This window comes from Falco cherrug, chromosome 13 (assembly GCF_023634085.1).
Source record: "Falco cherrug isolate bFalChe1 chromosome 13, bFalChe1.pri, whole genome shotgun sequence".
Lineage (NCBI taxonomy): Eukaryota > Metazoa > Chordata > Aves > Falconiformes > Falconidae > Falco > Falco cherrug.
In genome coordinates this window covers 22,683,718-22,797,636 of record NC_073709.1, presented here as the reverse complement: position 1 = coordinate 22,797,636, position 113,919 = coordinate 22,683,718, and the positions used below count along the sequence as shown (strand labels likewise).

The following is a 113,919-nucleotide window of genomic DNA, read 5'->3' as shown; positions in this document are numbered from 1 at the left end:
TGAGAAAGAGAAAGTTTCAGATTAGCAGGAATTTGTATCTTTATTGTGCTTTTAACTTCAGTTTCAAATCTTAAAACAGATTTTCACTGGTACATGAACTCAGTGAACTAATGTCCTATTGCATTTTAATTTCATCACTCTGACTCTCTGACTTCAAAGCCTGCTCCAGGTCTAGAGAAAAGTTCACAATCAGATCAATTTGGCTACAGAAATATGTGTTTGTTGTACATGGTCAGAAAACAGGGAGAGCTTTTAAAACAGATCAGCCAAGAACAAAGAAGGCTACTATATGTTTTGAAAGATCCATTGTATTTGTACCTGGATAACGAATAATCTGAACTAGCTCTTCACTGTTAAAGTAAGGGTGACTAATTTTTAAGGAAACAAACAGAAGAAGCCTCAGAGGTAGGTGTTTAACTGAAAATAAGTAAATCAGTAAAACAAGTATAAAACCCTGCAGGATATATTTCTTTTGTCTCCTCTCTCCCATAGCTGTGTTATTCTTTTGTTTTGTTCACCCAAAAAAGTTTTTAGGTTTGCAAATCTGTTCCACAAATTCAAGTTTTGGAGCTTTAAAATTGTGACCCGTCAAAGTTCATTCTAAGCCTGAGGGTTATATCACATTCCATAAAATTGTTAAGACTGTCCATCAGATCAGATGGAAATCTAGCAAGTGCAGTAGTATCTCACCACTTAGGAATCATGCTCAGCATTTTGTGTGGCCATCATTTGAGATAAAAGTCACTGGTGTCTGAATTCTATTATTTCACATACATCAAACTTTCCAAATCACTCCTGAGTTCCCATGTTTTAGGTTTACCCATATCTGTTATGTTACTTCGGGGAGTGTCAACTGTACTTTGACATCATGGGGAATGAGATAAAAAAGAAGTAAGATTTGGTTCATTGGAAAAGGACAGTTAGACAGTGGAACTGGTGAAAATTCAGGAGGGTAGATTTTAAGTTCTCTTTCTCTATGTTGTTGAAAGAATCCATGCAGACTGAGAAAATGATGTTATTACCACTGCACCATATAGAAACTGCAGAGCAGAAATCAGCAAGGATTATTAAGCAGAAGACCACAGGTTTTGGCCTGAACATTTTTCAGAAGTGATGCAGTCTTCTTCACTAGAAACTGCATGGGTCCAAATTTAGCACCTGATTCAGATAATAAGCCAGGTGCAAATACTGTTTTTCTGGTGGTCCATCAGATCTATCAGTCTATTCTCATTTACAGTGGAGCTCTCCGAACAGTAACAATCATTTGGCCTCTGGTGCATTGGGACAACTTCTACAATGAAGCAAGTGGTGCTCCTTACTGAACATACCTGAACTCTGGTTCTGGACCCATCTCCATCAAAATCTGCAAAGGCAGATGAGTGCTCCAGTGCTGACAAATGCCACTTCTCTTTGTGGTCCAGGGGAACTGCTGGGTACTCAAATGTTTTTCAGAGCAGGACATTTAGTAGTGTAAAAATAGATGCAGTGGCTAACTTTAGTGGCTTACTTCAAATGTCTTGATAGTCCTTATTTGGGCAAAGGAAATATTAACTTCTTTGGAGTTTTCGTGATGTGAAGGCTGCTGAATAGGCATGTAGCTATTCTTTTGTTTAATCAAGAGCAATTTGTTTATTTCTGCCATATCTTAGTGTATAATGTTATATATCCATCTGCCGCTGAATGATAGACAATCCTAAGTTGGTGTAAACCAGCAGCATCTATCAAGAATCTGGCCCTGTGCACTCACTCGCCTTATCTGAATTTCTCTAACTTTTCCTTTTCTGTGTACTACATGAAGTCTCTGCTCCTCTCGTATCTGTGCAAGAAGATTTATTTGGCAGTAAAAATGTCCACTTAAATTGAAATTTCAGTTATGTACTTTATAGAAGTGAATAGCTTTCAATAAATCAGTCTTCCTTTCTCTTTCCTATTATTATTTATTGTTTACATTACTGCAACAGACATAGCTCCTGTAAAGCCTTTCAGCTTTAATCCAGCAGTGGGGGGAACATGTGACGTTGAAGTACAACGGAAGCAAAGGAGCAGCCGTACCTCTGAATTTTATTCCCCACCAATGGGCGAGGGACTGCTCTCTGGGTTGTCAGTCAGTATCAGAAAAAAACAGTTTTCCCTTGCATTTTGAGGCAAGAATTATTGACTCTTTTAAAGGGGTGCTAAGGGCCTAGAACAGAAGGACAAGGGTCTCAGGGCTGTGTGTGGCTGCTGCTGCAGAGGGAATGGCAGAAAGTAGGTGGTGTGCTGCGGTAAAAGTGCTGTATAAACCTCCTAGACAGTTAGGAATATCTTGTGTAAAAATCCAGATGCCCATCTGTAATCCTAGACACTTAAGTGTTTTAAAAACATGACTCTAGAAGTGTCTTCTGGGAGGAGGATTTAGGTCCTTGGTCACAGCTGAATAACCCTGTCCCTCAGAGTGCTCTGGTGTGGTGTTGGGGATGGTAAATCCCGTGCACTCAGTAAGGAGGTGTTGCTCTTGGGTAGAAAGTAAATTACATTAGTTTTGTATGCTTTCTGGTTCCTACATTGGAGATGGTAACTGTGTGCCAACAAAGGCATTTATTAAATGATTTAAGTGCATTTTGATTTGACCCCATTGATGTCTTGGGTGACTTCATCCCTCCTGTATATGTTTCACCTCTTTGTCTACACTTATTTACTGCTTGTACTGCTGAAAATAATTCAAATGCACCAGTGATCGGAAGAGCCTGACTACATGTTTTCTAAAGAAAAGCAGGACAGGTCTGTAAGATTGGCTGCAAAATGTACTTATTGGCGTGTGCTGTGGTATGGTATATACTTCGTGTCATGTGGCAGGAATCCCTGGTCTGTCCCTGCAGCTCTTCCTTATGTTGAAATTCCTTTCAACCCTGATGTTATTTCTGTCTTTATTTTTGGCAGCAGGGTTAGCAAGTTTAAATTTTGAAAGGCGGGGAATGAGAGAGATATAGAACTGCTTGGTGAAGGGGTCAGAAAGGACAGGCTAGCTGAAAGCAGTTGGGACTGCTAATGCATTCCTCTTCCGTCTCCTCGTGGGGCAGAGGAAGGCAAAATCCTACACGCAGCCCAGAGGTCCCTTCCCCCCACTTTCATCTCACCCACCCTATAAGCTTCGTGTCAAAGCCAACCTCTTCCTGCTGGAGGATGACTGGATGCGATTCCTTTCAGAGGCTGTCAGCACTTCTCCTGTAACTGCCCTGTGGAGATGCTGTTGAGTGACACGAAACACTTTTTCTCCTGACAGGATTAGCGAGCCATCTCTCCACACTGCCCAGCTTCCCCTTCTGTCTCCACCAGCTCTCTCTATGTGGCCAGAGAGGCATGCTTGGGTCTTGGATAGCATTGAGTCACTTCTCCCGCATTTGCTACTGACAGAGCAACTCTGTTATTAGAGGAAACTTGCTCTTCACGCAGCAAATTAACCCATTTTTGAAGTGAGAACAGGAATTGTTAGTCTATGTCCATTTCTTTTGTGCCTCTCTATTTATATCTTGTGGAAACATAGGGTTTGTCCGGTGTTATGCCCAGTCCGTGGTCCTTCCAGATATGAGTTCCTGCTCTGACCACAGTCTCATCAAGCATTCCGTAGGAGGGAGAAGATGACAGTGATGGTTAGCCTGTCCCAGCAGAAATGGCATGACTAATCTCTGATAATGGAAAACTTCCCTCTTCTGGGAAGATGTATGATACAATCTTGCCAATGGGACTCCCAGAATCAGGATTTTTGTCCTGGGTGTTCATTTTCACTCCCCCAGTAACAGTGTAAGATGGGCAGAGGGATATTTTTTAGGCACTCTTGTGCATGATCAGTCTAGCAATTTGCTGGAGTGAGTCAAGAAGTTGGTACTAACTTGCCTCTCCCCTGTGCCATAGTTGAGTCTTGGTTATCCTGTCCCTCTCTCCATTATCCCCTTGACCAGTTTGTACTTTCCATTATTACTTGGCTGTATTGGGCTACTCAAGCAGGTCTTACCTTTCATATGACTACTTTCTCTTCATCCCAAAGTTAATGTGCCTTTTCTGAATGAATGCCTTGACTGTGCTTCTGTTAACTTATGCTAACCAGGGCATGCCTGCCAGGTCTTCAAAGACCAATTATCTTGCTTTGCATTTAAATATATACTTCTCTCGTTGCCAAAATACAGAATCATAGAATCGTTTAGGTTGGAAAAAGACCTTTAAGATCGTCAAGTCCAACCCTTAATGTAGCACTGCCAAGTCCACCAATTTATAGATGCGAATATGTATGAAAAAAATACAGTTATTACATGACTACATAAAATAACTAGAAAGAAGCAGCTCAATTTTTTTTCATTGCATATATAGTGGGGTTAGGATGTATTCAGCCAAGTATGTATTCAGATCATTCAGCTTGCAGTAAGCATGTGTATTGAAATCAATGTTGGGTCTCCTTACGGGCTGAACCTGGCTCTGCAAATTTACAGTACTATGTTACTACATTACAATATGCTGTCATGTTCAAACTTTTGAATTTATTAAGCAGGATGTAATATGCCAAATCTTTACAAATTACTCATTGTTTTGGTACTGGATTTTGGCAGTATTATCATTAACATAGCAAGCCAAATGACCCTTGCACTAAGTTTTCCAAGCGGATGTCAATGCAAGAAACTAATCTCAGTTTATCTCAAATTATTGTACTTTCAAATGGTTATTCCATCTATAAAGTATGGGACAGTCCATATTCATGTTATCCCAAGGGAAGCTCCTTGAAAGAACTGTGACCTCCTTGCTCTTGAAGGTTAGAGGAAAGTGTTTTCTTCCAGCTCTGCAACTCTGCTTCCATATGCTGCCAACTCTACTAATCTTGCCAAGGAAAAACAGACCTTTCCTTTCTTATTCCACCTTTAATTTGTCCTGTTCAGGTTTATTTCTGGAAAAGAGGACGTGTTTCTTCTCTAAAGCAATCTTCCCTTGCAACAACCACTCATCATGGTCTGACCATGGCTTGACCCTTTTGGAAACACTGAAATGTGAAAAAGGGCACTTGGATCCCATGGTGCTGAGCAGGCTTAAAAACACTTAGATAGATCAAAAAGGCTGAATTGCTGAGTTTTGTGGCTTCTGTTTGGATTTTTTGTTTCATTTAACCTGCAGTGTCAACGGATCCAGAGCTCTGAATGGCATACCAGACAGGAAAAGCCAGTTGGGAAATGACCTGAAACTGTTGTTGGCACCGTACTTTAAAAGTGAGCCTTTTTATTGTCTGCATAACAGTGGCTGCAGATCACTATCCCTGTGTTGCTATTAGCTGGTGCAATGCTGAGGATACTTCTGAATAATGGCATTTCATGTACAAAAAGAAAATCCAAGAAAACTCTCATTTCAGACCTGAAGTTTTGATTTTTGTATGGCAGGAATTTTTCTTCATCTGATTTTGAAGCCGAATAAAAATTGTGTCACAGGGCCCAACTTTTCATCAAACACTTGAAATCATTTATGAGGCATGGTGAAAGGACTTCAAGAGTGCTTCAGAGAATCCTGATTATTTTCCTGACACAAGCTTCTTATATTGTCTAACTAGCATTGCTAAGAAAGACAAAATGTTTGTCTGCTATGTAACAATTATGCCATAAAAAGAAAAAAAGGAATGAGAAAGGCAAAGGGATTATAAACCTGCAAAGGAAGCCAAGTATAGAGTGACCGTTTTTGATCTTTACTATCAAGGCACCAAGTATATGTTTTTTAATGTTCAGTTCTAGCTAAATTTAAGCTATATACTCTCCACCATATTCCCTCTAGGGAATGCAATGCCAAACGAGCACACAGTGTTCTCACATTAAAATCTTCCATCAGCATTGCTGTGGGCTGTGGGAGATATTAAGTCAGCCCGTCATCTTGCTGCTCTAGCCTGAAGAAGAGGCCAAAGTTCAACAGTTTCATTAATTCATTCAGGAAGAGAGGAAAGTAAAAACAAACCAAGTATTTGTTTTCATTGATTGTTCAGGTTTCATTGATTGTCCAGACGACCAATTCACTTCGTTGTCTTTTTCCCCTTTCCCCTTTCTCCCCTTCTAGAAATCAAGGGGTTATAGAATTTTAATGTCAGTGATGAAGATACTGAAGTACTTAAGTCGTTCCATCATAGTCAAGTTTTCCCTGAAAATTTTAGTGTTTGCTTTAGTCTTCCTTTGCTGCATTAGTTTAATTTTATCAGACATGATAGTAATTTTTAAGCATAAGCTCTTTATTTGGTTATAGTTCTTTATCCAATGAAACTTTACTACTTTTCTTTTCCTACTAGTCACTGAACAAAGACTGTGTTTCAAGAATGCTGGCTGGTTTGCAGACCTCTGGCTGTATGAGATAGCTCCTTCTCTCTGAAAATGCAACCTCACGTAGCACAGAGCAATTAAACTGTTGGGAAATCTGAGAAACCCTGTGGTCACAGGAGATGCAATCCTACATTGACGGCAAAACTCTCTGCCAGATGAAATAAAAATAGCTATTAATTTCACCATGTTAGGAGCTAAGAGCACATACAGGAGCCAAGCTCAGAAGTCATCCCTTTGTACAGGCTTTCCCCCAAACATAAATGCAATCATGCTGTCAAATAAAAAGAGAGGCAACAATCTTAACACAAGACACTGCTGTTGCACTTGTATAATCTGAAGAAATGCTTGGTCTGAGACTAATGTGTACCAGTTTGAGAACCCCACTGGTAACTCAGAGATCATATTCACTGTGTTAATACAGAGTTTGCCCTTACAAATTTACGAAAGTTACAGCAATGGGACCAAAGAAATGAAAGGAGGGCTGGACCAGAAATGTGGAGGATAGCAGTAGCTTACCTTGATTAACTTGGTAGTTCAGGAGTTCAAGCGAAGTTTGTGACTGCTGTTCTTTGTTTTTCTTCTACAGAGCAATTTCCCTTATCCTCTTCTTCCTCTTTCATGTTATTTATTTTCTAGTAACACTGACCTTCTGCATTGAAAAATAGTTTCCTCCTCAAAGAAAGACTTTTCCATGTGAAAAAGTTGTTCTTGTTATGCGAATTTACATTTTATAAATGTATTTTCTTGTCGGTTTTTCTGGCTTGTGCCTAAAACTGCATTTTAGATTTTAGGTAAATGCTTCAAAAGTGCGTGACTTGGAAGCCTGTGTTCCCTGGTTTTCATTAAGATCTGAATTAGTCTTTTAAGCCAGATTTGAAAATAAAGCTGAGTCTCATAAGTCACTTAGGTGCTCTTCAAATTTACTTTTAGGGTAAATCCTGAATGCAGTTTTTTTCCCTGTGTATTGTTTATAATGATAATCTAATGTTTAGCCAATGCTTGGCTGTGGAACAACAGAGAGTTGTGAGATGACCAAGCTCATTTCCTGAGTTGCATCTTTTTGTTTTCATAGCAAGTCTTTACTTAACATTTCATTTAACAAGCCTTGTGGACTATCTCTTGATTAAATTCTGCATGTTTCCTGCCACTTGCATGAACTGAGAAATGTAACCTTAAAGCCAGAGCCAATATAAATATTTTTTCATAGAGTGATGTAACAATCAGCATTTTGTTTCACAAAATTCAGACTTATTAGAAACTGTGAAACTTTCCTTCATTTTCAGTTTGTCCTGAAAAAGCATTTCAGGCACTTGCTTATATAAATGGGGAAGCTGGGAAGCATTGTGGGAAATTAATGTGGAGTCACTATTGGAAAAAAATGGTTAAACTTTCAGAAGGAAGATTGGGATATCAGTATTAAGATTAAGTTAAAGTCTGGCCTAGGATAACCTGTGTGCATTGCACTTAATGTGTGTGTAAAGTGAGACTCCCCTTGTATTATTTGTTTGCTGCTGGTATGGCCATTGCTATGGAGCCGAGTTATAAAAACCTTCATCTAATTTGCTTTGCAATTGAAATCAACTAATACTTTTTCCTCCCTGCATAGTTCCTGGATTTAATTACTAAATTTGTAGGGCACATACTCTTAGATTTCATAGTAGAAACCTGGAGTGACTTTTGCTGAGTGAAGTTACTCTGCAAATGTGCTTGTGTAGAGATCAGCAGCTAGTCCAGAAGAAGAGAGTCATAGTGGGTATTTCTAGAAATTGTGGTTGATGGTAATATCAAGACCAAGATAAAATGGAATTAGAGTTTAAGGGAGAAGTTTGCACTATAGGCATAGTTTTAGGGAAGAGGCCATCTGAGACAGTCAAGACTGAAGACTGTCACCATGGGATATGCCCCTGAGAGGTTCAGCCAAAGGACTTGAATGTTGGAAGTTTTTCAGTTTCTTGTTTTTTATTTTTTTCTTTTTCTTTTTCTTTTTTTTTCTCAAACAGTGTAAGATTAATTTATAGTGTTTGAGTAGGGGGGAAGTTGAGGGATGGGGTCAAATTGATGGCAAGCTGCCAAAATCTGCTTAACTTCTTTATCAAAAGAAAAATAAACTTTTATCTGCTTTTCTGATGTCTTTGAGTGTGAAAATGGGTGTGTTGCAAACTGAATGCAAAGCTGCCCAACAGCAATGAATTTCAAATTCTTAAAGTTTATGGGACATTATTAAACCTGTAGTTATGGTGGTATGTTAACAATTGCTGAGTTTTACTAGCTTTACTTGACTTCGCTTTAAAAAAAATGAAAAATCTTGGTGAATAGTTGCTGCTCTAAGTTTCCAGTGGTCAATGTTCAATTGCTGCTTGGATTTCTCTGCTGATTGTTTTGATTTGCTGCTCAAAGGCCAACATGTAATTCACTCAGTCTGGTTCCTGAGTCTGATTACAATTTTTATAGTGCCATCTCCCAGTCTCAGTCTTTATAGGTTTTTTTGATTGGTGTAGGGCCATTGCAGTTTGGTTTTCTATTGCAAACTTTCAGTGAGATGTGCCAGGTCTGCAAGATGGTCCCTATTTTTTCCCCTTCTATCTGGTTGTTGTAAAACTGCACTTCTTCAAGGACGCCAAAGCTCCCAAAATATTCTAATTTATTTTTTGATATCCCAGTTAATCATGGTCCTACTAAGTTCCCCAGTAACTGAATTTGCCTGACTCTTCTGTCCATTTTCATAAAAATATTCTTGTAAGACGCCATTAAATAAGACACTATTTTCAGTCACTTTAGCTTTGCCAGACTTCAACTGTTATGTTTAAATTTTTGTCAGGTATCTGCATCACCTAGGATGTGTTTGCTTGGACAAAAAATACACCAACATATTCCAGCATTTTTCAGAGTAATGCAAAGGAAAAAATACCCTTTTTAATTTATATTTTAACTGTTAGGTATTAAAAAGATTCTAAAAGTATTTGTAGCTACGTGCTTTGAATCTGAGACCTGACAAAGCCAGAGGTTTGAGTATTTGGGCCAGAAATATAACTTTTGACATCTACCCTAGAAAATCTTAGCTTATTTGATGGAATTACCACCTTTTTTTAGAAATCAGATCTCAAAACATTTTGGAAATGTTTTAGCTTGTGACGTCTGAATTATATGAAGCATTGACATTTCCTGAGTGTTGAAAATTTCAGTTTTGCTCAGCTATCATCAAGGTAATTTCTTCTTTGATACCAGTTTGTAGGAAAATGCCTTTGGATATCGTATTTTGAAGCTACTGGGAGCACCACTGAAAACACCAAGAAGTCAATTCCCAATTCTAATTTCTGGAAGATTTTATGTAAGCATGGTAAAAAGGAAAAAGAAGCCCATTGTCATATGAAGACACTTCCTCTTCCCTCATGGTTAAATTACTCATGGTGGATGCGGCAGGGTTTGGTGATGAAGGTGTGCTACAGCTGTGCAGTTGAAGATCCTGTCATGTAATGAATACACTGGAAAGGCTGAATGAAAACACTGGAAAGGGACAGATAAGGGTTTTCCTAAATGTTAGGTTTGTCACAGGCAAAATAGTCTTGGGAAAATTTACTTAATTTATTGCCAGTTAACATAAGCTTTTAATTGCTGATTCAAGTATTGAGAAAAAAAGGCAATTAAATGAACACTTGGGCAAACGCCTTTCCTCACCCTCCTGCAGGCTTGGCTGTGGTCCGACTCCTCTCCTCCTCCTTCCCAGTCTCAGCCTCCCCCGTCACCACACGCGTTTCCACAGTCTCCTGGTCCCCTCAGTGAGGTGACAGGTGGCACAACAGATTGGGGTCATTGGCCTAATGGCTTCCTGCCAGTCCTTGCTTTTCTTCTGCACCAGCGTGGGTCACCCATGGCTGCAGCCCCTCAAGGGTGTCCCTGTTTGGGTATGGGGTGCCCATGGGCCGTGGTCCTTCAGAGGTGTCCCTGGCCTGGTGTGGGGCCCACACCCTCAGGGGTGTACCTGCCCTACTCAGGGGTGACCTCCAGCCTTCTGGGGGTGTCCCTGCCCTGCTTGGGGATGACCTCATCCCTCTGGGGATCCCTCCTCTGTCAGGGAGCACCTCCTTCTGAAAGCGTGTCTCCGGCCATATCACCAGTGATGCTGCCTTACCCGTGTATCCTTCAGTTTGTTTCCTTTTCTTTCTCAAAACATGTCCCTTCCTCACATGTGTCCTGCTCCAGTGGCTACTTTCCTTAGCTATGGCTGGGCAGAGGTGTGAAGAGGTGTAGTTCTGAGGTGCTCACCATGATGTCGAAGCCAGCAAGACCTGGTGGCGACCAGCCGCGGGCCTCCTCCATACGGGGCCCTGCAGCCTCCGGGTACACCCAGCAGAACTTTAGGAAACATTTCCTAACTTACCAGTTCTTGGCTTTGCACCTTAAATATATTTTTTGTAAATACAGGGCTTGCTATAAATCTGTTTTCAGAGCATCTGAATATGAAGCCATGTAGACAGGTATGTTATTTGGAATTGGGTTCTGCTGAGCAGAAGTGCTTTCACACAGTGGCGCTTTGTGTTGTGGTGACGGGCCAAGACACCTCACGAGCAGGTGTGTGCTAATTAAGCTTGACGTGATTAAAAGTCCCTGAAAAATCTGAAGACGATTCATTACAAAAAAAAATCTGAAGACATTATGTTACAGGAATTTGAGTTGCTTTTTCCTGGTTGGGGTCTTTCTTGCTACCAATAACCTGTTGAATAACTTGAGCTGAGAGCAGTGTAAGTGAGCACACCCAGACACCTGAGTCCTGGAGAAGGCATTTGGGTTTGGTACGTTTGGTAGAGACCTAACTCTTTGATTCTCCTTGTGTTTTGCTACTGCATGGAATTTTGCTTTACCAGATTTTCTATGCTTTTTTGCAAAAATCACAGTTAAAGTTTTGAGAAGAAAAAGAGAAATGAAATATCCTTTCCAATATTTTCTGATTCTGGGACTGAAAAGCTGCTACAGCTTAATTTATCCCTTTAAACATTAGGCACTGTTATTTGAAAATGTGAGAAGTAGGATGGCAGTGTCCAACAAAAGCATGGGTTTTGCTAGGAATGTGAGAATACAGAACTGGCAGAAGCAGGGATGAATATTATAATATTTTTATCCTGCAACTTTATGTTGATTTTTAAACACAGTTCTAATGAAAATAGTATCCTCGCTTATAGCTGAACTGCCGTCCGCTCCCTTTGTGCAAAACACCAATTGATATAAGTGAGTTATGCCAGCAAGAAATAAAGATAGAATATGTTATTTGAAATCCATGCTTGTCAGATAAAAGGGGGAATAAATTATTATGTACCTTTGAAAAAAAAATACATTAAAAATACAAACAGTGAAGAGAAAAGCATTGGGTGAAGAAATACAGTTAAAAGAGCACATCTGTTTTAAATTCTTATTTGGGGCGAGAAAGTCCCCACATATGTTTTTATTTTAAATTTGCATGTGTGTTGTTATCCTTGTGTTAACTATTAGGTAAATAAAAGTATTGAGAATCCATTTTTCAGTGAAGTTTGGTTAGGAGTATTTGTACACATTGTGAGAGAGATAATTTGAAAGCTAATTGAAGCTTTGTGAGGAACCAATTCCCTGCAGGTCCCTTAGTTTAAAATACCTGTCTTTTGTGTACTAGTGTTGACCAAAGGCATTTATTTATTTTGGAAATGAAATAATTTTACCCTTCAGTTTGCATTTTTGACATGTCTTGCTGAAGTACAGCATAACACAGAACCATGTCACAGCTCCAGCTGTAACAAGAACTGAACTGTAGATGAAAACACATTTGGTTTTGGTTAATGAGGTACATATATTTAGTCTTGATTGGTTCAGATAGTGATTTTCAATATACTCTTTTAAATTTAATAAGTTTTCTACTGAATAGATAGGGGATCTCACGCTAATAAACCTAGCCATTTGAGCATAAGTAGGAGTGAAATTCCAGTGCCATTGAAATCTGTGCTAAAAAGTCTACCAGTTTCCTTCAGTGGAACTTGTGTTTTACCTCACAGCCATTGTAAGGGTCTCCCAATCTTGGTCTGCACTTTTATAAAGATATGTGGTGAAAAAGTATATACTATTTCATGTTGCATGATCCCTGACATTAGAAAAACTACTTGCATGAGGGTCTAGAACCATCCTGTTCTGATTTTGTCATCAAATAAAAGTGCGTAAATTCGAAGCCTTGACCTTTTCAAGGTCAGCAAGAGAGACTGGAGAATTTATCCCACCTGGGATCTGATTCATCCTCTGCAGGTGATGCTGGAGGAAGCTTCCTTGTACAACGTGCAGGTGGGAGAAGCCAGACCATGGAGCTGCCCATTACTTCTGTGCTTCTCTGGAGAGCTCAAGGGGGCATTGATCGGCTCTGTCTCAGGCACTCTGAGGAACAGTCACTGGAATATCACAGAACAGGAGTCAAGGTGGGACTTTTGAAATTACTCCCCAAGCAACTGGCCAGCATGAGCTCACCTCCTGATATAAACTAGGAGAGCACACAGGAGAGAAGGAATTTTAACTCTGTGTTTTGCAGAAGCTAGAATTGCATTGGGCACTGGGCTTTGAATGAAAATAACTCCATGGACTCATGCTCTCTTCTTCACTGTAGAAAAGTTAGTGATTCAGTATCATTACCTCTGCCACTTTATTACTCCAAGAAAGAGTTATAAAAAGAAGCTATAGAGTCATTAGAGAACTCTATTAAAACCATCGCTGTTCCTCGAACTGCTGCAGGAAAAAAAGAAGGCTTTTGGACCAAAGATTTCTCTCCAAGATTTTTACCCTCTGTAGAGACGAAGAAGGCTAAAAAAGAAATCCCTGTCTGTAGTTCTTGCCAAATAGGCATGGCTTCAGTGTTTGGAGAATCCCTCTTGGGAGATCAGTAATGGTTTGATGTAGAAAGATTTATGGGCACTTAAAACTTATAATGAAACTGTTATCTTTGCTCTCTCTCCTCTTTCTAAATCATATAAAGTCAGGTGGTATGTACTCACAGTAGTATTAATAACTGTCAAGTCAGATATAAAGCAAAAAATATTCCTGACCTGGGTAAAAATTAGAGCTGAGGATGAAAACTGTCAGTGAAGAAGTTTTTTTTGTGTTGTCTCCAATAGTAAGGTGCTGCTCTTGCAAGTAATTCTCTATAAGAAGATCTTGTGCCAAGTCTCATTAACTTCAGCAGGAGCTTCGTGAGAGCCTGGGGATCCTGCCTTTCAGAGCAATTATGTGACTGGAGGCTGAGATGGAGAAAGAGCATTGTATGTTGGAGGGCACGGTGGGGGAGCTGCTGGCAGAGGGAAGTAAGCAGGGAAGAAGTGAAGGGGGAGATAGAAAGGTAGTAATGCCATTACCATCAGAAGATCTTTCTTGGGTTAAAATCCCCCTGAAATGCTGTTATTTTTTTCTAAAATATAGCCTTAATAATCCTGGATTGCCAGGGATCAATCCTGTCTCCACTGAGGGCGCTGAAGCCTGATGGTTGGTTTTACAAACCAGGGGTTTCAGCCCCTATCAGGTCATTCACATATGTGCATTTCTGACTCGCACAAGGTTGCCAGAGTATTGCAGGGTTGGTTTATATCCTCCCTTATTTCTATGCTAAGATGGAAACATTTTGAAACCCAATTCAGAAAAGTGAAATTCTGAAAGAAAACACAGAAGTTCCTGTTAAATACTCTGGAGCTTGTGTAGGATTATAAAAAATCTCCAAGCTGGCTTGAAAAGTGTGGGAGACTGAGGATAGATCACCCTATCTGTTTTTAGACTTTTTCCACCATTAGCTATCAAAAATTGCTGCTGGTGGTAATCATTGCAACTGATGCTCTTAAGAGTGGAAATTCAGTTTGTCAGACTGAGGTATCCAGAGAGAGAAGATGAGAATATACATTGAAACCCACGGTTTCCCTTTTCTCCATGTATTTACTCATCAAGGCAAAATTGTTCTTCTTTACTTCATTTTCTCCTACCTTATTTAAGATCCTTAATTAGAAAGTTGGTTTGCTTAGTGTTGGGACTGCCCTGCTAGCCTCATCCTGAGCCCAGTCCTACATTCTGTTCCACAGAGGCCAGGACCATCCATGCCAGAGAAGGTTTCATGAATTGTTGAGATCGGTGTTGCTAAAAAAGCTGTCTTTAGCTATGTACATTTCTTCTTTCCTTTCACCCCTTTTTTATTAAGGTTTTGCTGATGTGGCATAGTTTGTGTGCTTGTCATTAGTAATAATTAAAAAATAGTATCTACAAGTTTGAAAAGGCTGACTGAAAACAGGAGTATATGGGGTTTTTGTGCATTCAGAGTTAATATGTATATTCCCCACCGCTCCCCCCCCCCCCCCCCCCCCCCCCCCCCGTGGCTAAACACTTTTAACCTTCTTTCCTAAATCTTATTCTGTGCTCCATATGTATGAGAACTCATTTTGAACACTTACTGTTAATTTTGATGATTGGTGTAAAAGAGGAGCATGGAATCCAGGTCAGTTGGATTGAATCCATGGGAAAATGCCCCTAAAAATTAATTTATGGTGGATGGGATTGATGCTGAAAAGGCTGACTTAATTTGTTTCATTATGTTTGGAGAATGAAGCTGAAGGCTTGACAGCACCAAACTGAGGTGGGCACAGCAAAGCCCAGTTCTTGGCAATCTTCACTCCCAGGTTTGGCCATGCATCTCTTTAATGATAGGTAATGTGCTGTTCTTTGGCAGCTCCTGAACAAAATCCTGAATTGATTTTGCACCCAGGGGAGAGTACAAATCATCAGCGCGATGCTGTTGATGGGTGTTTATTTTTCAGAAACTTCAGTAGTGCAAAGAAATAGTTCTGGAATGTAGGCTGAAGGGAGGGACAGGAGAAAAGGGGTAGCTGGAGTAGGAAAAGAGGCAGTTTCTTACCACTGTGTCCAAGGAAGAATGGAGACTGAGGGCTGAAGAGTGGGTACTACTTAACCTGTGGAAAGCGTGCGTCCTTAGCAGGGATTTGTCCTTCCACATACACTGTACCTGTTTAGTGCTTAGCGTGCGACTGTCTGCTGATAATAAAAGGATGTCAGCAAATTAATTTCTGTTTGAGATAATCTTTAAGCTTCTAAGTGGCATAATTTCTTTTTTTATGCCTTCATTAGATCAAGTACAAAGTACGTTTTTTTATTTAACTTTAATGTCAGAATAGCTCTCAAATACGTTATTGGGAGAACTTTTTTCATGAGCAGAAGCATTAAGTGCTGCCCCTTCTGATTTGGCTAATGAAGGGAATGACTAATGAAGTGAGAATGTGAGAGTTCACACATAATTTCATTCTATTTGAATTTGAAAATGCTGAGCTGCAAAAGTGCTAAGAATTTCCATTTGTGGAAGAAAGAGGAAGATGACTATTAGAACACAGCTCCTACTTCAAACCTATTGCAACGATTTTCATTAGCATTGCTACTTTTGTTGTAGGAAAGCGTAGAGCTGAAAATATTTTTCTATTTTAGACAAAGGCAGCTGTGTTTCTGACTCAGTGAATGCTGGTGCTGTCTATGTCTTCATATGTGATTTTGACACTCTAGATCTATCAAAAGAAAAACTGAGGGTTTGGCATCTAAATAACGATGGGAATCTACCTCCTTTGTCATCAAAACTCAATTTTGGGAAAAAGGAATTTTCTTTAAAAATAACATGTTTAAGTCTATTTATAGATTCAGCCAAATTTCAGAACTAAAGGCATGTGCAACTGCTAGCACCTTGTGGTACAGCAGACAGCAATGCTGTAAACTGCTATTACCCATGCAAATGGTGTTTCCATATCAAACATGGAGAAGTCTTTGGCCACTTAGGCGTTTACAAGCACACAACGTGTGCATGTTTATGACTATGCAACGGTAAATGGACTTTGGCCGCGGAAATGTTGTCAATAAAGTGCAAAACCATCGGTGTATACATAAGCGCATTCCCTGCTTATTAGCGACCTGCTATAAACCCCTGTTGACATAGCTATTGGTTGTGCGTAATCATCGTGCGCATTTTTAACTATCACATTAAGATTCCCAGGTTCTTGTAAAATCAGTCACTACAGTATTTTCTTTTTTTATTAATACCTGTGTGTATGAGGTGTCTGACAGAGTTATTATCCACTTTGGTGATGAAAAACTCCTGCCGAGGTCCAGGAGAACAGGATTGTAAAGACCAGCATGATGTCTGTCTTATAAAGCGCTCATTCTTCTGACTGACCATCTGTGTGTGAAAAAGGACTGCTATTACGCAGCAGTAGTTTTGTTGAGTTTGGCCTTGATTTCTTTTTTCCAGGCTCTGCCTAGCAGAAAGGGAGGGAGAGAAGGGAAAAAGTGAATTTCATTGGGGAATGGAGGAGGTGGGGGTGGAGGGAAGGAGGGCTGAAAGCTTAAAAAATGAGTGACTGGTAGAAGAGTACAGTAAAGTCAGTGAATAATTTTACTGTCCTGGTCTAGCAGCTTGGGAATGTGCCATGCTAAACAATAACATCTTCCAAGCGAGAAAGGCAGAGAGGGAGGGGAAACTTAGGGTGAAGCATGGGGAGGGGACTGGAGGCAAGAGGGGGATTGGATCCTTGAGTACAGTCATTGCCAGTCCTTGGATCAGCTACTTTTTATTTTTCTTAATTTTTTTTCGTTAAATATTTGACACTGAGTCAATGCCCAGGATATAAAAATCTGTACTAGCCTGTTACCATTGCCTGACAACTGACATTACAGGTAGGCTACTGGCTTCAGATTTTGCCCACATAAATTAAATCATTATTGTTTCTTTGGAGCCTTATGGACCTCACTTTTCTAAAATCATCATATGGCACACAAGATCTAGAGGCAGGGCTCCAGGAAAGATGTAGGGCTGCCATGTAACTTGGTCTGGATCTTTTTAAATTTTCTTACCATCTGCCTACTGAAAATGTTATCCAGGGCCTTTTGAAGGCTTCATAGATTTATCCATGTTTACCAAATGTCTAATAGGCACTAATAGCTTATCAACTGAGACACCTCCTGCCAGTTTCTCTTAGCCAGGACTACAGTGCACATCTGGGATTTCGGCACAGAGGGCATCTTGATCAGTGTGCTGAGCTGCTAGAAAAAATTAAAGTAACTATGCTTGCACTGTGCAGTTACTGGGTGCCTTGGCAAGAAGTATGCTGCTTTGGGAAGCTTTGGGTAAACCTTATGGAGCGTGTCCTGCTCTGTTCCAGGCCGTTTTCTATGCCCAGTTAGCAACAGTGGCATGCTGCAGGAGTTTTGGTTTCATGTGTGCCATGCAGGATAGAGGAGGCTTTCAGGGCACGGTGGCCCAGAACAAAGGGGCTGTCAGTTCGCTGTTGGAGAAGCCTTCTTGCCCTGACAGAGATGGTATATGAGGCTTGGGCAGTGGCCACCCACAGCCTGGGTTTGGGCTCACATGAATACAATTTTTGTGGTATCTTGCAGACATCTGGTTTGGAGGAAACTGATGCTGTGACTGAATGTGGCCCTCAGTTCTTAGTTTAATTAAAAGTTAAACTGCAACAGGTCTGATGCACCATCTGGTGAGAAGATGTACTGTGTGTGCCTGGTTATACATGTGTGGTGTGCCCCTCCTCTTCCCCCAGCGCCAACACACCGGGACAGCGACATCGAACTGCTGCTGGAGCCGCAGGGGGTTTCATGCTTAAGCCTGCCTTTCATCAGTGGCTGAACAGGCCCCATGAGACACATTTCTCTGGAAAAGGTGCAGCAAACATGAGTTTCAGCTGCCAGATTGACTAGCAGGTTTTTCTGGAGGATATGAAACTGTAGCAGGCTCTGGGTTTGGCATGCAGGAGGATGGATGGAACTAAAAACCTGAGAACATTGCTGGGATATTGGATAATTTCAGGCATTTGAGCCAACGGTGATAGGAGGCAAATCCTGGATCAACACTGAACTGGTGTGAAAAAAACCTGGAAATCAAAAAGCCAAACAAGAAAAATATAAAAGAGATAGGAAGCTAAGCTTCCTATGTCAGTTTTTTTCTTAAAGAGATAACATGTATCATAGCATTGATGGAGACCTAGCAAGGAGGTGAGAGAGAGACGTGTTGCTTTACTAACTCATAACCCATGTCAGTTAAGAGGTATTTCATGCTTTTATGAGGATGGATTTGGCAAGCCTCCAAGAAATGGGTGAAAGTCATGTAGAAAACACTTCCCCAATTAGCTAGAACATCACAATGATGTAATTGAAGGACTGGCAATCACAGGAGGGGGAAGTTACTGACAAAAATCTGTTCCATGTTACCTGATCCTGATCTAAAAATGGGGATAAGCAGTAAAAGGACAGGATTTGCTAATGACACAAAACTATTCAGGAACATCTGAACTCAAATCAATCCCGGGGAGCTGCAGATGCTATTAGGATGCTGAATGGCTGAATCTTGTTTCTCAGATTATTTTCTAACCTTAATAAATGAAGAGTGAAGAAACTAGCTAAAATTCTATATATGCCATGAGTAGCAGGAATATATAGCTATTAGTAAATTCTATATATGCCATGAGTAGCAGGAAACAGCTATTCCCATCTGGGGGAAGCACCTGAGGTGTCATTATGGCTAGCTCTGGCAACATCACTTCAAAACAATGGCAGAGCCAGCTAGAATGCTAGGAGTTGGTAGGAAGGGAATAGAAATCAAAGTATAGAGCATCATGCCACAGAGCATTCACACCTAGTCTTCTATGTGAAACTCTGGAAATACTGTAATTTAAAAATCCCAAAGATTTTAAGAAGAAACGGAGAAATAGATCATAAGGATGCTATGGAATGAATTCTACATGACAAAGAGCTTGATGGACTTCCTGTGCTGTAAAAAAGTGACTGTGGGGGAAAGACGATCATTATATTTAAAAGCAGCAAGGGTGAATGAAGGATAGAGGAAGTGAATAAGGAGCTATTTCTCTATTCATTTTCTAACTAAACAGAACTACAAACACTCACTGAAATTCTCATAGCTGATTTTAAACAAGCAAAAGGAAGGGCGATGAAGTCATGGACCTCATTGCCACAGGATGTTGTCTTGGACAAAAGCATAAGCAGGTTCAGAAAAGGATTAGGCAAATTAAATGAGGATGCGTTCATGAGTCTCTAATAAACATGGTGGTGCAGGTGAGAACTCTCAGTTCAGGTAGTCTCTAAGCTGGTAGCTGAATGGATACAGCAGGGAAAGGATTGCTCTGTATATACCCCTTTTCTTATAGCTGTTATTAGACCAGACTACATAGACCTTTGTTTGGCTCCGTATGGCAGTACCAGGTTATGAAATACACTTTTTTTCCTACTTTGTAGCATAAGAAGTGACTGCTTGTCAGCCCGGTACAAATGGCAGAACACATCGCCGGATGAATGGGGAGGGTGTTTCTGGAGGGTGTTTTGTGAGGAGGTGGGCCCTGCACAGTGTGCTAGGAGAACAGCACTTGTGGCAAGGGTGCCCATGTTCCTTTCTGGCTTTACAAGTGAAGGGGATGATGGAAAGTACTACAAGGCAATGTGCTCTTCATTTGGTACAGAGCATCTGTCTTCGTCCCAAAGGTGATTGAAAACACATTTTTACAACAGAGAAAATGAATGGCCACAGTTAATTTGGTAGACGTGAATCTGCTCTGGGAAAGTGAACAACTGCTGATCAGAGGGTCACGTTCTTGCTGATAGCGTGGCTGCTGATTTTTTTCCATATCGGTGTCAAAGAGGGAAAACAGCAGCTCCTATGCCAATGAGAGGTCTATCTGTTGTGAGTGTCAGCACTTTGTAAACTACTTCACTGTACTCCCTGCCTCTTCTCTTTACCTCTTAGCCACTGCTTTAATAAATATTTTAGATGAAGAGATATTCTCTGCAAGACCTAAATATGCTGTGTAGATGTACTGTAAATGTGTAGGAGAACAGAACCCCTTTTACCATCTGTTCTGGCTTCCACTCACAAAAATCTGCTGATAAAAATGAGTAGGATAGACTGAGAGAAGTCAGGTGAAAAAGTTAACGTGGTCTCATTCAGACATAAAAGCTGATATTAAAAAAAAATAATCACCAAAACACTTGATAAGAAATCTATGTGAGCAGACTGATTTTTAGAGTGTAACTTAAATGAGTTGTGCTGAGGGTCTGCAATACTTAATTTACGTTAAGAGTATTTTTACTTTTTTTTTTTTTCACTTCTCATTTTTGTCCAGAAGTGGAAGTGCAGGAAATCCCTCAAGAAAGGCAGTTCTGGAGGTTTCCAGCTCATTTTGGGGCTCTAGAGATTCAGATAGTTTGGGTAAACCTGTGAACTTTTGGATGTTTATCTGAACTGAACCTGAACTCTAAATCTTCTAGGGTTCATCCAGTTAAGTCAAAGGGAGGAAGGCCTGTAATGATAATTCTAATGTTCTTTTCTCATTCAGCCATGGATATGACCCTCCTCAGCCTCCTGAGAATTTCTATGTGCTGCATTAAACAAAGAGAAAGTTAAATAACGTGTATCATATATGCACAATTAAACATTGTACGCACCATTACAGTCAGCTGCTATACATCCCAGTTGGCAGTGGCTGCCTTTGTAGGAAGATTTAGCTAGAAAGCAGATGACTGTTTCCAACCTGACATTGTCTCTAATTACATCTTTCATGTCAGACAGAGATAACTTGCGAAAAAACACTAGAAACAAAATTACTGAGCTGTAGTAAGCAAAGCAATAAAAATAAAAGAAAGCTCATTAAATAAACACATACATGAATATGTAGTGTTCATTCTGTCAAGTTTTTAGACGTAAATGTAGTAACTTATTCCTTGTGTGACCTTGTAGTCACAGCATCTGAGTTCTTGATGTTTATCTATGGAGACCTCTGGGAAACAGGGGAGCAGTTTATAATCTCTATTCTATAGAAAAGAATTTTCTATACTACAAAGATAACATCACAGCCTTTCTGATGTCAAAGACAAAGCACTGGCTGATTTTTTCTTGCTGCAAGATTTTACTAGTAGAAGTTAATGTAAGAAATGCACAGCAGAGTGAAGAATGGCATCAAGATTTCCATCTACTTTGTCAAACTATCCACACATACCCCATCATCCACCACAGTTATCACTGGGTCAAATTTGTACTCATGTATTACATGTAAGGAAGCCGTGATTTGTTCCCTGGGGGTTCTTCAGCTTGAAAACACCCAGAAGTGCTACCCTGACCTAGCTCTCATACCTTCTCTCTTTTTGAGACTGCATCAGGGACGACAGTGCTCTTGCAGACATTAACAAACAGGTGTGGTGAAAACATAGGGCCTGTATTAACAGTATCTTTCCAGGTGCAAGAAAATTAATGGCTAGAAAAATGCATAACTAAATGCCCTTTGTTGAACCTGCAGATGAGTGATTTGGTAGCAAGTCTGAAGAAGCAGTGTGCTTCATTGTTGAGGTTTGGAAACGTGATGCCTTCTGTTCCTGTCACCTGCCTTTGGCACCTAGGTGAGCACCACCATTAGGAGCCTTTGGTGCCCTGTCCAGTTTGTGGAAGGAGGGCTAGTGACCGTGTTGGTAGATCTGGCTCACTTTCTGGTGGTGCTTAGAGTTACAAGGGATAAATCTAAAACTTACTTCCCAAATGTCTTCCCAAGGCATACTTCTAATGTTTATGGAATCACTATGACTGTGTTACCACAGCAGCAACCATTTATGCCTTTGGAGCTGCTGCCACTGCAGGGGAAAATCGGAAGAGCTCATTTTATTTTCAGAGGAATTTGAAAACCATCAGTGCTCAGTTTGAGCTCCTGGGTTTTCCACAGATCTTGGCATTCTGCAGGGGTATGCTGCTCTCATCAGCTTCTCTATGTGGGAGCAGCTGCATGTTGAGACCCCTTCAGAACCGTAAGGACTGCTCTCAGGTCCTTCAGTCACATGAGATCTGAGTTGCAAAGTTCAGACTGGGCTTGTTCACAGATTTTTGACAGGACTCTCAAACAAATTCTGGTTAATTTATACTTTTGAACAGGAACTCTGTGGGATTTAGTAATTTTGTGGGATTTAGTAATTTTGTGGGATTTAGTAATTTTGTGGGATTTCCAGATTTTTTGAAATTTGGCTAGCTTTCTGTTTTCTTTTTTTGTGTGGATCCATGCAGGCATGACGTTCATAGAAAGGAAGCTATGAAAGCTGTAGCTTAAGGAATGATTTTCATCAGTCCCTGTGAATGGGGTCTTCCAGTCTGACATATATTGCACACCTTACTTCACATTGCACTCAGTCTTTCTAAAATACCATCTCCTGGAGAGTATGCTTGAATAAAACAAATCTAAACTCATCCAGCTTCTAGGAACATCCTATTGGAAAAATTTGTTTGTTCCCCCGGCCTAATGAAACCAATGCAATGGAGTACTAAGCAGGAGAAAGATATTAATGAACAAATCCTCTAGAGGCTTAGGAGAAATGCCCATGCCAGCAGGATGCAGGAATGCCTCCTAGACATACTTAACCTGGTATGTGCAACTGTGTTTACACAGCAAATCAAAGATTAGTTTCTTTACACAAGGTCCAAGGAGATCTGAACCAGGGGAATTATACTTACTTGAAGGATACAGCATAGGGAACTTCTTATGATCAAAGATAGCTTTGGGGCCTTTCCCAGAGATCAAACTCTTAGCCTCAGCTTGAGATATAGGTATAAAATTGATTCAAATGCTCACTGTCTAAACCTTTTTAGTTTATTTAAATATACATTGTTCCTCTGTTTTTGTCCTAGTGTTGTTAATATTTATTTTGCCATCCAAGGAATGGTTATGACTTTCTTTTGAAACCAGAGTATTGGGTGCAAGCTTACAAAATTGAATACTTGCGGGAATATTTAGATGTGAGTCTTGCAATATCTTTTATTCTGAAAATGTTTTACAGAGAAGTCTCCCTGAAAGCAGGTCACCGTCAGCAGTAAGATTCTAGCACTGATGTAGCTTTATCTCAGACAGAGAGAGAAAAGCCAGGCAATAAAACAGGATTATCAGTGGAAATGAAAACATTCAAAGGAGTGAAGCATAAGTATAAACAGTCTCTCTCACATGCCCTCAAAAGAGGATCTTTCAACTGAGGCTTCAGATAAGGAAACGTTTCCACTAGAGATGCAATTAGGAGAAATAATTGGGCCAGTTGAACTCTGGGTCGTTGACCCTGGACCTCATTGTGACTTAGGTCTGATTCTGCCCTGAGCAGGAATAGGCCAGGGAACGTGACTATAACGCTATCTTTGTGGAGCTAAGATTCATCCCTTTCTGAGTCTGAATGCCACAAGTTAAAGCACTGACTCTTAATATTGCCAGACAGTGGGGAAATGAAGATCCAGATCTGGACGGGGATCTATGCAGCATGGTTTGGATCCCCATTATCCCTAGGGCACTGTAGCATGCTATAACACTTTTACTTTCCCTTGTTGCACTTACTTATTTGTGAGTCATGCAATTCTGTCAGCTCACAGCTCAGTTTCTTCTCTCCTGATGAAGTCTGAGAATGGTGATTAACGTCTTATGTTTTGTTGTGCCATGAGTTGCCATGGGAATGAGCACGAGGTTGCAAATCTAATGAAGTATCCTATCTTATGGAACAAAGAGCAGGAAGTGGTGACAATGTAGGCAAGAAGCCTTATGTGAAAGTCTCTTGTCTGAGATCAGTTTAGGTGAGCCTGGCTGTCCTGGTACTTCCTATCTTGTCTTTTAGCACATCAGGAAATCTTATTAGAACTTGCTTTTGTCAGGAATTACTTAAATATGGCATTTACAGCCTAATTTCCTATGTGCTTTTTAAAATAATGGCTGTGAAATTCTTGTTGTTTACTGACTGGAAGTTTTTTACTTGCAGAAAAAGGAAGAAAATATACCTAAAAGCAAAAATATATGGAGCAAAAATTCAAGAACTGCTGAGAAAAATGCCAACACCCTCCTTTCTAGCTGAGGATGCAGTGCTCTGCAGTGGGTGTACTGGGAGGAGTGTAAAACCACAGCAATATTAGAGGGATACTTTCATTGCTAAACTGTCGAAACAGCTGCTAATCTGCAGTGTAGGGACTTCCCAGGGCAGGGATTGTATCTTGACCTTTGTGTTTTATAGCCAGTGGTCCTCACTTCCTTCACCTCTAATACGCTTCAAAATTATACAGGATTTTGCAGACTGGAAGAAACATCTCACGCTGCACAAAGTTATTAGAAAGGGTGGTACAATCTCTGAACAGCTAGTATTATTGTTTCCTAGTCAGTGACACTGCCAAGTGTGAGGAAGCTGAAGTCTTCCTGTACAAGTATTTCCCATAATTTGCACCTTAATTTCCACCATGCTAAGTAAAATCACTTCCTGTCCAGGTGTGGGCTTTTTTTTTTTTCCCTCTTTGGGCATGTGAAAAGACTGGAAAATCATACGGATAATGCAGTTGCTCAGTGTTGTCCTTTTCCAGAACTCTGGTCCACACGGCGTGCAGGATTGTGCTGGGAATTCCCCCCTCGTGCTTGAGCCCTGCCTGCAATTTATAGGAGAGGGATGGAAGTCCTGACATTTGGAACACAGCAAGGCCTATTGCTTATTTCCCAGTAGAATTTTTGACTTAAAAGATTTAGTTGCTTTTCTATATTAAATGGAGTGAATACTTCAGTGTTTTTGACTCAAGGTCCATCAACATATCTTCATGTTTTGTCAAGGGGCCCAGCTGCCAATTTGCAGTGGAAGTGCTGTTAGCAGTGGTGGTAATCCAGCATGGTGGTCTAAGAAAAGAATAGGAGCCAGACATTTGTGTTTGGGCTCCAGTTTTCTTTCTTGTATTTGGCTACAGTCACCAAAATCAAAGCTTTAAAAGAAGTCTCTAGTTTGTGATAAACAAGATGGTCACCCCAGAATCAGGATCCTCCCTGCTTTTGAAAATGCTGTCTCTTACCTGTGTACGTGTTTCTTGATCTGTCGACTCTCAATGATGCTGTATTTCTTAGAACAGACGTGGCTGTTTGGTAGATATTTGCAGTGCAATGGTTAGATCTAAGAAAATAAGTGTGTGAATAAAAGGCTAGGTTTTTGGTTTTGGTCTGTAATTGCAAACTGAGAATAGAGTAGGAAAATCATACAAAACTGGATTATATATTTGAGACTTTAATCTCTGCCATTAAATCTCCATCTCTCACTATCATTTTCTCTCCTTCATGCACACACGTCCCTGGGCCTCATACGCTCTGCTCTGGCTCCTGGCTCATCCCTGCTGTCACCACAGTGGCATTTGGCAGTCCCTGAGGTGAGAGAGGGAGCTAAAAGTGTGCTGTGTGGTGTCCTGCAGCTCTGCCTTGATACGAAACACATTTCCTACCTCCAGGACGCTTTTTCATGTCTTCCTTTCCTGAGTGTTCCCTCTTCCTCTACCCCCACAGGACAGCACTCCCTTTCCTTTAAGAAAAGTTTTATATTCAGATTACTAATTTTAACCTGATTATTGTTTGTGAAGCAAATAATTGGAAGAAGTCAGTTATTGGTTAATAGTGCTTTAGTGGTAAATCAGTTCCAGCAGCTTGCTGTGCTGCTGCTAGCATGAGTCCGCGTGCTTCTCAGCTAGAAGCTCTCGTCTCTCTCCTCCCCTCTCTCCCTCTCTGAGATCCTTTGCTAGGTCCATATGGTGTTGGGGATGTAAGCACTTCAGAGGAGCATTTCAATATACAGTTATGATTCCAATTTTTGGCATCAGCTTTTTATTACAAGTTGTTGCCTGGCTGGAGGCGTGAGAGACTGGGAGCAGGGAGGGTTCTCGACCATGTGTGAAGCAAGGAGACAGCAGGCAGCAGTAGCAGAAATAATACAATAACTTTTCTCTGGAGCATGAAAATGGGGTCTGGAGCAATCCCCTTGGCCTCTAATCTCTTGCTAATCTGTAGCTGTCACTAGCTCTGGGGTTTATAGCAGGGACCATGACAGTGTTTCTGGGAGGAAGGGTCAAGATTTCAACCACAATAAAAGTTGTAGCTCAAGTTAGTAGCATGTATAGTGTTTTGGTCTGGTATAAAAAAGGGTGCGTAAAGTATGAAATCCATATCTCTGTTTTAAAATAAGACCTGTTCTAGGTACTGGTGCTCATTTTCTACATTGTCTTGGGTTTGATTTTCATGTAGGTCTAAAAATGTAATGAAAATATAAGCAGATGTGTTTCTATGATAATACAGAATAAGCTCCTCATATACAGCAATTTGGTTTGCATTTTATATTAGGCAGAAGTTGATACTTATAAATAAGATCACTAAATGCAACCATATTTCCAAACAGACCCAGTAACAATTGTAAGAGATTGTGTGAAATTATTAGTGAATGAGAGACTCAACATAATATGCTCTGATTAGCAATTACAAAACCTAGAGATGCAAAGTTAAAACTAAACTCAAAAAGGAACGAAAAGATGTCAGGGACAGATATGCTCAGCTTTAGGGTCTGTCCTGAAGTGATCTTGTGTAGTAGCCTCATGATACCAGACATTATTACCATGCACACAATACCACACACAGCAATCCCTAACAAAGTGCTCATGTACCATGGTCGATGGGAAAACCAGAAACCAAGAAACCAGACATTCCCCAGGGCACAAAGGGTGCAAAAGCATCAGACTGTCTTAGCATGGAACCAGGTCTCATCCAGCTGAAATTATGAACTCTAGTCCAACACCAGCCCTACTAAGCATAACCTGGTCACTTTTTGATTATGTGGGTCCCTGTGTACCATGTTCCCTTGTGCTCTGGGTTATGCTGGGCTTATAAAATTAATAAGAACCAGAGCAGTCTTCTTGAGCACCTGAGGGAAAGAGCGCGGGTATGCCCTGAGGAGGTGACTGAGAGCTGGATTTGCTGGGCTGTAGCATGGTGAAGCAGCTGGATGGTGGCTCTGGAGGGGCAGTACTGGAAATCGGAGGTTCCCAGTGAGGTGCAGGTTCTAGGTGTGTGTGGGTTTTCTGTCTTACTTTCAGGTGCTTTTGCCTCCTCACAAACTATTCAGGGAGCCAAGGTGCCTAAATGAGGGTTTGAGATCCCACTTCGGAGTCAGGAGTGAGGTGGACTGCATGATCCTGTGTACTCCAATTGCCTGTAAGAGAAAGCTTTGTGGTCTGTTAAATCTTGGATGAGTTTAGGGCCTTCCTGAAAGTAGTTAGGGAACAAATGAGTGTACAGAGTCCTTCTGAAGGAGAAAAGAATGAGAGTATTCCACAGAGACATATTAAAGTCAATCCAAAGCAAACTGATGACTTTACAACCCTCAAGCAAAGTGCCCCGGATCATTTGTTTTGTGCAACAGGATCGTGTATGAAATATGAAAATGTGTACATGACCTTCTTTTAAACTGCTGTGATTTATTGCTGCCAGAACCACGAGGGAATCAAGATGAGCTTATGAAGAAATCAACATTATGTGGGATTGCAAAATGATGCTAGGTCTGACGAATCTTTTCTGAAACCCTTTAACCACAAGAAATCTGCTGCTTTACTCAGATGTTGCAGAATGGAGATGTCATCCACTCTGATTCCAAAAAGCCTTAGGTCTCTAAATGATTTTCAGGAAGGTGATGTTTGCCTTTTTTTAGTATTAGTGTTTGTGTTCCATGCAATCTTCTGCATGCCCATGCTGAGAAACTTGAATGATGCTGGGTTTATTTTCTTTGGCAGCATAAAACAACCCAATTTACTTTTTTCAGATTATTCAGTAACATTTTTTTTCCTTCCTCTGCTAAACACACTTTAGTTTAAAAAATACTATGTGCTTTCATATTTATAATTTGATGTGTGATTCTCCTGTTTTCTCCACCCTTCTCAATACCTTTGTTCTGCAGCTGCTATCTTCAGGTGATAGTTCTGAAGCAGGCAGAGGAACAGTGGGGAGAACCACAAATCTCAGCTTGAGGTAAGTCTGGTCTGACTCACCATTACTTTGTGATTGTGTATGACAGACAGGGATTTCTTTTTCCTAATTTTTTTTTAAAAAATTAGAAAAACTTTGTTCTCAGACAAGGTTAATCATTTTAGTCAAAGTTTCCAATCTTCTGATGAAAAATCAGATCCTGTAATGTTTATTATTATTGCCATGTGTTATTGTTACTGCCATCACTTTCAGTTAAACCTGTGAGTTTGTTTTGCTTTTATTTTCAGATGAAAGTTTTTGCCTTGGGACCTTAATTTGAAAGTGATTTTTTTAGTTTGGGTCTGGTTTGGTAACATACTGTCCTTCAACAGGGATGAAATCAGCTCAGGAGGTGCTTGGTTCAAGTGTCAGGATTTCAGGACTGGCCTTAGAGTAGAGGAGCTGCTTGACAGGTCATGCTTTGTTTCCTTTCCCTCTGCTTCTACCTTCTCCTTGTGTGAATGGAACAGTTGGTACCAAGGAGCTGATGTCCACGTGAAATGCATTTCAGATGCTCTACCTTGAACTGTTCCTAAACTGGTCCTGTAGGTTGCATACCTGTAACTTGTTGGAGTGCAGTAGGTGTGCTGCTGGAGTGGGTCTTCCAATTTAGTTTCATAATCCATCTTGTGAGCCCTAAGGCTGTTTGAAGTGCAAACCAAAGCATGGTAAGATGATGAGGACATTTTCTTCAAAAGCTTGCTCCTGATTTGAAACAGAAAGCTAGTGTAATCACACTTCCTTTATTTCTTTGCTCAGTGATTCCTGACATATTATCCTCTATGTGAATATCCTTGCATGGTCAAATCTTCAGAAATGCAGCTGTGATCTCATGCAAACTTAAGCATTATGGGCCTTTATACAGTAAAAAAGAAAAAAAATAAGCTAGTATTACAAGAAGTCCTGTGGGATGTGCATTAAAACTGTGTGAATTGTTGTCCTCCCTGTGCTTCAGGTCATTTATGTGCCATCTGGAGCAAGTTCTTGTGTGAAATTTTTATCAGTTCAAAATGTGGACTAATTTTCCCATATTTGGTGGCTTTCAGCATTAAGTTTTTCAAAGCCTCATGCTATCCATGGTGTCAACTACTCTTTTTACCTGGCCTGGATTCTCTTCCACTTATATTACACCCTCACTTTTACATAAACTCTACTTCTGCCCTGTTTTGGCTTATCACCCGTAAAATAGTCAACTGCCTTCTGAGATAAAAGCACAGATGATAGCAATGTGATGTGTCTATCCACCCCAACCCAACTTAAATCTGGTAGTGAAAGATGCCCTGTTAAGTTTAGGATTACTTTCATCTGTCAACCACTGGTGTAAGTAGAACTACAGATCCAAAGAATATAGTGCTATATTACCCATATTTTTCTACATCTGTGTGTCTATAAGAAAACTATGGTCTAACATGCTTGGATGTTTCTAGTATGTTAAATATATACAACAAACAACCATTAATGAGTTTTAAAACTGTGATGCTTATTCAGTCTACTCAGTGCTCTTGAATGTGAGCCAACATTAATTCAAGCCCAGTTGATCCTAATAAGTAACTAAGACCCCATTTCATAAACATGCAATTCTAGCTTGTTATTTCTGGCACTGCCATTAAACAAAAGTCTCTACCCTCAGAACGACAGAATTAAGGGATTAGGGATAAACTGAAAATCGTGAATAATTCGCAGTTTCTTCCCTCCTCTTCTCCTCACTAAAGGCAACTCTAGAGGGGCTCAAAAACTGCTCTCAGTTGTATACCTTTTCTTTTGTGAGTTATATACAGGAGTGTGACCAGCCAGTGCAATGGGATTTGCTTATATGAGTGGAGTCTGTAGGACTGGATATATCTAATACTATCACCATCACAGGTAGGACACTAGTGTCACTAGGACAAAACACCAACACCTGCACTAAAAGCTGCTACTAACACAGCCACCCTGAACAGGGATCTTTAGTGCCTCCCTATAGTGTATTGTCCCAATATGTATTTCTTTTCAAAAGAAATCTCTGACATTTGCACAGAATATATGACATTTTTTACTAAGATGCATTCAGTGTCATTTCTTACCCTGATCCTTCAGATAATCTGGGACATGTGTTATACTTGTTCCTTAAGTAGATTTTCTCTTCTACTTCTCTGATTTTGCAGAAAAATATTTTATGAAGATCTTGTGGAAAAGGAGAAACTTTGCAGCAAGTTATCAGGAGACGTGTTTTATTACATAAAATCCAGTGGTGTAGGGGTTCAGATTAAAGCAACATAGACTGAAAACCAATGTATTTCTCAATACAGACATTTCTTACTCATCCTTTATCTCTACCATGCCACTGGATTTCTCATGCAGTTGTTGAAGTCTTAGAGCTGTAGAATATAGTTTTAGGACTGTCCTTTTATGAGTTTGTACAGTGCCCAGTCTCTGGTGCCTTTGGCTTCTAGGCATTATGGTGATATGGAAAAAAGCAAGATGTAAAGACTTTGCCTTCCTCTTGCAAGTGAGAATTATTTGCTTGCATGCATAAAGTCTGAGTTGCTAACATTCTCTTTTGCTCAAACTCTAAGCTTTCTTGCTGATGCTGCAACATTTGTATAACGCTGTTGTATTTTTGCAGCATTGTGCCAAAATTAAAAAAGGGTCTAGTTAAATTAAAAATTGGGATACTAATGGCCTTATAGACTTGCTGTCTTGTTTATTCAGTGTCAGTGAATGGCTGTACTGTTCAGCAGCATGCATTAATTTTTCTCAAGCGGTTGCTGATGTTGTTATCGTTCTGGGCTCTCTCTTTTCTTCATGTGCAATTGTTATTTTTATCGAAGCATATGGGGAGAATGCTGTGCACACAGCTGTGTGAGGAACGAATTCAGAAAAGGCCAAGTCAGTTTGTAAGAGAAATCAGGTGTATTGCCATCAAGTTTTGGGTCAGTAGCCAGGCACCAAGTGACTTGGCTTTCTTGAAAAACAGACTAAGGCTTTTAATTTCTGAACAGAATGGGGGAATGCGTGCAACCCACAGAGACTGGAGTCTCTCCAGGCCTATCTAACATAATGAGAGAATTCTTTGTGAAATGCATAAAATGATGACATTTTAGTGGCGCGTGAAAGATTTGATTACTTTTCCATAACCTACAATAATTGGAATGTTCTTTTGCAATCCCGTTCTTGGTGAGGACTAGGAATGTGTAATGTCACCATATATCTGCCTCAGAGACATCTCCAGGGCAGCGTGTGGTGATATGGAAAAATGGGTTAAAAAGACTTTTTGAAGCCCCAAAGAAATTTACAGGCATGTTCATCTGGGAAAACATCCAGAAGATGAATTCAGAGTCACAACCACAAGTCTGAGGAAAGGAAAGATGGTCTGGTCAAGGTTTGGTGAGTGCTGTGGTGGCCAGCAAGTTAAGGGTGAGCACCTGGCCCAGTCTGGCACATCTGTGTGGCATTTTGCAGAAGGGAAGAAGGGGCACGCTGCTGGATCGTGCTCCAGGATGGGCCAGCACAACTCTGGTCCATGAGAGTGAGGTCTGGTCCCAGTCGGGCTGGACTGGCTGGCAAAAAGGCAACCGAGTCCTGAGCTGCCTCTTCGTCTCCTTTCAGTGCAGCTGGCTCCCTGTCACCATCCCGAGGGGGTCCACATACCTGCTGGGCTTTCCTGGGGCTGGTATGGTTTCTCCTCAAGTTTGGCTATGGAGGTCTTGGTCCTCTGGGTGACAGGCAAAGTCTGGCTGTGCCATCTCAGTGCCGGGCCCCTGGCTGGCTCGCCCCTGTGGCCTTACAGGGTTGATACTAAAAGGATGGCGTATTCCCAAGGAGTTTTATAGCGAAGGGCAGAGAAACAGAAAAGAACAAAATTACATTCATTCCTGGCTGAGGGCTGAAAACTAAGACAGACTTAGTTTTGATAGTCATTAGTATTTATCCACGTGTGAGGAGTAAGTGAACAATACAGAAGGGATTTCGGCAGTTTGCAACACAGGAGATTTTTAACATCATCTAACATCCCTGGCTAGCACAGGTGGTAGGTTAGCATGGTTTTCCACAGCAAAGCTTATCTGATACATTGAAAGGCATGATTTAGCATTTCAGCAGTGGTAAAGAACAATCAAAATCTATTAAATTGGTTCTTAGTATTCAGGACGTGTATGCTCTTGCAGCATAGTAATACTCCTAGATAGTATGTTAGGGTTTTGTGTGTGACGTATGGGCACCGAGCAGCTCTGTCACAGTTTAGCATCACCCTGATACAAGCCATAGTGAACCACAGAAGGAAAGGATAGTTTCTACCCTGTGGAAATGGCAATTGGAAATTCAGGAGGAATCTCATGGGTTGGGATTCCAGCACAGAGAGCTGCACTGGTGTATGAAACAGGAATAGACAGGCATTGGGTGATATCCATTTGAACAGCTTGGGATTGCTCTAAAGGTAAACCCGATCTTTTCACTCCCAGTAACAAATCCTTGCCAGCAGAGGACTGTATGTATTTAGTCACCGAGGACAGGGTATATATTACTCAGCATGGCTGTTTTATCAGACTGTGAATAGACAGTTCTTTCACATTTTATATTGTGTAAACACAGAAAGACAGTTGATAGAGTGGTTTGCAACTGGACTGTCTTGACACAGCATTTTGTGAGGACACAGAATACTTTGAAAGGCTGTTTCTAATGTAAAAGCATTAAACCATTTAGTTTGGTTTATGGACTAGTTTCATTGACGAGTTAGATCATGAATAGTCTGGTGCAAAGGAGCTAATATCTATAAGGGGCTGAAAGAATAGAAAGGGATTTTAGGAGTTATATGTTGACAGAAGATGAGCTATGCTACATCATGCCCGTTTGCCAAATTAATTGTTTATTTCAATATTTATAAAATTGAATAGGAAACAGATGGTAGAAATAGAGATGCTTGTTAGGTTTCTGTAATGGAGAAAGGAGAAAGAGAGAGAGGAAATCAGAATCTCACCATAAGAGAGGAACAGGAAATTAAAATGTCAGGCAACTGACAAATCTGCTGGACCACACACAAATATAAAGAGGTTTCTCATAGGATCTCTAAAGCATTTTAAATTTAAGTCTTCTCTCTTTTGCCACCCAGAAATCAGAATAAAGATATTTTTTTTTTTAAAAAAAGAGGAAAGTCAAAACACACCCTCAACCCAGTTGTTAGAATATAGTATTGAAAATGTCTTTGGAAAAATGTCTGAGTAGTTTGGAAAAGTCTTACTGTAGTATCTAGTAAGAAGACACAGAAGAGAAGAGATGAGTTCATGACTCATGTATCCAGTTTGGCATCCTTGTCCTTGGCAGTTAAAAATTCATAGTCTTTGCAAAGACTGGTGCTATGGCAGGCAAAGGTCTTGCAGACTAGGATTAACAGGTCACTCTGGGTTACATTCATCCTCAGCACCCATTGCTTGTGGTTTTCCCTTGCATTTGGCTGCATTTATGCTAATTTCACCTAAGATGCAAAATGCGAGAGATGCGGGCAAGGGAGTACTACTGTGTGTAGGAATACCTTTACGGTGTATGTTACACCTAGAATGTCAGAAGGGCAAAAGAGGAAAATAAGGAGGTAGAAGAATAGGTGGCTTTCACATTGAACAGATTTGGTGGAAATGTGCCAGGTGTGTTAACTGAAGGGCAGGGATCCTGAATCCATGTGGGATTCTGATAGTCCCCCTGCAGCCAGCATGCGGCAACATATTCTCCGTGCCTGTCAGTAGAAAACAGATCCAGAAAAGCCAAGCTGCTCTTTGCAGAAATCTGCTTCTGCTGCATCATTATCTGAACTAGCTGAATTTGGAAAGAGATTGTGAATCCAGATAGGGTTACTGGTCTCTTCCCCTCTCAGAATTGCTTCTGGTTTTTAGTATGCATGGGAGCACAGGGAGATACGTGCTTTGTCCACTACCCTTCCCAGCTGGGGAGGGTTTGCTGCCACTCTACTCTCTGCTTCTTTAGCTGCCCTGTTCTTATGTCTCTTCATATTCAACAGTCATCACTGAATAAGGGCTGTCTGCTGACATTTCCTGCAACAGTAAATTCTGAGCCAACTGTGCTGCTCTGCTGACACATGGATGTTTTTCTATCTTGCTGTCTGTCTCATGGTAAGGTTTTGTAGGTCTTGCTTCGACTTTGGCTAAGTGCCTCACAAGCTATGGACTCTGAATGTCTGCCTTATTTGGAGAAAAACATAGGCTTTTCAGTTGGCTTGACCTCCCAGTAAGTTTCCTGCTCTCCTTTGACCTGTTTCTGCCTTGTCAGTCTTTGTATTAAGCTTTTTTCTCTCTTTCACATATAAGAGTTCACTGATCCCTCTTCTTTCCCAAATAAAAAGAAAAGAAAATTTTAGTAGCTGCTGCTAATTGTGCCCTAGTCCTTCTACTGGCATTTCATGCTCATCCCAGGATTGAGATATGTGCAAGTTCACATTCACACCAGATCAGCAGATGCTGCTACTGAGGGTTGTATTGAAACTTGTAAAGTAGCCTACTTTAATCATGAGTATGGACAGACTATGGTCTGCCTCATAGAACTATTGTCCACTGCATTTTAGCACAGACTAGAAAATTCAACCCTTTTCAAGCAGACTTTATAGACAGTCCCTGAGAAACAGTCTATTGTACCTTCATGTTCCAAGAGTAGGCTTTTCAGACCAGTATTGGTGAATATAACTATAATTTTGAAGGCAAATGCTGGTCCCTCAGTTGGATCAGTGAGATCAGAATTAAGCCCTTTAGGTCAAATGCTGACCACAGTTCACCAGAAAAAATTACTTTGTCTGCAGTCAGTTCTTCCTTCAGTTAACAACTGGTAAACCACAAAGAAAAGGTGAGGAGCAAAATTTGGCATGGTCGGAGCCCTTGGTCAATGACAATAAGATGCCTGCAAAAGAGATGGATTTTGTGATTTCTTCTGTATTGGCTCTCAAAAGGAGGAGTGCTGGAAGAAGAGGAGAAATAAGAGTGCAAATCAATGGTGCAGCCGTTCAGGGACAAGCAGTGTTGGGGGGATCCATTCTTTATTTGTCTGATGGTCTAAAATGGGAGCTTTCCACAAATGCATGGCTTCGTATGGCATTCATTGTAAGCAGGTAGTGTGGGAGCAGCAAATAGATTTGTTTGTAACTGGATGCCAAAAGGAGGAGGAGTTAGCAGTCTTCCCTTTTGCTTCTCTCCCTTCCTCCAAACACTAGGAGCTTTGGCAGATATCTCAGGAACCTGATGATTTCAGAAGATCTGAACTGAACTTGTCTGAACTTGCCAGCTTGTCAAAGTTACTATTTACTGATCCTGTGAAGAAATAAGGGATGCACAGGTATGGGACACTAGGAGTCAGTGTCTTTGCTGACCACTGAGTAAGATGACTCACCTGTGAAGCAGGGTATGAAGGAGGTTTTTGTACAATTCTAATGTATTTTTCATCTGACACTGCTTCTGATAAAGCTAGACCTAAATTCATCCCAGGGGCTACTCCAAATATAAGTTGTATTTGGTCCATCAAATTTGTGATTTAAAGGCTCAAAAGAAGACATATATGTTACAGAATTGTTGGCTGTGACTAACTGAAGAGGAAGAGGAGTCCAGTCCCTTGTCCCAGCATGTTCACCTCTCTGGGGTTTTTCCCATATAGTTTATTTTTTTCAAGGGTCTGACTAAAGCTACTGTCCAGCCTGGCATAAATCTTAAAGATAGTTTCTTCCTTTCCTCTCCACTTAACTGAAGCCTGAAATGTGTTGTCCTGCCGTTCTTCCTGCCTGTCCCCCCACCACTGCACTCTCATGGAACTGCTGTTAACAGAGGGTTATCACTGTGATGGACAGGAGTGACTTCAGCAAGGCTTAATCCTGTGGGGGAGAAATGCACTGGTAGACAGGGAAGAAGGATCAGCATTAGCACAACAACCAAGGAACTGATGTCTTTTTCAGAGTTACACTTATCCATACTCTTAAAGTGAGCCTTTCATAATGCTTCCTTCACCTGCAAGCCTTGCAGATCTCAGCCTCTGGTGGGCTGCCTCCCTTTGCATCAGTCCCCATCTTACCACACAGCCGCTGCTGTCTGTGTGGTCTTTGAAATTCACACGGCTTGGTGGCAACCAGTAGGGAGGGAAAATAACGTGTTTTATTTATTTAGAGTCAAGCACAGTTTAAACTCCATTCTAAATAAATAAAAACTCTTAGCCAGATTTATATAAATAAAAAAGCAGATTTTCCCCTCTCTTTTGGCTGCTGTTGAACAGCATCAGTTTCAAGACCACACAAGGAGCTGTGTCGACAGCTCCTGAAATGTGCAGTGCCGGCAAAGGTAGGAGGGGGACTGGAAGGACCTTGATAACTTGCCTTGAGCTTCTGATGCCTGGAGGTTCCCTGTATACACAAAGGAGTAGCCCAGACACTGTGGTGGGTTAAAATGTTAGAAGAAAACTGAGAACATCTTAGGTCTTTAGTGGATAAATATTTCTATAAAAGACCAGGGTTTTTTTGCAGATCGTTCATCCACTTTATCAAGTCATCTGTGTGAATGGTAGTTGGCATAGCTGAGCACTATCATCTCGGTCTTTTAGTTTAGCCTAGAGGTGATAGAGCACCCATAAAAAGCAGTGATGTGAGGAAGAAAATGTTTTGTTCTTAGGAGGCTGATCACACGTGGCCTTTGGGGATTGAGTCTGCATTACACAAAAGTTCCCAGTTTCCATCAAATGGTGCTCCCACACAGGTGCTGACAGTGCCATGTCTCCTCTTACAACCATCACTTAGGGAAACTCCAAGCATGGTTTCATTTTCTTGGGAATGAAATGTACTATGTCTGCACAAGGTTTCAGATCTCTCTTCGCTTGCAGGCCTGCCAAGCTATCAGGAAGGGTGACAAGCAGCTGCTATGTAGAGCACCTGGGTTTTGTTACTCCAGATGAGAGATTATAACAGGCCTTAAATAGGTATCTGCTTTAAGTGGATCCTCCTCGTGGCAGCATTTACTCTGCTGCTTGTGGATGAGGGTGGGCTGGAGGACACAGATCTGCCGGTTGCAAAATTAGGCTGAGAACAAAAAAGGCCCAGTTGATGATGTTGTTGTGACTGGTCAGAGGCTGCTACAATTCTGACCAAAAAAAAAAATCAAAGAAACACTCTTGCAAGGCAAAGCCTTGCTCACAGTTCATTACCTCTTTCATATTTTGAAACCTCCTTGGGCTGGCGAACAAAATGACCTACAGATGTTAGTCACATAGAGGAAAATTTTCAAAGAATAATTTTTTAAACATGTCCTTTTATAGCTTACTTTACACACTTTATATATTAATTTAAAGTTATGAATGGTTATATATCCCACAATCCTCCTTTGGGTTGTCTTGTTCTGTTAGTAAAACATCAATTCACTTTTCTCTTGCCACTTAATGACACAGGGTCACAGCTTGTCGTCGGCAATGGTGTCAGAAGAGCATGATCTCCTAAATAATCTTCACAACCCCCTTATCCTTCAGGTAGTTAGCACATCTCAGGGCTGTATCGCTCTATGGTCCAATTAACAGTAAAATGCCATTTTTCTTTGCACAGAGGAAGTGATTATCCTACTCCTACTTTGGCTGTGCCAACCTGCAGATGGTTGCTTCAGCTGCCAAAAACCTTTGACACAGAAAATCGTCTCTGTCCCAACCTGCTCAACCCAGAGATGTGAAGAGTTTCCCTCCTGGCTCCAGCTGGTGGTGTCTCAGCAAGGCTTTTTCCTTGAGAACATTGTTTGCCTTACTAGAAAGAGCATACATTTTAAAAATGCTACTTAATACGTGAACAGAGATAGTGTGGCATAGACTCACACTGCACACCTGCAAGAATTTCAATTTTGTTCCATGCATAGGGGAGTGGATTCAATTTCTAATGTTTCAGAAAGAAATGCTGTATTTTGAAAACCTGAATGTAGGAAAGCTAGGAAGGCTGGTGCAAAATACTTTCAAACCTGAATTGTATTGGGTTTTTTTCATTTTCCTTCTTAAAAGAAGTTTTTAATGCTTTCTCCTGTGAAAGTATAGTGTCAGTGGCAATGGACTGTATGTGCGATAAATGGCTTTTTGTGATTACTAAACACCCCAGCCTTGCCTTACAATTTAACCAGCCATGAAATCATTTATTGCATTGCACACTGAGTTGCCGTGAGGAAGGGTGTCACTTACATATTGTAGTACTCTAAGTAACTACACCAAAGTTTAGATCATTCATTTTCACAACAGAGAACAAAAATTATTTACCTGATTTTAAGTCTCAATAGTAATGTGAGATGTTTAAGGCCTTGAAGAGAATTTAACATGTGAGTTTTAATATTTTTCTAAAAATGATAGCTGAGCTATTAGAGCAGAACCACAAAGCAGGTGGTTCTACACATCTTGTGTTGGTGACTATGAAATGTCTGGCAAGAATGGACTCCTGGAGAAATTTTGTGCAAATTTACAGAAAACAACGAACAAATCTAGGTCATGGGGTTCTGAGTGAGATGGAGCTGCTATTTCATTTTAATTATTTTATGGGAATTCAGCGTAAATATTAGCTTAAAACCATCAAAAATTCCAAGGAATAAAAATTAAAAGCCTATGGGAGGTTATGGTTGAGGAGAATAAATACAATAATCTGTATAACTGTAGGTAGGCTAATCTGACAGTGATTTGGAATAAACATCATTAAAATCTTCTTAGAACATGTAATTAGCTAAAGGTTGTAAAGTAATTGTTGCCAATGAAGACAGTTTTATTTAAAACTGCTCTTGCCAAATAACTAGATTAGATTTAAATAATTTTTGGTAAAGTTAAATGTGATGACAAGCTGCTCATTTAACAGATTAGATTAAGATAATTAGTAGGAGATAAAACCACTCACTCCATGTTACAAGGATTAAAAATATTTTGTAAAAAAACCCTAAAAAAGTTTATCATCATCACAAGGGTGAAAAAGGGTTTTTTTACTCAGGAAGTCAGTCAGTCTGACTGCTAGCCTGATGCTATTCAATTTACTCTTTTCTTCCAGTTATTTGGAAATAAGTATGAAATTATTGTTAGAAAAAATATCTTGAGGTAATAACACTTTGCTCTGGTAGGACGTTTTTGCTAACCATGGGGGACTGTTTCATAGGGTATGTTTGGAAAAACAGGCATTTTATCATAGAGGAATGCAAGCACAAATGTCTGTCTTGAAAAGGAAGAAGGCCCTGCATGTAGGATTTCTGCATGCTAGAAATCAGTGATCCTGAAAGTTTTAGAGTTTGTGGTAGTCATGTAAGTTAACAGGAGGTTTTAGGCTACTTTTAGGAGCATGACTACAGTATTGTATGAGCAAGTAGGAGAATATTGTGTAGGACTGGAGAGGTGATTATTCTCCTAGATAGCACTGATAAGCTATTGATTAGAAAAGCAGGCTATTTTCTGGTGCCTGTTAGGAAAGGGGATTGATCATAAACCAAGGAGATAGGAGGAAAAAATTCCGGGGATGCTCTGAGGGTTTATCAATACAATAGATCTTGAAGACTCTCAAGTACACAGTATATAACTTACATGTATAACACATAATATATATCAGTATTTCTGTTGTTATAATTTTATTCAGAAATATATATGTATTGGTGTAAAGAAGTATGTATATATGTGTGAGTGTATGCTTGGGAGGTTTGTGGTAATGTATTTTCTAGATTACAATAGTAAAACTCTTAGCTATTTAAAAGAGCAAATTAATTCTTTTATTAAGCTGTTGTAATTCATCTTGCCTTACCTTGTGCAATATTTTTATGCTTAAAATGAAGCATCATCTGGAATGACTAGTATTGTATATATAACTGTAGCTCCAGGCTAGCTTCATTGATCTCAGTAGCATAATGGATAGCAGAATTTGGCCCTCTAAAATTTAGTTATGTCAGTCCTAAAATAATTTTATAAGATATTTATATATCTCCTCCTCCTTCACACTGCTTGTAACCTGAGAGCATCCGCGTGGCTAAGAATACAGACTTGTCTTTTCTAAACTGAAGACGTTCTGCTCATACCACTGGAGAAACAAACTGAAAAATAAGGCAACCAGATGTTTAAAAATGTTGAAAGTTCCTTTTTTTGGAAAGGTAGCTACGTTAAATAAACATTAAAATGCTATTTTTTCTATATAACTATTCATTTTAATGGCACCCCAAGAGTTCGTCCAAGGGTCTCTGGGTCACTTGGGAGAAAGTACAGTATATTTTGGCTCCACAGTCTTCGACTTGCTACAAAGAGCTAATTCTTCCAATTAATGAAATAAATGTTGCTGATGTAGGTGGATTGACAAATTATTTTCAAGGCTAGTTTATTCAAGCAGATGGCAAGTCTGATACGGCTGGAATGGTTCAGGCGGCCTTCCCTGCAAGGAAAAGAGGCCCTTGGAAGAACGGCATACGGTGACTGTTCACTCCATTCACCTCATGGCATTTACTCCTTTGGGCATCTTCTGTCTACGGTGGCACTGCAACAAGGCTAGGAAGTATGAGACGGTTTTTGTCCTGTAGGGCTTTCGATAGGGCTTTCTGTTCAGGGTAGAAGAAACCTGTTTGGACAAGATACCTGTGGTGAACACCAACAGCTGAGGTAGCTGTAGGTCTGAGAGTCCCTGCTGGGCATACTGTAATTTGATGAGCTATTTAATTGAAAAGCAGGTCACTTTCTGGTGCCTATTAGGAAAGGTGATGAAAATCCAAGAAAATATGGGGAAAGAATTGCAGGGATGCTCTGAAGTTTATAGATACTTGCTATTTGATCAGTTGCTGGAAAGCTGAATAGAGCAAGGAAGCTAAAGGGAGAATTTCAAGGCCACAGTCTGTTTATGTGGGTAAAAGACTTTTGGAAAAAGGAGGTTTTCTTTTCAAAAATACATTCCTTCTTTGGGATGGCATGCTGAAATAGCTGCGTTTTAATTTAGTTTGCAACAGTTTATGAGAATAGTTGTATTGCAGTGTTGATACTTCAGGAGTGGATCAACTCCATGAATTAATGCATTTATGTGTGTCAGTAATGATGAAGGTGGGTTACTGCACACCTGAGACCCTCTGTAGGGCATATTGGTGTCTGGCTGCAATTTCTGAGCTTTACAACTTCAGCTAACTAATGTGGTAGCCTCTGTGTTTCCAGACAGGAAATAACACTCACCGTTAGCTGTACTGTATATGGTGATAGGAGGTTGTGCTCCTGCCTCGATACCTAAAGATATAAAAAGGGTTACAGAGAAAAGCTTCCCATCTCTCAGGGAGCACATCTACCTCTAGCTATGGCTTGAAAACCAAAAAAATAAACGAGTTGAAGAAGTCAAGTGCAGGATTCCTTTTGCCTTCTTTGGAAACAAGACTTGAGGCTCTCAGCTGGTGCCCATCAGCGTAATGTCAGAGGGCTGTAAGGTGATATAGCATGTTGCACACTCCAGTAATCCGGATATATCAGAACTGGCTTTAAACGCACTACCTGATGTACCACAGCCAGACCTCCTATACCACAGTGTGCAGCTAGGTCTTCGGCAGAGCAGGAGGGTATACGTAACAAATGCAGGGCTCCATGCTGCTGTAGCAAAACTGCTTTTCTTCCCTGCGTGTTAGCTTTTTTTGGAGCCTGGTCAGCTGGTATGGTTTGATTTGGAGCCTGGTATGCTGTATATGCAGTGCTGTACTATATGCAAAAGACAAATGGCACAACAGGGCAGAAAGCAACCGTCGCTGTAGCGGAGTTCACATCCATGGTCTCTGGGTCTGGCTCAGTGAGAATAACAACTTCAAGACGTGGAATTAAATTGCTTTGCTACTGTGTGAGCTTTAATGTTAATTAGCTGTGTGAGTGGACAGCTGTGCAGGACTAGCTAAACCTCCAAATCCTGACTGCACATTACTCTATTGGGAAATGCTGGACCTCAGTCTGTGTAGGTGGGTGGGGTTTTTCTTCCTGTTTATGGCAGGGGAGCTTTTGGAGGCTGTTTTATTTTCAGTCACTTGGAGCTCAAATATGAGCTGTCAACCCACAGAGCAGTGTAATATTACAGATAATTGCATGTTGTTCACTGAGCCCCAAAGGCTAAATCACCTCTGGTTAAAATACCAGTTTTCATTGTTAGTGAAATCTGATTTTTTCTAAAGAGAAATGTGGGGAATACATGGAAGAAACTGGTTTATCATTTATGTTCTTGTAGTAGCTTAGTTGTAAAAACAGGTTGTATTTACAGTACATGTGGATAACCTCTTATAACGTATTGTTTACAGAGCCCAGGAGAGAAATCTCAGCATCACGCCAATGGAAGAATTTTGTTATCCCTTCTCTTGGGAGAAAGGTATGCAAAGAAAATAATCCATTTGTTGTTATAAGAGGAATATATTTACCTTCCAAGAATTACACATCGCAGATTGGTTTGATTACTACAATTAGCGTATCTGCTGCTACAGAGTGTTTGCTTTGTTTCTTAAAGAGGAAAAAAAATGTGGTGGTACACAGGGGATATGAAGAGTATGGATTTACATTAAAAAGACTGCTTTTTCTGGCTGCATCTATAGATAGATGTTAGGGAAACAGCCAGTGAGGCAGTTTCAGCAGAGAATTTTGCATGTGCTTAAAAGTATTTGTTTTAAGTTTGTAGACTGAATAAAATGTGATCTCCAGTTTCTCCAGCTGTGCTCTGTCTACAGATTGCTCCAGAATTTCTATGCCTTCAACTTCATATCTCTCTCTTTTCTTTTTTTTTCTCTCCTTCCCCCTCTCCAAACACTTCCAAGAGCCAAGAGGATAGTTGCTGGTATGCAATGAAGGCTCTGAAAGGAAAAGAATAAATTAACATCAAATGGGCTTCTCCTCCTCCCACTCTACATACAGAATGTCTTAAGGAGACCCTAGCACCATATCAGTACTGCCTCCCAACACGTTCTGTATCCCAAGAACCCCTCCTAGTCCTTTGCAACCTTCAATAACTTCACTTAAAATGAAAGTTCTATTTTGGTCTTTCTTCTGTGAAATTATTGGTGGTGTCTTCTGGAAGGTGCAAACTGATACATTCCCTCAGTTCCTCTTAATGTCTGAAGGAACTGCGATTGTAAGGTGTATTTCAGGGGCTATTTAAGGATAGCATCCTTAATTAACATCCAATTGGATTCAGCTATTGGCATCTGCTGTTTCATACTGTTAAAGAAACTGGTATATGCTTGCTGTCACCTGTCTTTTCAAGGGTACCCTACTTATGTTGTTTCTATCTAGCCTACATATTAAAGAAGGAGCGTCAGTAAAATCTCAGCACTTACTGCATTGTTGTATTGGTGAATACTTTTTAGCAAATCAAAGGCTTTTGGTTACTTTGCGTTTCTTGGTTCAGGCAACAGAGATGAGGACTGAGATGTGGAAGAACACTTTCCTGGGCAGGTCAGTACCCCTGGCTGTGGCTCTCCTCTGGGTCCCCTCCCAGCTTTGCTGGAGACCTCTGAGATTCCAGTCCAGCTGACAAAAAGGTGCTTGTGTAAAGTTTAATGTGCAAAGATGGGATTTATTTCTGAACTTCAAAATGCCAACTTATTTTGCCATGGAAACAAGGGAAGAGACCTCTGGTGCTCATGGTAAGAGAGTATGGCTAAGAGTGTGAAGGGATGGCAGTTTAGCTGCACTGTGCTGATATTTGTGGCTTTCCTTTGTGTGGCATGAGATAAAATAATCACGTTTCAACCTCAGTGAAAGCAACTAGAAACCCCTTGTCACTGCATCATACCAGCTTTGATCTGTTGTACTTGATTGTATACTTTTTGTGTGTTACAGGCTCCCAATTTTCCTTCTTTGCTCTAAAAACTATACTCAGAGTATTGAATCACTTTTCTCCATATCAGTGAATCTGCTTATTGACATCCTGTTAGAGGCCTGTGCAAATGGTCTTCAAAAAGGAATAAATGAAAGACACTAGTGAAAAGCAAAGTTTGACCGGAGGGCAAGGTTCTGTCAAAAACACTTTATCTTTCTTTGTTACTGAGACACGACCAGATGTTTGTTTATAACAGAATGCCTGCATTGGGATTTTGAAAGCCCAGATGAGAAAAACTGTATCTAATTGCTGCTAGGAGTACAGCTATGTCCTAGCTGCAACCTGGGCTGGTGTGTCCTGAAATACTGTATGTGGAGATTCTGGGAGAGGAATAAAAGTGTATGTGCTTTTGCTGAAAGGATATAGGGCTGTCAGCTCAGAAACACTCTGAACATCTGCTCTGACTGAGCCCTGTGGTTTAACTAGATTAAAGCCCCACATTAAAATCATCATCAGTCAGTCAGAACGCTTCCTCAGTCTGAGAAACATAACATCACGCTCAGTGCTGCAGTTTCCAAAGAAGCCAGTGTGTCGTGGTAAGAAAAAAAATATTCAGAACAGTGAAATATTTCACAATTGTGGCTTGTTTGGCTTGTGTGACATCACAGACTAATGTTTAACTTAGCATCAAGCAACTTGCAATTTGTTGCCCTAAATTATTTTAAATCTAGCTAATTATTTTGACCATATCTTGGCTATTAACTCTAGTCAGCAAAATACAATGTAATTCATGTTCTTCTAGCTTTGGGAGAGTTTCCAATCAAAAAAGTTGTAGCACAGACCACAAACTTGTGTTGTTTCAGTGGCACAGAGGTCATCTTCCTTTTACTTAAACCCCTAGATAACCACTTAAGACTGCCAGACTACAGGTCTTATAAATTATAGGAGTATGAATTGCCAGGAAATCTCTGTTTTATTAATAAAATTAAAGCCACCATTACAAAAAGAAAACCCAACCCTACCAAACAAATCAAGATAACCCTTTTCAGTTGGCATTTGGCTGTAAGCTAGTTGTATCATGTATGCAATAATCCTTTCCCATAGACAAGTTGCTAACAATTGAGTAGACGGCCTGAAGTATCTTACATTTACGAGACCTTTTGCTGTAGAAATACTGAATGACTTAAAATTAAATCTATGTTGCATTTATTAAAGTATTTAACTAGTTTGGTTTTAGTTTTGTTGTAGTGAAACAGAGAAGATAGAAATATATATTCTGCACAGTGCATGTAACAACATAACTTTTGAAGTCCATTTCATTTACACCAGCCAGAAAATGTATCCAGCAATGTGGAAACACAGTGTTAATGAAAAAATTCTATAAATCAATGTACAGCCCACTACATGTTGAGGAAGCATCTGGTGCAACTTGAATGTTTTCTGTCACTGATTTTAATAGCCAAATGTGCAAAATAGCTTACTGCACAAATATTTTGAGATTTTTGCTGATGGAAGTTACAGATATGAATTGAGAGGCTGGAATCAAGGGACAGATTATAGCTATTTGGAGCCTGAAGCATGTTATAGTATAACGATCCTGTGTGCTTCTCCTGCCTCTCTTCTCATTCCTTCCCTCACACTTTCTTGGAACTGCAGCGGGAGGAAGGCTTCCCTCTTGGGAAGCATCAGTGATCCTTTCCCTTTGCAGGCAGGGAATTTCTTGGAAGACAGGCAGCTATGTTCCCCCATGCTCTGAAGGCTTGCCTTTGCCTGGCCTGCTGCACTTTTCTCCTGGTAACATTTGACCGGTGATGCTTTTATTGGGGAGATGCTGAAAGACACCTCGCAACGAGAGATCTCATTGAGATGAATGAATGTGTTCATGTTGCAGACCTTAAAAAGACCACACTACATCAGATAAATGTCATGTTGTCAATCTTTTTTTAAAAAAAAACATTGTGGGCTAGGATAATGTGAAAAATATAAAAAGAACTAGGAATCCAATATTATCAGATGATTTCAAGAACTAGGAATCCATTATGATCAGATGATCTCATGATCTGGGTTGGTAAGGAACAAATTTTAGGTGTCTGTACATTAACTTCTACCTGAAGCTGCTCCAAAAAGTCACGTTTACAGCAAACAATGTAGTTCTATGTAAAGTTCTGAGGACGAAAGCTCTGCTCCTTAAGAGAGGATGGTGGTGGCAGAACAAAACAGTGAAACATCAAAATGAGGGAATTGTTATTTTCTTTCTTGGATGCTTTGTTTCTATTGATGACTGATCATTTCAGATTAATGATGTCATGTCCACATATCCCAGCTCCTTTCTCATTGCAACATTTACTGTCTACCAAAGGAAAAAAACGTTATGGTGGTTTTTACCTATATGAGTGATTTTGTTTTTTCACATGAGTGACTTGTTGACAAAACAAGGTTTTTGTTATGGAAGGAAGCATTCTTTATCATTCAGAGTGAAATTTTAATCTTCCAAATGTCTTCAAAAGTCACCATGTGTTCATGGTGACTACTCTATTGTAAGGCATGACATTTATCTGGTCAAGGGCTGAGTTTTTTGGTCATGTGTTTGGCATTACATTATGGATGTTCAAGTTACTGATAATGCTCTTCAGATGCATTAGAAATTTGGTGTATTTGGTCTAGACTTGCATTAGATGTTAGATGTTACAAAGTGGCCTCATCCTGGGAGAGAATCAATGGGCAAACTGCTGAAATGAAGCACCAATTCAACTGTAAGAAAAAAAATGGTATGTAGAAAGGTGATTTTGCTGGAGCTTCTATTGAGAGGGTAAATATTTATCAGATAAAAGGAGATATGCTATACAGAGAGAGCTACAAAGAAATCAACACCACCAGCTGTGAAAAGCATTGCACTGGCATAAAAAAGAAATTTATAAATAACTGATGAGCTAGCAGCATTACTCCATGGACCAGAAACCACAGCCTTAAATGAAACGTATGCAGTTGAGCTATGAGTTTTTCAAAGAAGTGTCAGGTGTAAAGAAAAATGATTTTAAGATTAAAACATCAGAGGGACAACAGAGTATGGAATTATATTTAACGGTTACAGTGGTGGGAACTTGAGAGAGGGCAAATAAATTATGAAAAGACAGGTAGAAGCCTATTAGAGCACGTAAGCAATTGTGGTCCAATTTGAAAAATGGACATTGTTGATGGGGGATATGATGAGGCTGAGCAAAGTGGATGAACAATAGTGGGATCTGAAAGAACAATGACTCTGCTTTGTTCCTGGGATCTGCAAATCTGCTTCAGATCAAAAGAAAAACAGACCTGCTGGCACACAGGCTAGCAGGAGAATAGTTTATACCTTGATTTTCTAATTAGAACTCATCTGTGATTACACTTCTCATTTCTCTGCTATTCTCTGCTGGTAAAGCAGCCACTTGTCTAGTGGTGCCTATAACCCTGACACTGTGTCAGACTCCAGCACTGGGCTCCCTCATCACTCGAGCCTGAAAGCAGAAATCTCCAAACAATTCAGCCATGCAGCAAAGCTACAGGAACCAGATAATACGTGACTAGCTGGGATGGAGATGCCCAGAGTTAGTTTCCCAGGTTACCACCGTGTTGGTGGATCTGCCCTGCGACTCAGGCTTGCAGCTCCAGATGGATAACAGAAGGTAGCTGTGGTCACCACGAGTCACAGGGTGAGTGCACTTGGCTGAGGGTGACAGCACACAGCCTGTCAGCTCTTCTCTACCTGCCCCATCACATGCTCCCACCTCACATTTTTGCTCCAGGGCAAATCTAAAATGGCTACACACAATGCTGAGTAAACAGGCAGTTATAAGAGCAGTTAATGCACTGAAAATGTTACTCTTGAGCTTGCTTTGTGGTATCTTCCCTGCACTACCACACCTTGTTTGGTGTTTTACTGACACTTGAGAGTTTCTGAAAAGCATGCAGTAATTGCAGTGTATTATTATCATAATCTGCATTTATGATACATAGTTTATCATAAAATGCCTTTTAAACAATTTCTTGGTTTTTCTTGAAGTGTTGCTGCAAATGACATTTGTGTGTGAACCTCAGCTGTATACAGTAACACCTTGTAAAGTACTTTAACAAGACAGAAATGCCTAAATAAAGTTTGGGTTTGGTTTCAAAGATCTTCCCTTTAGGAGACTGCAGTAAATTCAACCCCCAGATTGACACCCTTTTCTCTGTATAAATCTAGTTTTCCAGAGCTAACATTTCTTCATGGTGTAACTTAATTGCTTTACAAGGAAAGACTACAATAGTGCTATATATCTACAGTGGCTTTCTCTAGCTTTTGGAAAGTGTATGGTTTTACAATTAAGCAACAGGGATGCTCTAGTCTGTCACATATTTGGGTTTGTTAAATCCATTAGCAAGCAATAAAATCTCTGGTATTCCATTTTTCTCACTATTTATATTATTTTCACCCCACCCTTTCACCCTTGGCTTTGATTTTCTTTCACTTTTGCCAGTTTATCTACAACCACTAAATAGAAACAATGCTGCTCCTGCTTCACAGCTCAGCAGACAGGTAACGGTGAACCATCGTGCTGGGCTATGCCTATTCAGCCTCTGCTGCCCATGCAGTTTTGTGTAACTGAGCGTTCTCCATCACACCTCTAAAGCCCCTGTGAACGAAGCCTATCTAGTAAGGCCAGGCTCTTAAAATGGATGTGAGTACTACAGGTTTCCTGTAGTTCTCTGTTTTCAGCCATTTAAGCACAACTGGTTTTCACAATAATCTTCTTTAACCCAATATACTCCTGCACTCTCAAGCTTGACGGAATCTTTCAAGTTTTGGGTAGGGCTTAGGATTTGCTGAAATGTCAGTGTATTTTCAAGTCCCAAATTGAAGTTTTGTTAAAAAAAAAATAGAAAAAAAAAGGGCTAGAACTGAATAGATTCTGTGCACACAGTTCAGAAGTATGTGTATGGAAAGCAACACTCCTAATTAAAAGTCTTCATAATTCCTTCTCCCCAGGTTCTGACTAATCCTGGATGGGATTACACAATGCAGGGATGTCTCACTTGTGGGGTTTAGTCTTATGAGATCAGGGCATGTTTATCCTCGCTCAATAGGCAAGAAAGGGAAAGGACCTCACCCTGTTAGTCACCGCAGTGGTTAGAACATTTGCTAGTTGTGGTTGGGGTGGACTGATGCATGAAGCCTGCTCCCTGTGAACGTGTTAGCCACTGGACTGGTTATGGGGAATGGTGTTCTTTGCCACAGCCTATTGTGTAATGGGTAAACTTGGTTTGCAGTCAGTTAGAAAATCATCTCTGGGATGAAGCAGACCTCTAACAAAATCATCTTTGCCCTAAGGAATTGCAGATGACATCCACATTGATACTGAGGAAAAAAAGCAGAGAGAGAAATAGAAGTCTGAAAGAGTTCCTAGGGAAGTATTCAGAATTTGCTGGGCAGGCTTCAGAAGGTTATTTCTGGGGGAAAATAAGATGCCTGTGTGGATATTTTGGTGAATATGAAATCTTACAGTGAAAAGGCAGAAAATCACTAGGCAAGTGCAGCCCAAAGCCTGTCATTTGTTTTGTGTCAATCTTGAGTCCCCACGATGCATGGCGTTTGGGAGGAGGTGCAGGAACTGGAGAAGCTACCGTCACCTGGAGAGAGTTTGGAAGTGTTTGTGGAGAGTGCACAGTGTGCAGAAGGGGGAGTGATAAAAGTGCCACTAAACAAGAGGAGTTCTTCAAGGGAGTACTGAACACCAACACAGCAGGTAAATTAATCTGGAAACAATTTGCTAGCTGTTGGCTGCAGGTACAACTGAGGCAAGGACTGAATACAGAGGCAAGAGCTTCTATTCAGCCAGACTACGTAGCTGCATAGAATGTGATGTGTGAGCCTCTTCTGGGTCAAGCAGATACAAAGCAGAATACAGACTGAGAAATGCCACTCTGTGTTTAACTCTGTTATATTTATCTGTGGGGCAGCTTTAGAGGACTGGAACTCTTAGTTTAGATGTAGACAGTGTGATGAGGAGATCAATGTACTGGGGTTTCAGGAAAGGCTGTAGGCAACAACAGGTAAAATGGAAACACAGCTTTATAACTAAGGGTTTCCCAGTGTATATGGGTAAAAAGTTCATGAGGATAAAATTTGCAATTGTATTTGGGGGAATAAGCATCTTTTATTAGACCAAAACCATGTCAACCACATCAAGAGACTATGCTTACTGGAAAGACAGGGGTCTTAAACTACTACAGCCTTTTACCTCATCTTTCAGGTAACAGGGATGCTCCCAGCAGTGTATGAAGTGGTCTAAGGAATGGATTCGTCTCTGGAAGACTTCTTTTGCTATGGAGGTAGGATTCATACAATGCCTGATAGGTGCATGGCTCAGAGCTCATAGACCAAGCAGCCAAACTGATGCCATGGTGACAACTGCAGGCTCCACTGGCTACAGAGAGAGTAATTTGACTTAAGTTGTTAGCATGGGGTGGGAGGTTCTGAGGTCCAGCCTTGCTCAGAGGACTGCTCCTGAGAGCTGAGCTGGGTCTTTTAGGCCTTGACGTGAGCTTGGCTTCACCTGCTGAACTTCTGCTGGCATCACAGTGCTCCCACATAGAAATGTAGCCTGAACCCCCCCTCCCCTGCACGTTTGGTGGGAGTTGCAGCCCAGCCCATGCGAGAAGTGATCTGGCATGTCAAGCTGCAGCCAAGCAGCTTGCCTCCCTCGCGCAGCACAGGGCGTGTGGGGCTCAGCTCCCCTGTGGAGCAACCTCAGCCGCCCAGAGCGCTACTTTTCAGGTTGCAGTAAGTTCAATTGGAGTTAAGGTGACTGTTTCACTCCAAGCTGCTGATGAACTGGCAACTGCTATCTTGATGATCTGTTCGTGATTATCCTACCGAGAGTTTAATTTTATTTCATTTTTGCTTGTTGATATTACCTGTCCCAGGGGCAGGGAATTACATTGCATGCTCCGTATACAGCATTACGGTTACTCTTCAAATAGATAAATAGAGAAAAGTTATTTCTCTCAAATCTCTAGCTGTTAGGATTTGTTTTTAATGCTACGTGTATTTGCTACACACCCCTTGGTTTTTGAAGCCCCTGTTTCTGTTCTTATATCTTGATCTTTATTTAAAAGTAATATTAGAGTTGATTAACTGTAAAAAAAAACACCCAAACCCTAAAATGGTTTTTGCTGACTAAAGCGATCTCCCTGAACATAGCAGATAGATTATTTTCAATGATGGATTCAAACACCTTCAGGGTCTGCACGGCCTTTCTATTTAGTACTATCAATGCTGTAACTTTGTTATCAAGACTGGCAGTTTCTTCTCACAGAAAAACTTTATTACAAGGCTGACTTTCCTAACACCTCCCTGTTAGTAACAGAAACAAATAAGAGTTGATTGTTCAGCTGCTGTCATTTAAAAAGACTAAATCAACCTGCCACAAAAGAATAATTCCCTCTGGTAACTTTATCCATTTGCCCTTGCTGGTGACACTGTGGATACCACCCTAGTTGAACTATATATTAGTTCCTAGAGAAGCACTTTGAAATATATAGCTCTGCACAATGTTGTAATTGAAAAAAATTGAATAGCCATACATCGTTCAGTAATCTGAAAAGAATGCAAAGGTTCAGTTCGAATTGCTTTGCACAATTTAATACCATTTTTCTGTGCTTTCCAAATGGGTTTATTCTGCTGTTCTGCATATATTTGTTATACAATTTGGCAGCACTGGCTATATGCAGGCAGCACTGCTTTTTAAAAGGACGTGTCAGTGTTTTCATTTTATGTTCTGACCACATTTTAAAAAGACTTTACCTAACCAAATGACCCACTCCAGGTGTTTGCTATTCCAGCAAGAAGGGCAGCTGCTCATCCAGAGTCCCAGGAAGGGTTCAGTAACCTGTGAGAGGAGTTAAGGGCTTGACTTTAAGCTGATCCATTAAGGCACTCTTTCTTCTATTGTGTCTTGGAATCAAGTCTCTAAATTCGCTTTGGATTGGGGGAGCTTTAAAAGCTGCCATGAAATATGTGCTTTTTAAAATTTACTGTATAACGTTCTCTTAGATTGGCTTCTATTTATTTTACATACAATTCTTCTACATGTTTCTGGATATTAAACCCTGTATACTGCCTATCTGTGAAGACCAGCTATTTTGAAATCTATGGAAGAATGACTCTGAACAGGTAGTCATCAGCTTTCACTTAAAGTTACTTTTTTAAAAAAAAAAAATTAACATTTTAATATCACATTTTGCTCTTAGTACATTCCTCATATAAATCCTACATATAATATGACTGTGATAAAAAAAAGTTTATCTAAAAGAGTTGTTAATAGTATTAATATCTATAAATACCACAAAGACTGAATCACCATGCTGCTTTTCAAACCAGATCATCTTACTGCTGATAGGTATGGTAATAAAAGTTGGTTAAGATGTAATTTGGAAAATTATATAAATACATGTTTTTTTCAAGCTTTTTATTCCAACTAACTAGAGGATTCTTTCAGTTGGTGGGGTTTTGCATCTGGCTGTTTTAAGCTTTCTGTGTTGTTTTTATAATGTTATGGATGAAAAGAGAGTCATACTGGGATTTAAAGCAGGCAACACCAATAGGGTCAAATTGTTAAAAAGCTTAGGAAAACCATTCACAGTATTTTCAAGGTCTGCATAGATATATATATGCACAAAAGGCATGAATATAAATACAATCACACATTTTGTACGTGCCAAAATATATGCTAGTAAATATTACAGTGCTTTTGGGAGGTTTATTTGAAACACAATCCCAGATGAAGGAAGTGTATGGGAATAAGTATATTGTCAGACTATCAGGATCTGAATTGCATAATGGAACAGAATGAACAGCAGAGAGAAGCAACTTTCTTTGAAAGAGTAAATTTAAAATATAATGCATATTCTCCATTTGTGGTGGGAAAATCCAAGACAAATGGAGACCAAGGAAATGAGAAGATAAAGAGAAATTAATAAAGTAAGCTACACTGAAGTAAAAACAATTCATGGTTGAAAGGAAGATGAGATTGAAACTGCTTTTGGATGTCACTTAGTGGCATTGCACAATGTTCTTTGTTCTAGGGCAAGCAGGCTTTAGAAAGCCTGTAGGAGATACGAGGTTTGTCTGGAGTTTCTAGATTTTGGAGTCTGTTTTGTATATATGTCAGTCTCTGGGTAGCTCTAGATGTAAATTCTTGAAGCACCCTAACTTTCAGCATCTTTGTATCCCAATGATACTGTCTTTTATTATTGAAGAATGGAAGAGTTTTGTACAAACCAATTTCTGATTACCTATCAATACATTGATTATAGAACATAATACTGTTTTTAAGAGGCATATTTCTTAGAATTAAGACAGCCAATACTAATTTTCTCTAGCCTGTTTTGATTAGTCCTGTGAATAGTTTGTAACTGATTACTCAAATCTTGGCTGAGCCATGGTCAGGCCCAGATTGCTTTCTGTGGAGGTTCCACTGAAGGTTTTTTTACTATAGCTGAACAAAGAAGCCCTGAATTGGGAATTGATAATAAGATATAGAATGAAAGAGTTAACATCTACAGTTTCACTGCCACTCTTCTGTTGCAAGGATATTGTTAACAAAGACTTGATTGTTGTTTTGGCTACCAGTATTAAGTACAAAAGAACTTTATGAAGGTCCCAGACACAGACTGGCATTTAGACTGACTGTCCTTTTCCAAAGCAGCTTTTCTATTAAATGAGTCCATTATTAAAACATGGTAGCTTTAATTAAATCTCTATAAGCTCCCATCAGGAAAATGGCATTAGCTGCTAGCCAGGAAAATATGGTAAGTCCGTACAGTATCCCTGTTATTAGCGCTTGATTGTCTGTTGCAGTGTTTGATCAAAGGCATGGAGATTTTGACGTTGTTTTACAGCAAGGCTAGCCCAAGGTACTCGGGAGTGTGTGTGTGGCAGGGATTTATAACAATTACAACTCCTTGTAAGTACTGGACCTAAAATCCTAAAGGCTGCACAAAATACTGCTCTTGTACTCGTCTAGCTCTTCCTCGTGCGGTGTGGTTGTGTCCCTACAGAAGTGCTTGAGCGAGGTGTTTTCTCATGTGCCAATAAATTATTCTAAGTGTGTAAGATGCGTTTACCAAACACAGATGTGTCTTCCCCTAAAGACTGTAGGTCTGGGAACTCTAGGCATATACACAAATACAATTCTTTAGTTTTCATTTAAGTTTTGGTTAGATTATGTTAAATAACTTGATTTAAAATCCCACCTTTAAATACTGATTCAGATGTAAGATCAGAAGCATCTCTAAAGGGTTTCACCCATTTCTGTGGATAAAAGCACTAGAGATACAGAACAGGGAAATAATAATAATTAATGTGGTTCTTTAATGAGTGGGTTTGTTTGCATGTTTCTCTCTAACTTGGCTTTAAGATTTACGCTTAAGACTTGTCAACTCACCACTGTCGAGTAAGTGACATAGTTACAGCAGATTGAGATGGAGAGTGGTGCACAGGAGATCTGCTTGCATAGTGTCTGAGTGCACACTACCACAAAGAAGTACTCAGGTTGTCTGTGTCATCGGATGGGGTAGTCCTTTCTTCTAGGGAAAGGCAATAAAAGATCTTGGAGCTGTTTGTGCTGGAAGTCCACTTGTCACGTACTTGTCCATTATCAAGTTTCATCATCAAGGAAACATCATTCCTGCTTCCACTGAAATCACTGACAGCTGCTGTTGACTTCAGGGGAATGGGCATGAAGTCCCATGTGACAAATATGAAAATGATGGTAGTCCTAGACTTCTGAGTTTTATAGGAATTAAATTATCTTAAATATGGGCTGTTAGAACCACCACAAAAAAAATGGGGGGGGGGAGGTGGGAGGTAGGAAGGTATACAATTACCCAGAAAGCATGTGGCTTTTCATTGATTAGACTGTCCTGTTTGATTAGACTCCTCAGTATTTTTAATTTTCTAGCCCTAATTGCTGCCTTACATCTTTCTTGGGTCCCTTTGTTCTAACTAATCTGCTTTCAGGTCCAGATTTATTTTTCCAGTGCCTTCAGATTCTCCACAAATGTATCCTGTCATTATGTGTTTTATCTGTTTCTGCAGACGGTTATTTGACAGAAAGTTTCCATTGACTCCAGAGAATGGGTCCTGTGAATACCCTTTGTGGTTCTCAGGCGGAGTACTTGCAAAATGGAATTGATTAAAAGGTCAAAAAACATTACTGTTGCAATGTCTGAATTGCTCCATCAAAGTGGTACTGTGACAAATGTGTGCAAATCTTTTCAAGCGAGTAGGCTGGATTTAAAAAATTTGTTCCATCTTTAAGATCAGCTTTCTGATGTTTCCCAAGGACAGAGACATTTTCAAATTAGATAAAAACTAGTCTCTCCTCTTACACTAGTGTCAGTTAGTAGTAACTCTGGAGGTAATGAGATTCCCCTAGTCTGAGTTAACAGTAGGATTGAGATTCATAGTATTTAATCTGTTTTCCAAATTCTGGCTCTAAATTGTTCAAAATAGCTGTTTTAACATCAATAGCTTGATTAGTATAACTAGCTAAGGTAAGACATCTTGCAGAAAGTGCAAGTAACCAGTGTACCTGCGTCTTTCAACTTCAGAATGACTGATGGGGAGCCTGTGAGTGTAAGTAACTCCAGATTTGTTTCACATACAGTACATGACACAGGAGAAGAAGTAGCTATATGTCCTCTCCTGCTCAAAAAGTCTTAGAAGGCCAACAAAGTCTCGAAGATGATGATACTGATTTATAAGGACATCATGGCCAGGGCTTGGCAAAAGGTTCATCTCGGCGTACCTTCACAGCAGCATTTACTGTCTTGTTACCTAGCCATCCTACATCAGGATGTAAATTTGCCCCTCACCATTTAAAATAGCTATCTCACAAATAATTATTAGCCACTGCATCTTACTTATCTGTATTGAATCCCAGTGGAGACAATATAATTGTAAATTTCATTGCCAGCTAGGTAAGCCCCATATGGTGCCTCCTCCTTGTGATTCTTCTAGCAGCAAAACCTCTCTGAGCCGATGTGTACATTCCATGGTAAAACAGATCTTCATGGTGAAGGCAAAGCCTCAGTGTGAATAACCTCTGTGTCTCCATTCACTTTTGAGCAGAGAGAGATAATTTATGTCCATCTGCAACATCATTAGTGCATTGGGCACTTGAACTAAGCTTCAGAGACTTAAACAAGGAATTGTTTCTACCTTTCCTTATGTGTTCTTGTAAAAGCAGAACTTCTTTTGGGGTCTAGTAAGTCAGTTTATCTCACTTTTGGTTTAGCTAGGCAATTGCTGGGTAGATGGGCACTGAGAACTTCCATCTTGACAGATTGTGCACATATGCTTTACGGAGTTTATGTGTGTCTTTGGTGGGTTTAAGAATGGACTTCACACAGGAGTCTGAGGGAAGTTTCCTTCAAATTCCAGTCACAGCTTCACAGCATGGTTGAGTTGGAAAGGACCTATGGAGGTTATCTGGTCTGACCTCCCTAAGGCCAGTTGCCCAGGACCGTGTCCAGATGGCTTTTGAATATCTCCAGCGAGGGAGACTCCACAACCTCTCGGGGCAACCTGTGCCAGTGCTCAGTCACCCTCGCAGTACAAAAGTGTTTCTTGGTGTTCAGAGGGAAGCACCTGTGTTTCAGTTTGTGCCCATGCCCTCTGGTCCTGTTACTGGGCATCACTGAAAGGAGCCTGGCTTCATCCTCTTTGTGCCCTCCCTTCAGGTGTTTATATGCATTGATGAGATTCTTGATCCTGCCAAAACAGTAATTGCAAAGGGAATAGGCTTCGCGAGGGAAAATCAGTTTGCCTGTGGGTTTGAGTGAAGCTGCTTTGCATGAATTCTGGATGTGTTGCTGGTGCCTAACCTCCGCTCCCTAAGCTGCAGCCGTTTGCAGACCTGCCTTTTGATCACAAAGGAGCGCTTCACTGGTGGGCAGCAGAGCTGACTGGCACACACACAGTAAATCTGAGGCACATTATCACCTGCAGGGTGAGGGGAAAGGTGGTAATAGAGAGCAGCCACCAAGCACTCCATCAGTTTCTGTGACTAATAAAAATCACAGATGAACTGTTGTGGTGGACAGATGGCAATCCATATACCCGGGCTGTGGGATGATAAGGAATGTCATCTTGAACCAGACGAGTGGCTTTGTTTCTTGAACAGTGTGAAGTATTCAACATGTGACAGCTGTTCTCCAGAAACTTCTAGGGCTTGCTGGTGTTGCTGCAGTTTATCTAAATTATTTGGATGACAAAAAGTTATTTGCAGATAAACATGACTTTGCATAATCTTAAAGCAATATATAGAGATGGTAGAAATACTGTAGTTCAGTAGAACAGGGAAACTAAATGACAGAACACTCCCAGTTGTGTATTTTGCAGTGTCTAATGAAATGACAGATACAGCACAATCTATTTTTAGATGGCAAATGTGAAAGATAGAATGTGGTACTACATAATACTCTCAAGCACTTTTAGTTTCCATTAGAATTAATTAATTTTTCTTTCCCAGACTATCATTTCACAGCAACATTTGTGATTTCTCATATAATAATATTGTTTTAAAGAAAACTCCTCTGCATAAGCATAGGCTGTAAAGTAGCACATTGCCAAGTTAGGAAATAGATCTTTTCAAAATAAAGTCCTATAACAGGAGCAAATAAACACAGAATGCTAAAGAGCGACTGCCAGAGAGGTTCACCAAAGTCTGTCACCACTGGAGAGGGAGACAAATCCTCCTCCTTCTTTTCTTCCAGTTTTTCCTGGCGAGCAAGACGAGCTCTACACAACAGCTTCCCTGGGTTTTTTTGGTCTGCTGTGCACTGGTACCAAGTCTGCACTTAGATGGTGGCCTGTACACTCGTGCTAAGCCCCAGCTTTGTGCCTGGTTGTTCCTGCAAAAAACTCAGGGTCTGCCCAATAGATGGGTAGTGTCCCTGCATGTATCTTGGGGTGCAGGTCCTCACCTTCTTGTAACTCTGTTCAATTTTCCTGCTCAAATTTAAATCTGCTCCCTTGGTTTTACAGTTTGAGAAGCTGAACATGGGAAAGAAATATAAGCATGTAAACAGGCCATGCATTGTAATCTAGGTGCTGATGTATGGCTGTCATCCCTCCAATTCACCTGCTAGAACAGCTGTCGTGGTGCTGGGATATCACACATGGCTGTTGTGGCTTTGCCAGCAGTGTTGGCCTGCCCTCATGATGTTCATGTTCCATTGCTGTTTTGGCAGGCTACTAACATTTTCTTGAGGAAGGAACACATACAAGGGAAGGAAAACAATGAATTCAAGAGCATTGAGCTACTTAGCAATAAGGTTGACTGCCACATCCTCCATGATACATCGCCGTGAGTAAAACTTCAGCACTAGCATTATGTCCAGCAATTGCAGCGCAGGGCTGTCAGTTCTCATTACTCAGAGACTGAGCGAATGGATTGCATTACTTCAAATGGTCTTCTGAAATCAGGCTGTCGAACAGAACAAGAGGCACCAGTGCAGCTATAGACTTTCACATGGTTTGAATTGTAGCAGTCATCTCTCCCTCACACTCCCTGCAGCATCAAGGAGTGCCAGTGTTGGTGCACTACCAGGGAAGTACTGAATTGAAATGCAGAGTAACCGCACTTTATGATTTTTTTTTTTATGTAAATGTGGAACTGTTCGGTCGGTCCAGGGCTGAAGTGAAACATCCAGTTAGAAATAAGCCTCACTAATACAAAAATACAAAGGAGACTGTAGCCTGCGCTGGAAATCACAGCCTTTTTTCAGGATCCCACAATATTGTGGTAGTCTGTAAAAAGTTTGAAATTTGTGAAAGTCCCAGTAGCATCATGGAATCTGTTTAATGGAAATTCCTGTCACTTTGTGGAGCATTTGTAAAAAAACTTTCCAGACTAGAAGTACCCATACATTGGAAAATTTGATTCTTATGATGCTCTACTACCATTATGAGCTTTTTTATATTTCACTAATGAATTACCATTCTGAAAATAAAGCACCAGTAGGGTGGTATTCCTTTCAGCCATAAGAGGGCAATGAGTACAGAAAACACCTTTCTGGTTACAGTGCTAACTTACAAATTATGAAAATGCAATTTCTTTATATATATACTGCTAGTATGACCCAGCTTTTGTTAAATGTGTGCTAAACTGTAGTAGAATCACAGTTCCTGAAATATAGTATTTGTGACACAAAGGCAAGGCTGTTTATAACTAATTTTTCAGATCTGTGGATATTTTGCTTCTGTGGGACCTCTGTGGTCAGTGGCACTTACCTCTACTGTTTGCTTTTGGTCTTTTGCTTGGGGCTCGTGCAGAGCCTAACAGTCACACTGTCTTGCAGTTATAATTTGTGATTAAAAAAATGTGAGAAAAACACTCTGCATATAAAATCCTTTGGTATTATGTGGGTGTCAGTGCTGGATTCATGTTACCATTACCAGCTTCTTTTCCAGCTTACAGATTAGCAGAGATAGTTTGTCTTTTCCAGTGGCAGTGGCAAGAGGTGGTGGATATGCAATATGACCATGTATGTTTAGAAAAACTCGGGTATTTTTTGTGTAGAAAATGTTCATGTTTTAAGTGAAAATGGGAAGAAAGCTGAGATAAGAATAATAGAAATAAATCTTCAGTTCTAAAAGTACAAAGACCACTTCATTAAACCTGGGTAAAAAATCCCTCCCTTCTGCTTACAGAGTAAAACCTGCGTATACCTTCTCTTTTATTGTTCTGACAATGCATAATGATATGATTTCTTTCCATAAAGATACACTTTTGTCCCTGCCTAGTCCTTTATTGTTGATGCTGCTATTTCTTTCCCTAATGATACACTTTTTTACTTACCTGTTCATGTGTCTGGCAGATTATGATGTAGAAAACAGTTTTACATTTATGACTAAAAGCAAAGTTTTAGTTCTTCGTGTACTGCCTTCTCTGAGGTGTCATGTTCAATTAATAATGTTATGAACAAGCTGCTTCAAGCACATATTCCTTCTTCTAGTATAAATGACTTCTATTTTGACAAACTAGAACCAGAGTAGTCTAAAATTCAAGCATGGATTAATTTTAAGCAGGTCACCTTGTACTAAAAAAAACCCAAAAGTTTAAACTTGTTGGAGAGAGGCATATCGATGAAAGTAAAGGAGATTCAGAAGGCTAGGGAATTAATTTGATTAATACAATATGGTGTATATATGCTCTTTCACATGAATTTTAGTTTATTCTGTTTCTAACCCCACTAAATACTAATGAGGGGAATAGGACTGACTTCTGGATCTACTCCTTTTGTCTTTTTTTAAATTTACTGCTGTGGGGTAGAAACCCAGCAGATACACAATGCCATTGTAGGGACCAGAGACAACAACTTGAAATGCATAATGAAAATTCTTAGTTTATTAGATTTGTCCTTCTGTGATTAAAAACATATCTTAACAGCAGACATCTGTTGGACAACTTACGTGGTTCCTTATTGTCTTGGTATGTGAGAAAATACTGCAAGCTGTATTGCTCAGCCTAGTATGCTGTGGATGCACAGGAAATTAAGCATATGCTCAGTGGTGGAGTTGTAATAACATGCAAGTTTGGTGTAATCTGTTGAAATGAAAGAGTGCCTGCCATTCCTTGTGCTGTGCCCTATGGAAAGTAAAAGGAGCGAATGATAGGAGCCTTCTTCCCTTGCCTGATTTCATGTGATACATCTTATTGGCTGTGAATCAAGTTTGACAGAAAAAGCAAGTGTGTGATAAGCGGCATGTTAACATCAAAATAGTTTTGCAACTGCTGCTTTGAAGCCTTGTACTATGGCCATTTCATGAACAGATCACTGTATGAAGAGCAGTGTTATGGAGCAGAGCACTGCTTTCACTAATTTTCACAAGAGAAGTTAATTATTTTTTTCCCCTCAGTAAATGTACTTCCTTAAATGGGATATCTCCTTCCTTAGTATTAGTTTTCTCCCTGTGAGCACAACTAACCAATCTTTTGAAAGGTGACGGCTTTGAAGCCAAAATAGCAAAATAGCACTGTGGGTTGCCAGCATGCAGCAGACTTTGATTGTGTGTACTTTCAAAGCAAAAAAGACCTTCATGGTTTTAACTAGATGTTTCAGAAATATCCGGGGCAGCTCAGTGTTTTGCAAGTAAATATGCAATGATGCCCATGGAAAAAGTCACCAAGGACATAATATTTATTTACATACCCATAGTTCCTCTGAAATTTGTGTGCTACAAAGGTATCAAAACAGGCAAAAAGCTTTATGAACTAGATTTTCAAAATATTGAATATTCATATGAATAAAAGTCTATTCAGATTTACAATAGAGAAGGTTTAAATCTTCGTGTTTCAGGACTCAAATAGCCTCTATGGAATTTTAGGAAGGAACTCATCTTGAGTCTAAATAAACAATTTCCTGCTGAAGTACTGGGCTATTTTGCCCCAAATCCAAGTCAAAGATGGACAACGTAAGAGCAGTGGGCTGCTATTTTAATATGCTATGATGATCACCACAGAACTGTATCTCCATATACTTCCAACAGGACATAAATATATCCTGCCCTTGCTGGCAACCTGGGAGCTGCAATAAGTACTGATCCTTTTTACAGTGAATACCGTATTATCAAAGCACTAAGATTCAGAAATGGGGCTTTGTGCCTTTCCAGGATGTGAACAACAACTGAGGTTAAACCTCTAGAACTGAGGTCTTGCATCAAGGTAACATGATCAATAACCAGGAAATACAGAGGTGAAGGTACATGCCGGGCAGTTGTCAGTCTGCCTTTTCAGGGCTGATGATTATTGCTGCAAAAATGTCCATCAGGGTTAACAAAGTATGAAGTAAGTGGTGGCTTCTCCATTTCTTAACATTCTCAAGTTGACACTAGGGGCATATGGAATACCTGTTGGTAAATTGGAATGTGATGGTTTAAGTACTGGAGCAACTGGGTTAATTCCATTCCCTGTAGTATACATGTGTTAGAGAGTGTGGAAGTCAAACTGGATGACTTTGTGATGTTTTCTTGCTGTTTATAGGTAGGTATGAGAAAGGCCAAAGAGAATGCCTTCCCTGGTGCTTGTGTCTGGCTCCAAAGGGTTAATTTCAATAGGCATTTCAGCTGGATTCACTCTGTTACCTGGATCTAGACTGAGTGATAGAGAAATTCCTTGGAGCCAAGCTGTGAGTGTAATATGAAGAAAAGTCAACCTGTGCTGTGAGAAATCAAGGATGTCTTTTTCCAGTGTTTAACTTGGTACGTTGTATGAATGAAGTTTTCTTCCTGAGACAGTGCATGTGGTATGGTAGCATATATGACCATGGGCTTTAAGAATTGGGAGGGAAGAAGTGAAAAAGGTTGAGAAATTCTGCTCTGGGAAGTGATGAAGAAGAGGCTAATACCTCGCAAGTACGGAGAACTTCTAATTCCAGAGGCTGGAAGCTCCTTTGGGCTATGTTTTACTGACTTACATGAACTGCAAGGTGATTATTTTTTTATAAGATCTGAAACTTTTCTTTTTCCAAAGCCTTCTAAACAAATGTTTGATAGCTAACCTGCAACTTCTGTAAGTGGCACAAGTATTTTTCCACCCACAAGATATCCTTTTCCTATGTTTTTGTTTAATTTTCCCTGTGTCTGATTAAGCAGGTGAATTACTTTGTGTATAAGTAGTACATTTTTCTTAAAAAGGCCTTTGATAGTGCTCAGTTCTGACAAATTTAGTAACTGTATATGCTACCTGATGTCAAAACAATTTACCTATTTTTTTATAGCTACAGCTAAAGCTGTTTTTTATGACTACTTTAGTCCAAATAAATACTCCTGACTAGAGTAGATCAAGATAAACCCACAATCTGCAGTCGTTTCTTTCAACAAATACCAGCCATTTGCCCACTCATGGGTTTTCTGGCTCCTTGCTTATTAGATGTTATCCAGCAGTTAACAAAAATGTCTAGAAGAAGCTTATGCTTGCTTTTGGACCTTGGTCAAATCCGACAATTTTCTGATAAGGAAAATTTGAAGCAGTGGGTATGTACATAAATTGTACATTTTCAAGTAAAGCTGTGGGGACAGATGTAACAGTCAAACAGTGCAGTGGTCCTGCTTTCTGATGTAGGCACGGTAAAGATGAAAATCCCAAATTCTCTTCCTTTGATCTAAGGAATTTAGAAGGTATCATATAGGAAATCTTTGGTAAAAGCAGGAATTCTTCCCACTCCTCCGGACTCTGGCTACAACAAAAAGTGCTTATTTTTGTCTCTACTGGTTGAATAAATGATTCCAGAGGGGTTGCCCAGTGTAAGGAAGATGTGTAAACTCTGATCCTGAATGTAGTTGTCTCAGTGTCTTAATATTCATTACAGAACTAGAAAGATCTACCTCTTCTTTTTTTTTTTTTTTCTTTTTTTTTTTTTTCTTTCCCTGGAAGGGGAAATACCCCCACTTTCTGGTGTGCCTCCTGACTTTTAATAATACCATGGACTTCTCTGCCTTGCAGTGAACCAGTTCCACAAGGGGATTGCCACATCAGATTATGTGAGTTTGCTTCATTTCCAGGCAGTGCTATTTAATATACATCTGCTATGTAATAGATGCAAAAAACCAAAATGATTTTCAGTTGCGTTCATCTTTATTGGATCTGACCTCTGGTCTAGGAGGTGAAGGGAGAGTGGAAAATGAAAGCTGATTTGGTATTAGCCCACTATTCACATTAGAAAAAGTAAATGCTTTTGCGGTTTTCCTTACAGAGGTGTCTTTATTCATTTGACATGCCTTTAATAACTAATTCTAGTTGTCTGGTTGCCAAGATAGATTTCCTACAGGCAGACTTAAAAGTGATTTTGTCCTCTTTGAATGCATGGCTTCAAATGATCCCAGAACAGCAAACATTAGACTTCCCCCTAGACCTTGAGATTTTCTGAAGCACTGTAATAACATAAAAGGATAAGACTATTAGAAAAAAATAAATACATGAATTAAGTATGCTCCATATGATGTGATCAAGACAATAAAACTCCTTGTTTTTCTGTGCTAGCTTCTATCTCCTTTCTAGTGTTGGACATATGCTGTGTATTTCTCACTATGCCCGTTTTATGGATTTCAGTGTCACCATTTGTAGATGCCTGGGCATAAGAATGTTTTGTAGGTTTCATCTGAAAGCAAGGAGCCAACAGACCCCAAAATCTTTCCTTTCACAGATGGCTTTGTCCGTGTTCCTTTCTCACGTTATCACAGAGCTTTAGATATGTATCTAGTATGTCTATGAGCATATGTAAAGCTGGCATGTGAACTGTGAAGTAGGATGCCTTCCTTGTCATTTAACTGCTATGCACATAAAGCAATCAGAAGCAATCGTAAAACTTAGCCTCATACAAAAATGAATTGAGCCTGGGTCTGTTTATTGATTAGAGAAGGAGCATGAGAAAGAATTTTGTGATTTCCAGGCACTGACTCATGCTGTCAAGGGGTGGATCTGCTACAGGGTGTCCCCATGCGTTTTGGGTTAAGTTCGGTTAAAATTTGGAAGCTGGCTCTCTAGTGTACTGATAGCCAAAATCCACCTGCTCTTTCGGTTATTGAATTCTAATAAGTTATTAATTACAGGTAATTACTACAAAGCTTTTTACCTTAGCTAAATTTTAAATGAGCTTGGTTTGATAATAGGAGCAACCTTTCAGCTGAGAAGGGCTCCAGCAGACTGTTTTTCAGCTGATGATCTTGGTGTTGCCATAGACATGTTGTGCTTAGTGACCAGGCCCCTTTATTCAGTGCAAGGAGTTTCATCTCTGTCCTGCATTGCATTGAGCAGACTGACCAGTCTTGATCTCTCTCTGAAGTTGAGCCATTTAATTGTCAGCTTCTGAGAGACAATTTCATAGGATGCCATGCACTCTTCCCCCCAGGCCATGCCCACCAGGTATTTCTCCATTGTTCCTTTGGAAAGCTCCTCAAGCAGTATTGACAAGAACAGTATGCCTTGACAAAGGAGATCACAGCCCTAGCTTGTGCAATGCCCATGCGTTTCCATTTCACTGTAGAAAATACCTTGTGGCCAAGCCTTGGGTGCATCCCTTTTAACTTTTCTAATGGTTACATCACAGTGACAGCTCAATAGCATTATGTGATCGGTTTGAAGACATGAGTCCATAGAAACAACCAGAGGACCTATTTCTGGCAGGTGAATGCACTGCTTACATCAGAAGTTCTTGTTATTTCTCCTTACATGCATTATCTTACATATTGTACTATGCAATTTAATCTCCATTTTGTTAACTGGGTGACCTCAGGGCCTTTTAACACATCATTCTGACACTTCTGTACTGCCAGTACCACGGTCATCAGCAAATTTTGTCAGCAGGGTTTCACATTTTTATGTTAAGGACACTACTGTAAATATCAAACGTGCACAGTACCAACTGTGAATAACTCCATGAGTAGCCTCTGATAGGTTTTCCTAGTAGTTTACTCTCTGATACTATATTGCCTGTATTGAATATTTACAGAAGCACAGACAGGTGAGACTTTCCATTGCCTGGGAGACTCATTTACTTTCTAAATGAAACTACAAAGTTTGTCTGGATTATCTGTCTGGTAAAAACATGTTGCTTATTACCACATATAACTCCACATCATCATTTTTTTTTTCTTAAAATTTTGAAGCTTCCTTGGTACCCATGAACCGGTAAAGGTCAGGACCACCATATGACTCAGTTCCCCTGAAAACTCTCAGTGCTGCAGGGATTCTGTGACATAAACTAAATTTCATTTTTAGAGAAAAGCAAAGTCATGTTAGACCTCCTTTTCTGCAAAAGCTTTTTTATGCCAGGGATATGATAAACAAATGCACTTGAAACAGCCTGCAGCTTAAAACATTACCCTGCCAAAATAAAACTACGAAAGCTAGCTTGCACAGTACAAACCTGCTTAAGGAACTGCAATTTCAAAAGCAGAGCAGTTGTTTTGAAATATGATTAAATGTTTTGGAAACTTTCTAATAGATATTGTATTATTTTTACAGGACACCGATTCTCACGCCATGCAACTTATAGCCATTTAATTGTGTTTTATATGGTATCAAACTTTCTGCCAAAATGTGGTGTTGGAATGTTTTTCATTGTTACGGGTCTATCTACATTACATCATTTACTCACTGCATCATGTGTGACACACATGTCTGTGTTTAACCTTCACAGTTAGGATATTTGAGTCTGCTTTAATCAAATATTATACTACTAAATGGGTGTTATTCTTTAAAGCTTCTTTGCTGAGGAAACAGGTCTGAGTTTTCATATGTCCACCCACTAGAGGCTGCTATCAAATTTAATAGAATCAATAATAACCGACAAATTGGCACATACTAGAGGCCAAAATTCAACTTGGTTGCCTTTGTTCTGTTGCCTTAACCCTTGTTTCTCACGCAAGCATCTAAAAGCTGTGGAGTAGAAGATGCATGTTCACACCCTCAGGAAAACAGTAAGACCAGTGGGTTCTCTTCAGGGGACAGAATGGGAAAATGCTGAAGTTCTTTAAATGCCGATACATCTTTCTTCCCTTGTAGAGGCGTCTGCGCATGCCCTTAACACACTCTGCCTCTCCTTCACTGCAATCAGTCTAGAGAAGAGACAGGAATCCCCTTCAAACAGCCCTTTCAATGCTGCTGAGTGCAAAGCCTTTGAGGTTGCATTTCACACCCCTCAGGATAACAGAGAACAAGATTTGCTCAGTTATTGAACAACGCATCATAGCTACCGGTAACCTGTCCCACAGGGTCATTTCTTCTGGGATCGCTTGATTAAGCTGATGACTGTTTCTCGATTCTGAGCCTTAGGTGATAAGTTACACAGCAATTTATGCCATCTTTTGGGAAACACAGATAACTGGGAAGGTTTTAATTTGTGAATGTGACTGCTGGTAGTGTGGGAAGAGATGAGCTTTATGAGCACCTTTCAGAACAGGAGGAAATCATGATGTACATAAAGAAAAGCTTTGGCTTAGAAAACCCTCTCCTTCCTCTCTGCTCAGTCTCCCCAGGTGTTTGCCAACTGTGCAAATGTACAAGGCTTATACACAGGAAAGACTACCCTAAAAAGCAGGTGCAAGACTATGGTGAGATTCCTACCAGGTTTCTACTTCCATTTCCTTTCAATAAAGTTCAAATGGCAGTGTATTGCAAATCCCAGGCCAGGACTTGAACATGGGGGTAGCAATGCACTGCTGGGATGGGATGGGACAACACTGAGAAGCCCCGTGATGTGGCACTGATGTAGCCCTGCGTTGCTCAGAGCTCACTGAAGGCAATGAAAGAGATTCTGTGGGGCAACTGAATCAGGCTCTGGAGCAGAAGAATGGGGCCACTGAAGTCAACCTGATTTCACTTGTTTAAAGTAAGTACTATACTTACATCTGTTGTGGAGTTTGAGCTAAAGGTTCGGTCTTGATGTTAGCGAGACCAGCAGAGTTGCCTTGCACAAATTCTTAAAGAAAAGCTCTAAATCCAAGGCCCTTTCCCACAGATTCCTGCACTTCCAGCCTCTTCTGCTCTGTCCTAATCGACATAACAGACTTCAGAAAGGCCAGTTCAAATCTACTGTGAAGCAAATGGAGGTGGCCGTTTGCTTGTCTGGATCCTAGAAAAATCTTTGCATCAGAGATAGTATATAGATATCCATCTCAAACTCTTTTCCCAGTAAACAAGGAGCACAGAGCATGGGTTGAACTATCAAGTTAGAAATCCTTTCTAGAGTTTAAGCTGGTTGGCTTAAATAAATATGATTTTAAACACCATTATAAAAAGCATGTTTTGCCAGACGGTATGTTTGTAAATACTAAAGATCAGTTGAGAAAGACTGTTGCCTGTGAACCCATGTAAAGCTAGAGGAGTTACTGGAGGGTGAAGTGTGGGGAGTTGGCTAGTTTATTGCTTGACTAATTAAAACATTTCAGTGCCATTAATTATGCTTGATGGCTAAGCCTGTATGTGGGTTAAAGACCTAAAAGTTACCTGATTTGCCACTCTTCTATTTCATTTTGTAGGTAGTGTAAGTGATTCCATGTCATGAGAAAATGTATACAACACTGATAAATCCATAAAGTATTTGACCTTTAATCAATCCTAATATTTTCAATCCACAGAGCCTTCTTAAATGCCTGTAACCTTGGCCCTTCCACTCCCATTCATCACAATTACTGTTTGAGCTGTCTGATGCAATGCACAAAGCATTGCATGTTGACATCCAATATTTTATCATTAATAAAATAAAAAAAAAGTAAGAAACATTCCAAGTATTCTTGCTGTTCTGATATATTCCAGTGCAGTGCCCAAGAGAGGAAAGGGGACAGTTTTGATTTATGTCAGTGCTAGCAGATACTGTTAATTAGTGTTTACTGTTAGCAGAATGTAGATATATTTGATTAACTAAACAACTTGATTCTTGGTGTTATGCTAATTTTCAGTGATTGTTAACCTTCTCATACTGAGAATAGTGCCTGTAAAATAGTCAGGTAGACAGTCTGGATTGCATTTTAAACAAAGGCGTAAGGATCCTGGAACAGTAGTTTACATTAATTAAGAGAGCTTTCGAGCAAATCATGCAGACCTTATTCATGCTAGAATACATGAGGTAGGGCTAGCAGAATGGTTACCAAAAAATCTAGTATTTTCTCCCACCCTCCAAGACTATTATTATTGTCTTGATCGAAGAACATTGCTCTGATGGATGGAAATACTAACAAAGTTTACCCACAGAGGGGTTGGTTTCCTTAAACAACTGAATGATTCCATGCAGAGAACACTGGACTCCTCATGCAGGAACTCGCAGTTCTGGTACGCACCCAGGCAGTTGCTTTATCTTTCTGGGGCCTTTTATTCTTTGTGCGCCTTATCAGTGAAAATTTCGAGATTTTTCTCTTGGACAGTTTCCTTCCACACACATTCCTGTGCCAAGTAGAAAGAATAACATATCTGAATTGAGATAAGTATGATAAAAATAAATATTACTGAAATTTTCTCTTGTGTAGCATTGGCTTTCACATCACCTATGATTCACAACCCCCATGAGGCAATAGGTGCTGCCTGGGATTTTTGCTGAAAGAGAACTTTCATTTTCTTTGCATTCCAAATGAAATATGAGTTCCTGAACCTAAATATGAGTTCTCGAACCTCTCCTATATAAAAGCACCATTTGGATATGTTATTGCACTGCTATTTGTCCAGTTTCAGAGCTATAATACCCTCCCCAGACCTCTTGCACCCAGTACCAAAATACTCTTTCACTAGAATCGTAGAATCATTTAGGCTGGAAAAGACCTTTAAGATCATGAAGTCCAACCATTAACCCAGCACTGCCAAGTCCACCACTAAACCATGTCCCTAAGTGCCACATCTACACATCTTTTAAATACCTCCAGGGATGGTGACTCAACCACTTCCCTGGGCAGCCTGTTCCAATGCTTGACCACCCTTTTGGTGAAGGATTTTTTTCTAATATCCAGTCTAAGAGTATTCTTTACATATATATGTCTCTTTGTATGTACATCTTTATATATATGCATTTATCACATAATCACAGAATGGTTTGGGTTGGAAGGGACCCTAAAGATCATCTAGTTCCAAACCCTCTGCCATGGGCAGGGATACCTTTCACAATATGTTTATACGTATATGTCTTTCAGAATAAGGAGGTGTCATGACTGCTTCAGCAGTGAAAGTTCAGAAATAAAAAGAAATGGCAAAACTAACATTTTTATACATTTAAGTTCCATCTTAACTGGAAGAGTTTTATGTTCTCTTTCTCCATGTTGTAGGTTTTTCTTAGCATAGTTTTTATAGGTCTTAACGATTTATTAGCAGGAATTATACTTTTAACGGAAATAATGAAAAAATTACATGGGAACATGATCTAAGTCCCCACTCTCCCTCAGTGATATTTCTCTGTTGTTTTTCCAGCTATTTTGCCAAGCCAAACAAAATGATTACAACTAAGCACTGATGTGTAAGAATTAGTATGATATGCCTCTGCAATGCTGGATGGAAGAATGAACATGATTTCATTTTTACTGCAGTTACCCTGTAAACCCTCTCTGCCTCTGCAGCTTTGTGCGGGTGGAAGTTTCACAGGAATGCCATGGAAAGATTTACAGACTTTCTGGCCAGGTTGATCACTAACCTCTCTGACATCCTGCCTCTGTTGACAAGACTGTCTGATATTAATTACAAGATAAAAATCTCAGCCTGCTCTGGAGAGCTCAGGGATCACATCATTTAAGTGTGGGAAATATGGACTGTAGCGTTATTGTACATGGGGTACCCACAGACTAAAGTGCCAGACATTCAGTTCTACATAAAAGGAATTCCGAGAAAACATTGTAGGTGTAGGAGCAGACAAAATTGACTATCTTTAGTTGAATGAGAGAATGCTAAAGGAGCTGATAACCTATTCCTAAATAACAAAAACTGTGGCAGCAATTTCTTTGTGCTGAGTACTGATTATCCTTGATTCCCAGAAGAAAATGGTTGATTGTCAGAACTCATGTTTTCTGCCATTCATGCAGAGGACGTGAAGTTTGAGAGGTCCCAAAGGACATCCATTCTTCTTACTTCATTTATGCACAAAAACTCCATTGCGTAGATTTTGCACATTTTAATAAGATTTAATCAAATAGTACTTGCAGCTTTGTTTTAACTTGACATAAAATAGAGTGACAAAGCTTTTTGTCTGTGTCTATGCTGATAAGGTTTTCCATGATGGCAGCTCTGCAAAGAGCCTATCTGAAAAGTAGTTCCAGGTACAAGATTGAAAATAGCTGAATTTAAGTTGGAAATCTTTTCACAGTTTAGTGGAACAATTAGGTCTTCTCCATGCAGTGCTGTGGCATACTGGAAGCAATCTCAGATATTTACCAGTATGCAGCTGTTTTCCATACTGTGACTAATGACTCCACTTGTGTTTCCATAATGCTGAAGAGGCTTTGACTTGTGGCTCAAAAGCTCTGACATACGATTGAGTACTGTGACCTCTTCCTTTCCCTCTTTGACTCTGCAGAATACACATCCTCTAAGAAATCTGTTGTTCTTGGCTGCTGTATCTCATGTTATTAGTCCCATATTTTAGTGAAAAAGCATTGGTCATATATGTGAATAAGCAGTACTATTCCTTAGCTGATTTTCCAGAATTTCATCTGCCGCTGAAACTGCCTTTTGCTGCTTTTTCAGAGATGCAATGGTGGTGAGACTGATATCTTGTCATAGACCTGTATTCATTAGTTTCATTGCAATATAACTGCTACTGAAGTGCTCGTTTATTACTGCATGAAATTATGCCAGTTCTTTAGGAACAGATCTGTGAAAAATGCCACTAGCAGTGTTTACATGGGAAGTAAATGGACTGGACTCAGCGATGGGCAGAGTGTAAGCAGGGTGAGTATCATTGGAATGATCACTCTGACTGGAACAGTCCTCCATATAGGCAGATATTATGATGGAGTTTCTGAGCATTTGCATGTGGCAGCCACTTCTCCTGAAGCCTGGCTTCTTTAAAGTCCACACCCCATTGTGCAGAGGAAGTGTTCAAGCCAAGGTGGGACACTTTTTGAGGATGTGTAAGTGGTCATAAGTTTACTCTTCAGAGAAGTGTTTGGGATGTTAGTAATAGAGTTGCCTGAGTAAACGGAGCTAGATTCATCCCTCATACTCAATTCTCTTCTCCCCTGCGTGTGTTTCCTTAGTGCTTGGAGCCAGTCTCCTTTCTCTTCCCATTCTCTGCCTCCTGTTTCCTTTCATACCCGACACTCATTTGAAAAAGCCAGCCATATACAGACACTGGAACTGTTTATCTTGGTAGAGTGAGCATTATCTATGCTGTTCAGCTTTTCGCCTTAAGTCTTTTGTGTCTCTTTTTTCTGAACTTAACTAAATTCCTTGAGTCTTGTTGTTTAACAGCCTGACTTTTTATCCACATACTAAATTCATAGCAGGTGACCTTCCTCTGTGACCTCTTTCTTCACCAGCCTGAGTTTTTCTGAGTCCTTGTTCTCTTTTTTTTTTTTTTTTTAAAGTACTCTTCTGGGTAAGTCCTGAACCTTCTTTAGGAGGTCAGCAGCCTAGGACAGGTTATGCTTAATTGCACAGCAAATATGTTCTCAGGCCAAAGTATGGTTCCAGGCCAGGGCAGAGAGACCTGGTAGCATGGTAACAGTAATCTATGAAGATGAGCTGAAATTCATCTGTTCCCACATGAGCTTTCCATAGGTTTGTACTGAATTTTCTAACTGCAGTCCTTTCTTTGAGATGCTAAGCTGCATGACCTCCCAAGAGTAGGGCCAAAGGAAATGCATGTCACTTTTCCAGTGCCTTTAGTGTTCAAAAGGCTTTAAAAGGATCTAGTTAAATAGGATTATTCCTATGTATTCTGACTTGCGAGTTTAAGGTGTCCCCCTTCCCCTGTTTTGTGCGAAGGGAAGGGAGAGGTAAGAAGGTATATTTCACCCAACAAGGCAGAAAATGTTCCTTTTGAAGATATTTAAGAGTATGTTGTGGTATAGGAAGATCACCTGCCAAAAAATCCTATAAATTTGCTTAGTAATGTCCCTTGAAAAACTTGGGTAAACCTAAACTAAAAATACGTGCAAGTTTTTAGGCTGTATTTGTCCTGTGAGCTTGGCACAGTCTTGTGGACCTACCTTCCTTCAGCAGGAAGAGAGTTGTGTGGGTAGTGCTGCATCACATAGAAAAGCCAGTGAAACCAAAATAAGAAGATATAGTTCTTTGCCAGGTATTAGTAATAAAATAAAACTTGCGTCCAAGTTTCTATGAGTGAAATGATACAGTTCCTTTCCAATATATGAGTCTACAGAGGCATTGTGGTTGTTTATGTCTACACATATTTATATATGGCAGGTTTATCATTGAAATATCAACAATTCAGAGGCAAAAATTGAGGTAAATAAGTTTTCCTTCATTTGAATTCTGTAAACTGTTCACAGCTGTTACTTCCGCTGTGATGTGGGAATATTCTGTAAAAAGAGAGGAAACTTCATGGGCTGAAGTTCAGTTCCTAAATAATCCTCCAGCAGCGGTTTATGGCAATGGCTTGTGGAGGGCCCGAGTTTTCCCCTGTTAAACTCACAGAGCTGCAGGAAGCCTGGGCTTGTATGGGTATGTACCGTATATGTGTTTTATACTGCTGCTAAGTGACTATGAAGCTCTGCTGTGCTTGTAGACCTTTGGACAAATGTGCTGTGACAGGCAGTGAACTTTACTTTTGGGGCTTGCACTGTCTAGGTTCCATGGTTTTGGGAGGAAAGCTGTCTTTCCCACGGAGAACACAGGGAAATCTGGAGGAACCTGTCCATCTTCTTTTCCATCCCACACCTGGACATGTTCAGTGCAGTAGAATCCATCACACAACGGTTTCTCCAGGTACAGGGCCATCACTCCCTGCTGATCTCCAGGTACAGGGCCATCACTCCACGCATTTACCCTCCTTTCTTATCCCCTACAGTAGTGGCTCTGTAATCTTTGGAGACTTGATGCTCCAGAAATATTGTCAAAATCATGTGCCAGTGTGAGATTTCACACACACACAGAATTGTGAGATTTGAGAACATGTACTTCCATAAGCAACGGGGCTTAGCAACCCTGTGGCACGCTCTGATATAAATGCATGAAGCTGTGGTTGAACCTTCCTTTATTTCAAATACAGGTGAAATTGGTTAGAGGGCTATAAAGCTGTTAGAAGGGATTCAGTAAGAGCATATGGAGGGATGCATTTAGCACTGTTTTCTTGGGAAGCTAGATATTGTATAATTAATCCCTTTTATTTGTTTTGCTTCTCAAGCTTTCAGGTGTGTTTGGGTCATATATTCAAGTTTTCCTCATTACCACATGGGATAAAGTTTACATTCCTGTAAAGCAATAAGGACAAAATAAAAAACCTGCTTTTGCTTCCAGAAGCCAGAGATCTAAAAAAACCACCAAACATTCAAGCCTTGTAGTAAAATACTGAGTTGGCAATGATGCTGCAGTTCTCTTATACCAGGATACATAATGCATGCTCCCACAGCAACTAAAGCAACAGTGTTTAGCTTCCAGAGAGCACACCCAGGCTTCTCGAAGAAACCCAGCAACCACAGCAAAGCAGCAGATTGAAAGGATCCCCTAATGAGTGAATATATCCAGAGCTTTTAGTTCGCCATCTGCTGTTTTGACAAATACGTGTGAGCTGTTTTGCCAGCAGATATCACTATGTGTGTCCAAATTACAAGTGAGAATGAAAGAGAAAAAGCATTTCTCCACTCATAAACGACAGGCAGATTTAGGAATGCCTGCTGGAGTATATGTGTGTTATTAGGCACATTTTTAATTATTTTGTCAACTTCTATTATGAGGTCATTTCACTTCAACGCAATTTAAAACATAAACCCATAATTTTTTACGTTCCTATGTTCTTTTTTTCATTATACGTTTTTTTAATATGCTGCTTGATCATGGCCCCTAGAACAATACAAAGGCCTTTAACTGTCTGAATTAAACTGCTGTGGCTTTTCTTGTCAAAAAGAGCTCCTGCATTTATTTCTGTATACATTGACACTATAAAATGTTTCTTTTCTCTCTTCTGCAGGCAAAGAGCTATAACAATCACATTTCATTGTCATTTCAACCTTTGTTCTAAAACATTATGATGTGTAGAAAATTGATTAACTGGAATTTAGTATATACAACATAAGGAAACTTTGTTGAAATCCAGAGGGCCATTTCTGTTCATTTGATAAATATATTAGTTTCTTTGGTTTCCTGAATTACCAGGTAAAGGGCAACATTTTCCAGATCTAACTAATTTCACTGAAACATATGAAAGACAAATACCAGAAGTCAAATCTAACATATTCTTCCCAAGGGCCTTAAAAAAAATCCTACCCAAACTCTTTATTTTGAAAAGCTAAAGCAAGAGTTCAAAATTAAATGGATGATTCATGTGAGATATGTGAACTGAAGAACACATCAAGCTGTTATACCAGCTGAAATGGCCTGGGTTTTCTCAGCACCATTAAAGAAAAGAAACAAGAGGTGAAAAAAATAGATTGCTGTTTTACGCCGTCTATGCAAGCGTCACCATATCTCAGGCTCACAACAAACCAGACCCTCTACGTTGAGCTCTCTGCGCAAGGGTGAGGGCACTTAGCCTCATGGCTACAGAGATGGATTTTGCTTCCTCTGTATCTCCTGGGCATGGAGGAGCTGAGGGCTGGGCAGGGTCTGTAGGAAGAGGATGCTGCTCGGCACTGGTGGCCCTGCAAAGCCTTTCTCACAGTGGCAACCCTACTGCTTCCACAGCTGCAGCTCTGCGGTCATGTTATTCCTCCGTAAACCTATTCCCTCCTGCTGCCGCATTCCTGGATGTAGAGCGCAGCAGAAGACTACCATCCCACCCCAAGGAAATTCTTGGATGTGTAGACAACTGCTTTACAGACTCCTGATCTGACGGTCACACACGAAGGGACTGACTGGGGTTTGCCATGAATTTTTCAAAAGTGCCAGGGAAAGCAGCCTTTACAGTCAAGTAGCAGGAGGAAAAAAGCAATTGTAACTAATAGAGATATTAGTTATCAATTCCCTGATGTGCTCATAGTATGTTTCTTACTGAAGGTAATTAAAGAGGAAATAATGTTTTTGTGTCTGATATGGCAGAATGTAAACATACTAAAAATTATAGCATATGCTGCTGCTTTATTTTTTCAGTAACAATAATTTTAAGCAAAGGTAAATGTTCCCAACTGGGCAAATGAGAATCCTTAATGTAATCTGCTGTATGAGATGCATTATAGGCTGTAGCAAATATTAGCCATCACCTCTTGATGCACAAAAAATCCTTCTTGCCAGTGTCAGTCACATTTATTTTATTCTAGACAAAATAGCTCCTAGGTGTCGCAGCAAGAAACAATGGCGTCTGAGTGCCTCCTGCAGAACGTTTGGATCTTGAGCATATTTTGTTTTGTGCTGAAGTTGAATTTGATGTGATAGGTCTGGAAAAATATAGAGCTGACAGTCTATATACACAACCAGGTTTTCAGTCCACATGGGTAATGAGACCCAAGCAGCCAGCCACTTTTTTCATGCCTCTGTCAATTTAAAGTGCATTTTTAAATGAACAGTGGGGTTATTCGGGTCTATTAATTACAGTAATTGTTTCCTGCGTGGAAACCACATGTATGAGATGTGAAAGGCGCGTGTGTGTGAGAGGGAATGCTGGCGTGTGTGAGACTGGTGCAATTCCCCTTTGAAGATTTTTTTTTATCCCTAGAGAGGGAGCTTGTAATGAGCAACAACATTTACACTGAAGACTTCAATGCTCCTTGTTGCCCCATCGTTGCCTTGCCTTTCACATGGAGATTAAAGCCAGTGGTTGAAGCTGCTCCTCCTTTTCCCATGTGGCCGATATAAATTCTACATCAAATAGAAAGGAGGAAGGGCAGGTTTGGCTGTCAGCAAAAAATGAAGGAGAGGTCTGACAGCAGCAGGAGCAGAGGCTCAGTTCTCATTAATCTGGAGGGCACCAGAAGAGTAAAAATAAAATCTTGGGAAGATGCCTACTGTGCCCTTTAAACAAAGACCCTGTGATTGGCATAATAAGAAGAGCAGCATTGGGAAAATGCTTTTCATAAGGCTCGCCTACTGGTGGATATGATGGGAAACTCATGCAGATTTTGATAGTTTGTATAAAACTTGAATGCTGTGGTTTGTGCATTATGGAAGTACAATAATGATTCTGTAGTTCAATTTCTAACCTGTTTTCTATTACAAGTCTCTGCCTTTTAACTTTAACAAGAAAGCCTTCATTCTGCCTGATTATGCTATTTTTCCTAGCACAGAATGATGCCAGAGGAAAATTGTTTGGGGAAAGTTTGGGATTAATCTCAAACTTTGCAGAATGTTATTTCCCCATTTAGGTTTCCTTTTGCTGCAGTGACACATCTCAAATGTGGCTCAGTCCATGTGCTTTCCTACACTTTGCCCTGTGGAACAGCTTAGTTTGGAGAGAAGAGGGAAGGGATGGAAAAATATTCAGCAACACATCCTGATAGAGGAGCCAGGAAGCATGGCTTTATTGAATTAGGGAAGTGCTATGCTGGGAAGACAGACAGTAGATATATAAAAGTAGATAGTTAGCCCTTACACTGTGTAGATAGTTTGTATGCTGAATTCATGGCACAGGCATAAATCACTCCTCAGAGGCACTAAGGTTCATAGTTTGTTTTGTCACTCTTTCGGCTTGATTTAGAAACGTTTGCTTATTCTCAATTCTGGTGGTGGGGGTTTTTTTGTGGGTTTTTTTTTCTGTGCTGAGGTCCTGTTCCCTGCTCCTCCTTGCAGTGGATGAATAGCAGAGACTCTGGTTATACCCAGAAGTATAAAAGCAAGAGCTGTAGAGTCATCACAGCGGGTTTTATCCATCTCTTAGTTTGTGATAGTTCCTGTGCATGAATGTGGCAAAACTTACTCTTGACACAACAGGGACAATTAATGGTCAGAAATCAGCATTTTAGCTACTTTAATCAGTTCTGCTTTCCCCTCTTCTTTCACCTTCTTTCCCAGGGAAATAGAGTTGTTGATACTGCTCGTTTTACCCCTTCTCGCCCCAACTGAAGATGTATGTAAAGACTTCAAGGTTCAGAGACAAGGCTATGAAATAAAATTCTCTTTGCTAGTTAAGCTAGAAATTTGAACCACCACAGAAGATTATTAGGAAGGGTTTAGGCCAGGGGAATTTCTGGTACTATTTGAACACAGATGAACCCAGGTTGCACATCAGAGAGGACTTATGTCAGCAATGAGACCCAGCTCAGAGGAAATCACATTTTCTCTCTCAAAACCCCTTTTGTGACCTCATATTTTTTATTATCTTATTATTTAAACTATTCCAGGCTTTTGCTTGAGTTTAATTATGGGGCTGATAATATTTGAGTCTCTACTGCTTTTGATGAGTAATAGGTTCTTTTAAAGCCATTTCTTTAATACCAGGTGGCATTATATGACATGAGCACTGAGTATCCAGCTGGTCCAAATGAAGAAATATCTGGGCTTAATACCAGGCCTAGTGGCCCTTTCCTCCTTCCAGGAGGTGGATTTTGTAGTTCTGCCTAATGCTCATTCAGTGAGGTCAATGACAACCTTTAATCTTTTTGATTCTGTTGTTTGTGTACCACTTGATGTGACAGGCTTCTTGTGGCAGTTTTCTTATGGCAAAGCCAAAAATTTGTTCTTGCTTGGCCTTGACCACCAGAATACAGAGACTGAGCTGGTTTTTGTGATGTGAGAATTCCAGGGGAGAAATAACTCTAGCAGATAAAGAAAAGAATAATGTTCTTGTAAGCTCATTAAGTGCTGGGTACCAGAAAAGGTAAGTCAGAAAGAGATTAATTTGACAGGGAATCTGTGATTGATTGTACCAGGTGTTTTGGGTGAAAGTGAAAGATAAAATATGATATTCCTGAAACTTGCTTATTATGAAGTACTGCATATTTGGAAGCATTTCTGTGATGACCAAGTAGTGCAAGTGTAAGACTTAATTAAAGACTTGAATTAATTCTTTTAAATGCATAATTTAAAATAGTGTCTTCAATCAAATCTATGAATATAGTACTCTCAGTAAGTGAACTGCATCACCCTAATGGCTCACTATGTTTTTTTGTTTGCTTTATTAACTAAGAAAAAACAAATTTCTGTTTGAGTTATTTTATGTGTAGGCATGATTAAAAGTTCTCACTGTATCAGGGGATATTAACAGGCAATTATATTTTGAGTTTAAAATGGATTGATTATTCCTTCCTGAGAGAACACCAATGCACAGACAAACTGCACAGAAATAACATGTCAGTAATATCACACTACTGTACAGATCTTAAAGATAAATTTCCATCTGGCAAGCAGACATTCAGGAAGGAACTGTTGTTAATGTGGCTTTCACACAGATGAAGTTCGTAGAGGATAAAACTCGGCTTGAGGCTTCATTTCTACTTCTCACAGTTGGCAAATGTAAATATACTCTAAATATTACTTGAAGAAATTGAGCACAAATAATCAATAAGGAAAAAGCTGAGTTTCCTCTCTTGTTCCACTGGAAGTTTTCAGCTACTCGGATGGTCCTTCCAGAGAACAAGAGCCAAACAGAAAAACAAAAGGAATTCCAAAAATGACAACTACAAACCAAGAAGAAAACATGCTCTGTAAACATTAATACTTCACTGAAAACTTCAATATGCTTAAAAAACATCTATTAATTTAACCCCTGTGAGGGAAGATAAATAATAAAACCCTCATTTACAAATGAGAAGACAGGAAGAGAACCTGAGCTCTGATATCCCTGTTGACTTCAGTGGTCTTTGGAGAAGGTCCCCTCTGATCTGTGCCAGCTCAGGGCACCTGACTTCACCACAGTACTAACCCAGCATTATACAAGGTAAGATAATGGAGTAATACAGTCTGTTCACCATAAAACACATGACGTTTGACTCCCTAATGTACATACCGTTGATAAACACGAATAATAATACTCTCTGTTACTGTAGTGCTATCTGACCTGAGGTATTCAAGGATTACCTAAAATGATGCACAGCATGTTTTGGGAGGGAAGAAAAATGAATCAGACAAAAAACATATGGTACTTTTAGAAACATGCTGTAATAGGAAGTTGTCTTCTCACATGGAACTGAAGCTCCTACTGGTAAACAAAGTAAATATTAAATCCATCAGAAGGAATGGATAGAGTTGGTTGAAAGATATAATTTCAAACTGAAATGGTAGCTGAAATTTCAAAATTTACTTAATCCTGAGCTGAAATGAAGTGTCAGTCGCAGAATTTTATTTAGGAAAAAAAAAATTTAACAATTGTTTTAAAATATGTTCAACTGCATTGAAATTTTCCATTTTAAATAGTGATGAAATTAAGATGTTACTGTAAAATATTTTGGCATTATTAATCCTCATTTTGTAAAGGAAGAAAAGGTTCCTCAAAGTGTTTGGTTATGTCATTGATTTTAATAATACTTCAACTGCATAGTTCAAGGAATAGATTTGACGGACACATGCTTAGTCACAAGGAAACATGCAGCTACTGATTCATAAGCACCAGTGGACCTTGTCTTTGAAGGTCATCTGTACAGGTTGAAGGTCATCTGTACAGGTGCTCATTAAGCATGTTCTAGGCTGCTTATGAGATCTCTTGAGATCAAATAGTTTAAGAGAACAAGGTTTGTAGTCTTTACCCCTAATAGAAGTTACACAAATTAATCTGGGGAAGAGTGTGCCTTCTGGATATTTTCTTATTTACATTCAGTATTGCTTTTCCAATGGCCGCTGTAGATTTGTTCTCCATTTTGTAGGAAGCTGATTTATACGCCAGTTGGCTCAGTGGGGTTCACTGAAATGAAGGCTTGTTTTAAAAGGGAACAATATTGTAACTCAGCCTGGTAAGTGTGGGAGACAGCTGTCCGCAGCTTATAGTTTGAAATATTGTTTTAACAATTGTTTCTTTCCTTCACTTAAATCAGTAGAATATTGCCATTATGGGACTTTAGGTAGAAACACCTATTCATTACAAGAGAAACAGACTTGCAGAAAGTGAAGGCTGGAGATGGGGCACCTGTTAGTTATTTCTCAGTCAGCTGCAAACTAGGATCTGAATTCTAACAAATACTCCTTTTTCAGTTGTGAAAGTTCTTCAGGAAATGGGATTACCTTGAATTTGGAAATGCTGACTGTTTAAAACTGGTGCCAAGCTAAAAGAGATGTGTTAGCCTGTGGCAGTGGTGTGGGTCCATGCTTGGCTCTGGAGAAACAGGATATGGTGCTTGGGGGTCACATACAAATCCACCCCAGATCAGGATCTCAAAATAGCTGCTCTTTGAAAGCTTCTTGCCTGTTGATGTGGAACAAAAATCTATGTCCTGAATGGCAGTCCTTCATCATAAAACTTACCTATGCTGTGGGAATTAACTGACACAAGTTAAATCTAAAACTGGGCTCAGCAGCTGTTGTCACAGTAGCTTGGGCACTTGGGATGACTTTGAGGTTGTATTTAGATGCCTTACAGTTAGACCTGGGGCATCCCTTCATCTGTCACATGCAAGCTTGCAGCCTCCAGATGTGCTGGAGAACATTCAGAGAGGGCAAACAGTGGCTTGTGTGCAGATGGCCTTTGGCAGAAGGGCAATTATACTGAGCAGCTGTTAGTAGGGAAGCAGGCGGGGAGGGAGGCAGGCATCTGCAGAATAGCTTGGATGCAGTTAGGGCATTTGCACAAATGGAAAAAGGGAGTTAGCTAAGAATGGCCTAGCCAGAAGACTTTGCCTCTGGTTGAGCAACGAGCTTCAAAAGGAAAGAGAAGAGGAACAAACAGGGCTTACTTCCTCTGCATCAAACAAGGTAAAGCTGGTTGAGTTGGAAAGGCCAGGTTGGGCAAGCAGGTCAGAAAACATGGCTACATGTCAATGGAGAGTTGTGAACAGGTTGGGTGCTGAAGTCAAAAGTAGTTGGTCCCTGTGCTGGGAGCTGGAAGTACTCACTGAATCTAAACATATGTCCACCTACTTGAAAATCTGAGTATACGCTAACTTGCCTAATTTTAGCTAGCCAATTTTTAATGTTTTGCCCTAAAGCCCATTTGTTTTTGAAATCGCCTACAGAATTACTGCAGGGCATAGAGCTCTAAGTTTAACAAAGTCTGGATAAATAAGGGTTTGATTCACTAGTATTTGCCAGATTAAATAATTTCTTAGTATACAACTTTTAGACCCAAAAGTTTCTTATGGTCTTGCATAATAAACTATTTGTGCAATTAGCAATAAATTTGTCACTGTAAGTCACTCTTTAAAGCTGGGAACAAGTATAACATTTATTAGTGTGTTGGAGTTTGCAGTTAAAAATAGCTATCCTGTTTTCATATAGTGAATGCACTTTCAGGCTTCTTTTCCCCAGCTCTGTAGATACAGGGAAGGTGACAGAATCAGCATGAATATGTGATAGAAAACCGTATTCTTTATGTAGAAACGAAGTTTATTTGCAACATGTTTTGATAAAAGAAAATCTGCAAATTTTGGCTTCATTGCCACCTCTTTCAGCATTGTATTTTGGGCTTTAGCAAGTGTTTAATGCTACCTGTTCTAATTGCAATAGGCCTTATCTGAAATGTGCAGTCTGGTGTATTAATGCTAATACATTATACAAATATGCAATGTTAATACATTATGCAAAACCAAATACCAGCTGGTGCTCAGCATGCAGCTTTAGCACTCAGCAATTAAACAACACACAGTGAAGGACTTAACTTTGTTCAAGTTAAATACTGTGGTCTAGCATGGGTCTCTGAGGCCCATCTTGCAGAGATGCCTTTGCACCAAGTTCTGGTGAAACGGCTGAGATTACTGCTTGCAGTACTATGAATGGTAGTCAGAGTATGTAACATAGACATTTACTTTTCATAGTATTTACCAGAACTGGTGGTTATTTATCTGGAAGTCTCAGGCATGAGGTGTTATTTGATTTAGGGAGCAGTGTGTGTAATTTATTACCTCTGGATATCCCTTGGCTCCTTTGGAAATATCTTAATTAATACCATTTTCTTCATTAGGGGGTTCCTAATTAAATTTGGTATACTGTATATGTTTGTCTCATTTGGTTTAACCTTGTAATAAATCTGTCAAGCTATGTATCACATGTCTATTAGCTTTGAAAAACTGAAACTCACGCAAATATAGAAGAAAGAATTAAGCTCATTATGGGCTTCAACCTTGTAAGAGTTTGAGGAATCCCTTTTATATCAGCAGGAAAAGAACAATCTGAGCCTTCACAAATTATACCCAACCTGTGTGTGGAAGGTGGTGGTGAGGAAAGTTGAAGACCGAGGAGGAAGAGGGGGAGACTTGGGGCATGAAGGATTCCAAAGAAAGGATTTAATTATATTGGAATTAAGACTAGAACATTCAGCTGGACTGAAACAGAATTAATTATAAAGCATTTGTTTTGGAGAAGCCAAGCCAGAAAAAGCACAATGCTGCCAAATAATATTATTTAATAATTGTATTAAAAAAATAGAAAATTAATCCTTTGGGACTCTTAGTAGATCATTGAAACCAACTGGTCTTTTGATGAAGTATGTATCTTTCTCAGATTAAATTACAAGGACTGTCTCATATTCTCATGAGATTCTGTAAACTGATATTACATTTTTAGTAAAAGCAAAATTAACGAATTGGTGATCACGGACTTTCTAGAGGAAGGGCAGAGCAGAGTTTTCATGAGCAGTTACTCAACTGTCCATTCTACTGCTTTTCCCCAACTTGAGCCTCATGTTTTCTATGATGCTGGGAGAAACTACTTTTCTTGAACATTTTCACATTTCCTGGCCCTGCTCTTGTCTTGTAAGTGACGACGTGTCTTAGAAAATAAAGCAAAAGAAAGAGAATGATGGTTCTTGAGTGAGTTGGAAAAAATACAAGGAAACCTTTTAAAAGAGAGAAAGGGATGTGTTTACCCTTTGCTTTGGCTTCAGCTGTGTCTAGACATGGCTTTACCTGCTTAATGGTAACCACAGAGCCTAGGGGAGAATCATCTCACTCATTTATGCCCAACATTAATGCCTCCTTGAGGCATTTGCTTCAAAGAACTGCTAGACAATGCCACAAAAGCTTCTAGAATCAGGTCTGGCAGGACCTGGCAGCGTGATTTTTGGCTTCCTGAAAACAAAATCTTGAATGCTGCTGATGTGTACTGCCAAATGCCTTTAGCCCTGGAACAGGGTGTTCATGCACAATGCAACTCTCCCTTGAAATACTGTAGGTGCGTATCCATGGCTAACTAATTTTAGGCAATACTTCAATGTTTATGTCGATTTGATGGATAAAGCTTTCTGAGATGTTTTGTGTAGAGAATTCAAATGTAGTCACAAATGAAAAAAATGTTAATTTGGTTGGACAGCTCTGTGTTAGATTTCAGGTGCCCCACAGCCGTGAGCCTTTTTTCTTTTCAACAGTGTTTTAGTCAAGAAGTGGAATTAATGCTGGGTTTATCTTAACATTTCTGATTTTTCTGGCTTAATGTGGTTCCTTTCTTGCCCAGTTTGAGACTCCTGCTGGGAGATAATTGAAGTCCCTCCTGGGAGAGTTTCTGCAGCAAAACTGTTTCTTTTCAAGCTTCTTTAATGTTTTGCCTCACTTAAAATTGATGGAAATATGGCTGGATGTGTTGATCGGTTCTTAAAAGTGGGCAACAAGGGCAGGTGGAATGGCTGATGCACAGTGATACCTGGTGCAGTGTTTCCTGGTAAAAAACAAATACGGTTCTCAGATTTTGGTGTATTAGACTTACAATTTTTCTACAGTTAGGCAGATTTTCATGTTTTGAGTTGCATGAAAACATTTCTTGACAACATAAGCTGTGAAGGGTAGGCTGTGTTTAGAATAACTTGGAGGATGGAAAGATTAACTTGGCACTTCAGGATCTGGGCCTCTGAATGCTCTCCTAACAGCTGTCTTGGGAATTATCCTCGCAGGCACTCTTCTCCCAAGATGTGTTCTCTGTAGGGAAATTTTCACCGCTCTTCGAGATTTTAGTGAAAGAAAAGCCAGTGCTGACTCTCCTGACTCTGGCTCTACATACAGGTGTTAAATCTTTGTCTCAAGTTCAGATCAGGAGCTCTCCCTAAATTAAGAGGGATTTGGCAATCTCTCATGGGTTCTGTAGCTGTCTATTGTGACAATGTACGATCTTAGAAACCTCATGACAATAACGGCATAACAGGGTGAAAAGGAGTAGAAATAAAAATTTAAAGCCAGCCTGAGAACTGCTGAGTAAGGGCTCAGTCAGTGCCCATGGCTCTGCCCTTGCCGGATGACGCAGCCCCGCCTGGGAAAGGCCACGGGTTTACTGAAGGCCTACTACAAGCTCTCTCCCTTGATCCCATCTAATTTTTTTTGCCACAAATTGAATTTTATGAATCAGAAAGAAATAACACCAAAATAAAGCTGGGAGCTGAAGAATGAAGTGGAGAAACATAAGAAAGTGTGTGGGTTGTATCTTGATGTAGGCCTTGCCTTCCAGAGGGGCAACAGAGCCTGCCTACAGGTAGGGCACCCAGGGCTCCTCTCTGGCTTTCTGCCCCACAACAGGCAGGGCAGAGGTGATGTTTCAAGGATATTTAAAAAAATAATTTAGCTGCTTAGAAAGCCTGGTCATTCTTGCACATCTCAAACTACCCAGCCCCCTCGGAGCAGGCTTGGACACGGAGCAGATCCTGAATGGCTTCCTCCAGGGAGCATGGGGCTCTGCTGCCGCCCGCTCCTGCCGCTGTGCGCCTTGGGTACAGCCATAAGGCCCCTGCCTAGCAATCAGTGTGAGTAAATCTGCTACTATGGCCATTATAATGGCCATAAAGTGGCTATAGAGAGAAAGTAACACCACATCACTGGGGTCTTGCCTTTGAACACATTCTCAAAGATATAATTAAAAACACCAAGTGCTTATTTCAAAGCCAAAGTTCATAAGTGATGGGTCTGGCATCATGCCTATTGCAGGAAGGCTAATTACACCATAAATTAAAGGTTGTTTTTTTTTTTTCTAACCAAACATTATGACCTTTAATAAAATTGTTTTTACAACCAGCTGTCAATAAATCATCCAGGAAAGCTAGTGAGAAATGTTCTGTGAGCACTCCACTTCTGTGAATTTCATTAGCTACAGTTTATTTGGTTTTGTGAGCTATGATGGTTTTTAAATCTCAAATTAAAAGCCCCGAACCATAAAAACTAATTCAAGAACATTAGCATCTCAGTCTCTGAAAATGAGACTCTCTAATTGCAGAAATTAGTCAAGATTGTATAACGATCAGGAGGTCATTAAAAAAGAAAAAAAAAAAAAAGAAAGAAAGAATAGTGCATAAGCTGTACTTGATTCAGCTGCAGCAGCTCCAGAAAAACTTTTTTTGAATATACCCTTCATGACAGAAAAATGTGTCCAGGTAGATTGATTTGAAGCACTGTGAAAGCCTTTTAACCTAGCGCTTTGATTTCTCAGACATCAGTTTTCTGCTCTTGTTTATTCTCTTAGGTGCATCAGCCCTTTTGAGTTTGGCCACATGCAAGAAGTTATGCTACACGTTGTACTGTTGTGTATGTAGCAGTGAAGTATGAAGTAACACCGATAGGCTTTACTTCAGGATTTCTTTTTGGTTTGCATTCTTAAGGTTCCTGTACTACTTCATGGTAATTACAAATATTTGTAGGAAACACACTATACTGCTTGCTTTGTCACTTTAGGATGGACATATTTTAAAGCTAGGCATTTTTATTAGATTGGTACCAGAAAATCAAACTGCTAACATTCTACTCCTCTGCCTCATAAAGCTCTTCTAAGTAGAAGAGTGGATTTAACTTGTGTTGTAGAAACATCTAGAAAGCCTTTAAATTTGAATTTGATATGGCAAGACAGCAATCCTTATTCTCAGCTCCTTTTTGAATTGCTGGTTTCCTTATGTTTCTGTTTTCCTCTCCAAATATTTTGGCATGACTGTTTTAAGCCGTTCATAATGCCCACTCTTCTTCTGACTTACCAAAGATCATTTGTGTGGAATATGTATCATAAAAGTCAGATACACCTTTCTGAGCCACGCATAGCTTCTGTGAGACCTTGCTTACACAGTTGCTGACATCTGACACAGACATCCCTATTCTGCCCTGTGGCTTCTGTTTAGAGGGTTCCCAGGGATGTACAAGTACATCCACTCCCTCTATTGCATTTTGTTTCAGGGACCCTAAAATCACTAGTTGAAAGGAGAAGGTGAGACTTCCTAGTACCTACTTTTTACTAGTAAATTTTAAAAATTACCTCTTTTCCTGTACTCTGCCTTTTTAATTCCAGATGTTTTTCCTCTTCCTTATTCCTTGTCACGAGCATTTGTGCACTGTTTGAACCAATGGTCTTTTACCATGTCTACACCAAAAAAATGAAAATAATGTAAAAAAATTTCGAGTCTTTATTTGCCATTGCAGATTCCCTGGGAAACCTGTTGGTGTGTATGGGAAGATTTGAGACACCCTCAGCCCTCATTCCATGGGCTCTTCTGAGTCTCAGTCAGAGACATTGATTTCCCTGCATGTTTTCCTTCTCTGGATCTCACAAATTGTTCCATTCAGTTACTTTTTGCCATACATGCACACATAGTACCAGAAGTAGCTTTTCAAACTCAAACACCATGGTGTTGTCATTCATGTTGTTCCCCAATGTATATTTGTCTACGTATGCAATGTGTAAATGCAGACATATATGTGCATGCATTTATCTATGGCATGGTGATGGAAGTATCAGTTTTTGTTATGTGACTTGATCTTACAAAGTGGATTCCCGTAGTCTGCTAGCATATTGTAGCCTTGTTATTTCTGAAACAAATAACTTCATGCTTATTCCTTATATTTGATCTTTAGTGAGACTGTTGTTACAGCAGTTCTGATGATCTTTTATTTTTTCAGGCAGAATTTCAATTAATACATTCTTTTCTGTAGACATTTGCCTGTATGACATGTAACCGTCACTTAAATGCCTTGGCAAAACAGATTGAGCTATCCTCCCACCCCAATCAAATACTAAAACATAAGCACTGAACCTTACTGTGAGTAAAATAAATAAATTATAAATTAAATCTAAAAGCAAGATGTAGGCTACTGATGAGGGCAAGAGAAATCAGAATGTATAAATATAAGTTACTTGAACTCCATGAAATACACACACGCGCCTGCATGTGCACACACACATAATGTTAAACTTGATCTGGACTTTTTCCTTCTGGCTTCATTAATCAACTAGCCAGTTAATCTAAAATATTTCACTTCAGCTTCACAGATCTGTTTTATGTATATACATTTTTCAGTTTTTATTTTGTTTGAGGTTTTTTAATATTACTTGGCTTGCCTTTCAATTATTCTTGAATGTTTAAGGTTGGAAATGAAGTAAATCACAGACCCCCATGGACTGATGTAACACAAGAAGGCAGATGTTTTTCCCTTTTCTCAGGTCACACACTGTTTTTAAACTGAATGCACCAAGTCTAATGAAATGCTTAAATACTAGTTTCATATAATAGTAGGCATCTTTTTCTGTAACCATGTTTATTATATGTGGAAGCCATAAGCTCTTCAGATCAATAGGTCCTATTTAGTTCCTATTAGGTGCTAATTTTAATTGGTATAATTTTATCCATATGGAATATGCATCATATGTGTCAGAATTGCCTTGGTGAGCAGTATATAGTTTTCACAAGTTCTGTACCTAGCGGCCTGTTAATCTATCATTGGATTTATTTATTTATTCATTTATTTAAATAACAAACAACTGACACTTCCAAAGGTACAAACTGAAAAATACTTTCCAGGAAAGATTTTTTTTCCATATTGATTTAATAGGTAGTCCTGTAAAGTGAGTACTCTGTACACATTTTCACCATGCATGAAAATGGAAACTGGCAACTGAGAGAAGAGTGTCACTCTGTATGACTCTTGCTCTGTGATACGACCTACTTGTTGTAGAATTTTGTATCAAATTACTGCCTTTTTATTTTTTAATGCTTTAGCATTAGCAGAACTAGTCCTTTCATTATAATTGAGTTTTTCTTATTGTTTAGCTTTGTCTTGCAGCAAGACTCAGAAGGTTCCTAGAAGGCACAGTATAAGTGCTAATTATATCAATAGAAGGCAACATCCAAGGAATAAAATGTAAGGACTTGCCAGCTGCACCATTTCTGTCCAAATTGGCATCAGAGTTTTGAAGTTTATATTTAAGGTTTTTGCTCAGGCCTGGTACAAGAAGTGCAGAAACTCAGCACTTTGACTATGAGATTCCTGGTAGCCCTAGGCTCATCACAGCTGTCCAATTTTAAAGAAGTTTCTATGAGATTTTTCTGAGTTTCTGAACTGATGTTGTTTTATTGCATTTTTACCTGTGCAGGATATGAAAGACAAGTATTACTTTTGTGGATAAAGTTTTTAGCTGCTGAGTGTGTATCTGTTACTTTATACATGCTCCGTTATTTGCCTTCCATTCTAAGTGAAAGTAAGTTTTTAGACTGCTAAAGGGTCCCTGGGTTGTGGGAGTGCTCAGGGAAAGCCAAGATACCAAACACCTGTTTTTCACTAAACTTGAGGATGTTGGGTAGGTCAAGAGGGGAGCTGTGGGTTAGCTCATTCCACTGTAAAGCAATGAAAGCCATAAAATATTATGAGCAAAAAGCCACCTGTTCTTGAATTAGTGCTTGCCGTCTACCTTTGTGGTTTAAATTGAAAGTTCAGTATCTAGGCAGCCTGTTTTCCTTTTGCTCTGACTTAACCACAGTGTGTCAATTTGTACAGTGCCTTCACAACCAGCTCCATCTAAAAGCTCTTTGTAAAACACAAAAGCAGGTGCATACATGCATCCCTTCCTCTCCCAGGCACAGCACACTAACTATAAAGCTACTTTTCTGTAAACAAAGCATAAAAATCAGGCAAGTGTCAGAAACTAAACTCAGTATCAAAGTATTAGAGATTTTCAGAGAGATATGTCCTTCACAATACATGGCTGAAACAGTACTCCTTGATTGACTTCAGGTTCTGTACTCTACAAATACAAGCAGCAGCTCTGGCAGCTTCATCATCGTCCTTTGGACAGAAAAGCTGATGGTCTGTCTGTACTGCTGGGTGTCAGTATGGAAAAGCATGAGGTTTTGTATAATCTGGTAATTTGGTTGGGTTTAGGGCTATTTGTGTGTGTGTGTGTTTGTTTATTGTTGCCTGGCAACATATTAGTTTGTTCAGAGTCAAAGTGTAAGAGTGGGAGTAAAGAAGCTGATCATACAGAAGAGCCATGTACTTGATGGGAAGTACTCTGTAGCCGGAGGGGGCCGGGCTTTGTCATCCCATTACTACACTGACCAAAAGACAACTGGCTGAAGGCAAGAAAAACAGCTGAAGGGGGTTTTATCATGAGATGCCTGAGGAGGTGGTAGCCTGAACAGATCTACTCTGTCCTGCTGTAAAGGTAATGTCAGTGTGGCTGACTTTCAGGGATCTTTTTTTTCCAGGTTCCAGCGCATATCCTTTGATTCTTGATCTTCCAAAAAATGCTTGCTGTTACTGATCTTGTGCCTGTTTTTGCTTGCAGTGATTCAATCTGTTGTATTTGCCCATTTAACATCCAGTTTAGTGGACCCTGCAGTATGAGGCTGTTGTGGCCATGTTATGCTTTTACGAGCAAGTCTCTTTTTCCATTAAGTCTTTTAAGATATTTGGGGCAACAGTAATTTTAGGCAATTACGTGTAATGCCTAAGTGAGAACTATGCTCATCCTCCCCTTCCCACATTGTCAGTGAAGCGAGCTAGAGAGTGACAGCATGCTTGGGCTGTGATTCAGATATCATGTGGGCTGAGGCATCGTTTCTGGAGATGCTTCTCTTCTTTCCACAGACAGCTTGTCTAGCAAGTGTGCAACAAAACTCAGGCCAGGGTCTCTTTTAATACTCTTTTGTGAAAAAGATGTAAGCATAAGGCGCTCCAACCTCTTCTGGGCAGCTATGAATGGATGGGAGTCTGTGTGCTAGATCACATCTGTACACCTCTGCCACTATATCTAATGAAGCCCTAACATCCAGAGGTGCAGCTTTTGTGAGCACTCTAAAGGGGCAGCTGTCTGCCATTTCCACTGCAGATGGCACAGTCTAAAACCATGGCCTTCCCACCAGATGAGGGCATTGAAAATGCAGGTTTGTGAAGGATGCAGGCTTCTGCAGTGGTCCATGTGTACTCTGGCAGAGGTTGTGAACAACAAGCTGGTTGTTCAGCTCCTCAGGGAAGTTTGTGCCTACCTTGCAAGGTCACTCATCTTCTGGTGGACATAAAGGAGAAGCTTTCTCTTTAGTAAAAGAAAAACCTTTTTTTTTTTTTGCAATATGGTATGTTGGGCTTAAGGAGTAGTCATATGCAGTTTAGGCTTGTAAGTTATCTTTACTGTTAACATACATTTGCCAAGCAGTACAAAATGCCCAGGAGAACTTCATCTTGCCTGTGTTTCAGTGGTTTGCTATTTTCATGTTTCTCTGTGGTTTTGTTTTTTTAAAAAAATTTGTTGTCCAGAGCAAAATATTCCTTCAGATAATGTATAATTTTTAGTCTAAGTACAGTTGTTCTTATTTTGTTAGCTCTGGCTTATTTAAACTCGAGGATCAAGTAAGCCGATAATCAGTTTAGTTTTGCAAGCAAAGGAAACAAAAAGAAATAGCTAGGGATGTTACAAAAATGGAAAGGAGTTGTCTCTGTCTCTGTAAGAACTACACACAGATTAACTGATGATTTTAATGCCAGTATGTCAAAGTTAGCTTAAATGACTTTTATTAAAAATACCTTAGAAAACCCTTAAAATGAAAAAAAAAAAAAAATCCAAAAAAGATTAATGAAGTGGCTATTTGATTTAGTATTTGTACAGGCCGCTATTTACCAAAAGCAAAACCTCATATTCTGCTCTGCATACTCCAAATCCACTTCCTCAGTTTCTGAGCTTATGCTGTCAACCATTTCCAAAGCTCTGTGGTAGCACCATTAATAATCCTTTTGATATTCTTTTTTCTAATAAACGTAAATCATCATGAACTCATTTGGTATTAGCATGGATGTCGTAAGTATTTCTATGGTATTCCATCACTTAATAAAAACACTCTGTTGTAGATCTGACTAAAATTAAAGCAACAACATTACCATGGACAAAAATTTGAAGGAATCCCATCTCGTGTTATGAATATGGCATATTCATATGAATATGAATAGTACACTGCCGTCTACTTCGATGTGAAATTTGGCTGGATTGTGGCAAGTGGGACCATGAGGGAGGCAAGAGACTGATTCTCACCACCTCTGAGCTTGGAGAGGGCTCCCTGTAGCATCCCAGGGACATGGTGGGGCTCCAGGTGTCATGCACAGGCGTACAAAGGCGAGGCCAGCAGAGCTGTTGCTGCATTTTGCTTGTCTCAGCACAAAGTCCTGGGCAGCGGTGACCTGGACACTGACACTGGGCAGGCACTGCCGGCTTTTTTTTGCTTAGGTCAGCAGTGGCAAAGGTGTCTGCCCCCCGGGATGGGGCTGCTGTCCACGGAGCTGGGCTGCTGCTGTCAGGTCTTCTGTTTCGTGTAAAGCTTCATCTCTCACAGCTGAGATGGTGTATGAAAATTGTGGCTTTGATGCTGCCAGAACTTGGACTTCTGCTGTAAGCAGGCCTGAAAGTAGAGAAAGGAGTAAGAAGGTCCAGCTCAGGTGGCTTTTCAACCAGTCTAAACTGTTGTTTCTCAGTGACCAGTCCAAGGATAATGTCCACAAAGTGAGGGTTTGCCTGTTTTGGTTTTTAAGCAGATCACTTTATTAATCTCTACTGGAATGCTGCTTAAATTTCATAGCGCGAGGCAGTGCCAGGTACACAGCAACTGGGCAAAGGAGCTCTGCGTGCTCTGCCCTTCCAGTGCCATACCCTGAATTTGCCTGCTCACTGCAGCATTTCTCCAGCTGTGGGGACAGGTGAGATGATGGGCAAAGTAGGACAGAGCATGCAGGATCACAGCATATTCCTTTGGCAGGAGGAAAAAAAGCAGGCTCAGAAAACTTAATGAAGTCAACAGGACCAGGATTTCCTTATTTTAACTTTTAATTTGGTTTAGTACATGGGTCTTCTTGCTCTGGTTGCTGGTCCTTGTGGTGAAACAAAGCACTGAAGTAGATGAGAAAAGGGAGATGAAACTATGGCGTTACTTCAGTCCAGCATCAGCCATAAAGATGAATTAAAAACCAGAAGTAGAATGACTCATTTAACATTGCAAAACAGAAACCCTTCTCTTTAATGTTACTGAAAAGCCACATCTCTCCATAGTCACATTAAAAATAAAGCCTGTATTGAAATTGCTGGGGAGCAATTTAAACTTTGCTATTGATTTGTACAGTTCCTTTGCACTGAAATTTCAAGTAAGGTTTTTCTTATACATTTTGGTTTTGCTTTTAGGGGGATTAGTTATTTACATTTAGGCTGGAGAAGCAGAAGGCAGACTGGTTTATAAACCTCACATTACTGACCATTTTTGTCATACAGTGGGCTATTATTTTGGCAGTAATTGCAAAGGATCTTTGCATTGCAAAGGTATAAATTGTCAAATTCTCGACATCTAGTCAAAGTAAAGGAATATGTCAGCTTTTTAATGAGTCCAAATATTGGTCTGCATGATTATTTTATTTATGTGATTGAGGTCAATTACATCCTTTTAGAACACGAGCAATAGTAATCACTTAAATTTTTCTGTTAGCCTTTTAACTGTGGTTAGATGTTTTTTCCTAAACAGCTTCTTCTAATATCTTTAATTTGCAATATTTTTACTGGTGCCAATTGTTCTGCTACAGTTTTGCAACGGATATAAACCACAGTGGTTTGTTCATTACACTAGATGCCTACAGATTTCTTTTTTTCTGTAACTGTGCTGTATGATTTTTATGTGAAATTGCTTCTTTACAACTGTAACTAATAGGATTTTCCTGGAAACAATCAGAACATCTTGTACCAATGTTTACAATAAATATATAAGAAGAAATTGATAGCTATCTAACAGTCCCCAGGAAGATGCAAAGCCAGCCTCTGAATGTTTTTCAAAGGTAAAGATTGGGTTTTATTTTATTTGTATTAAGACTTATCATGTTATTTGAATTCCCTTGATATTTTTGTCATACTTCAGAGCCTATTTTTACATTGTCCGTCCATTGAACGTGCTGGTCTTACATGGTGCCTGGGAAATGTTAATTGAACAATCCTGAGTTTAACCCCTCCTTCAAATATTTTGTAAAAATACAGCTGTTAATAACATTTATTTGGCTTCAATTTAAATATGAAAAAATCTATTTCAGGAGGTTACTGAAAAAAAAGTTTAGACTTAATATGTGTTCCCCACATATTAAGAGCAATGGCATGTGCTGTAAAGAATAAAAACCACAACACACAGACATCAGTCCTCATGGGCTAATGGAAATCTAGACCTGATTAAAAACCCATTTCAGGACTTTTTTATTGCAGGGGTGGGTTTGATAGCTGTCAGTGTACAGGAAAATAGCACATCTGGAATCTTACTGTGTACTTGTGCTGGCTGGTATAACTCAACCTGTGTGTCAGATATTTTTTTTAATAGCCAAGATTTATTTGGTTTCTATTAATTTTTTAAAAGTCTTTAGTAAGTATGCTTATTAAGTACTAAATTTTTACCCTCCACAAATTAAAAGCTATATTTTAGTAGTGAGCAGTTTCCTTTTGAGAAAAGTAAGAAAGCAGAAATATGCATTAGTAACATGGAAAGTTATTTGATTGCAAATGTACCCCAGTAGATTCTCAGGGATGACTATTTTGCAGTTTGTTTAACAAAAGTTGCATTTTTCTTGTGACTTTTCTACCCAGATATGGGAAGTCTAAATTGAGATATTAAACAAGTAGCAGGCTCTGACTCACTATAATATCGAGTTTATTTTCCCATTAGGACAGTGTATACGCCTAGGAAATTGTAAATATTGTTTAAAAAGCACTCAGATTTGCTTGTAAAATATGAAACTTTAATAAAGAAGAGGCTTTTTTCCTAAGCAATGTCTTGCAGAAAAATGAAGTCAGCTACAGATCAAGAACTCCAGTGTTGTTTTGGTTTCAGATCTAACCATAGTTTTAATGAAATATGTATATTTGTAATCATCATTAAGTTAAAAGCAAGAACAGAGCAACAGAAGTCCTTTGACAGTGCCCCACATCTTTAGATTTATTGTCTAGTTAAATTTTTAATAGTGCAGTTTCAGAACTTTTCTAATTGCTCTAGAGGTTTGTACAGCTGAAATATTTAATATGTTTTCATATATTCAGATCATGGTCTAAAATCAACAATGACCTTGATGTTGCCTGTCTTGGATGGTCTTAAAAATTTCCAAAGATTGAACTATGCATATGAGTTATTAATGCTTATGGCTGACTTACTCAAGTGTCATTATAGTCCTGTCTTGCTCTGCCAACCCATAATATTAATAAGTTCTTGCAGGTTTGAGTTGCCAGGTGAAATTGTAAGTCTTCAATAGGAAAAGAGCCAGAAGGGCATAAATTCTAATCATGTTCTGTTATCGTCAAGATGTTTTTGAAGCAAATAATATACTATTTATTCATTTTTATACAGTATACGTAGACACACATTTAAATGTCATTCCAGTGTTAAAATGACTAGTTAAAAAAGTCATAACAAAGGACCTCTAGAATGTCACTACAAAGTGCCCCGAAGAGTTCAGCCAATTCATTTGGCTGAGGTGGAGAATGAAAAGTACGCCCTTCTGGGGAAGAGTCACCCTCTGGAACAATCATTCATCAAGTAGTCATAATCCTGACACAGCAGAGCGTCCATCAGTTTTAGGTGGACCAAAGTCGAGTGAAATACTTGCACATGAGATTTGTCAATGTTTTCCAATACCATAATATTTGTCCTCAAATATACCAGTCTTTTCAATTTCTTAAGGGCTTTAGAGCCGAGTGCAATAGTGACTTCTCGATAATTATTCACACTTTACAAAATGTACCATGTGCATTTCCCAATACCTTAGGAAGTATTACGTATGAGAAGTAAACTGTACTTGTCAAAATATATGAGCAAAGCATATGTTGTAAAGCAATAGCCTGGCTTTTGGTTTTCTTACTAAGCAGAAATTTTCAGAAAGTCTTTGATTTTTAGAATGCTGTGATTCAAGGGTAGTCAGTGGGAGACAGTCTGGGCCTTTATTTTTTTCTGAATTGTTGAACAGTTCTGGGCTCTTGCACTGGGTTCCTGCCTTCTTTTGCTGATTAGTCTTAAGAGGTGTAAAGCTAGGAGCAGGAAATGTTGATAACAAAGTCTGCTTTACCAGACAAGTTCCCCATTTTAACCCTCTAATCAAACTGAACAAAGTATGAAGTTAAGGGCAGGAGTCTGCACTTAGAAATTACTGAGAGGTACCATTTTTTTATCTTGTGTAACTCGGACTGTATCTATTTGATTTTTGCAGGTAAGAACAATTTGTAGTATAATTTTGCATTGTTTTGTTGCAAAGGGTCAACACAGAGTCACTGCTTCTCTTCTTAATCTCAAAATAAATTGAAATTAAAATAGGTCAACACAGTAGGAGGTGTGTTCCACAGGACTTTCTGGAGGTAGGGATTCATATTAATGGACGAAGGATCGTGGTTTTGAGAGGCACTCCCCGTCAAAACACTGCTGGTGTAATGCTGGGTGTGTTGGACTGTTGTGCTTCTCTCTGCCAGGGCAACTACTTCAAAATGAGCCAATTTTGCTCCACAGACCACAGTGAGTAGCTGTCACCAGTCAGCCCTGCTGGGCTTATGAGGTGCAGGTCCACAATACCTTGGCCAGGAGGGTAGGTACTGTTGTGGGATAGGTGATCTGAGCTCAATATTCTGGTGGGGGACACAGAGGCACCCTGCTCTTGTGCAGCACCATGCCTCTGCATTCAGCAGGCACTTTTGGTAGAAACCCCAAGCCGGGTACGACCTTTATCATTGGTGAATGTCACTCAGTGGGCTGCTGGTCACAGATAGATCAGAACTGTGTTACTTTTATTCATGTTCTAATTCTGCGGTGAACTAGGTCAATTATTTGCCATTGCTTTCGGATGCTTGCAGAGATCCATCACATTTGTTTTCTTCTGTATCCAGACAGTTTAAATTTGGCAGTGCTTACATGTGCAGACAAGTACTATTAAAGGTGTGAAAATATTCCCGCAGGACTGCAGCTCTTGTGTTGATTCCTGGATTTCAAGAGAGAGGACAGATCCTAACGATGACCTGTTAGCCATTTCTGCCAGGCATTCTCACATCAGGCTTATAGACTTGAGTTCAACCAAAGCTTATTTTTTTTAGAAAGGCATTTGGTTTTGCTATTAAGTCTTCAAGTGGCAGGGAATATATTATGTCCTCAAGTAGACTATTTTAGTGCTAATTTGCCTCCCTAGTAAAAATGCACATTATTTTTAGTCTGATTTTGTCTGCTCTAGGCATTGGACTTTTTCATATCCCTGTCTACAAGCTTAAAGTAGACTGAATGATTTATAAGATGGGAAATATTTTTGGCATGGATGAGCTTATAAACTATGATCAAGTCAAGCATTCAAATTACCTTGGATAAGTTTGAATCTCTACAGTCTTTCAGGAATAGACAGGTTTTCCAGCCACAGACCCATTCCTCTAACCCTTTTCTGAACTGTTGCTAGTTTCTGAACATCCTTTTAAAGTAAAAGTCAGCTAGAGAGCTCAAACTCTGAGATGTGATGCTCTTTTAGTACTCGTAATTTACCCCGTGATCTTAAGATGCCTCAGAGTACGAAATAACTTTTTTAAAAAATTGAGAGCTTTATCAACCTTACAGAGCTCTCTTTCAGGACAGTAATTCTCATCATTACAGCTGTCACACCGTATTTACTGCTGTTGCTGTTTTCTGTTGAAATGATAAAGCCAGGCAATGTCTGCAATTGTTAACATCATCCTGTGTACAAAAAATCTCATGTTTCCTAGCAGACCCTAAAATAGCAGTAAAGTGAGGAGGAAACCTTTGGCAACTCTGAAAACCAAGAGCAGAAAGTTGCTGCCTAGTGACAGCAAAGTGGCTGAGGACATGAGGATGACAAATGGGAGTCTGTGTGGGTGACACCTCAGGACACAGCTATGGAAAGCTCTTGTTTGGGATAAAATTTTCCTGTGTCCCAACATGCAAAGTTTGGGTGCAAGGGCCAGATCTACAGGGCCTGCTTGGCAAAATACAGTTGAAAGAAGGAACGCGTTCAATCCCTTCTTGAATGCACCAGTGTTTCTGCTTCTGAACATAAGTCCCACAACAGCCATGTCTGTTGTCCTAGTAGCTCTGCTATAAACTAGTAGACATAAGGCTTTGGCCTATTGGTGTCGGCTCTGATCATGTTTGAAAGATTTTATTTTTTTTTTAGCATTCACAGTAGCTCCTCCATTTTACATCTTTATTGAAATTTATATTCTGTAGAAACTTCACATTCGTTCTTCATGGGGAAAGACTTTTTTTGCCTGCTTGGAGTAAGGGAGCTTTCCAGCCATGGACCTTAGAAGACTGAAGAACCAGGGGTTGGTGTGAAATGCCTTGGGGTTTTTAACCCCACCTGAACTGCAGGTCTCTGTGGGTAAAGGATATTGCTTCATGAATGGACCATATCTGGCGAGCAGGTCTAGTGAACAAGTGAGATCTAGCTGAACAAGAGAGTAAAAGCAAAGTCTTCTGTTCCTGTCAGATTTCAGAACACCTAACTTCAGGTCTAGTTAAACATAATTTTTTATAATATAATATCTTGTCCTCTGTGGTTGCTACTCCTGCTCACTTCTTTAGCTCGTTTCCCCTTTTCTGGCTTCATTACTTCCTCAAATCCCAGCCATCTTTGGCTTTCCCAGGTCTTCACACGCAGCTATACCTACAGCTGGAAATGGGAATGTAAATGCCAGTAGAAAAGAATGAATTCAAAATGGGTCTTCTAAGGTTTTCTTGCTACTAAGGTGAATATTCCATAAAATACAAAAAAAGAAAAAGGATGCCCCATCTAAAGTAAACCAGTGTAACTCTTATGCTGGTGGGAATATTCTGTACTTGTAAGCAAATGCGCAGACTTCCTGCCAGAAGGGGGTAGTTATACAGATGCCTCTAATAAGCTGTGGAGTTTGTTTCATTGAGTAGAGATTTGAAAGTGGAAACCAATGATAGACTTCCTTCCAGAAAATATGTTTTTGTGACATTCAGAGCTGGAAAGTACTATCCCTAGTTTATAAATGGGGCAACAAAGTGTGGAGATGATTATGTGATTTCAGAGAAAATCCAAAAATTTCAGAGTCAGTGTGGAAGAGAATTAAAGTGTGACAGCACTTCCAAGGAGAAATGATACCTCTAATAGATGTAGAGTTAGCTTAGCTTCTCATTGCCTAGCAGAGCCCTACACTTCTGCACTTTGTGGCTGTGAAAAACACCTAATCAAAATGGTGGCATTTTTTGTGTGCTCACTTTTCATAGGTGCAAATGAAAACACCAGATGGAAAACAAAATTTAGCTGACCATGGATATTTTAATAGCTATATCAAGCATTCCTTTTCTCAAGGACATAGATCTACCACTGCTTTTCCTAACAGAAAGGGTCACTGGAAAAGTTCAAATGATGGTGCTTTTCTAACCAATCTAAGAGAATTAGCTGCACTAAAATGCTTCCTGGCTTGTGTTACCACAAAAATTGTAAAAACAGTTTTACAAGCTGTTGTGCTTTAGTGCAAAGCAAACACATTAAAAACATTTAATGAGCATTGCTTCTTGCATCTTCCTGTTAATTTATGTAATTTAGTCCTATAAAAGAATCAAGAGCTGTTTGTTTGGAGCAGTTTAGGATGTTATTAATAGTTGTTGGTCATGCTGTACTTGTAATGTGAGCCTAGATAGGAACTTGCAGTTATAACAGTTCTATGATATCGAGAGTTGACTCTGCATTTGCTTAAACATGTAGGAAATAAACCAGTTATGACACAGTAGAATGCAGTTAGTTTTTTCTAAACTAGATTTTGATATTCTAGTGCTGTGCACCCTCAGACCTTAAGTCTAAGGGACCTCATGCCTCCACGGTGCCTTTCAAAGTTGGTGTGGAAGCCTCTGCACACATTACAGAGAGGTGCCTTCGCTCCTACAGAAGAGGCAGAGCCACATGTTGGAAAGCACAGCTTCACACCACATGTTCAAAGGCCCTCTTAGGAAAACAACGCAGAACTGTAAGGGCATGGCACAGATGACCTCAGGGATCATCTCCCTTTTCATTTCCAGAGCTAGCTGGTTCAGAGCAGCGCTGGTTCCAATTACAGCTCAAGCACAGCTGCAAAATTCCAATGGCACCCACATCTTAGGCACAGCTTTACTGCCTCTCTTCCTGTATCACTAGGCTGATACGCAGTATATGCAACTGATTTGGCATATATATAGATTCAAGAGTAACTTGGCATTGTCTATACATATTATTGGCAATTTTTCAAACCTTTCCATTTGTGTGGATCTCAAAGCCGGTCTCGCTTCATTTGTAAATGTGGTTACTTGCCTAAGTCATGCATGATGCCCTTAATAAAGTTGTTCCTGCAATAAGCTCAGACCTGTTGGACAACTTTGTGCTGGAACTAATTATGCTTCCTGACATCCACTGAGGAGTGACTCATAATTTGCATATGCTTGCCTTGTATCATAATTCCTGAACTGTCAATTGAACTCATTCTGTGCATTCTCTATAGTTACATTGTATAGTAACATCATTTTTCATAAGTCACGTAAATTGTGTGTTTTTTCATCTATAGTTTCTTTGTGTTGGAATCTTTCACTGTGCTGTTTTTTTATATCTTGGATACAAACGAAATCCAAAGGCTCAATAAGTAAGGCTTTATGAATAAAGCGGAAAGTTTTCTACTATGTGGGTTTAAAAATACACTAAAAGGAGCGCTGCGTTTTATGTTTTGAATTTCTGCTCTAGTGGAGGAGAAAAACTATTAAATGGAAGAGAAAGAAAATAGTTACTGGTGAAAGAAATGTGAAGATGAGGTATGAAAGAGACTGGGACGGCACTTTATTTTCTCTTAGCCCCCTGTGCAAGGCTCGTACCCAGTTCTACACACTACAGTGAGTTACTTTTGGTATATTAGTGAAGAAAAAGAAAAAAAAATGTGCTGCATAAATTTTAGGCTGGCTTTCTGCATAGAGAAAATTTCACCACTGTTCTTCTCTCTTCTTTGTAGTCCTCAGCATCACTGATGTGAGCCTGTATTTATTTTGATAATTTTGGTTTCTTCTGTTATGAATGACCAGGCTGGGCCTGGTTCAGGCTGGAATATTAGGCAGAAGCAGAATGTGTGAAACTAAGTTTAATCATGATACAATGCTTTCTGGTAGCCTAGATTTACTAGGAAAAAATGCTGTCCCTACAGTGAGGTTAAATGGGTCTAGGTGATATTGCTGGAGCAATAACACACCCTTTAATTCACTGAGTGCAGCTTGTGATAGGAACGTGATGTGCCAGCTGGATAGGATCCTGCTAGGAATGACTATAAACCTTTTTATTAAACATGATTCAGCCTGTCTTTACTTCCCTCTCCCCTCCGCTGGTTCTCCAAATTGCAATTTCTATCTCCTCTTTTATACGGTAGGAAAAATAACCCAGATGAAAGCTTTCGTTCTTTGCCTTATGAACCTCTTTCCTCAGACCCCCTAAAGGGAAATTGTTTCTGGAAAGTTTGGACAGTTCCTTTATTTTCCTTAATACTTGCAAACACTAAACCGCCACCGCAGCAGAGGTATTTGTATTGCCATACACTGCTTGGTGATTTTTCTTCCTATATGACTTTTCCCTGTCTCTTTCGGTTGTCTTCTAGGGCACAGCTTGTGGAAATATGTCACATTTCTGTGGTGCAGCAGAGTGGGAGGCAGCAAATCTGGATCTTATTACCAGTTTGGCCATAGTCTTCCTGTGTGAACATGGGTAAGTTAATTATTCCTTCACTGATAATATGGTGATGTTAATCACTTCATGGGGCAAGGGTGGCCAATCTGTAACATGCTTGAAGTGTTTAAGCAGTTAAGATGGGGCTCCCAAAGCAAGTCTCTGTTGTGTGCTTGGCTAGCATGGAGACTTCTGGGCAACCTGAAGCTCCTCCATGGGACAGAGCAAGTGGCTACAGCTGCTAATGCTGATGCCACCCAGATGCCCTGGGATTCAGCTGCAAGGCAGCCCAGACCTGCTCTTCAACAGGTCCTCAAGTGAATCATGCACGTCCCACCCTGTTGAGATCTTGGTACGAAACATCTAGGACTAGCAAGGCTGGCTATCTCTGTTATATAAAAATAAAAGGAAAGAAAAATAAGCTAAGCTCTGATGAAAGGAATAGCAGAACCACAGCAAAGAGGGCTGGGAGAGAACAGGTGGTCCACTCCCTGCCAGATGCAAGTTTATTCCTGCATGTCTGTTCAAACCATGGTTTAAAAAGTGCCAGTGATGGACCAAGATGGTACCAAAGTGCAAATATTAGGGTTAATTCATATTATAATGTACCTTTCAGCTACCTTCTTGTTCCCCAAAATAAATGGACTGCATGGGTTAAGGACTGCATTCCTCCCCACATGTGTCAAAAATCTCGTTGCTTGCTTGGTTCTCCTGATCCTATAAATCATACAAACTGTGTTCGTCTTGGACTCATACTGCCTTATTTTCCCACTTACTGCATAGCTTGGCAATGTTAGAAGGGACATATTTTCCCTCCCTTTCCTTCTTTTTGTCTTTCTGTTGAGCATTTTATTTAACTGGAACTGTAAAATCAAAACATTAATTGCCAGTCTGCTACAACCCTTCATGCTTTATTTGATAATGGGCACAACTTATACTGCAGTATAAAGATAGTTTAAAAGACATACTAACCCACTCCTTTGAGTGCAAATCATCTGCATGGTGTGTGTAAGAAAAAGGCCCACACTTGGGACTGACAGGGGTTAAGAGCAGATCTGGCAAAACTTGACATTCTTCCCCTAGAAACTGGATCGGGAGAGTGAGCAACATCCAGGCACACAGACAGCAGCTGAGCATTGGGCTCGGATTCACACGCCATGCAAAGCCGATGACACAGCCTAGGAAAAAGGAAGAGGAGGGAAAGCTCCCCCTCGATAACCAAGCTATTCCCTAGTTGCTTTTCTTTCAGATCCCCATCCAGCAAAGGCTCTAGCATGGACTTTATATATTTAAATAGTTCCACTGAGGCAGGTGTGATTTCAGGGTGATGACAATTAATCTTATTTAAAATCACGTCTGAAGATTGAATGACTTCCAGGATTGGGTCTTTGCCGACAGTCTTTGGATCATTTAGAAAAAAGGCATCTGCTTAAAGCAATCAAGATACTAGGAGGAAGCCATAACATGAAAAAATGTACCTGTTTTTTTCTATATTGTCTCAAATTAAAGATTGAGTCCTATTTTATTACAGTTTCACGCTGCTAAGCCTTCTTTTACAAGAAAAATAGAGTACATTTGACCAACATCTCAAGAAACAGAATTGGAAGAACCTGTTTTGTTATGTTCATAAACACCTGTTAAGAATATTTAATTTCTTAAATTCTCCATGTTTTTTGTTAACTATGTAGAAAAGAAAAATTACAGATTATTATTATTATTTTTTTAAATGCAGTCTTATCCATTTTGTGGCCTTACTTGTAAATTCTAATCTCTCACACCTGGACATGTCTCCCTTAATGCTGAACTGTGCTGAAGATTAAAGATTTTTAAAGGTGCAGGGGTGTATGAACAAGTTCAACGATCTTGAAATTGCATTAGCTGGTAGGGTGTAGCTGGTTTACCAGAGCTACCAAAACAATACTTAACTGCTATACAAACACATCATGCAATTAAATGCATTCGTCTTGTTCATCAGGGTAGAACTGAATCATCTTCCAGAATTCAGCTATGCTTGATATCTGCATGTAAAAGCAGATGTCTTTGATGGTCTAGAAGAAGCTTGCCAGGGTTTTTTTGTCTTCCCTTCCTCAATATACCAGGAACTGTGAATTGAAGGGAGAAGTATAATATGAATATGGGTGTAAAGGCAAAATCATTGTAATTAAGGTGTTTTGCTTCTCCCAAAAATCGCCTTAAGTCTTCACACAAGAATTCTGCTTTTTTGACTAACTTTGCAGGTTTTCATCATTGGAAACATGATATTTTCTGTGGCCTTCATGGACAAGAAAGTGCATATGACATGCTCACATTCTATCGATTTTCCAGATCCGAGAATGCTAATATTTTTCATATGTAATCAACTGCTGTTTACATTATTTGGGGATTTGAAGTCTGTTTTGATGCTTTATGAAGTCTGACATTGCTTGAAAAAACAAATTCTTAATAATTGATTAATAAGCATGGTTGTACCACTTAATCTGTCTGTGCAAAAGAGGCATTATTCCTCTGGGACAGGAATAACCCAGCATTTAGTTAATCAAGTTTTAAAAGCTGTGAATTTAAGCTCTTTGGGATATATACATTACCAATTGCAGGAAGTTGGGAAATAAAAGGAACTTTTCAAATAAAAAGATGTCAATTTAATAGCAAAGGAGCTGGAAACAGATGTTTCACGCAAGGCATAAGAGTTGTGTCATTCCTTTAGGTTTTCAAAGTCACTTCTTGTCAGATGCATTGGTTAAGAGAGAAAATTAATGAGCTGTGTTAAGTTTTATTACACAATCTTCTGATGTGGGAAAGCTTCCCTCCAGGAACAGCTCTGTGCATGGCTTAACTGATTTAGGCATGCCTGCTGCAGTATTCTCCAGAATGTGTTAGAGATCAAAGTAGGGGGAGTTATTCAGGTTTTATGGCAAGGTAATTAAAAAAATATGGGGATTATTACATATAAATCATACTTGCATAAATTTGCTGGCAAAATAAAATCAAATAAACACGTTTAAAACATGAGATCAGGAAAACATTCAGCCACGTTTTTCACCATTACAGATGCAAAGCTGTACCCTGAAGTCTACACAGTTGACCTCCTCCTTGCACTGCAGAGAATTGGCCCAGTTCCATTTTAGTGGCATTTTCATAAGGGGGGTGGGGGGGTGGGAAGGCACACTGAGCTCTCCTATTTTGTGATGATGTGGAGATGGGCACTTTGTACCAGGTACAGATACAAGACTTCCCTTGGTTTCTAAGGTGATTTCATCTGAAAGTTTATTCTCCTAGAAGTAGAGTCATGTGCCTGAGCCATCATCTTTTCAATGCGAACTTTAATATACAAAACGAGAGACAAGAGCAAATTCTTTTCTCCCTGCTGTTGTTTCAGTGCAGACTGTAAGCGTAGAGCAGCTTTGGACCAAAAACTTCTGGGAAAAGGGGTAAAAAAGCCCTAGAAAACTGTAAAGACTTTCTGTTCTCGGTTACACAGGATTTCTGAGGGGAGTGGGTACAAGCTCAGGAAAGATCACAGCTCATCGTTTCGGGCCATATGCAGGAGAAATGGATGCGTGCACTATGCTCCAAGTAGGGGCTTAGAAGTTCCAGTTTAGAAAGAGGGAGAGATGGTCCAGTTGTAAATGTTGAAGTCCTGATTGTGAAATGCAGAAAACATTTCTCTCTGGGTGGGAGAGAAGTGAAGAGTGTTGTGAAACTTCTGTTTAATCAGAGGAGAGCTTCCACATTTCTGTCACATAAATATGCAGAAAGGATAAGCTTATAGCCTCAGCTGTCCTGAATGCAGTGATACCATATGATGACAAAACACACATGCGCATGCCTGTATAAACATATACACAGTTGTAGCCAAAACATATAACACTGTCAGGACTGAGCTCTCTCTCTCTAAGGATGTGCATATGCCCTCTTTGGTCTAATTGGGTTTATGACTCTACATGTGCATGTATATGGAAGAGATATAAAATACAAGTACAGCAGCTTTTGATGTGAAATAACATTTATTTTCTTGTACCAGTTACAGGTCCCCGAGAGAGTACATGTAAAGTTTTCACTGGAAGCTACACAGCTGAAGCACTGGCAACAGAATAAGCAGAATATGCTTGGCTGTCATTTTACCAGTTTTCTTTGCTGCAGTCCTAACGTGCATGAAAGAAGGGATATTGGTTGGCAACCCCGTGCAGATGAAACAGTTCGATCTGGACAATGAAAACCTAGGGAAGTTTCAGGTGAAGATTCTCCTGTGGTTTGCTTCTCTAGGTGATGAAATAATTTCCTGAAGGAAGTGAAGAAACTACCCCACAATGTCGAATCGTTTAAAGGTACTTGATTGTCAAATATTGTGCATCTTAACTTTGTCTTGGTGTTTGGCCTTGCAGATCTCTTCCACTTCCAACCTTTTTCAAAGAATCAATAGATGCTGCATCTAATAATGATAATGAGTATGTATTAAAGACATATTATCTGGAGCTGGAAGCTGAAGGCCAGACCTGAAAGCATTGCAAAACTCAGCTGTACTTGCATACTCCCTGAATATACACTGCTGTTAAGCCCATGTGCGCAATCTTGAAGACAAGGACCAGAAAACTCGTTGAGATTTTGAAACAACAATAATATAAAGCCCATTGCAAGATTTAATATAAAATCTGAACAGTAAAGAATTCTGTGATGTATCTGGTTCTTGTTTGATGTACTTCTACTGCCACAGTTAATATAGCATTTGCAGTGTACACATAAAGCAGATACACCCAGATTCCTCTCTAAAAGAGTTAAATTAATTTATAGTCATGTATGCTATCTTTTCTGTTGTTTTTTCCCTCACAGTTTCTATAGGCTGTATTTAGTTAATGTAAGTTCTTCTTAACCATCTTCCACAAATTTTTCTGTTATATTATGGTAGAGGTAGATGATTATAAAGGAGGCTATAAAGATTCTTCTAAGAAATTTCTAAGCATGAAGGGAGTCCCTTTTTATTGGTAATTACCAAAGTCTATGAGAATGTACCTCAAACGAGGTATTCGGAGACATATTTTTCTACACTTAGGAACTAATGGTTATATATTTCAGTACAGCAGAGCAAAATTCACCCTTCTGTACAACATCAGTCAAAGTCTTCAAAATATTTCAGCCCCCAAAGTAGAATTAAAGTAGTATAAATTTTCCTAATGGCTGGTGCCAACTCTTCAGACATAAGGTTCAATTTCAGCCTTACTTCTTCTGTATACTTGTGAATACCAGTGAGCTGAGGATTTTCTTGGTTTTGCTGCAGACACGCTGCATGTCTGTGTGAGCATTTTCTGCAAGATCTGCCGAAAGACAGGAACGTACAAAGCCTGTTTTACAGGCTGTCACGTTTGGCCAAGGTCAGTCTGACCTGAGTATTTGGGATGCTTAGAGCAATAACCCCATTAATATCTATGTTTTTGTGTTCAGCAGCAAGCTGATGACTTTGACTGGCTTACTTATGGTTCTCCTGCAAGCCTCAGGAACAACATTGTTGAGAATTTCATTTGTATTTTTGTTGGTTGGTGCATATGTGTTCTCCAGTTGCATCCTGAAGTGCTTTGTTTCATAACTAGTGTGTTGATACTGGATCCCAGTGCTGTTGCTGCTAGCCGTTCCTCCCTCTCCCGGTTCTCTCACTGGCTTCCTGCTACACTGTTGGGGAAAAAAGAGTCAGTATGTTGGGGACATCCTCCATCGAACTCTCTGCTCTGCTGGAGGGGCTGAGGAAGGACCAGAGGAGCAGTCTGTTGACAGCTTGTGTCTCTGCCTCTCCAGTGCTTCCAGGAAGGATGATGCTGGATCTCAGCACAGAGTATGAGTTCCTTGCTCCTCTGTGCTTGCTTTTCCAGGCAAAATGGAGCACCCCAGGACCACGCATCAACCCCTGATGGTCAGCATGCCATACACTGTCTGCTGCTTTCCTTCAGCTGAGAGCCCTGGGGGGTGCAGGACAGGAGCCGTTGATGGCCTTGGCACTAAACCCCTGAGATGCCTGCATGCTAGCGGAGCCCTGGCAGATATGAACACAGAGCCTTCTTCCCAAAATCTGCATGAACCCTGAATGCAGTTATGTTAAAGTGATGTTTTGTTAGCTACTTAACATTGTTTCACCCTTTGTAAAATGGCATCGTCACTGGGAAATGCCTTGAAATTTTTATCTAGAAACTGTTTTAAAATTGGAATGTTATTATTACTAGGTTACTGTAGAACTAGAAAAAAAATTACCGTGGACTTTTCCTCATATATGTTTATGCCTAGAAGGCAGCCTGCATGGGCCCGTATCTAGACAGACTCATGGACACAGTCTTTGTCAAGGCATAAATCATTTTAGAGGCTTGCTAGGTTTACTTCAGACAGTTCCATCTTCTCTATTTGGAACAGGCTGTGTTATCAGCCTAATTGCAGCCATTAAACCATTTGCGGCCGGAATTTTTTGTTTGTGTGTTAACATCAATGTTGGCAGGAAAATGATCACTAGAGGTGATGCTAACTATAAAATATGTAATTGCTCTCCAGTAACAGTGACTAAGGGCTTTAAAGGAGAAACAGGACCCTATAAAAGCTGCTTATTCTGATTCTAAAAGGATCAGATAAAATAAGGAACCTGCTCTGAACAGTTGGGATGATTTTGTGAGGAGATACATGGCTTGGGCAATCTGATTATGGGCCATCTGCATCTCATACCTCCTTGGAGGCCGTATTTGATGTTTAATGTTTTTTCTTTGGGGTTGCACCATCTTTTGCTTTCAGCTCTCTACACTGATGAGTTTTTGATAGCTTCTTGTACAAAGCAGTGCATTTTAACGGTTTTGCCTAACTAGAACTAAATTAGTTTATATGAAGCAAGGGCATACCTTTCTGACAAAGATCTCTCTAATCCATTATGTTGTGTTAGATGTCTATTGATCTTTTTTTATAAGTGCAGTGATTTGGTAATTATCTTTAAATCCTTTCTTTTCTGACTGTGCAGTGTTTAATGTGTGGTTTTATTGATTAAATAATAGCATACACTTAATGTAACAACAATGTGTTTCTTGCAAGATCTTCCTCATTAATAAATTAGATGCACCATGTATTCAAGCATGGTATCAGTTAAGCTGACAGGCACAGAGGATGTTGCTGGCCTGGTTCTGGTACAAGTGTGCAAGTAGGTATGTAACACTGTGCATTGCGATGTTCAATACAAATTCAATTACCTCAGCAAAGTTGCTGTAAGAGGAGAAAACTTTTTTACACCTTGCAGTGAATATTGCTGAGGGTGAGTGGTTTTTTTAACGGCATTTTCATCGTTGTCAGGACTGGTATTGTAAAGATAACTGGAATTTCTGGTGTGGCCATGCAAAGACATAGAATCTGCTGTCCTACGCACTGTGGTGTTCTCTAGAGTTATAACACAACAGCAATTTGTGGAAACCAGGGAGAAAATAAATTTATCAGATAATCCTAAATATTTTCAGTGGTGTTACTTTGTTTCCCTTTCAAATTATAAACACACTTGCCTATATGCCTCCCTCTTTTGCAGCACTGTTGCCAGTTACTCCATTCTCTGTTTCTTTATGTATTGAGTCTGGCTGAGATGGAGTTAATTTTCCCCACAGCAGCGCTCACGGTGCTGTGCTTTGTATTGGTGGCTAGAAAGGTGTTTGTGACACACCAGTGTTTTGGCTACTGCTGAACAGTGCTTGGAACAGCATCAAGGCTGTCTTTCCAATATTCCCCTCTCACCAGTAAGCTGGAGGTGGGTGAGATCTTGAGAGGGGACAGAGCCAGTACCGCTGACCCGAAGTGATTACATACCATATGATGTCTGCTTAGCAATAAAACCTGAGGGAAAGGAAGAGGAGGGGAGATACTCGTTACTATGACATTTGTCTTCCAAAGCAATTGCTGTGGGTACTGAAGCCCTACTTCCGAGGAAGTGGCTGGACTTCACCTGCTGATGGGGAGTAGAGCATAAATCTTTTGTTTTCCTTTGCATCCATGCAGCTTTTGCTTTATGAAACTGCCTTTATCTTGACCCATGCATTTTTTTTTCCATCTTATTTTCTCCCTCCTGCCTGTCCTGCTGAGGATTAGAGTGATAGAGCAGCTTGGTGGGCACCTGGCATCCAGCCAGGGTCTACCCACCACACTTTAGTGAGTAGCCTTCATTCAATTATCACATAATCACACAATTGTTTACCTTTTACACATACATTTACAAAATCTAATGCAATGTGAGTTTAAAGGCAAAGCCCAACCAAACAAGGAGTGAATCAATACACTGAAAGTCAAAAAGGTAGCTCTGAGATGTACTTTCTAAACATGAAGCCGCTCAGTCAGAAGGAGGAATTTCAGTTCTTTGCAAGTAAGCCTACTATGGAAATCCTTCTTCAAGAAGGCGTACACATCTGTTTGTCTTTCCATGCAATGCGCACTGTGGCAGGATGAAAATCAGAAGCAGAGCTAGTTGCCCTTCCAGGAACTCCCAGATCTAATGTATGATTATAATCTTGGCATCTAGACCATCTGAAGATGGCACAAATAATAACAGAGAACAAAACCCAACCCAATTGCCCCTAAATTCCAGTGCAGAAACTATAGTTAAACCTCTTTTGACACACTTCAAAACCAGTTTGTGTTTTTTCTCTGCTTGTTCCTTATGTTCACTGTAGGTAAGTGACTGCTTTTCAGCTTTGAACTAATTATCATTCCTGAAAGCATTTTCCAAACCACAACCGCTTTATGGGCAAGCTTCTCTTCTCAGTGAATTACAGGAGTTCTGCTGGTGACTTCAATGGGAGCAGGAGCAGTGTTAATGAAGTAGTCCTATAAAAGAAAAAAGGGGGGAAAAAGAGGAAAACTGCTTTACCAGTGCTTTGGGGTTAAGGTTAGAAGATTGCTATAGTCGTTACAGTAAAATGATTAATTCTACAGCTTTTTCTTTAAAATGGAAGTGCAGCATTGGCTTACTGTGCACATCCTGACCTCTGCCTGTGTACCCACTCTTGCTGTATACTCTGATTTTGGCAGGAAGCAAATATTGGAGTCTTTTTTGCTTTGCATTTGATAGTGACAACATTTTTGGAGTCCATGTGACAGATCAACTATTTCTCCCCTGCTGCTCTCAAAAGTTTTCGTAATATCAGCCTTAAAAATCACATTTCTTTGGCAAATTTCTCCAGGATAAAAGTCAGCCATAAAATGGAAGAAAAATGCCTTTAGGCTTACGAATTCTTCTTTCTCCCAAGCAGCAAACTGCTGTTATTTTGAGAAGTGTCTGTGTTCATTGTTTCTCTGAAATCTGAACTTTTTCCACTTGGAGACAGTTAACTCCCTGAGAATCTCGCAGAAACAGTATTAGATGTTGATCTCTTCGCAGGAGAGCAGGGAGCAGCAGACAGCCAGACCACATTGATCCAGGCTGCAGGACATGTTTAGTGAAAAATCTATAGAGCTCAGCTTAGGGTGTCAGCTGTCAGTCTGTAGAGCATCTGTCAGAGGAGTATTTGCTTCACTGCCGCTGAATGTGAGTAATGCTTTCACAATATGGCAGTACGATGCTATAGATTACAGTTGTAATGGAGCACATCCTGAACAGCTGAGCCTGCTCTCTCTCGCTCATTCAATAGCAAGAGTTGCCTCGCTATAAGAACTTGGGGGATTATGTACTCCAAACAGCTGTCTATAGCACCATGGATTTATTTGGGCTAAATGAGAACTTGCTTTCTTTAGCTAAATCAAACTTTATCAGACAGTTTTACTGTTGGCAGTTAAAATAAAATGTGTTTGCTGAACAGTAAACACCTTGTTACTGTTAGGAAGGATTATATAAACAAAAGGCATACACAATGAAGTCTTATGCCAACTGACTTACTGTCAAAATAATATACTGCTGTTAGCGGAATTGTGCTCACTTGAAGGAAATTATAGGCCTAAAACCACATCTTGAATGACAAAGAAACCATTTTTCCACAAATAATCTTTATAAAGTTTAATACACTGTGCCTTGTAGAAGTGGTTTCAGAGAGCAAGGATGCTGTATCCTCATAAAGGAAGGCTAGGAAAACCTGGGTGAACTGCCCGAAATCTTCAAGGTTTACTGTATTTGCATAATGCACTGGATTAAGTAGATTTAGGATACTCCCCTCTACGAGAGATGTGGAAGTTGGTTTTGTCCAGCGAAAACTACGAATGCTCCCTTTCAAAATAGGATACATTGTTCTTCTGTCACTTACTACACTATATAATCTATGTAACTGCAGAACACTCATGAGCAACCACATAGATGTCACAAAAAATCAGATATTTATGCACTGTAAATCAGCTTCCTTTCACTCAGGAAACTGAAAGGAAGGCAGACGTTCTGGTTTATAATCACAGGGAAAAAAAGACGGGTCCAAAATCAGCAGAGTCACTGAAAGGAATAACACTGACTACAGAGCTGTGGATTATTCTTCAGAGAATTTGAAAATGAGTTTACTTTCTTTCTGTTAAAAGCTGAAGTCCCAATTCAGGAAAACAGGGCTAATACTATCTGCACTTTCTCACTCTCTTCTGAATTTCACCGTGCAGAATGATTTGCATTTCTTTCTATGAATGTACAAAGCATTTCATTTAACCTTTTACAGTTATAACACAAGAATTGAGTTGTAATTACCAAGAAATCTGTTCTGTTTGCAGAACCCACTATGTGACTGTAATGTCGACTGGAAATATGGACAGCACCTCAAAATTCAATGGCTATAGCTAAATTTGGGCTAGTGATTTCTGTTACAAATAACTTCTCAAGGATAACTTGAGGAGAGATTCATAAGTCTGCAAATTCTTGGGGAAAACTCTATACTGTATACAAATATGTGCTGAAGATCCGTTGAGCATTTATTAGCATAATTAGGTTATTCATTACTACATGTATGTATCCTACTTTGGAAAAAATTATTTTTCTAGGAAAAGAACATGCTGGAAGCTTGAAAAGGAGAATTGTAATGGTGCCTTATAAATTTTCCTTTAGGCAAAACTGGCTCCAGGTGAAGTTAAGATGAAGCTTTCCACACGTTTCCCAACAGAATGTCTTGCTTCCTTAATGTTATGCCTGACCTTAGAAATGCACCTTTTCTTTTCCATGTTCTTACTGAAAAGCTCATATAATATTATTTTGTGGACAAATACACCTATTTTGTTGTAATTTCTTTTCCCAGTTTTTTAGGGAAACTTGAGGACCCAGTAATAATCCCTCTGTGCTGCTTGTCATGGCTGTATGGTTTGTAGTGCAATAAAATGTAGACAGGTTCTTAAATCTACCTTCTGACATCTTAAAAAAAGTCACAAATTAAAAGATTTCTTCTACTTCATCTTTCAGTAGCAGTTAGAAAAAGATATTTAGTTAATAAATGTTGCTGCTGTAAACCTCAGGACAAGGTCTAGAACTATCGTTTTGTTGTGTTCACTCAAAAGGGACATTTAAGTGTCTTTCCATGGGAAATCAAGAATGAGGTGACTTCATGAGGATTTGCTATTGGTCTTCTTTAAGTATGTATATAATTTATGCTGGTACGCAAGTGCTCTACCTTGGTTAATTAATTAGGGTCAAACCCATTACAGGTTCACATTGTTGACCTTTGACATAAACCTGAAGGATCAGGAAAGATGATCATCTATTTTAATTATTTTCTGAATTCAGCTTTTTATAGAAGGCAACTATGGACAAGGTATTTTACAGAGAACATGATACCTTGGAGTTTTGTCCTTCCTTCAAACCAGGCATTAAATGGCTTACTGTTCAAAGGAAAAGTCTGTCATTTATGAAACTGAATGCAAATATGGTAGCACACTATGCTTCTTTCTTGCTTGTATCAAATTGCTTTCCATGGGATGTGATATGGCACAGACAGAACTGTGACAAAGGAGGATTCATAATTAAAGTCAATTCTCCCATGCACTAACAAGCTCCAGTGAGAAGTAATTAACATTTCCTGAGCAAGTTGCTCTGTAAGCAGCAGGTCAAGTGAGGCACGGCTGCCTTCAGATTTATTTCCTTCTGTCCATTAAATTTCTTGCGCTGTAAAACCACCTGACACTTAATGAGGGAGATACTTGTCACAACTGTTAGGAGCTACTTGTACCCTGACTGTCTGGTTAGTTCATGCATACTCCTTGGCCAGAAGCCTACTGCTACACAGAGGGTTTAATTGCAGAACTGAGCCTGCCATCCTCTTTCAGCTATTGCACTGACCTAGCTACTGATTATCACTGTATTTCTAGGAACTTAGTTATCTCTGTGACCTGTAATCCTTTGTCAAATGAGGTTGACATTTGGGAAAGATTTCAAAAGTTAGGAGATAAAGCTTGTGATTGCATGGGTTCATTTCCTTAGGGAAGGGTAATACACAAATATATATATGTATTTGC

The 113,919-nt window shown here is 39.8% G+C and overlaps 1 long non-coding RNA gene across 1 annotated transcript; it reads left to right on the top strand.

The window, feature by feature from the left end:
* Nucleotides 1-12,363: 12,363 nt before the first annotated feature.
* LOC129737321 (uncharacterized) lies at nucleotides 12,364-109,202 on the top strand. Its single transcript, XR_008735042.1, has 6 exons — nucleotides 12,364-12,742; nucleotides 28,113-28,183; nucleotides 42,415-42,482; nucleotides 43,512-43,558; nucleotides 101,453-101,559; nucleotides 105,542-109,202. It is a non-coding gene; the product is annotated as an uncharacterized LOC129737321 (long non-coding RNA).
* Nucleotides 109,203-113,919: the final 4,717 nt, after the last annotated feature.